Source organism: Cervus elaphus, chromosome 19 (assembly GCF_910594005.1).
Source record: "Cervus elaphus chromosome 19, mCerEla1.1, whole genome shotgun sequence".
In the NCBI taxonomy this organism is placed as follows: Eukaryota; Metazoa; Chordata; class Mammalia; order Artiodactyla; family Cervidae; genus Cervus; species Cervus elaphus.
Window position 1 is genome coordinate 13,919,539 of NC_057833.1, and position 144,179 is coordinate 14,063,717.

General features: G+C 43.4%; 2 protein-coding genes, 1 long non-coding RNA gene and 1 pseudogene across 6 annotated transcripts; 2 read left to right on the forward strand and 2 right to left on the reverse strand.

The window, feature by feature from the left end:
- The first annotated feature begins 745 nt into the window (after window positions 1–745).
- Window positions 746–8,598, forward strand: LOC122675893 (annotated as a pseudogene).
- Window positions 8,599–11,622: 3,024 nt separating this feature from the next.
- LOC122676000 lies at window positions 11,623–17,880 on the reverse strand. The gene is made up of 3 exons (XR_006335392.1): window positions 17,435–17,880; window positions 16,612–16,942; window positions 11,623–11,869 (listed from the first exon to the last, which is right to left on the reverse strand). It is a non-coding gene; the product is annotated as an uncharacterized LOC122676000 (long non-coding RNA).
- IL12A (interleukin 12A) lies at window positions 17,386–24,521 on the forward strand. The gene is made up of 7 exons (XM_043875250.1): window positions 17,386–17,515; window positions 18,136–18,287; window positions 21,249–21,362; window positions 21,717–21,758; window positions 21,835–21,876; window positions 21,975–22,118; window positions 23,841–24,521. The coding sequence occupies exons 1-7, from the start codon at window positions 17,500–17,502 to the stop codon at window positions 23,994–23,996; spliced, it is 666 nt and encodes a 221-aa protein (XP_043731185.1). The 5' UTR covers window positions 17,386–17,499; the 3' UTR covers window positions 23,997–24,521.
- A 5,679-nt stretch (window positions 24,522–30,200) lies between these two features.
- On the reverse strand, window positions 30,201–74,612 carry LOC122675563. Of its 4 annotated transcripts, none has more exons than XM_043874477.1 (17): window positions 74,435–74,612; window positions 59,885–59,916; window positions 57,960–58,004; window positions 51,283–51,318; window positions 50,904–50,933; window positions 47,001–47,045; window positions 45,904–45,951; window positions 45,699–45,745; window positions 45,553–45,602; window positions 44,820–45,037; window positions 44,458–44,708; window positions 41,007–41,141; window positions 38,097–38,235; window positions 36,640–36,693; window positions 36,304–36,384; window positions 33,535–33,807; window positions 30,201–31,699 (listed from the first exon to the last, which is right to left on the reverse strand). In XM_043874477.1, the coding sequence occupies exons 1-17, from the start codon at window positions 74,464–74,466 to the stop codon at window positions 31,680–31,682; spliced, it is 1,536 nt and encodes a 511-aa protein (XP_043730412.1). In that variant the 5' UTR covers window positions 74,467–74,612; the 3' UTR covers window positions 30,201–31,679. The 4 variants fall into 4 exon arrangements, with proteins under 4 accessions (XP_043730412.1, XP_043730411.1, XP_043730415.1 ...); XM_043874476.1 differs by lacking the exon at window positions 74,435–74,612 and adding an exon at window positions 60,965–61,365; XM_043874480.1 differs by lacking the exons at window positions 41,007–41,141; window positions 74,435–74,612 and adding an exon at window positions 60,965–61,386.
- Between the last annotated feature and the right edge of the window lie 69,567 nt (window positions 74,613–144,179).

A 144,179-nucleotide genomic window follows, 5' to 3' on the forward strand; every position in this document is an offset into this window, starting at 1 on the left:
CTGTTATTATTTTGGTCAATACTTGCCCTCACATTATTCTATACACAGATACATACAAAGTATGATAGAATCTTATTAGATGTAATTATTCCATACAAGCTCTTCCAGAATCAATTTTCCTCACCCCCTAATACGTTGTAAACATTTTTCCATTTTGATAAATATTGATTTACATATAATGATGTCAATCAGTTTGCCTCTATCACAAGGTTCCACTAATGGATATTTGGATTTTCCTTCTGTGTGTTGCTCTAAACAACCCTCTGATTAACCTCATTGTGTATATTATTTTTCAACTGTATGATTATCTCCTTAATACAAATCTAAGAAGTTGGATTAGCTAGCTCAAAGGTATATATCATTTTATGTTTTGACACATATTCCCAAACCACCCTCCAGAAAAGTATGTTTATTCTTTTACTCAATAACTATTTTTTGAGCACTTACTATGTACCAAACTCTGTTCTATGTGCTCGAAATACAACAGAGAATAAAATGGACAAAGTCTCTGCCCTCATGGAATGTACATTCTAATGTAGGACAATAAACAAACAACTAAACATATATTGTCAAATAGTGGTAAGTGTTACAAAAGCACAGTCAAACTGAGTAGGGGGCTGGACAGTCCCAGGGGTCAGGGGAGGAAATAGAGTGTTATACATAAGATGGTGGGGAAGGGACTATAATACAGAGAGGCAACAGGAAAGCCGAAACATCTGATGTGGGAACACAGCTGGCACGTACCATGGCCAAACCCAGTGTCTCTGGAGAGACTGGAACAAGAGGGAGAGTTGTGGGAAATACAGATGGAGAGGTGGCCAGGTCAGACCAGAGAATTAGGGATGAGCACTTGTAGAGGTGTTCCAACTCGTTATGATATTGGCTAAAGGAATGAGACTCTAGCCTGAGACTATTAACAGGAGAAGGAAGATGGAACTGGGTCTGTTTCAGTTGTGTTTTACCACTGCTCAGGCTTCTATTCACTAAACACTGTTTAATGGATGTCTGCATTCCTTCCTCCCCTCTCCCAAGTCCACCTTCCCACTTATGACTAGGGTCTGGCAAGGATGGAACACGTGTAGGACTATGTATATGGAAGGTGATTTAAGCGTCCATTATGCAGGTCTTATTATGAAGTCTTAGGATATCTCCCAACTTCAATGAGATCTGAAAACTCTTTTTGCCAGCATCTTAACTAAGGTGAGAGAGTCCCTGCTCCCCTGATTGGAGACCTCTGTCATCTTAATAAAAACTCAGGCAGCCACGTGGGCTCATCACAGCTGATTTAAATCCATATGAACTTTCCCAAGTCCTCCTAACACAGAATTTTTAACATGGAAGGTGATCTACAAACATATGCTGGATAAACAAAAGAATATTCACAAATTTTCTCTGAAGCACCTTTATTTGGTAGGAAGAAGCTCTATCCTATTAGTTTGATTAGTGTCAGTATCGGTGGACACGTTCTGACCACGTCCTTCAATTCTGATGCGCTCTGATTACAGCTCCCTGGGCCCTGCCTTTCGGTGTCTCCCTGCCATCTGCTGGGAAAGCTCAGGGGATTTAAATGTGTCCAAAGAGAGCTTGGGACTTCCCTGGTGGTTCAGTGGTTAAGACTCCACATTTCCAATGTAGGGTTTGATCCCTGGTCCAGGAATTAGATCCCACATACCACTACTAAGACCCAGAGCAGCCCAATAAATACTTTAGGGATCCCAGGTGGTTCAAGGATAAAGAATCTTCTTGCCAGTGCAGGAGACAGGAGACATGGGTTGGATCGGGAAGATCCCCTGGAGGAGGAAATGGCAACCCACTCCAGTATTCTTGCCAGGAGAATCCCATGGACAGAGGAGCCTGATGGTTTACAGTCTGTGGGGTCACAAAGAATTGGACATGGCTGAGTGGGCACAAGGAGAGCCCCTACATACAGTGTTTAGGGCAAGGTTTGAGTAAACACAGGGCTTTACTCTCTCCCAAGGTAATTATTTGCTTGGGATAAGGATTTCTTCTCCAGTGATATTATAGAAATTGCACAGCCAAAAATAAGACTAAGAGCAAAAGAAATTTTTTTTTAATTCAAAGAAAAAAGGTGACTTGCTGACAGTGGAAATTGCAATGTTGGCGAATTTACTGTTCTTTAAACAAAATTAATAATAGCATTTTCTTCTGGTTATGAAAGTACTTTGTACTCATTCTAGAAAAATATTTTAAATATCAAAAAGCATAAAGGAGAAAATAAAAATTACTCATCATTCATTATTCACAGATGACATTTTGCTGGATTTCCTTCCTTTCTAAACATCACTATAATCATACTATATATTGTACAGTTTTACATCTCTCTTTTTCACCTGACAACAAATTCTGAACCTTTTCCCCAAAAAAACATTTTTTAATATTATTACTAAAAGATACATAATGTTCCAACTATGCCTTTGACATGATTTATATTATGTGTCTATTACAATTAGTAGGGGCTAGAGAACATTAGTTTTCAATCTATATTATAAACTCTTATAAATAATGTTTCAGTGAACATCCTTGTACATAATCATTATTTAAATCTCTGAACAATGTCCTAAACTAGACCCTCAGAAGTATAATTACTTGGTCAAAACATGTGACATTTTAAAAGCCTTTTGATAAGTATTCCAAAACTGCTTTCCAAAAAGTTTATATTAACTTACACTCCCCTCCCACTACTTTCAACCATCCTGCTCATGCCACAGTATTTTAAGAGAGTAGCAAAGAGGTGCTGGGTTCAAATCTCAGCTCTACTATCTTAGGAAAGTTATTTAACCTCACTAAAGCTCAGTGTCCTCATTTGTAAATCAGGGATAGTAATGGTTATTTAACTCAAAGAGTTGTCTTGAGGGTTAAATAACATAAAATTGCTTAGCACAGTCCCTAGAACGTATCAGGTAGTCAATGATAGCAGCTATCATGTAGTCAATGTTACCAGTAACCAGTAACATCACCCTTCCCCAAATTACTGCTAGCCAGAGCAATATTTGGGTGCAAAATCCCCTAAACACAGTCATAAAAAGTACCAAGCTTCCCTGTTGAAATAGCTGAAGTCACTCAATTATTGTATCCATACACAAAGCCTCAGTATTCTAAAAATACTCACCTATTTGGTTTCCACCTGGAAGCAAAAAGGGTCTACTGAAAGGTGTTTTCTACCCTCTATATGTTATTTTAACAAGGGTATGTTTTTCTTTATTATTCCAAGGGAAATATTTATTTAAGGGTCAATGGCTCAAATTTGGATTTTTTTTTTTCCGGCAAGAAAAGGGATCAACATAAACAGCCTTGTAATTCATCATTATAAACAGACCTCATAACCTTCAAACTACTATGTTTTGGTCATAGCCTCTCAAAAGAGATCAGTGTCTTTTTTTAAAAAAAAAAAAAAAAAGGTCCCTGAACAACTTAACAAATAAAAAGTTATTCTAATTATTTAATAATCTGAAAGGTCTGCTGGAACTTTGCTTATAATTCAGTGAGTTTTTTATTTGATTACCCTCAGATTCTTTGGTTGAGATAATCCCAAGGTATTAATAAATGAAATCAATTGTAGAAACTTGTTTGTTAGATAGATGTCCTAAAATTGCTGCAGGAAATTAGTTTAGCTCTATTTAATGTAAAATAGATCAATTTCAAGTGCTTTATGAGAATATATTTGATTAATCTTTCTATAGAGCTAAATATTTACTGGGTGTGGAAACATTAGTTCTCAGCTGCTGGAGAGAAACTGCTCAATAGTACTCTGTGTCCATCGTCTAAAAGGCTATTACTACCAGTAGAATAAATATACAGTACTAAGTTCTTTGGACTTCCCTCATAGCTCAGTTGGTAAATCATCTGTTTGCAGTGCAGGAGACCTGGGTTTGATTCCTGGGTCAGGAAGATCCCCTGGAGAAGGAAATGGCAACCCACTCCAGTATTCTTGCCTGGAGAATCCCACAGACAGAGGAGCCTGGCAGACTTCAGTCCATGGGATTGCAAGAGACGGACACGACTTAACGACTAAACCACCACCACCACCAAGTTCTTTGAAGTTCCTTGACACTGGGTAAATTTACACCATGAGTTAGGAGAGAAACACTGGGGCATTTCATGCCGTGAAAACAACAGAGGAAATGAAACTGTAGGATATCAGAAAAGGTCCTGACTGCTGCTTTCACCTGGAGTTCCTTCTCTGGAAATCTATTCTGGTCTGATACCAAAGGTAGCATATGGGGACAGAAAACTGATTCAACTCTTCCCTTTCTGAAGTACAAATATGGCCAGTGTTTTCCTGTCCTATTTTCCTTCTCCCTACTCTGAGATCAGTGTTATCAGACCCTGTAAATTTCCCTGCAGTGGGTCCCAAATAAACAGAAATATATGATAACAAGCTGCTGGGTTTAGACGTCTTTCTGTCCAACTGTTTTGGCCAGAAAAGATTGGTAACGCCTCTTGTGAGATAGACAAGGAAAAATTCTTAGAATTGTCCAGAATGTGAGTAAGAGAAGGCACTCCTTCCTCCTCGCTGCAGTGGCTATCACTTAGCTTGACAAGCAAAGCACGGGGTAGATTTTGCTCTAAACTATCTCTTTGGCCTACACAATCATACTGTGTAACCCCAAATTTCATTTTCACAAGTGCCATGTGTGTTGCTGAATTCTTAATAACATAAGAAAAGCAACAGGACAAATGATAAAATATAACTTCAGATCTCAGCTCCAACTTGGAACTCAAAAGGTTTTATTGTGATTCTGCATGTGCCCATCTCTGTGCAAGGCATGCAGGGGATACAAATGGAAAAGAATGCAATGAGTTCCTGAAGGATGCTATGGTGTAAAAATCTCTCTGTATATTTCTCATTACCTGTTAAAGAAGAGAGAGAAAGATTATCATATTACCTTCTCAATAATAAGACCTTGTTTAAACTTCTAAGCTTCTGCTAAGAATATCAGACCCCACATAGATTCAAATCCCAGCACCGTTCCTTGCTAGATATAACTTTTAGTGACTCACTAAGATGTCCCGTTCCTCAATTTCCTCATCTACAAAAATGAGGATGATAAAAGTAATACCTATGTTATATGCTGTGCTGTACTAAGTGAAAATTGAAAGTGAAAGTTGCTCAGTCGTGTACAACTTTTTGCCGCCCGATGCCCTGTAGCCTGCCAGGCTCCTCTGTCCATGGAATTCTCTAGGCCAGAATACTGGAGTGGGTAGCCATCCCCTTCTCCAGGGCATCTTCCCAACTCAGGGATCAAACCCAGGTCTCCAGCACTGCAGGCGAATTCTTCACCGACTAAGCCACCAGGGAAGCCCAAGAATACTGAAGTGGGTAGCCTATGCCTTCTTCAGGGGATCTTCCTGACCCAGGAATCAAACCGGGCCTCCTGCATTGCAGGTGGATTCTTTACCAGCTGAGGTACCAGGGAAGCCTGTGCTAAGTAGCGTCAGTCATGTCCAACTCTTTGCAACCCCACAGACTGTAGCCTGCCAGGCTCCTCTGTCCATGGAATTCTCCAGGCCAGAATACTGGAGTGAGCTGCCATTTCCTTCTCCAGGGGATCTTGCCAACCCAGGGATCTCTTATATCTTAACCCGCATCTCTTATATCTCCTGCATTGACAGGCAGGTTCTTTAACATTAGTGCCACCTGGGAAGTCCCAAAGGTCATTCCTATTATTCTGTGTTCATCACAGTTTTTCTAGTCCCAAGGATAGTATATTATTTTTAAAAAGAATTCCATCTGTTGTCATAACCACTCTGAATTTAAGCTTTAACTTTGGAATGCATAGCAGACCCTGTATTTAAAATGGCTATTTGGTTTCTATTTCTAGTCATGGCAGGCTAGCTTGTAGTTTAAAAAAAAAAAAAAAAAAACTTCCCGTGAAAATAGCTAGAACTAAATTAAAAAAAAAAAAAGTTAATGTCTGAAAACATTGAAGAGCCACTGAGGCAGCCAGGGCTTGAAGAGTCAAGTCAGTATCCCTAAAAGAAGGCAAACTCACGGAGATAAACCTGACTTTCTCCAATCCCTACTGAGTATCTGCTGACTCACACGCATAATGAATAGAGGATAGAGACGCTGAGCAGAGAGTGGCTTTTAAAGAGCAGAAAAGGGGAGCAGGAGTTTTGGTAGACTCATTGGAGAGACAAATATTGAGGCTCAGGGCCACCGAAACAACCAGAGCTTGAGTTGCTAAGATTCTGGAGGGAAAGAGCGTACAGAGAGCTGATTTAAAGAGAATTATCTAGTTTTTGCCTCTACATGTTTGCCGGTTAGTAAGCAGAGCAGACTAAGAGAGGCAGAACAAAAGGACTGAGAAACTAAACGGAGCTAATGACATAGCGCTGGATAAATAAACATTAGCACTCAGAGCCTAGCAAAGCAGAGTGGGTTTTGTAATCACTTCCTGCTTTCAGTGGAACTGATTGAACTACATTCTAGAAATAAGGGTACATAGATACAGATCAGCCTCGTAAAGGCTTAAAAACCCAGGCTCAAGTCAGCTTATTCCCTTTTTAGTTTAAGGTATTCTGCTTTTAATCTGACCATCTGCCAGAGTTAACATCATGGACAGTCTTTACAACTTTTTATATGCAATGTCTGGCATTCAATCAAAAATTACCAGGCATACAAAGAGACGGGGCAAGAGAAAAAACACACAATAGAAAGAGATACAGAGATGATCCATATTATTATCTGTCACAGATAATATCTGTCACAGAATGCAAAATAACTGTGATCAATATGCTCAAGAAATTAGATGACGACAAGATGGAGAATTTCATCAGAGATTTGAAATCTATGTATTAAAAATAAAAAGCCAAATATAAATTCCCAAACTGCAAAATATAATAAATTTAATAACAGTTTAGACAGATGAAATTAAAATTCAATAATTGAATTTAACAACAGTTTAGATAGATGAAAAATGCATTAGCGATTCAGAAGATTGGTTAATAGAAAATATCCAGATGGAAGCATCCAAATCAAAAAAAGAAGAAAAAGGTGAAAAATACAGAAAATAGCATAAAGATATGTAAGACATTGTGAAAAGGTCAAACATATGTGTAGTTAAATTCCAGAAGTGTTCTAGAATGAAACTGAATTGGAGCAATAGGGGCAATATTTGAGAATTTTTCAAAATCAATTTGAAGGGATCAAGTTATAGATTTAAAGGGATCAAGTAAGTTATAGATTCAAGAAGTACTACAAACCTTGAGCAAGATAAATATAAAGGAAAACACATCTTGGAATAGCACAACCAAATTTCTAGGAAAACAAGACAAAAAAAGAAAGTCCTCCCGAAAATCAGTCAGACTATCTTCCATATTACCCTCAGGAGAGCAATGAGAAACGGAAGTAATGGAAGTCAAAGGACTCTGGGATAACATCTTCTAATGCTAAAAGAAAATAATGGCCAAGCAAAAGTATATTTCAAATATTAAGGCGAAATAAAGACATTTAAGACAAAAAGTAAAAGGATTTGTTGCCAGCAGACCTGTGCTTTAAAACAAAGAAGTCTAAAAGGAGCCATTTAGGCAGAAAGAATAATTATCTCTGGTATAAGATCATACAAATGTGGAGGAATGAAAAACACTGGAAAATAATCATGAGTAATGACTATATAAAACTATAAAAATGACTGTTTGGAGACTTTAAAAAGCTAGTACTAGCTAGCCTGTTTTTCAGGTCTCGTATGTTGAGAAACTTTCACTGTTTTTTAAGAATTAAAAAAGGATTGTCTTAACTAGGAATATTCTGTTTCCTTCCACATGAGGGGCCATACAGCCTCAAAAAACTAACCTCAGCCCTTCTACTCACTGAAGAATAGGGCTCCTGATGGGCCCTCCAGGGATTATTTAAAGCCTCATCAATCACTGTTTAGAAACCAGCCCCACAAAAGGAAACTAGCAACATGCTGACATACTAAGGGCAAGGCCGCTGTGTTACAGGGCCTCGCCCATTGCCCAACTGTGTGTACATGATCCCAGTAAATTGTCCCAGCAATCCCAGCAGGTAGGTGTTTTTCCTCCTGTTTTTAGGAGTTCAGAAAAGCTAATGAAATAACCCAGAACTGTACAGTTAGAAAATGATGGGGGGGAGGGGAGGAGCAAGGAACCATGTGGCCTCTATGGTAGCTCCTGCAGTAGGCTAGGGAGGAGAAAGTTGCGTTTCGTGACAGCTGCTGTCTGCCTCACAAATTCTGGGACTCATGCAGTGCTGTGAAGTTATTCACAACATAAACAGATAGCAGGCAAGGAGGACCTGCCTGCTCCAATGGAAAATCCTTATAAAGAGCCTCTGAAAAATTATATCTGGTGTGGAAACCATATAGATTATAAGAATATACAGCTTTTATCCCAGTTTATTTCTCCATTTACTGGATGCATTTATGGGAGGCACATAACAGGTCTTTGTGGGAAGAAACAAAAAGAAATCACAAAAAGGATTAAGAGAGCTCAAATATAGGGGGTTATGCCAGTTACATATAAGGATCCTGCATATCTCAAAGACCCTAAAGTTTGTAACATCAAATATAGGGAGTAAATTATATAAAGTTATCATCAATATACTTACTTTGCAATTAGAAAAAAAAAAGAAAGTGATGGAGGTTTAGATTTTAAACCAGTTCTGCAAAGCCCATGGTGTTTCCACTCTACCAGGCCAGAGGCTAGAAAGGCTCTAGCCAGTGAAATAAAGTGATTCACATAATAGTGACTACATGCATAGCACAAGTGAAATGATAAAGGGATGGATGGATGAATGAATGGACAGAATGCACGCGCATGTGTGCTCAGTCGTGTCCACCTCTTTGTGACACCATGGACCTCTGGCCCACCAGGCTCCTCCATCCATGGAATTTTCCAGGCAAGAATACTGGAGTAGGTTGCCATTTCCTTCTCCAGGGGACCTTCCCAACCTAGAGATGGAACCCAAGTCTCTAGTATCTCCTGCATTGGCAGGCGGATTCTTTACCACTGTGCCACCTGAGAAACCCCAGAGATTACACATCAGTGTAAATCAACTATATTTCAATAAAAAAAAATTTTAAGAGCTATCAGAATGGGCCCAGCAGCTCTCCGGAAAGTTCACTCCACCTGCCATTAGGTGATCTTTTAAAAGACAAGTAAAACAAAGTGAAACAAAAATAAATAAAGCTGCAATATATTTGAATGTTGAATAATTCAAACAATAAAGAGGCTATTCAATAAAAAGCAGATTTTCTCTGTACTTCAAAGATTCAATCTCCTTCTCTAGTGGAAATGGTCATTGATTTTCTATGCTCTTATGAATGTAGATCTATGTTGATGCTATACCTACATCTATGTGTACATATATACGTGTGTGTATAAATATATATGTATATACATTTTCCTTGCACAAACAGAAGCATACTACACAGTGGACGCTGAACCTTAATTATTTTTTTTGGCCATGGCTCACAGCATGCGGGATGTTATTTCCCTGACCTGGGACGGAACCGTTGCACCTTGCATTTGAAGTGTGGAGTCTTAACCACTGGTCCTCCAGGGAAGTCCCTGGGCCTTGATTTTTCACATAACTATTTTTTTCAAGATTTTTTTCAAATGTGAACCATTCTTAAAGTCTTTGTTGAATGTGTTACAACATTGCTTCTGTTTTATGTCTTTTGGATTTTTTGGTCACGAGGCCTGGGGGATCTTAACTGCCTCACCAGGGGTCAAACCCACAGTCCCTGCATTGGAAGGTGAAGTCTTAACCACTGGACTGCTAGGGAATTTCCTCACATGAATTTTGATATAATGAAGATTGTTCCTATCACACATATAAATCTAACTCAAGCTACACTGAAGAGTCCGTTGAAAAGATGAACTATGCTTTAATGAAATAAGCCCCTATTAATGGACATTTAGAGTGTTCTAGGTCTTTGATATTAAAAATAATACTTTCAATGGAAATAAGTCCTCATGTATATGTGAACGTGTTAGTTGCTCAGCCGTGTCCAAGTCTTTTCGACCCCATGGACTGTAACCCGCCAGGCTCCTCTGTCCATGGGATTCTCCAGGCAAAAATACTGGAGTGGGTTGACATTTCCTTCTCCAACATGTGCAAATAGTGTATAGGATAAATTCTTGGATATAGAAATGCTGAGCAAAAGTATATGTGTATTTTTTTAATTTTAATAGCTATAAGCCAACTAATGCTTCCAATAGATTGCACTAGATTACACTCCCTCCAACAGAATATGGCAACCAATTTCAACACACCCATAAATCATCAAACTTTTTAGTTTTGTGAAGTATAAGGCTAAAAACCATATTTAATCATTTTAATTTGCATTTATCTAATTTTAAATGCAGCTATTTGTCATATGTTTCTAAGTAATTTATATTTTTATTTCTTCAAAATGTCTATTCATATCCTTTGCCCGTTTTTTTATTGGATTGTTGACTTTTTTCTTTTTCATATTCATATTCTTACACTAAGGAGATGAGCCCTTGATCTGTCACATACTGTTGCAAATGTTTTCTTTCTAGGTTATCATTTGCCTTTAACTGTTATCTATGGTATCCTTTTGCTGTAGAAATGTTTGTTCTTTATATTATCAAATTTATCATCTTTTTCTTTTTAATGTCTAAGCATCAGGTGATCTCACCAGGCATGAGACTGCGATGGCCAGGAGCTGTATTATTTTTGCTTGTTTGTTAAACTGTCTCAAGATGCAGAAAAATTTGCAATGATATTCATGAAAACCTTTATGAATATGGAGCATCAGTGAGCAATAATAACATCTTTCTTGGAAATTTTTTCTTGAAGACCACTGTTAGTATTTTTTGAGGTTCTTTAAGACAGTATGATAACATATAATGTTGCCTATAGAAACAATACTATGCACATTTAGGACTCCCCTTTCCCCTCATTGGGAAGTTGCCACTTAACATTTAAAAGAGTGCCAAGAGGCAGTTGTGGAAGACACTAGTGACCGTGTGCCTTAATCCAAAAATCTTAACTACTCCTCTCACTGTGTAGTGGTATTTCACAGTGAGGACGCTCTCCACCTTTACAAAATACTTACCTGGTGATAGATTATATAATCTGATCCGCATGACTAAACTAGGCAACAAGGCATTACCATCTCCATTTTGCAGATATGAAAATTAGGAAAGGCAGTGGCCTGTCTTAGTTTATATACAGCTACCAAGTAGCAGAAGCCAGCTAGAATTAAGGTCTTTTGATCATAGATGCAAAGTCAGTCTTTCTGGCTCAGCTCACTACTTTTCTCCCTGCTGCTGAAACACTTCACCAAAAACAAAATTGCTCCAGTCTCATTAACATGTCATGCCTGAGGCTTGTCTATTCAGCTCAGTTCAGCTCAGTCGCTCAGTCGTGTCAGACTCTGTGACCCCATGGACTGCAGCACACCAGGCTTTCCTGTCAATCACCAGCTCCCGGAGGTCGCTCAAACTCATGTCCATCGAGTTGGTGATGCCAAACCATCTCACCCTCTGTCATCCCCCTTCTCCTCCTGCCTTCAATCTTTCCCAGCATCAGGGTCTTTTTCAATGAGTCAGTTCTTCACATCAGATGGCCAAAGTACTGGAGCTTCAGTGTCGGCATCAGTCCCTCCAATGAATATTTAGGACTGATCTCCTTTAGGATGGACTGGTTGGATCTCCTTGCAGTCCAAGGGACTCTCAAGAGTCTTCTCCAACATCACAGTTCAAAAGCATCAATTCTTCGGCACGTAACAGGAATGTAAGGCTGTGCTTCTTACCCTGACAGGTCACCTTTCAGGAGTAGAGCTGTACTGCACCCCACTCTGTCAGGTGTCTGGCAGGAGAACACCAGTTGATTGATGCTCAAATTCAATGATCCCTATAGAAGAGAACCGCAGGAAAACTGACAGCGGAATCCTCGCTGTGTTGTGAAGGACCCTGGCATTTACAATACCCACCTATAGATTCACACTGACAGTTTCAACTGATCACAAACCTCTTTGGAACCTCACTTCTTCCAAGAATGGGCTGCCACTCTAAATCATGGCACCAAAGATACAGTGCTAAGTCTTCAGTTCAGAGCCTATGACCGTCAACTTGCCTCCCAAGGAGAATAACAACAAAGGCAGGTAGTCTGAGCAACTACTGATATCTGATACAGCTGCAGTATCCAGCACTGCTGATAATTTGGACGGTGTAACTTATTTCAGTTTGGGGGTGGGAGCAGCCATCCTGGGTACCATAGGATGTTGTACTCAACACGTGGCATCATTTCTCCACCCACTAGACGTCAGTAGCAATTCCTGTCCCCATTATGACAACCAAAAATTATTCCAGACATTGCCAAATGTCCTCTGGGGAACAATGTCCAGCTGAGAAACTGTGATACAAGACCTTAAAACATTCTGCCAAATATCTGAAAAGACCTCTGATTACCAGTGATGGAGCTATTAGATGAGATCTCAGAGTGGCCCACTGCTCAAACCCAATGGGAAAAGCATGACTAATAGAAAAACTATCTGAATGTACCAAACTACAGTTAAAGTTTGCAAACAACCCACTCCAGTATCCTTGCCTGGAAAATTCCATGGACAGAGAAGCCTGGCAGGCTACAATCTATGGGGCTGCAAAGGGTTGGACTCGACTGAGACTGAAACACACACACACACTTATATTTATATATATATTTTTAATCCGCATTCCTCATTCTCATCCCATCACTCCTCAGTGGGATCTATCCTAATATGTTTAACACATTTCATTTGTTTGTGAGTGTCCTTGTATAACATGTACCATTTTGAATATATTCTTCTCATTAAAGTAAACGTAAGTCTGCAATTGTTTATCTGCAATTCTGAAACCTCACAGTTCTGGACCCCAAAAGCTTTTCCTTAAACTCACTTAGTAAAATCTGATACATGGGACATGAGGTTATTTGTAACCTTTATCCACTTAATGTAACACATTCCTACATTTTGCTGCAGAAATATTGTGTTCAATCATGAGATGCTGCCTTTTCTTTTTCTAAAATCCAATTTTTTTGTACCCCTAAACAAACCTGACTGCAAGAGATTGAACTGTCTGTGTCTAGTATTATACACAGATCTTATTCTGGTCTTATCTTTAGGTTTTTTACCTAGTATTATGTTTTAAAGATCTACTCATATTGATGTGTATACATCTAGTCTGCTACTTCTAAATGCTGCAGAATACTCCAGGAAGTGGATCCCTCACACTCTATCTATTCATTTCCCCACTGGTGGGCAACTAGATGGTCTCCAACTCCCTCCACTACAACCAATGACTTAACATTTTTGAACATCTTCACACATGCTGTTTTATGGACCTTGGAGATCTATATCTCTTTAGGATAAATACCCAAGCTAGAACACTGGATAATCAGGTGTGCATGTACTTAATCCAACTGAAGCCAGATGCCAAAATGCCCTCCAGGATAGCTGCATCAGTCTACTTGTATCACATAAAAAGAACCCAGGAGCCTACATTTTCACCAACACTTGTCAGTGTCCAGTGTACTCATTTTTTTGGTGGTCTAAAAGGTCAAAGTGATATATTATTCTTCTTTGCTGTTCTGGTTATCCTTTGAGGTTTCTTCTCTGTATATTGTTGCCTGTTCATAAGTTTTGCCCATTGTCATTGGGGTTTCTTTTTCTTACTGACTTTTAGGAGTTCCTTCTATACTTTCCTGTTGGTTTTAGACATTGCACAATATTTTCTCCCAGTCTGTCAGCTATCTGTTAACTTTGTCCATAGTTAACAGGAAATCATACTACAGAAAATTTTAATTTTATGTAATCAAATATATGAGTATTTCACTTATGGCTTGGGGCTTTCATGTTTTTAAGAAGTCCTTCCCCTCTTGAATGATCAAGATAGTGTCCTACATTTTCTTCTACTACTGTACTAATTTTACTTTTCAAATTTAGTCTTTAACCTCCTTCTAAGTGGCTCCAATTCTGTATGATAATATTTTCTACTAAACAATCCATGCTTCCCAGATTGATCTAAGTGTCATCATACCTTTATACTAAATATACATACATATGAGTCTGTCTATAATTTTCTATTTTGTTTGAAAGGTGCATTTGATTGTCCTATTGCCAAATGTTATTTTTATTACTATTGCTCTGAATTATATCTTTATATCTGGTAGGGCTATTTGCCCATCTCTATTATTTCTTTACAGGTTTAACTTAGATATTCATGTGCTTTTATTCTTTTATATTTTAGATTAGGCTTATTATTAAGTTCCTCAGAAAAGTTATTTGTAATTTGTATTGGGATTGCATTGAATATGTGAATTAACTAAAAGAGACTTGGGCTATTTATATCTTAAGATCTTCCAAGGTTATGTGTTTCCATTTAAATTAAATCACTCTATGTTCTTGACTGATTTTTCCCCAAAGATGATTTTATGCTTACATTAACTCATGTAATAATCACAACCACCCTACAGTACATTTATTATCATCATTTTTCAGATAAGGAAACTGAGCTTGGACAGATAAGTAATTTGCACAAGAACACACAGCAAGTAACTAACAGAACCTGGATTCAAAAAGTTTAGAGTCCATATTCTTAACCACTGTATTGCTTCTCCATCAACAGGCAGTTACTTTATAGTTTGGCTGCTATTGTGAATGGTATCTTCTTTTTATTACTGTCTATTTACTATCTGGTACATTATTTTTATTATATTTTCTGAAAGGTTGTTACAGATGTAGAGAAATTTGGTTGATTTTTGAAAGTTAGTATTTGTATCCAATGAAGTTTATAGATAGAGTCCATACAGACTAATTCTCTTATTAGTTTAGTATTTGATCTATTCTTTCTGTTGCTTTTTTATATATCAACTGTAAATAACAAGAGTTTTGTCTTTTACTTTCCAATTTTAAATCTCTCATTTCTTTTTCTTTCCTTATCTCATTGGCCAAGACTTCCAGTATAGTGTTAGACATCATGTAGTAGCGATCATGGGCAAAGAATGTCTCTTATAGAAAAGTAATGTTATCTCAGAAGAAGGCTGTCCTTTGACCTTGGCTACAGAATGTGCAGCATATCAGAGAACTGTTTCACTAAAGTACAGGTTAGCAACCATGTCCAGTGGCCAAGAATCCATTCTGAGCAGAGGCCCTATGCTCTTTTACGCTGCAGAAATTCTTTTTCACAGGAGACAGCCTTTCCAAGGGAGAAGTGGCTCTGCTAAACTTGATTTCACTCTGACTTTAAGTACATGTAACTCCATCCTAAATCCCCATGGCAACAGTACAGCTCAGCACCCCTTATTTGCTTCACACAACCTGCAGATGCAACCATTTCTGACAATGCATTGCTCTCCATCCCCAAGGGGTAATTCATAGACCACATCGGAAGGAGCCTTAGAGATCAACTGTTGGTCTCATTTTACACACATCTAAAAGTCCCTGTGGTGGGTACCTCATAGCAGATGATCTGCTAAGGGGACTGATACCAACAAAAGAGAGAGCTGGAATCAGAGGAGGGGTTAACACAGCTTTCTCCTAATTGGTTTCATCACCACATCTTTAGTAAAGGTTGGCCCTGCCATGCATTCATGGTAACATCTCAAGGCCTACCATGAGCTCATCCATCCAGACTTCAACAGGGATCCAGAGGAAGCACCACTCTTCTCTCCTGTATTCCAAAAGGCTTATCCCTCTACAAGATGAGTGCATCTGCCCAAAGGCGGACACTGGACACTGAACACTGAAGTCCTGGGGCCATAGTGCAGTCAGATCCGTTGGAGGCTCTGAGTGGATGACCAAACACACCCTTCCCTTTCATACATACCCAGGGTGACTAACGCTCATGGTAGAAATGAGTGAACTGAAAAGTCCCACAGGAACCTCAAACCCAACACATCCAAAGTGGAACTTCTCAGTGTCTCCTCCAAACTCACTCCCCTCTTACAGTAACCCCTGTGCAGGAACCAGAACAAGCTCTCTTCAGCCATCCTCGGCACCTTCCTATCCTGCTCACCTGAGGAGTTACCAAGTCTCGGTCCCTCCCCACCCTAAGGATTCCATTGCCCACCCTTGAGTCTCCAATCTGAATAGGGCTTGGTCATGCCCTCCACTCCTGACCCCTGGGACCCATCCCCCGCGTTGGTGTGTTAGTCACTCAGTTATGTCCGACTCTTTGTGACCCCATGGACTGTAGCCCACCAGGCTCCTCTGTCCATGGAACTCTCCAGGCAAGAATAATGGAGTGGGTTGCCATGCCCTCCTCCTGCAGAGGATCTTCCCAACCCAGGGATTGAACCCCGGTTTCCTCCACTGCAGGCAGATTCTTTACCTTTGAGCCACCAGGGAAGCCCCCATCCTCCACACTACTGCTGATTTTCCCATCATGCAAATGCAACCGCATCTCCTGCCGAAAACCCTAGAAGGCTTCCCACTATTCTCAGCAGAATGTACACTTCCCAGCACAGACCTTACCCTCACAGAACAGCACCCTCACCCTTTCCACCCTCACACCCTGTACAGGACTGCTAGATCACCCCCTTCCTTTACCTTCCCCAACTGTGTGTCTGATCCCCGTTCCCTCGACCTAGAACTTGCATCCCATCTAATGTCTACTCACCTGTCAACAATCAAGTCGCAGCTCCCTCCTTCTGGGCGCTTTTGCTGCCTCCTCAACGCCATGGCTCCTTGATGACCTTTCTCCGACCTCTCCTCCCAGGACTCTGTACATCCATCCCACTAAACTCTAACGATTCTCTCCTGGACGCTGTAAGAAACTGGATTCTCTAAGAGTAGTTATTGCATAGCCAGTCTGATTTCATCTCTTTTTGTATTTAAGATGGTACCCAGGAATAAAACACATTGAGTCAGATTTGGTGTGGGAGTGAGCCGAAAGTGACCAGGTCACTGCTGGGTGCCCGTCAGTGTCGCCCTGGCGCACCGTGGACTCTCTGAAAAAAAAATGAATGATGATTGAATGATTTGCCTACCCCCATCCAGACCTAGGCGAGAGGTCAGATCTCATCCTAGATTTGGATGGACGGGGGATGGCCTTACTCGGTGTTCCGTCGGGAGGGGGCGCTGCGGAGCGGCGGGGCCAGGGCTGGGGAGCTGGGGGCGGGGGGCGTCCGAGGGGGGCGAGCCAGGGGTCGGGCTTGCCCGGGGACCCTGCGCCGCGACGCGGCCCCGAATTTCACTTTCGTTTTGGGCCAGGCCGGAGGCGGCGGGGCCGTCCCGGAACGACTGCGGCCGGGGGCACGGGGAGTTAATCCGAAAGCGCTCCAGCCCCGCGGGCTAGACTCCACGTGTCATCGAGAAGCTGATGTAGAGAGAGACAGAGAGAGAAAGCAAGCAAGAGATCAGAGTCCCGGGAAAGTCCTACCGCGCCTCGGGCAATTATAAAAATGTGACCCCTGGCTTGGCCTCCCAACCACCACCCTCACCTGCCGCGTGCACCCGTCTGCGTCCAGCTGCCGGCTCGGTTCCGCGTCCCGCCGCTCCGCTCAGCATGTGCCCGCTTCGCAGTGAGTAACCAGCCTCGCGCTCGGGTTGGGGGACCGCGGCCGGGAGGCAGAAACTTGGGATGGGCTACGTGGAGACTGGAAGACGGCAATCTCGTGCAGAGGAGGAAGGATGCAGGGAGACACTGCGGGCTTATCCTGCGCCCGATGAGACATCCTCTCTCTTAACCGTGGAACAACCCCAGGAGCTAAGTATTATGCCCACTTCGCAGAAGAGAAACTGAGGCCCCGCAGGATAATTTCTTGCCCAGGCTCCCTTGGAGACACCATTAAGAGGACAGATCCCAGCCAGTCGGCTTCAAAGCAAGGCTATGTCTCCCCACTGTTTCCAAAACACTGGGTGGCTTCCCCACCTGGCCTCGCTTTCCCTCTTCCTGAAACGGAGACTTTTTCTGGGTGAACTCTGCCCTGCGCCCTGGTCTGAACTCACAAGGCAATAGTGTCTGTGAGTTGGCTTTCAGCCCTAGAACAGAGCACTGCCCTTCAAGAGCTTGATTCATCATCTCTCAGTTTCTGAAAGATCAGTGGGAGGTTGGCGCCCAGGAAGGAGATGGGCGGAGATGGCCAGAGGAGATGGAAGGTGGAGGTCGGCCTGCTCATTCTTGCCCTGGATTCCCTTGCAGGCCTCCTCCTCCTGTCCACCCTGGTCCTCCTCCACCACCTGCCCCACCTCAGTTTGGGCAGGAGCCTCCCCCCGACCACAGCAGGCCCAGGAAGGAGTTGCCTCAACTACTCCCAAAACCTGCTGAGGGCCGTCAGCGACACACTGCAGAAGGTGAGCTTTTCATTGTCCTTGTCCCCACCGTGTTCCCACTGCAGTCTCTCTAGTGAAGGGACAGCTCTGAACCCCTGGTCACCTGAAGGAACTGCAGGGAAATTGTGGAAGTTAATCAGGAGCTGTCAAGAGAGAAAGAGGGAACTTTACAAATGGCCCAACTATTAGCTTAAGAGTCTCAATGAAATTGTGTCTCCAGAGAAGGCAGGCGAGGTCATAAATTACAATGGCATTCGTTTTGGCTGTGCCTACACAGAGGAAAGTGGATATTTACAGTGTTCCCTGTAGCCTGCCAACAGAGATGGAATTGTGTCAGGCCCACACTGTTCCTCTGACAACTTATCAATCCAGGAAACTGTTATTAGGGGCGGCCTCTGTGCTCCAGGGGCTACAAAGATGAATCGGCCCTGCCCCTCACGCTCCTCGCCAACTTCCAGTCTGGTGGCTCCGTTTGTTGTTAGAGTAACACATTTCAGGGGGCTTGTGAAAGTGCACGTCCAGGCTTCCTTTTCTAGGGGGTGAATTATCTAATTTTATTTAAAGCTTCATTTTTTTTTTTAGCTTTCCTATTTTAATGCAAAAAATTTTTTTTTCTTCTTCCTTTAAAAACACTCCAACATCTATTGCTTTGGCTGCAACAGCCTAAACTGATGTTTTTAAAGATGTCCTTTGACCTTCCTGCTCTCTAGTAAATCTTCCTGGAATATTTCTAGCTTGTTGCTTTATGAATGCCTTAAAGTAAGCTCAGTGCCACAAGTTCTCCTTAAGGAACCCTTCCCACCCCACCCGCCCACTGCAACCTTTCATAATGGGCTGCCCATTTTTCCTTATAGTTCAATCCATCTTAGTTAAAAAGGCAGCTCACCAAGTGAAAACTGCAGAGGTAAGTCCTTTGATTCCTAAAGAAAAGTTTGGTATGGGTAAAATTTAGGAGCTCTGATTTAAATAGATGCTTCATGTGAAAAATTTGACTCTTCTACTCCCCAGAGGCAGCACCAAAGGTTAGAAGATCACAGAACTCAATTTGATTTTTTAATATGATTCCTGTGTCAAGTTTGCCAGAACAAATCAGCTGGCTGCTTGTTGAGAAAGCAGAGGTAGCAAATGCATGTGATTCAGAGGCCATGTCCAGTCCACAGATCTGTCAAGTTTGGCCAGTGTCTTTTTTTTTTTTTTTGGCCAGTGTCTTTTATAGTTTAATTTTTGAGTTTGATGTCATTGAAAAAGTAGACTGTTCATATAAGAATCCAGATTTCTAGCTTCTCCTGAAAAGATTTGAAGAACTATAGCAGTTGGACCCACATTTCCAAATATATATATATATAATTTTTCTGCTCTATTTATTCATTTTTTCATTTAAAAAGTAGTTATTGAGTGCCTATGCCAGGCACTATTTCATGGATTCATCTTTTTTAACAATGCCATAATAATATAGATAGTCACTGTTTCATTTTGGAATAAAGGAAGGCAGTTATCACAGAAATAAAGCTAGTGTCTTATTTGGAGATTTTTTTATTTTCATTGTTGCAGTGTAGTTGCAAATCTAACTTTTTACAACCTGCTCAGGCCTCCAGGAGCAGTGTATTCATTTTCTATTGCTGCTGTAACAAATTACCACAAACTTAATGGCTTTAAGCAACACAAACTTATTATCATACAGCCCTGGAGGTCAGAAATCCGAAATGGGTCTCACTGGTCTAAAATCAAGGTGTCAGCAGAGCTGTATCTCTTTCTGGAGACTCTAGAGAAGAATTCATTTTCTTGCCTTTTCCAACGTCTAGAAGCAGCCCACATTCCTTGGTGGCCCCCTTCCATCCTCAAAGCCAACAAATGAGTCTTTCTCATGCTTCATCTCTCTGACCTTGACTCTCCAGCCTCTCTCTTCCATTTACAAGGACCCAGAGATTACACTAGACCCACCCAGACACTCCAGGATAATCTCTCTATTTCAGAGTCAGCTGATTAGCAACCTTAATTTCATCTGCAACCTTAATTCCCCTTTGCCACATAATGTGACATAGTCTCAGGTTCTAGGGGTTGGGAGGTGGATATCTCTGGCAGGGGCATTTTTCTTCCTACCGCAGACAGGGTAGCAAGCTTTACTACTTGTTGCCACACGTGTCCTGTAGTCTCAAGCTTTGATTCATGCCCCATGCTGTTCCCTCTGCCTGACGATCCCCCTCCTCTGAGGATGTCCCATCCCTGGGGAACCTTTTCATCTCTTTCCACTCCCTTTTCAGAGCCTTCTGACCCTTCAATTCAGCCCTTCTCACCTGCTGGCATGTCCCCTGGTCATTTGGGCACTGGCCTGTCTCCACAGCTGAACTGGGAATCCTGGCGGGAATAATATAATCCCCTTCTTTGTCACGTTCCTTAGTACCTAGCATAGAATATATCAGGCTTGTTGAATGGAAAAATGATCTCAATCTTTAATCAGCAAATCATTGACTTCTTAAACTAAATTTCATAAATATGTTCAGCATGCTGGTAAGATGATGTGTGTGTGTATATACTACACATTAAATCTCCACTTGTTTTCATGGTTGCATGTTGGTTATATCCATCAAGTGGTGACCTTAACAATCCCCCTCTAGAAGCTATATTTGAAAAAGATATTCATAAAACACAGATGCTTTGGCAAAAGGAAAAAAAAACTGTTTTCACCAGAAGCAAGTGTCCCAGCATGGTGTAGAGGCTGATTAGCACAGCCTGTTGAAATGATTTATAGTATTTACATAACGGAAAAACATATCATCCGGAGAAACATGTCATAAGCAAAAGGAGAGGAGGGAGTGGGAGAGAGTGTCAATGACCTGTTTCTTTGGTCTTATGAAGACCTTGAATTTTCTATAGGTCAGAGATGGCGGTCAAAGGCAGCCAACTCTTGCTTTGGTGCCAGCATTACAGGGAGCCTGGTGCCTTATTAATATCATAAGCTGAGTTTTTTTTTATATTTTACAGGCCAGACAAACCCTAGAATTTTACTCCTGCACTTCTGAGGAGATCGATCATGAAGATATCACCAAAGATAAAACCAGCACAGTGGAGGCCTGTTTACCACTGGAATTAGCCACGGTATAGAGGATTTTCCTCCCAAAGCTTATAACATGGTTAAGGGCTGTGCATCAGGTCTCATCTTCTTCCAAAAATGTGCATGCTTCTGGGCTCCATCCTCATGGGATGTCAACAGGCCCCATTGTAGAAGTTCAACTTGAAACAAAAATGTGTAAAAATATGTGGTTTTTTACAACAGTGTAAAATAAACGTAACACTACTGAACTATGCACTTTAAAATAGTTAAGATGATAAATTTTATGTGTTTTTTACCACAGTGAAAAAATTTGATGTTTGAGGAGTCAGAAAAATTTATATTAAGAATTAGTATCTTTTCAATGTGTGATTTGTTTTTTTTTTTTTTTTTTGCTCTAGAATGAGAGTTGCCTGGTTTCCAGAGAGACCTCTTTAATAACTGTAAGTCAGAAAATTGAAGGTTTCAGCTCATATTATGAATTCATATCATTGATATCTCATTATTTTTTTCTTATAGCATGGGAGTTGTCTGGCTTCTGGAAAGACCTCTTTTATGACAGTAAGACACAAGATTCTTTCTTCAAATGCAACATTGGGGTTGGGGGATGTTTTTAGCCCATTTCAATGGTTCTTTCCCCACTTCGTTGTATCACCCAGACCCTGTGCCTTAAAAGTATCTACGAGGACTTGAAGATGTACCACATGGAGTTCCAGGCCATGAATGCAAAGCTTCTGATGGATCCTAAGAGGCAGATCTTTCTAGACCAGAACATGCTGGCAGCTATTGCTGAGCTGATGCAGGTAAGACCTCCCGTCCTTCATGCTGAGACAGCCAGCCAGGGTCCCTGATGAAGGGCTCGTCAGCCCTTCCTGTATTGGGGGAGGCCTGAAATGCCACCTTCAAAAGCCAGCTACATTGTAGGGGAGACAGCCTCGAGGGCGCCCTCTAGTGAGCGGGCAACATGAGCCGATCACGTTAAGGAGAGCAGCCTACTGTTTGTAGATCATGTTGTGTGCCCCAGGCTCTGGGCAAAGATGTTCGGACATGCGCTGTCCCCACAGCAACCACATGGGGTCTGTGGAAAGGAGGAATCCCAAGCTTAGAGGGTTGTTCACTTGTCCGAGGTCACACAGCTTGGAAATGGCAGAGGTAGGATTTAAACCTCCAAAAAGGGATTCCACTCCACTCATCTTCTCACACATCTCTAAAAACCTCTGCGATGTTCATGGCAGGGGCCATGCATATCTGCAAATACTGTTAGTAAAAACACACTAGAATAGTGCCCGGATAGGACCCATCTAGAACCAAAATGTGGGTGAAAGAGAGAAATGACTTATCACCTGGGGATGTCCACAGTGTAACTCAGAGACAAGAACTTGCCTTGTTATCTCCTGAATCACCAGAGCACATGATGCTAATATGAAACATAGAAATAACCGCTTAGTAAAGAGCAGGGTGCTGCTGTGGTGACCAGGGCATGGGATAAATACAGCGTCAAGAATGATCATCTAAAAAGAAATTTATTTTTTATTTCATTAATTTTTTTTTCTTTTTTTGGTGCCAAATTACTTGTTTGAAAGGCAGTGAACATCATGCAAGTATCAAAGAATGTTACCATCTAGACAGTTGTAGATGACATTTTATTTTCAGGACCAAGAATGGAGTCAGTTCCACCAGTAATCAGACAACTATGCCCAGACATTCTGTACCTCTGTGCCTCAGTTTCTTCCTCTGTGAAATCGGGTGATGACCCACTCTACATTTCTTTTGGGCTTTTTGTGAGGAAGTACAAGCAAAAGTGCCAATCATTGTGCAAATATACGGGCTTCCCAGGTGGCACAGCAGTAAAGAACCTGCCTGCCAATGCAGGAGACCCAAGTTCTATCCCTGAGTCGGGAAGATCCCCTGGCAGAGGAAATAGTTACTCACTCCAGTCTTCTTGCCTGGATGATCCCATGGACAGAGGCGCCTGATGGATAGAGTCCATGGGGTCACAAAGAGTCAGACACAACTGAGCAACTGAGCACACAGTCTTGCGTTATCAAATTAAAGGGCTCAAACTGGGAGACCCAGTGCCAGGTTGATTTATTTCACATGACTGAGCATCTGTAGCCAGCAGGTCTGATACTGACAGTTTCCGATCAGTAGCAATGCATCACCTCCCTCTTCTGAAAAGGACATAGCTTCTTAATGTAACAGACAAAAATTAATTGGATATCATAGCAGATGTCTCTTAACAGAATTGTTCCTTTCTAAAATGCAACTCCCACTGATGATTTTCTAAATAGCTTTCAGGCTCTTTTCAGAACTCACTGAAGATCCATGTGCTTGGATAATGAGCACTTCTTCCCTCAGGTTCTGCCTGCCCATCTGGCTGGGAGTGGATTTGCGTTGAGTTTAGGAGAGGGAATGAGGGAGTGGGTTGCAGGCTCTGAGACGTGTATTGGCTTCACCCATTTTTACAGATGAACGTTTTAATTTTGGAATACCGTCTATGTCATGCTCAATATTTATTCTCCTAGGCCCTGAATTTCAACAGTGAGACTGTGCCACAGAAACCCTCCCTGGAAGAAATGGATTTTTACAAGACAAAAGTCAAGCTCTGCATCCTTCTTCACGCCTTCAGAATTCGTGCGGTGACCATCGACAGAATGATGAGCTATCTGAGTTCTTCCTAGAATGCTGAGGTCTCTCCTAACCTTAAAATCATTTTTACAAAAATTGGAACCAAAGAGATTGTAATCGGGCATGGGTTAAGAACTGGGGAGGGGGTGGCTGGACCTGTCCCTACTGAAGCTGGTACAGAATTCTCATGATTGTTGAGTCATCTTTCCAGACTTGCAGAGTGTGACTGTTCTATCCACATGATTCTTTTGATCAAGTCTATTTCATATTTACTAGGGATAAGTTATTTTTATAAGTTTTCATGAGAAAATTGATGAGGGAAAATGTCCTCACAGAACGTGTTTTCTTTTTTTTCCCTTTAAAAGAAGAGCAAGGAATTATAAGCTATTTTAGTACCAAAGTGTTTGTAGAAACAAACACTCAAACATAATTTATTTTAAAGTATTTATTTATATAATTTTGTGTCCATGAAAGCATGTGAACTAACTTATATTTATTTATGTTATATTTATTAAGATATTTATTGCCAAGTGGATTTGAGCTGTATCTTATGTTGTTCTAAAAATAAAATGAATTAATTAAAAAAAAGTAATTCTGTTTTTCTAATGTGATTGGAATGCTCTGAGTGCTAAAATACACATTGTGGGAAAACTGAAAACTGGTGAAATTTGAAAAAAGTCACCTTGGAAAGAATGCCATGATATTCTTGCCCATTTACTAGTTCCTTTAATCCCATATTTTATTTTTTTTAACATCTCTAAAATTTTTTATCATTTATCTATTGGCTCTGCTGGGTCTTTGTTTCTGCATGTGAGTTTTCTCTAGTTGCAGCAAGTGACCGGGCTATTCTCTAGTTGCGGCGCACAGGCTTCTCTTCACCGTGGCTTCTCTTGTTGTGGAGCATAGGCTGAGAGCAAAGGCGCAGTAGCTGGGGTGCACGGGCTTAGTTGCTCTGTGGCATGTCATCTGAATCATTCCAGACCCAGGGATCGAACCCATGTCCCACGCATTGGCAGGCAGATTCTTAATAACTGGACTACCAGGGAAGTCCTTTAATCTCATATTTTAAAGGGAGCCTCATAAGACTGATCTACTTTAATACTGAGGCCGTTTGAGTGAAATTACAACCTGTGAAAATATACTTTATTATTTTTGTTCAACATCTGAATTAAAAGTAAAACACATAAAAATGCTTTTTTCTATTAACCACAGCCCAGTAACATACTGTGCATCAGCCAAACACATAATAACATCCTCCAACTGGGAAAAACATCATTAAGAGGCTTTCTAGTTACATTATTCTAATTTTTGTGACCTCTTGGTCTCTCAGGGGAGAATTATTTCTAAATTACAATAAGAAAAACTCTCCCTTTGCTTTAAATTATATAGAACTCCTGCCCAAACCGCATGGATAATAGCCTTGTTCTGGCTTGAGAGATGTGCTTTTTAATTCTTTGAACAATGAGAATTTAAAAAGATTTACCTGATGGAATACCATGCAATTTTCAAACTCTGTTAATCACATTCCTCCTTAATATGAAAAGGCCGTAAGGAATGGACTATTCAGAGTCCGTCCCTGTCTCCCCTACCTTTTCTCAGGTGAGTCCTCCCCTCAGAACTCAATTCATATCCCAGTGAACAGGGAGGGGAGTGTATATGGCCACCCCAGGTCCTCATCTGTGGAGAGACGTACTCGTTTTTCAGAGTCTCCCCCTGCCAAATTGATGTGCAATTGGATAGAAATCATCAAGCTAAGATCCCATCACATGCCTCCTCTTCTTTAGGGACTCCTCCTCAAGCTTGGATGGCCAGCAGGTGATTCACAGATAGGAGTTTCTTGCCTTTGAGTACAGGGTTTGGGCAGCCGGCTTTGATCATGGCAAGAACTCAGGGGCTTTGATGGACTGGCGCCGTTGAGTTGCTGGCATCCCACCCCAGCCCCTCCTTGGAATGGCAAGGTTGTCTGTGCCCAGAAATGAGGACAGGCAAGACTGTCGACTATGCTATAGACTGAGTTTAAACAAATGATCACAGGTGTCTCCTTGGTTCCAGAAATTGCCATGACATATCCCTTCAAAAACATTACTAGCCCAAGAAACATCTTCACAACAAAGTCCATTCTTCACTACTTGACCAGTTTTCTGGTTTTTCTCATTTAAACCTAGTCTGCCGTTTACAACTTGTATGACATGACCATGTTGTTCTGACCTCTCCCTGTCCATTTTTTCTTCTAAAAAGTGAAGATAGGGACTTCTCTGGTGGTCCAATGTTTAGGGCTCTGTGCGTCCACTGCCGGGGCTACCGGTTCAGTCCCTGGTCAGGGAACTAAGATCCTGCAAGCTGTGTGGCACATGTCCCCCTAGAAAGTGAAGATAATACTAGAACCTACCTCAAAGGATCAGATCAAGCGTTACATGGAGCAACTCCTGGCATGTAATATGTACAAAACAAATGGAAGCAATTTTTGATCATGATTATTAGCCCTTGGGTTTGGTGATGGGCCAGATGGCTTTGCTCTTTGCTTTTCATCTGTGAAATTCAGAAAACTGTAGCCCTATTTCACAGCACTATTGTGAGGACTGAATGACTCAGTACAGTGCCGGCCTCTACTCCACACTCAACATCAAGGTTCTAAAATTCTTAGATCATTTGCTTGAAGACCTCAGTGATGCCTTGTCCTGCCAGGGCAGTCGCCTACCTGGGGGCGTTCAGCAGAGAAGACTATCTGGCCCAAGACACAGTGTCAAACAAGCAGGGTCCTAACTTCACAGAGCAGAGGGTGGGGAACAAGGGAACAGGAAGACTGAGGTCCCTCCTCAAAATAGGCCTCAGATCCAGCCTACTAGAGAAATTTGATAACAAATCACTTTTTAAAAAGGAAATAAGAATAACTGAGTCCCAGAATTAACATTAAAAAACAGCTGACAGTGGCCCCACTGAAGGCCCAGAGCTTTGGGGAAAAAGGGTCAGTTCTGCAGAGTGATCCGGCCAGATAGCCACAGGTGGGTGTGTTACAACTCAAGAGATGCACAAGGGCCTTAGACACCCTAATGAGGAAAACAAGCCTGGGAGTCAAAGCGGGGGGAACACGGGCTTTGTCTGAAGCCAGAAGGGACAGAGGCCGGAGTCCCCGTGGCTGTGTCGCCTGGACCACGCAGTTTCCCTGCTTGAGGACTAAACGGTTGTTTCCGGCTAGCACAACTGTGGCTTCCTGTTTTAAGGCAAAGTGCATCTACAATACTGCCATGGACTGAACGTCTGTGTTCCTTTAAAAGTCACACATGGAATCCCTGATCCCCACTGTGACAGTGGGGTGGGGCCTTTAGGAGGTTAGGTCCTCGTGGGACTAGTGCCCTTGTCAGAAGAGACTTGGAGGGGACTTCCCTAGCGGGCCAGTGGTTAAGACTCTGCCTTCCAATGCAGAGGGCACAGGTTGGATCCCTAGACAGGGAATTAAGATCCCACATGACTTGCAGTGTGGCAAAAGGAAAAAAAAAAAAAAAGGCGGCTTGTGTTAATAAAGTTAAAAAAAAAAAGAGAGAGACTTGGAGAGGTCTCCCCCAACCCCAATGTGAGGACACAGTAATAAGATGACCTGCTGCAAACCTGGGAGTTTTCACCAAACACCAAATCCACCAGCACCCTGATCTTGGACTTCCCAACTTCCAGAACTTTGAGAACACACTTCTGTTGTTTAAGCCATTCAGCCTGTGGTATTTTGTTGTAGCAGTCTGGGCTGACTGAGAAAACATTTAAATAAGGAAGAAAGTCCAACCATATTTTTCAAAAATTGAATTGTATCAACTTTTTCGTTGACATGTATTAGGTCAATAACTCAAAAGTTTTAGTTATTTGTATGTATCTTTTAGTATGATATTAAAATTATGAGTGTAAATTATGACATCAATGTAACATCAGAGACAATACACTCAAGTAACCTTTTTCTAGAAGCAACAGGAACTAATGCTTACCCCTGCTTACTAAGTACCAAGCATGTTTCTGCAAGTGTTTATACCACAAATGCACAGAATCCTCTCAAAAACCCTGAGGAGGCACCATTGCCTTCCCCTTTTTATGGATGAGGAAATAAAGAAAGAGACCATAGAGGCTTACATCGGAAGTAGTAGACGCTGGGATCTGAGCCCAGGCGGCCTGGTTCTGCCCCGTGCTTGCAACCCGTACCCTTGGCTTCTCAATCGCAGGTCACAGGTTTCCCCCATGACTCAGTGGTAAAGAATTTGTCTGCAGTGCAGAAGCCGCAGGAGACATGGGTTCGATCCCTGGGCCTGGAAGATCCCCTGGACAGAGGAGTCCGGTGGGCTACAGTCCATAGGGTCGCAAAAGAGCTGGACACGACTTAGCGACTAAACCATAATTCAGGTCACAGTGAGTCATCATAACCATGCAAACAACATCAAATCTACTTAAGCTTCTCCCCTCTCCCTCACTGCACTGTGAGAGATGCAAGTACAGGCAAGGTCATGTCACTCCTGTATTTGTGGACTCTGGCCCTGGCACTTAAAAATGGTACAGAGAAAAAGGCAAATTTTCACAAGTTCCCACGGTTCTCATTTTTAACCTAAGAATAAATAAGAAAGTCTTTTAGAAATCAAATCGTTTCCAATCACACAAAAAAATTATAGAATGCATATGTTCCCCTGGCTCAAAACAACTGCACCTGCTGAGAATGGGGGAACACCCGTGAAAGTCACCAAGGCTCCTCCGAGTGTTGGTTTCCTGGCTTAAAACAAAGGTCCATTTCTTGCTTGAGGAACAGGCTCACTGTGGATCGGCTGGGGGCTCTGCTCTGCTGTTCTCTTCCGGAACCCGGGCTGATGGAGCAACAGCCATCATGTGCTCTCATCACTACAGAGGGAAAGGCAGGCTGGAAGGCCTCTACAGGGTGGATGATTTAAGCGATTAACATATCTATGGCCTGGGATTATGTGGTCCATCAGGAGCAATGTGCCACCGAAGGATTACCAGTGAACTGAAAATGGGGTTATTTCCCACTGCAGATGTCACAGATACAAGCTACAAGAGACCCAGTCATCTCAACAGCAGTCACCTCAATGGCTGGTTCACACACTGCTCAACAGGAGCCAGTCAGGGGTCCAGCAGGGCGCCTCAACAACCCCGCATCGGCCCTCAGTAACCCCCGAACCAGAGCAGCGCCACTTCTGAATGCTTCACCAATGCAGCTTCCAGGTGAGACTTCCTTTCACAAAAGGCTCCTCCAGCTAAAGAAAACATGGAACTCATCCAAGCCCCTCCCCACAGTTTTTATGTCACAAAACCATCTTTTAGATTTCCCAACTTGCTTGAAAACAAAACACTGCTATAAATGCACAGATAAGACCCCCTTCTAAAAATGAAACTTATGCCAAAGGTTAAAGCACACAGCAAGAATGGACTTCTGCAGAATAAAGATGGCAGCCTAACTCCAGGCTGCTTAACTAGGAGTTTACAACATGATTGGAGTAAATTGGATCTGAGTCCTCTGGAGGCTCCAGGCTGGAGGTCTCAGCTTAAAAAAGCAGGAAGAACTTCAGAACTCTGCACTCAGAATTCTAGCCCAGGGCCTCTGTTAAGTAGCAGCAGCCACAGAGCCATTATCAGAAATGCTCAAACCCCGGTGTGTAGGCTGGAAGAGACGCGCTCCCAGCAGTCGGGATCTCCGCCTTCAGCAAGAAGCAGGCTGCTTCACCCTGAGGACTTCCAGCAATGGCCACAGGCTGGACCAACTGCTGAAAACAACCATCCTCATGAGAACACACTTCAATTCAGCAAAGACAGTGTCCTCTTTAGAAAATGGAGTGAAAACACTTCCATTTGACAAAGCAGGGGAGAAAGCCTGTCCCCTAAAGCCACCCCCCAAAATGACAAAACCTGTCGCAAATGTGCAGGAAAATCCTGTTACAGAGAGACACAGGTAAGGAGCTCACTATGAATACACCTGGTTTTAAATAAAAACATACCTTCCCATGCATAGGTGGGAGAACTCATTCCTGGACATTCCTGGAGGGAGAAGGGTTAGGGGGTGTGGGGGTGCTCCTGAATCTGTGAAAACTCCTGGGTTATGTGCCCCTGCTTTACCCTCACTCAACTTTACTTCAAGAACTGGGTCTGGGAGCAAAACCAACTAATGCCCAAACAGCCAAGATAATAATAATCAAGGAAGATGATGCTTTAAAAAGTAATCTGAAAAAAAAAAAAAAAAGTAATCTGTAAGTAAATAATAACACAAAGAAGACATATTTGCACTGTACAGATGCAGATTTATTGTTCTTCCCTTTATCCACAGTAGGAAAAAGGCTGGAAATTGTTAGGAAACCAGCTTATATACAAAGCACCTCTGAAATTGCGATTTTCTTTGGAAAACAACTTACAAAAAATAATAAACACTTAAAAAATTCAAGACCTTTAAGTATTTTACACTTCTGAATGTTAAAACTCCATGTGTTTCCTGAAATATAGAACAATTAAAAAAAAAACTCATAAAGTGACACTGATTTTAATTCCACTGGATCCCTGATCATTAATAATATCAATACGTTCTTCCCTATAAAATGAATTTGTTCTTCACAGGCAAAGCTATAAAGTGTGTTCCTCTGATTAATTCATTAAGATTGAATTTACTCTCCAGCTACTGTCTACAGGGGACTAATGGTAATTTATAGTTTCTTCAAATAAGTTAACAAAACATATCCAAAATGTTAATCACGACACGCATGATTCTGGGAGAGTGACAATATCTATACATATTAAGACATATTTTAAAAAAAAAAAGATTTCACCCATTAACAAGAGCCAATATGGCCCATGATTCCCTCGGGCAAGTCCTCTTCAAGAAGAGACGACAGTGTTCCTTGGTCCTGACTAAGGCTATTTCTAAGTGGCATTCCCGCACTGCCCGCCCCCCCGCCAAGTAAACAATCCAGGGTCAAGGTCAAGAAATGCAGTGTTTGGTGATTTCAGAAGGTTGACAAAATCTGCAGGGACTCTGACGATGGATCCAGGTGAACTTCCCCAGTTAAGATGAGGCCACCACCTGTGAGCGTTTGCACCACCCCGGATGGGGAGAGGATTATGATCCTTTCTAATGACCCTAGGGCCAGGTAACATGATTGATTTAATGGTCTAACAGACCACCAGCCAGACTGGTTAGTAATGTGAGACGCGGAAATCACACCTCACATAAAAAGACATACTGGACCCGGCAGCACATGAGTGTCTGACTGTGTGGGAGCTAAAAGAACAGGAGCCTCTCTTCATCATTAATGACACGAGGAAAAAAAGCTAGGTGAAATTGGTGCAATTTAAGTACTCCACCACTTAATTGCTAAAAAAAAATGTTCCAAACGCTTGATAGGAATTTCATAGTTCACAGACTCCAGTAGGAAAATTACCACATTTCTCGCCTGACTGCTGTTGAGTCATTTTAGGCACCCTTTATAAGTGGATGTGTTTGGGTGGGGAAGCCGGGTGGGATGGTGAGAGTGGGAGGTACAAAAAAAAATTCTTGATATTATAGAGGTTTTTTCTTCTTCCTCAAGGTTTCCAAATATTTCACATTCCCTTTGCCCCTGAATAATGTGAGCTGCAAGTGGTCTGTGAAAGGAGCTGCTTCCACAGGTTGTGTAGCTCTGGGTCCCGAAGTCTGTGCCGTATTACCACGGAGACAGTCTGAAGGCGGAAGTTCCTGAGGCTTCCTTTTCCAGCTCATCTTTCAAACCTCACGTTTCCTGTAAGAAGCCTAACAAGGGAGAGAAACGAATTCAGGGATTCATTGTTGTGGGGAAAGAGCACATGCGTTTAAAGAAAGGCCGTTTCAAACTGCCGTTTCACTTGTCCGTTTCAAAAAGGAACTGCTGGAGTGGCTGGGTTTTCCTGAGATGAAGATAAACCAGTGCAATTTTTTAAGGCTGCAGTTATAAGACACTAAAATGCCCTGATAAAGACACAAAAGTCAGCCAATCACCCAGATATTTTGGCTACAGGAGGGCAGAAAACACTGGAAAATTTCTGGCTTTTTGTTCGTTTGTAACTCACTGAAGATTTTTCTCCTATTCAATGACAAATTGGACAAATAAGCTTTTATGATCCATTTCACTGCCAAAAAAATGTCACAAATCCTTATTCAGCTTTATGTGGCAACAAGTCAAGCGTCTAGCGAAGTCAAGAGCAGATAAAAACAAAACGACAAATAACCACCCATTCTACAGGATTTGTGAGACGGTCAGACTTCCAAGCCTTCCTTTGATGGAAGAGGCTATGATTGTTTCCTCAACACAGCAGAGGCCAGTACTGTCAATAGGCAGAAGTGCCTATATGCAAATAAGGAGATTTCCACATGTGGGCCTCAGTGATTTACATAATTTCAACATATTCAAGGAAAAGAAATTTGATGTTGAAACTGGCTATTCTATTGGCTTGCAGCTCTTGCATCCAAACTGGTGGGGGCGTTCAGAAAGCTCGCCCTCCACACCTGACTGCATCCTGAGAGGTCACCCCAGACTTTAACTTTTCATATAAGCTTTTGGGGTGGCTGACACACTTTTACATTCTTTAAGGAACAAAAAGTCCGCATAGAATTCCAAATAAAAACCTCTCTCTGACTTGCTTCTGAGAAGTAACACAGCATTTGTTAATCATGGTAACAATACATATTAATAAAAATCCAAGTTGTGAATTGGTTTGACCTTGGGTCTAACAATATGCTAAGTCAAGCCACAAAAAAAAAGAAGTGCTTCAACACAAAGGAAGGAACCCTGTGGTTTTCTGGACTGAGACCAGAAACAACTCCCTTTAGCTCTCTGTTCCCATCTTTGCTGCTGGAGGCTCACTAGTGCCACCAAGTGGAGCACTGCATCAACACCACAGAAAGCCTGGAAGGCTCAAGGCCCCCAGTTAGGTCTCCAGTTAAAAACATTATCAACGGACATGAGTTTGAGCAGACTCCAGGCAACAGAGAAAGACAGGGAAGCCTGGCGTGCAGCCGCTCATGGGGTCTGCAAAAGTCGGACATGACTGAGCAACTGAACAAGAAAGGACATTATCTACTCCTGCCTGAGTCTCGCTGCCTGAACCTGGAGCTTTTATATGCATTATCTCTTTTCATTCTCACAAGAGACCTAGGACATTGGGAGTTTTGCATCCATTTGACAGATGAGAATATAAAGGCTTCAGGCGAGGTAAGGAATTTGCTTAGTCATAGATATATGGCACAACACAGGGAATATAGCCAGTATTTTATAACTGTAAACAGAATATAACCTATAAAAATTGTGAAACATTACATTGTACACCTGTACCTTACTGTATATCAAGTATACTTCAATTAAAAAAAAACAAACAAACCTGCTTGGTCACACACCTAGCCAGCACTTGAGATGGCATTCAAATACTTCCTCTGATGCCACACGTGAATCACCTTTACTTAGATTATGACCCATGTGCTTACTGCGGAGCATTTGCACAATCTTCTGAACCCGAGCTTAGACGTGACTAACACATGCTAGAGTACAGATTTGCTATTTACAAAGACACAGCTTGACCCCAAGTAAATGACTAAGATAATTTTTTGCTTACCTCTCAGCACATCTTGGACTTCAACTGAATCAACATTTTTTAAGCAGTTACATAAATTCTGAGCTGTGGCATTACTCTGCTCCTTCTCTTGCCACTTCTTCAGCATCTTAAACTTACTGATTGTAACATTGTCTTCCTTCTCCCGGATAGCATCGATTTCGCTAATATTCAGCTTCAGGTTGGCAATGGCAATCTTTAACCACTCCTTCCCCAGCTTCTCAGCAAGGTTAAACAACTGAGTGTCTGTTAACAGGGTTTTAGTCTTCACCCCATCTAAAAGCACACGAAGAATTCAGTAGTTCCTCTCAACACTTCATTTATAGTCATTGACAATGAAAATGTATTCTCTTTATATAAAAAAGGATACCATGATTTGAAACTTTAACTGCTTTTAAAATAAATTTAAGCACCAAAAAAATCCCTGCTCTCCAAACTATTAGAAGAACCGAAGGGAATGATTACACATAAGGTTGAACTGGGGTATAATGCTCACAAGGATAATTCAGTGATTCAGGGAATGAAATTGTTTTGCAAAACTGCACAAATTAGGCTGGAGGGAAAAAAAAAAATCAGGCGCCAAAAATACTTTATGTGGCTCAAAAAGAAAAATATACAACTTTTCCCCTTGCCCATCTCTGCATCTTCACATACAAAGCGCTAACTTCAGTGGTCACCTAAGAGGGTAGCAAGAGATATGAACTGCAGTCTCCATTCTGCCATCTCCTGGCGTTAGGGGGAAGAGCATATTCCACAGAAAAGTCAGGGTACAGCGTCTGTAATATTAGTATCTGTTGTTCACTAAGAAACCATGTCATCATTCTGGAAGGGATTATGTCTGCCAATGCAAACCAGTGACCCAATACAAAATACCAGCCCCAGCTGGGTTTTCTATGTTCTTTTCAGATGGTTGTGCTATGACACAGCCAAGCTCACCAGGGGTAGAGTCTCGTTAAGGATCCTCCAGGCCTTACAAACCCTGGAGCTGCCATAAGAGGGTGAGAGGAAGAATCCTTCCTGCCCCTCCTCCAGAACCATAACACTTCGCTCATCGAGAGCCAATAGTCTAATGAAGGGAACCTAACATTTATATTGAACCCTAACCACTGTACTCAAGAATGGTTTCTAAAGGGCGGCCACTGCCCCCTAGTGGTCTTCTAACACATGTGACTTCTGTTCCTCTCAAACTGCTGCAAGAGAAACCACACAGGGAATCCATCCATCCAAAACGCAAGTTCTCGGGATGATCCCCAAACCTACCATGTCAGATTCTGTATCGAAAGTTTAATAAGATCTCAAAGTGACTTAGAGTTAAGAGATGACTATATTTTAAAAAGCAATATGGTGATATGCTGAGCCTCAAACCATCAGGATAGTCACTCAGTATCTTAAAAAATGTGAAAATATCTAAACAAAAGTAAATCATTAATAATTTATTTGCTACCACATAGTCAACTCGAAAAAGGCTGGAAATCCTTAATTTTCTAGGTAGTATTTGATCATTTTATTCTATGTCTAGCTACTTGTTCTTGGAGCTAATTTTAAATAGCCAAATAACTGCAAAAGAGGAAAAAATTTTCCTATGTGTCCCATTCAGTTATAAGTGAATAATTTTTGAGGATCTAATATACAGCATGACTACAGTTAATAATAAATACTATGCTGTACTCTTTGAGATTTGCTAAGAGAAGGTCTTATGAGTTCTACCACCAAAAAAAAAAGGTGACTGTGTGAGGTGATAGATGTGCTAATTAATTCGATCGGTAAATATTTCACAATGTATGCATACATCAAGGCATCCCATTGTGTACTTATATACAATTTTTGTCAACTATATTTCAATAAAACTGAAAGAAATATGTATTCCAATTTGGTTAGGTTTTAAAAATAATTCCAGAGCCTCATTTATTTTGATGTTCATTTAATAGAAATAATAAACAATTCTCTAGTGATATACAGTAAAATCAGACATACATCATCCTCTTCAACTCCAAGCGAATAACATCTTATTTTAGTCTATAGAGTTTATCTGCTTTTAGATTCACACCTTCTTACAATAATAAAAGGTATTTTGATGAAAGGGTTCATCTACATGAGGCCCCCAAAGCCTTAAGATCTTGTCTTGTGTAATTTGAGCCTGGGTTTTTAAACTTTGATTTATGAATTCTGGTTGGACTTGAATTTTGAGGTACATACTCCATCTTCTGGTTCCTTGGAGTACTGTTGTTAAGTGCTTAAATCTCTACTGTCTTTTCACAGCTATCAAGCCTTGGTCTCTGCCATTTAAATGGAAGAAATTAACTTGACCTTTATCTCTAATAATTGAGCTGGTGGCTCCCTCCCCCCAAGTATAGTTAGTAACTGTGAAGCCAGTGAATGCACACATGGACGTTCATTATTCACTTCTTCAGTGAACGCTCATTATCTTCTACATTAGAGGCTGCAGGCTCAGTGCTATAGGAGATGCACAGATGGACAGGCCATGGCCACTGGCCCTACAGGCTGCAAGACCTTCCCCTGGCCCCCAATTCTACTTTCACCAAGTGCAGGGTAGGACTGGGCAGCCAAGGTGGAAAAGGAGGCTGGGGCAGGCCACCTAGGACCTCTATCCAGGCCTGAGAAGCTTGGACACAGGGGGAAGGTAGCTGGGAGAGCAGGCACACCTAGGATATGACTCCAGGGAGACTGACCCAAGAAGAACATGTGTCAGATGAATGTCCTGGGGGAGACCGGAGGAAGTGACTGACAGCCACAGAGGACATTTTTACAAACCTGAACTGTCAATCTGCTTCATTCTTTTATCATAGACCATCTCATCGGGTAAGCTGCTACTCCTTTTTCGTCGCCTGTTACCTTTAAAAAAACAACAGCAAATTGGCTTTCCCTTAGGGTTTTATCATCCACCCATCTTCAAGCCGGACTTTTCAAAAATCATTTTAAAATCATCATTCTGACAGCAAATTAAAAAAGGATTCAAAGCTCATTCAGATGATTAAGAGTTACGGAACACTTAACAGATCCTGAACGTTACTGGATTTGCAAAGCAGAGTTAAAATTCTAGTGGATAGAAGGAAGAGACGAGTTTAATGTCCACTTACAAGCACTTACCACTTGTGCAGCTTTTTGAAATGTTCTGGTTCCGATTTTGCTGAACCCAGTCACCTGTTAAGGTACAATAAGCAGCAGTTGGAAAAGCGGCATGAAATTGGAATTAAAGCATCGATGTGTGAAAGCACGTGAAGCTCTAGGGTTTTGGTAATCTCTCTCAAATTCAAATGTGGGTTTTAACTTGGTATGTATGCAAATACCCTGAGCTTGAACTCCTTCCAGCATGTCTGGTGGGACCAGCGTTTCCCATATTTCAGTCATCTGCACACTGCCGGCATGGTATCTGCCACACCCAGAGGCCAGGTGAAATATCATTCCTTCCGTATTTCTCTAAATCTAAAACTACTGTAAATAGAACATCACGTGCCATATGGAGAAGGAAGCCATAAACATTTTTTAAAAATAAATAACATCTTTAAATTTTAAGTATATTTATATGTGCCCCACTCCAGTATTCTTGACTGGAGAATTCCATGGACAGAGGAGTCTGGTGGGCTACAGTCCATGGGGTCGCAAAAAGTCGGACATGGCTAAGTGACTCTCTCTCACACACACACACACACAAATACACACACGTAAAAGAATCTCATATATGTATTATCATTATGTATACTTGGTGGGTTCTTTGCAGACACTTCATTATGATTTGACACCACCTGCCCCATGAGTTCAGCCCTGCTCAAACAGACGCCTTTATGTTGGGCAGGCCTTCCACAGGTCCCTTAAGTGAAGACATCTTATGAGTGATGGGCAATTTCTGTTCATCATTAGGATAGGCCTCCCCAAAACAACAGAAAGCAGAACCATCTTATGAGGCAGAATATTATTAAGTAAAGTTTTAAAAAGAAGTCTTAAAAAGTGGTCTTTAAAACTGCCAAGAGGCTTAGTCTGGAAGAACATCTGTTATTCAGGTTGCTACATATTAAATACCTTTATTACTGTGGCATTTGCTATGATTAAAAAGTTAACATCTTTCAGGTTCATTTATTTGAGCAAATTAAATAATACAATCTCCAATACAGAATCCCAAAACTAGGACTCCTCTGGGTTAAGTAACGGTAGTTTGTATAAAAGGGCCTGTTTCAAACTGGCTAATTTAAGGGTATAATATTGAGAACAGGAGTCACACCTATACAAAAGCTTCTGGCTTAAACTAGGACAGAATCCCAAATGGATTAGATTGGGTTTTGTTTCTGGAGTATAAAGCCTCAATAGCAAATATGGGCTCTGTGCATCTGCTGAATGTGGGGATTTGACGGTGGAGGCCTGAGAACCAGAGCCAGCACTTCTGTCCCAAGAACTGGGGCCTCTGCTTCTCTTAATCGAATTTTTTGATGTTACGGTGATGGAACAGACGAGTACCTATTTGCCTTCCACCCGAGCCAGTCCCCCCAACCCTCCCCAACCCCTCACCTGCCAAACAGAGTTTTGAGTCAATAAAGATACAAGATACTCACACTCTCTCAGTTTTGCCTTCCATACAATCTCCTCGGAATCCATTTCAACCAAGAGTAATTTAAACTCCACTGGTTGCTCCAGATACACTTCAATATAACTTTTCAATTTTAAAAGTGAACCATCCACAAATTCAATTTCCTTCAAAAAAAAAAAAAAAAGGTGGTTTTCGTAAATTTAAAAGTTGCATTAATTAACAACATAAAATGTCAGATAAGGAATAAAGGCAATGAGAAGGGTCAGTGCTTCAGTGGACACCCGTTGAAGTTCTGACCTTGTAAATCCACTCCTTAACCACACCTCCTCTCACTCTCCCGCTTTCAGCCCCCCTTACTCTTACTTAGAACTGTTTTCCACCTCACTGAAGCTTCTAGTCCCATGGCCCTTGTTTTCCAAAGTGTAACTTTTCAGCCCTTTCCCGACTTCCAATATTTCATGTTCCCCAAATGGAACCTGTGCTCAACCATCAGCCACTCTCTCCCAGGTGCTTTAAGCTCTTTACCACCTTTCTCTTAGATCATTCTCTGACCTGTCCAACTGATTTCACATTTACAGAACTATGTGCAGTGCTGTGTCCACATTCCCTCAGTGAACACCACCTTCCCCCAACAAATCCTGTTATCACTATTTTATGAGTAAACGATCCCGGAGAAGTGACTGAATTTGCCCAAGTCCACATCTAAGTGGTGGAACTGGAACTGGAATACACGTCTGTGACTCCAAAGTCTGAGCTCTTAACCACTATTCAGACTGTCTCCTGGCTTCCCATGCCTCTGCTTCTCTTCTTGGCTAGCAAGAAATACATCTTTAAAAAAAACATTAGTGAACTGCACCGGGTGTCACCAATACAAACTAATGCTCTTAATCTGTTCCTCTTCCTTTCTGTTCCAAGTCACTAGTATTATCCTCCTAACCTTCCAACAGTCAGTCACTGAGCTCTACAAAGCTGAGACAGCGCCTCCCCTAACTCCACTCTCCTAAATCCTTCCAGGTTCATTTCCCCAGAACTCTCCTGGGGCTCAGCCCAGCTGAACAGTTCCGTGCCCTCCTTAGGCACCTGTGGCCACCTCTCCCAGGACAGCCTGGGAAAGCTTGTCTCTCCCAGGGAATCCCTCACCCTTCAAACCCAGAGCCAACATCACCCACGAGAAAGCCTTCCTGGAAACCCACTGCACTTGTACTTGTCTCTAAAGGAACGCCACGTTATAGTAAAATTATTTCTCTACATGAATGGAGCATTTCCCTCACTACACTGGCATCTTTGAGGGAAAAGACTGTGACTTACCTATTTTTTAATTCTTAGCTTTTATCAGGCGGGCTGGTAATAGGCACATCTGATGTCAGTTAAGCAAATCATTAATGGTATAAAACTAATAAGAGCACCTTATATTTACACGGAGTTTTACAACTCTCAGGAGTGCCCCAAACCATTACTTTATATGATCCTTACAGCAATCTTGGGAGATTATCCCCATTTTATAGACCAGAAATTTGGTTAAGAGAGAGCACTCAGTTAGTGACAGACTATGCACCCACTATGTGACTGACTATGCACTAGAATGCAGACTATTTAAAGCCCTCTAGCTATCAACATCTTTTGTAAGAAACAACTCCTGAGACCCCCTCGGTCTCTTTCTGGGAACATCCACCCATTCAATATGTATTCTTCCCTCTCCTAGTGGTTCTTAACCTTGGCAGCACATTATAGTCACCTTGGGAGCTTTAACAAGTCCAATGCCTGGGCCATTCCCAGACCAATTAAGTCAGCATCTCTGGAGGTGGGACCCAGGCCACCGAATTTTTTTTTAAAGCTTCCCAGGGAAATCCATTATGCTGCACAGGCCACTGAAAAGCACACCCTTCTCATTTAGTTCCACTGCCCAGACAAGGCTGCAGTTTGATTCTCGTGATTCTCTTGATGTGCCATCTGCGGGGGCCTGATCAGTATGGAAGGGATGAAAATCAACCTCTCAGATCCCAGTGGGGAGACGGTAGATTCAGGAGCCAAGGCAGTCGGGGCCATGGGCAAGCTCTGCTGGCCTATGTGGCCTGGGCAGAGCGCCCACCTGCTTTGCACATTGGCTTCCTCAGCCGTGTTATTGTATGGCTCAAATGGTTCAAAACATGTGCAGAGACACTTTGAAACAAAACAGGAAGGAAGACTGTCGTGATCAACCTGACTGCTTCTATAGGGTGCAAGGCCCTGATAATACCAATGCAATAAAACAATGCAACATGGACCATTGCAATTAGCTCTCTGGCCTCCCACTTTTAATATGGAATCAAAACATGTTTTCAACTTTTCATAAACTGTAAAACAGACAAAGGAGGTAGACAAAAGGAATTTCCACACAGATGTCCAGACTAGATAAGCTATGGCATACACCCAGGGCACATAATGAAAATAAACTTTAAAAATAACTAAGTCATTTCCGGGAAGCCAAAATCACTTACAAGTGTCGTGGTGTGTACAGTGAATGCTTCAAATCTAACAATTTATTCCCATAACTATTTTTCAAATGCCTTCCAGTAGGAAAAGCCCGATATCCTTTGTTAGCAACTCTTTTCCATTAACCTTTAATGCTTTGCATGACTTAAACTTAAGTTTTGTATTCCTTTGAAGCTAAAATTATTTGAATAACTTAATTTAAAATGCAAGAAAACTGAAAACCTTTTCAAAGGTAAAGAGAAATGGAGAGTCTATATTTTTGATGACTGCAGATGAACCCTGAAATTCAACAGCACCTTTGGAATAAAATGCAAGTTTAACAAAACAACTGCTTTCTTAGACACTAGGAGATAAAAAAAGGAGAACAAAATGCATTATTTTTAAATATCTTCAAGATGCTCTATCTAAGAAATCTACACACTCCCCCCACTGCTACTCCAAGCTGATTTTCTACAGTGTCTACCTCTGGGGTGATCTCAGCTTCTGGCTCACTGATCAGCCTGTACTTCTTCCCATTCTGCAGCAACTTCTGGCAAACTGGAGGCTTGTCGATTTTCATGAATTTCTTAGAGGAGTGCTTTACAGACTTGGAAATATCCTAAAGGTGGAAATAGGTTGGGTTTTGAAATCCATCAGCAACAACTGTGAGAGTCAAAGTCAAGAGCCGGGCAGTGTATGTGCCAGTCGCATTATTTTCATGTCCTCCTACAGAAGTGACGGCCAGGGAGGATGTCCCACAGTGATCACAAGGGGAAAAAGGCCCAGAAGCGGAGGCACCTCTGTCCTACGCATCTCTCACACAGCCAAACATCTCCCCACAAAAGCACTACAGCCAGAAGGGTCACTTATACCCTCTGTGGCACCACTAATTTGCTTCTGAAGGGTCTGAGCACGTTACATGAGCACTTGCATGACACATGCAGATTAATTCCATGCCCATCATGTGAACAGAGAGCACCTCTTTCACTGGCAGTGGTTCCAGCTGACTCCCAGTGTCTCTGCCCCACACTGGATATGTTCCCATCCTGCTAACACAACTCTCTTTCTGACGTGGCCCTAGAGGGACACCGATTTTACATGTATTGTTCCAAGGCCCCCCAAGAGGTGAATGTAATCTCTGGCCCAAGCTCCCTTGGTAAAGTAGCTGTATGGCTGAATATAAAATTTAGGTTTTTTGAGACAGAGTTCAAGGAAATCTTTTCCTACACAGGAAAAAAAAAAATTAACTGGAGAAGGTGTAAAAATAAAACACCAGCCAGGAAGGATATCCTGCCTTCCCCATGCCACGCTCTCCATTGTCCTGACGGCAGCCTTCTCCACATCTGCTGATGTAATCAACGCCTGACCCCAGCTTCCCAGGAAGTCTGGATCATGCTCTTTCAGTTAACTGAATTTACTTTTAAAATATAAGGTTCATTAAATAATAGTGCTTTTTCCAAATCTATGCTAATTTTACTTTATAGGTATGTGTGTTCAATCACTCAGTCATATCCAACTCTTTGTGACCCCATGGGCTATAGTCCACCAGGCTCCTCTGTCCATGGGATTTTCTAAGCAAGGATACTGGAGTGGGTTGCCATTTCCTCCTCCAGGAATTATACTTTAGGTGCAGTTATTTTTATACCACTTTGAAGATTACTTTCCCAACTGAAAGTATTATCTTTAGTGAGATTACAGAAAGCATATTTTACTTTCTTAGGAGGAAACAAAAAAATCTGTTACTTAAAGTTTTTACACTTTAATACATATTGCTAGTTATAATCTGTATAACATTTTTAAAGCATGCAAATACTACAACCTAAAACCACTGGGAGTGGGTAGCTTGATATAAATTCTATAACTCAAATTATAATTCACAAAGTAGTATACTTTATCATGGCTGTGTGGATCACAATCAACTGTGGAAAATGCTGAAGGAGATGGGAATACCAGACCCCCGACCCGCCTCTTGAGAAACCTGTATGCAGGTCAGGAAGCAACAGTTAGAACTGGACATGGAACAACAGACTGGTTCCAAATAGGAAAAGGAGTACATCAAGGCTGTATATTGTCACCCTGCTTATTTAACTTATATACAGAGTACATCATGAGAAACGCTGGACTGGAGGAAGCACAAGCTGGAACCAAGATTGCCGGGAGAAATATCAATAACCTCAGATATGCAGATGACACCACCCTCATGGCAGAAAGTGAAGAAACTAAAAAGCCTCTTGATGAAAGTGAAAGAGGTGAGTGAAAAGTTGGCTTAAAGCTCAACATTCAGAAAACTAAGATCATGGCATCCGGTCCCATCACTTAATGGCAAACAGATGGGGAAACAGTGGAAACAGTGACTGACTTTACTTTGGGGGGGCTCCAAAATCACTGCAGATGATGACTGCAGCCACGAAATTAAAAGACACTTACTCCTTGGAAGGAAAGTTATAACCAACCTAGACAGCATATTAAAAAGCAGAGATATTACTTCGTCAACAAAGGTCTGTCTAGTCAAGGCTATGGTTTTTTCAGTGGTCATACATGGATGTGAGAGTTAGACTATAAAGATGGCTGAGGGCCAAAGAATTGATGCTTTTGAACTGTGGTGTTGGAGAAGACTCTTGAGAGCCCCTTGAACAGCAAGGAGATCCAACCAGTCCATCCTAAAGGAGATCGGTCCTCGGTGTTCACTGGAAGGACTGATGCTGAAGCTGAAACTCCAATACTTTGGCCACCTCATGCAAAGCGGTGACTCATTTGAAAAGACCCTGATGCTGGGAAAGATTGAGGGCAGGAGGAGAAGGCGACAACAGAGGATGAGATGGTTGGATGGCATCACTGACTCAGTGGACATGGGTTTGGGTGGACTTCGGGAGTTGGTGATGGACAGGGAGGCCTGGCGTGCTGCGGTTCATGGGGTCCAAAGAGTCAGACATGACTGAGCAACTGAACTGAACCGAACGCTTATTTTTTTTTCACATCTGTCAAACCCTGATTTTGAATCTGAAAGGATAATTTTGAGTCACTGCTTTATCTTTTGTCAGTGCTCCACCCACCTCTAAGTCACTATAACTGTATTTAGAGTGGGCCAGGGTATAAAAGGAGATTCAATCCTCTGTTCTCAATGATATAGTTCAGAAAATGGGCTAAACAACATAGATTTATTCTGCATTCTGGCAAACGGGTTCCATTATGAATATTCAAACCCTTCCCCTCAGGTCATTATACCTTAAACGTATTGGGTGCTTCATGAATATCTACTGCTACAAAACCTAGAATGCTGAACCCACGAACCAAACGTCAACTTTTATCCAAAAAATTACTCTGGAATGAGTTACCCTATGAGGTGTATCTTACTGGCAGAGCGTTAAGCCAAGGAGGAATCTCCAGTCTCCCTACATTTGACCCAAAGACCCGAAACGGCCCCCCCAGTGAATCCAGGGCAGGTGTCTTGCCAACTGTAATGTCCCAGTTACCTGGGAATTCTGAGCAGGGCAGGCAGGTCTGGGTGGTGCTGAGATTTGGCATTTTAAGGAACACCCTGCTGACAGCAACCAGCCACTCCTGGTTCCCTGGTCCCCAAATCACATGTTCAGCAGCAAGGCTGTAAAGAATAGATGGCCTTGGCTGTTCTCCAGGCAACCCTCTCTGAGGCCAGGCCTGCTTGATTGTGCCACACCCACCTCTAGAGAGCTATTTTCCTATCTGCTCTCCTCCCGACGCTGTTCACGTGTATAAACACCCATGCCCCAAGGATCTGAGGACCTGGCACTGATCTTATAACGTCGGTGAGTGAGCATGACATCAGACCCACCGTGGGGAGACAATTAAATCAACAGAGACACCCAGATCTTAAATCAACAGACATCACCCAGACCTTGCATTAAAGTCTGAACACACAGTATTCAACATTTAGTATTCACTTTCATTGACTTTACCTTGATGAAGGATTCATTATTGGTTGCTACATACACTCGAAAAGACAAGGACGGGTTATGGTCGATGGCTTTGTACAAGATCACCGCCCCGTGGTGGAATACCGTCTCTTCGCTTTGAATAACGGGTCCCACAGGAGAAAGAGAACTCACACGCCATTTGACATGGGTGGCAGAATGGTCCACAGTATATTCTAATGAGGCCCCAGTACTTTTAACGTGGAAGACTTTGAACGTCATGTTGGCATCTTGGTCTGTTAGCACATGAAGGTGAATTAGTGTCTTGGGCATTGCATGCGTTGCACACATACCCACACATCCACACATGCACATGCCAATTAAACTTTTAGCAAACAAGTACTCACGACCCAAGCAGAGGGAATGTGGAAACTGAATGGAGGTAAGACAGAGCGGGTCACATTTAACATCAAACAAGGGTCCACCGACGGCCCAGGGCTTCACAATGAGGTCTGAGTATTTGCTCCAGGACAAGACGCAATACTTGATATCAACTTTCCTGTTAACCTCAAATATCAGACCAGTCTCCGTGCACTGGTAAGTTCCCTCTCCATCCACCTTCAGCCTGCATTGGACAGATAAGAACACCCGTCAAGTCCTGATGTTAGGAGAGGATTTCTTCAAAAAAAATTTTTTTAACTCATTTTTTTGGTTATTTAATTTCACTCAAAAGCACTGAGGGAACTCCGTAACATTTTGAAGCAGCATCACACTCAAAGGAAACAATCTAAGGCCTTCCCTGGTGGCTCGGTAGTAAAGAATTCTCCTGCCAAAGCAGGAGACACGGGTTTGATTTCTGATCCGGGAAGATCCCACCTACCTCGGAGCAACTAAGCCCGTGTGCCACAGGAGAGCAGCCCCCACTCTCTGCAACTAGAGAAAAGCTCCCACGGCAACAAAGACTCGGCACAGCCAAAACAAATAAATAAAATGATATATATACAAAAAAAAAAAAAATCCAAGAAAGTACATAAAATGTGTGAAGTTATGCTGTTTTGTGTTTCCCCAACTTGGGGTTATTTTTGCATAGACAGATAAATTACCAATGGTGTCATGTCTCCCGTACTCCCAATGACTCACAAAAACTGTCCTCGGGAAAGAAGCCTGGGAGTCACCAGTTCATTGTGTTTCTGGAGAAAAAGCACAGATATAACATATAAGTAAACGTCATTTTCTTAAATAAAGCAAATTAAAGAGCCATCCTTTATAATTAAAAACATACTTACATTTTCAGCATTACAGTGTTCACAGTGAGACTGGATTTTATTAGATTCTAAATGATAGAGAAAAAATTTTACTTATAGGAATGTGACTGGCATTTTCAGATAAAATTTTTTTGACAAATATATATGATACGACCATATTACAAAATTCAAAGATATAGGCCCCCTCAGCAATAATGAGACTATTTTGGAGAATATAAGTTCATACCTGAATTAAAATGCTGTGTGGGCAATTCTTTATCCTCCCATTCTTCAACTGTAAAAGATATTGTCACACATGTATTGGCATAAGTCAGTCACAGGATAAATCAGTTAACCCCCACCCCCAACACCCAGCTTCACAAACAATAAGAACTTTGTGCTAAATCACTTCGGTCGTGTCTGACTCTTTGCGACACTATGGACTGAGGCTTGCCAGGTTCGCTGTCCATGGGATTCTCCAGGCAAGAACACTGGAGTGGGTTGCCATTTCCTGCTCCAGAAGATTGTCCCGACCCAGGGACTGAACCTGTGTCTCCTGTGTCTCCTGCATTGCAGGTGGACTCTTTACCACTGAGCCACCGGGCAAGCCCAACAGGAACCTTAAACGTATGTTAAACATCTCTTTGAGTGGATTCGGTGATACGTAACACATTCTGTTTGTGAGTCTTGCTGTAGGTATAAGGCAGCAGTCCCCAAACTTTTTGGAACCAGGGACTGGATTCACAGAAGACAATTTTTCCATGGACTGGGGGGCGGTGAGAGCGGGGGTGTTTTGGGATTATTCAAGTGCATTAGATTTATTGTGCACTTCATTTCTATTTTTATGACATTGTGATATATAATGAAATAATTATACAACACATCAGAAGGCAGAATCAGACCCTAAGGCATTAAAGTCTCATAAGGAGTGGGCAACCTAGATCCATGGGCAGTTCACAGGAGGGTCTGTATTCCCATGAGAATCTTGTCCCACCGCTGATCTGACAGGAGGTGGCACTCGGGCGGTAATGCAAGCAATGGGGAGTGGCTGTAAGTACAGATGAAGCTGCGCTCGCTAGCCCACCGCTCACCTCCTGCTGTGTGGCCCGGTTCCTAATGGTACCAGACAGTCACCCAGGGGTTGGGGACCCCTGGTATAAAGCAGGAAAATAAGCTTGAATGTGAAAGCATCCATGCACCCCACTTTGGCACATTAAGTCTTTAGCTGATCTTTGGACGCTGAAGCAAACAGCTCTCGCATCCCCCTCGTCTCACAGCACGGGCGCAGGGCAAACAGGATACCGTAGGGGACACAGGAGGGCAAGGGCACCGCCTCACTCTTACCCCGAGCAGACGCTTCCTCGGCGGAAGACTCTCCTAGCTCCCCATCTGTGGAGACAAAACGAGCTCAGGGCACAGGTGGTCAGGAACGAGCTCCTCACCAGTCACCCCTCAGCTAGACCAGTGTCTCAGCGGGGCAGCTACAGGCCCCGATGCAGAGTCCCTCAGAGGGGCCAGAAGTCGGGAACTAAGCTGGAGTTGTTATCCCCAAGACAGAGCCTGACTGGCATCAGCCCTTCAGCTTAGCATAGTTAGAGATAGCGGAGCAGTGAGAGAGGAACTGACGTCTGATTTTAGGCGTGTTTAAGGAAAGCCTCTTGATGAAAGTGAAAGAGGAGAGTGAAACAGTTGGCTTAAAGCTTAACATTCAGAAAACTAAGATCATGGCATCCAGTCCCATCACCTCATGGGAAATAGATGGAGAGACAGTGGAAACAGTGTCAGACTTAATTTTTTTGGGCTCCAAAATCACTGTGGATGGTGACTGCAGCCATGAAATTAAAAGACGCTTACTCCTTGGAAGGAAAGTCATGACCAACCTAGCTAGATAGCATATTAAAAAGCAGAGACATTACTTTGCCAACAAAGGTCCGTCTGGTCAAGGCTATGGTTTTTTCAGTGGTCATGTACGGATGTGAGAGTTGGACTGTGAAGAAAGCTGAGCACCAAAAAATTGATGCTTTTGAACTGTGGTGTTGGAGAAGACTCTTGAGAGTCCCTTGGACTGCAAGGAGATCCAACCAGTCCATCCTAAAGGAGATCAGTCCTGGGTGTTCATTGGAAGGACTGATGCTGAAGCTGAAACTCCAATACTTTGGCCACCTCATGCGAAGAGTTGACTCATTGGAAAAGACCCTGATTCTGGGAGGGATTGGGGGCAGGAGGAGAAGGGGACGACAGAGGATGAGATGGCTGGATGGCATCACCGACTCGATGGGCATGAGTTTGAGTAAACTCCGGGAGTTGGTGATGGACAGGGAGGCCTGGCGTGCTGCAATTCATGGGGTCGCAAAGAGACGGACACGACTGAGCGACTGAACTGAACTGAACTGAACTGAAGGTGGAATTGTCTAAGAGTCTCTGATTTAGCATGCAGACTCTTTCCATTGGCTCCCCACTACTCGTCCCTGGCCAGCCTCCCTGCCTTTACTGCCCTCCAGTCACTCTGAACCACTCTCCACACCAAAGCAAGCTCTTGCCTCAGGCCCTTTGCACTCTGTCTCCCGGGCTGAATATTCACATTGCTCACCCGGTCACATTCCTGCTGTCTCTGCTCAAATGTCACCTTATCAGAGAGGCTTTCCTGACATTCCACCCCTCTCCCAAAGCAAGGGCCTGCCTGACACATCTCTTCCCCCTTTCATTTTCATCAGGGCACTGCTCACCACCTCGCACATGATCAGCTCAGTGTTTCTGCTTCCTGTCTCTCTCCCCATTAGAATGCAAGTCTCACAAGGACTGTAATCCCAGGGCCTGGTAAGTGTTCATTTTCTGAATGACTAGAATCCCAGAATCCAAAAATACATTATGAAAGGGAACAGTGGTGAATTCTTCTATTATCTACACCGGCTACTAGTTGCATGAGCTTAGGCTCTTTAGTTATGTATGAAATCTTTGTCTATTACTTTCCTCATCTGTTAAATGAGAATTAACGTAATACCACCGCCCAGAAAGACAGAAAATTAAATTATAGGTAGGGATTGCGCCTGGCACTCAGCAAGCAGTCAGTGAGTACTAGCTGTTATTTTGCTATGGTGATATGTGAAACTCAAAAACATTAATAATTCTGAAGCAGACAATAACCGTTCACTTGGGAGACGACCTAATATGTTGAATACTTGCTTTTAGATTTGAAGGATCTGAACAACCTTTGGGAGGATGAGTCCCATTAGTAAGACAGGCATCTTGAGCACATGAGGAAGGTCCAGGCCACCACCAATGCCCAGGAGTGGACCCCGTCTCTGCCACCCCAGGACCCTGGCTCCAGTCCTTGCTACACAAGCTGCCTGCTCTCAGGACATTACACGGAGACCAGGGGTTGCAAGACAGAACCAGACTTTAAAAACAGCATTAAAATGAACTAGAAAATAGAGACTAAACATATTCAGAATTCTGGACTCAGAATACCATAGATCTGAAGGTTCTGAAACACTGATTCAAGTCCTGCACTGGAAAATATTTCAATCCTATCCCACAGTCGCTATCCTAAAAAGCATCATAAAATTCTAAATATTTAATGACTATCATCTACACTGCATTTCATCCACATCCCATGTTTTTTGTGTCTTGCTATTTGCCTGGGGAGCTAAGAAAATGAAAGTTGTTAGAGAAGCCTAGCACACAGTCTTCCACCAGGTCTTCCCAGCCAAAGCAGAGAAACTGATGCACTTCTCTCTAACACAAAACCCTCAGCTTCTCTTTAATCCATGCAATTAAGGTGACTATGGAGCTCAGAACAGAAGGTATGTCCAATCAGAAGGATGATGGGTGAGCCTGCACGACCAGTTGGCCCATCCACAGAGAAGCCAGCATCCCAGGGTAGACTATTTGGTCCTCCCATCTGACCTGAGAATGGAGGTGAATGCGGGATATCTTTTTGACCTCTTCCCCAAGGTGGAGGATAAAAGGTCTTTTAACAAAGATAAGAACCTTGGGAAAGGCAGCCCTGTGGATAGCCCTGGACATCCAGGTGTCTCACAGGGCTGAGGGCCAGGTCCAGCAGCTCCATCTCCTACATGTGCCCTGTCTGATGGCACTGACTCCAGCTTCCCATTCAAATCCGAGCCTATATCAAGCCTCACAGATTCCAAATGTCTTCCACCGGGTTGCCACCCTGGCGAGGCCCTGGGCCAAGCCTGGCTGCCTGGACCCTGGTGGCCCTGTCTCTGGATCCTGCGTCTCCAGGGTCATTTACTCAGTTATTAACCAGGGACAACAAAGAACAGATCCCAAGACACAGCCTCTGACTTCATTTCTATTCTAGTCCAATCTATGGAGTTTGGAATTCTGATTGCATTTAATTGGATGAAATAATCCTTATTATGAATAAGGAGGATTGGAAGTAGGAAGGCTGGTATACATTATTCCTTATGGGTATCAGATGGTGACATCTACTCCACGTGTGATACAAAAATAACTACAGGTTCTTATCTATACACAACATGACTGCAAGGAGCTTACAATTACCTTCATGGGTTCCCCACTGGGAAACTGCAGAGAGAATTAGATTAAATACAGGACTTCTGAGTGAAAAGACTTCATTTATTTTAAAATATTATAAAGAAACCCCCTGACTGCCTTGTCATAGTATTTGTGTTCATAAGCAGATTATATTCTAAGAACTGGGAGGGGAAAAAAATCCTAAGGAATAATAAAATCAGTTAAAATAAAAGCTTAGTCATGCAACTTAAGTTTTTCACAAAACTTTAGACCAAAAGCAAATTTTATATTTAGAATCTATATCTTTACAGTGGTTTCATGACTCAAGTTGTTCATAAACAACCAGAACAGCAAGCCAGAAACTTTAAACCACAAATGGTACCACATTTTCAGCAGTGAACAGTCTACTCTGTGATTAACTGTGAGCAGCGCCCACCACGAGAGGAAGCAGAGGCTGTGGCTGTAGATTTTGGTCAGTCCCTCAATCTCTTCTCCTCTGGGAACCGCAGAGCAAAGCCGCACAGGCAGAGTCTCGGCATCAGTGCAGACCAGGAACACACCCCTTGTATTCCAAGTGTACTGAGCTCAAATTTTCAAAATGCTTATTCATTTCCCAGTGTTGAGCCCAATCTGACACAGAAAAAGATCATGAGCAAGCAACCTGCAACTTAAAAATCTCAAAGCCTATCCTTCTTTCTTCCTTTCAGTAACAAAAAAGAAAGTCAGAAGAAGGAAGGATATACTCACTTGTTTTTTCTGGTTTTGCCTCCTCATTATCTACGGGGAAAAAAAAAAAAAGGTTGAAATCATATGTCATATGAAATGCATATGACAACTAAGAAAAAAACACACAGGCAAATGGAAGAATAGGTAAAGTGTTTGCCTCTCACCAATAGCAACCATTTCCTGTCTTTCTTCCTCAGCTCATCCTGTTTTGCCACTTTACTTGCCAACTAGAAATTATTTACCATGTAAGTACTTTTCGGTACTTCACAAAAAGGACACTTGTAATTACTATGTCCTCAAGCAACATCAGTGGTATGGGCTTTACATTAAAATAAAAATAAAGGTGTCCATGTTTAACTAGAATTCTGTTATTAAAGAAACACATACACAGATAACTCACCAGATTCAGAACCGCTCTCAGAACTGCTGTCCTCGCCTTAAAAAAAAAAAAAAAAAATAGGATACACAGGAGAAGCACACAATGAATAAAAAAGTAGGAACTATTTTTTAAAATTATAAATATAATAAAACAGATCCAAACTCAACTAATTTCCTCCTTTGACTGCATTCTCACTGAGTCCCAAACTAGTCTGATTTACGAGAAAAGAAGGCTTTATCCTTTGGAGCTGGATGAAATGCACTTTAATTACTTAAATTTGAGCCCAAATCACCCTCTGGCTGCAGTAACCACTTCATTTGGGTGTCATCCAAGTCTCGCCCAGCCTGACCTGCCTTACTGCTCCCATCTTGCCTCTGCACTTGTGCATCTAGAAGGTTCCGTACCCAAGTTCAACGACACAACAGTGCAGCATTCTGTAATGCCACCTGCCATTTCCCTGAAGCACAGGACAAAGAGTCTACACGATTCAACTACTTCTGCAAAGAGTGACCCCAAGAATGTTCCCTCCCTTTCCTCACCCCCAACTCTCTGTCCACTGCAAGCAGGCTTCTGTTCCCACAGTTAGCTTGGAATTCTTTCCCCGATGTCCCCAAAGGCCCACTAGCCCCAGACCCATGGGACAGATCCATGGTTCCCACAGGTAAAGGCATCTACCGGCCCTTCCAGTCCACACAGCTCTCCCATCTATCCTGGCTCTCCACCGACCTCTGCGTGCCTTCCATCTGCCCTAATGTGTGTGCTGGGTGCTCGGCTGTGTCTGGCTGTTTGCCACCCCATGGACCGTAGCCCGCCAGGCTCCTCTGTCCATGGGGATTCTCCAGACAAGAATACTGGAGCGGGCTGCCATGCCCTCCTCGAGGGGATCTTCCCACCCAGGGATCAAACCCCGGTCTCCTGCACTGCAGGCAGATTCTTCACCATCAGAGCCACGAGGGAAGCCCACCCAACCACTAATACCCAGGCCCCACTTCCCACACACACCCAGCCTTCCTTCTATCTCGAGAGCCCCGCAACGACCTATGACCTACTCCCAAAGCGGATTCCAACCCCCAGCTCCCAGGGCACCCTGACCTGTTCCTGACAGAGCAGACAAGCAACAAGGCACCGCTCTCTCCCTCACCCACCCCCTTCAAGTGCTCCTCCTGCTTCACCCTGCTTGGGATCCCCTGAGTAAGTAGTACGTGGAAAGCTATTAATACGATTCTCAGATCTCCCCTCCATACACACACACTACCAACCAAAACCAAGGATGGGCAATAGCTATACGAAGAAAAGAAAAGATTCGAGAATAAAGATGAGAACAATCATATAGCAGCTAAGAGCAGCTTTTGCGGGGTGTTCACTATGTGTCAGGCACTATACAGAATATATACTTACTCATTTACATGTATTCATTAATTACATTTACATACTCATTTTGCATATATATATCTACATACATTTATGTAAGAGCTTTATATATGTTAACACATTAGCCCTCACAACTGCCCAATGAGGTAGGCTGAGGTCAGTTAATTTCCTTATGTAAGACCACCACCACCACCCACCCCACTACCTCCTATTCTCCACCCAGGGAGTCTGAAGCTAAGATATCAACTTGGGTAGTCCAGCTTGAACTTGCATTCTTAACTATGTTGTTTCACTTGCAAACATGCTTCTTATTGCTTCAGCAGTTTAACACCCAGGAGCTGGTGATGGACAGGAGGAGTGGGAAGAAGGGGAGCAGGAGGCGGTTCCTACATGAGATGATGCCTGAGTGGAAGGCGAGGCACTGAGACAGGGGCTGGGAAATCAAAAGTGATAAGACGTGGCCTTGGTCCTCCAGGGCTCAAAGCCCAGAGCAGTGCTTCTCAACCTTGGATGCACACTGATACCACCGAGGGAGCTTTCCACACTGGGATTCTGCCCTTGCTTAGGGGGTACTAACTAATTGGGGGTAGCATTTTTGATAAAGGTCCCCAGATAACTTGAATGTACAGCCAGGGCTGAGAACCATGGCTGAAAACCAACCCACTGTAATCACTTCCTCATTCCCCAAGCTGCACCCCAGCATGATTACCACTCCTTCCTCCAAGTCCTCAGACACACCATCCCACTGCCTGGATAGCCCTTCCCCAGACCCCACCCCAGACCCCAAGGTATCCAAGAGAAGCCAGCCCAAAGTCACTTCTGTGGACCGACTCCCTCTGCCCCACCAAGTCAGATGAGCCATGCCTCTCTCCAATCCATCCGTTTACCCCTCTGTCAAGCAGTGGCTGCTTGTTGAGCTGTTGGTGCATGAGCCCTGGAGGACTGAGGCCATGTCTCACCACCCTGATCCCCCTGGCACCCATCACTATAGATGCTCCATGAATGATGAATGTGTGAACGAACAAATGCTTTGCCCCGTTTTAAAGAACTGAGCAGCCCCTACCATGTCTTTATTCTGCCAGTTCCCTCTAGCAGTCTGGGACTTCTGCGTGTATGTGTGTGCGCACGTGCGTGCTAAGTCGTGTCCAACTCTTTGAGACCCCATGCACTGTAGCCCACCAGGCTCCTCAGTCCATGGAATTCTCCAGGCAAAAACAGAGGAGTGAGTTGCTGTGACCTCCTCTAGGTGATCTTCCTGACCCAGGGATCGAACCTGCCTCTCTTATGTCTCCTGCATTGACAGGCAGGTTCTTCACCACTAGCGCCACCTAGGAAGCCCCTAGGATCTCTGCAGGGATGTAATTCTGCCTGGACCAGCCCCAGGTGAGGCCCACCTTCTGCTCCAGGTCCCTGGGAAGTGGAGTCTGGGGCCATCCCTTCAATTCACCTTCCCTCTGGTCTGGGGCCTAAGACTCCTGATTTCTATTTCTGCTTCCCTGCCCTGCAAGCCCCCTCAAGCCCCCAGGACCATTTTTCTGTCTCATGGCACATATTTGAGAACTAAATAAGAAGTCTGTGAAGAGTGACCAGCCCAGGGCCTCATACACAGTAGTCACGACTTTTAAGGGGTAGCGATTGTAACTAACAGGTCACACTCCTAAACTCTAGTGACAGGCCAGCCCAAGCGTGCTACCACCAGCACTAAACCCTCCCCACGTTTGCGTAGGTTAGAGCTCTGGCAGCAGGAGCCCTGTTTGGGGAAGCTAGCATGCAAACAGTCCCCAACTCTGAGTTTCTTTTCTCTCATTTTCTCATCCTGATGGGTTCCACCTTCACCACACCCAGCTGTCCTGAATGCCAGCCTAGATGCAGACAAAACCTACACCCCTTCCTTTGACCCATTTTATTCCACTAAAAATAGACTAAACTTTTTAAAATAAATCTTAAAAAAAAAAAATTGAAAGGAAGGACAAAAGGGTGAGAAGGGGAACAGTGGGAATGTGACAGCAGGCCAACTGAAATCCCACGTCCCATGCCTTATCCAGTCGAGAAGCCCGGTCCGCAGCAGTCAAAGTGTGGAGTCCTAACCACCGGACCGCCAGGGGATTCCCACCTACACCTCCTGACCAGCCTCCCTTCAGCCAGCTGAGAAGGCTTCACCCCACTCTGACCTGAAGTGTCTCTCCCCTCACTCGAGAATCTGAATTATCTACTATACTCTGCATTCGAACATTTTTAACTCTCAATTTCAGACACTGTTGGCAGCAGCAGGCTTTCTCCTTTCGTAGACAGCGGTCCTTGCACAATCGCCTTCTAATCTTCATTTTGGTTGCATATTACGAAACCATCGTTCTCCTACTTTTTTATTTGACATTAAAACCAAAGGGTACTTAGCACAACTTTAGGGACCATTCTTCTTTAGTCACTAGGAACACAGAAACCTCATAAAGATAACTGATGTAATCACCAAACCAGTACAAAATTACCTTGATGAAAAAGGGGAAAATAAACTTCCAGATATAAACATAAAAACTCCCATCTGGCAACAAGATTGCCAGGTGGCCCTGTTTTCAGAAATGACAAAGGCAAGAAAACAAACTAGAGGGACAACTTTTGCTACTTGTCTGTCCTAAATATACTCTGTTGCACATAAACCTAATCACAGGAGTAAATCAAGCATGCAAAAACCACAGTCCCACAAAATGGTTCAGGACGAACGGCCCTAGGCACAGAAATGATTGAGCACAGAAATGATGTTTCAAGAAAATGATTGAGCACAGAAATGATTGAGCACAGAAATGATGTTTCAAGAAAACATGGATTTTTTTTTCTGGATGACAAGCTTTAGATTTTTTTCTTCTGATATAACTTTTTTTATTTTTCTATAACAACCTTGAGTGAGTGAAGTCGCTCAGTTGTATCCGACTCTGCCACCCTATGGACTGTAGGAGCCTACCATGCTCCTCTGTCCATGGGATTTTCCAGACAAGAATACTGGAGTGGGTTGCCATTTCCTTCTCCAGAGGATCTTCCCAACCCAGGGACCGAACCCAGGTCTCCCGCATTGAGATCTAATTCACACACTACATAATTCAAAGTGTACAACTCAATGGCTTTTCATATATTCACAGTTTCCTGGTGGCTTCGATGGTAAAGAATCCGCCTCCAATGAGGGAGAACTGGGTTCAATCCCTGGGTTGGGAAGATCCCCTGGAGGAGGGCATGGCAACCCAGTCCAGTATGCTCGCCTGGAGAAGCACCATGGACAGAGGAGCCTGGTGGGCTACAGTCCATGGGTTCGCAGAGTCAGACGCGACTAAGCAACAACAACTGTACATCCATCACGACAATCAATTTTTCATTTTCAATATCCCCTAAAATCCCCTGTACATTTTAACTATCACTTCCAATCTCCCCATTCCCCCTAGACCTAGATAACCAATACTCTATTTCCTGCCTGCATAGATTTTCATATTCTAGACATTCCATAAATGTCCAGATAAATTCCATAAATGGAATTACATAAGAGATGGGCTTTTGTACCTGGCTTTTCTCACTGAGCATGTTTCCAAGGTTCCACCATGTTGTAGCATGTATCACCACTCCGTTCTTTTTTATGGCTGAATAATATTCCACTGTGTTGTGTTATAACATTGAATGTGCCCCCCAACAAAAACGTCATGTTTCAAGTCCTAACCCACAGTACCTTAGAACATAACCTTATGTGGAGATACAGTCTTCATAGAAGTATTTACCTTTAAGTAAAATGAGGTCATCAGGGTGGACACTAATCCAAGATGACTGGTGTCCTTACCAAAAGGGGAAATTCAGACCCAGAGACACACCACAGGGAGAACATCATGAGATCACGGTGATGGCTACCTACAAAGCCAGGAAAGAGATCTGGAACAGACCTTCCCTCCTAGTTCTCCGAGAGAACCAACCCTGCCAACATCCTGACTCAGACATCTAGCCCCCAGAGTGTGAGACAACATACTTCTGCTGGTTAAGCTCCCCAGTCTAGGGCACTTTCTCACAGCAGTCGCAGCAAACAAATGGGCACACCACATTTTGTTTATGCGTTTAAAACTTGATGGACTTTTGGGCTGCTTCCAACTTTTGAATAGCATGAATAATGCTGCTGTGAACATGCATGCACAAATTCTTTGGTAGACATACGGTTCCATTTCTCCTGGCTATACACAAGGGAAAGAAGCTGCTGGGTCAAGTGGCAATTATATTTAACTATTTGAGGACTACCAAACTCTTCTCCCAGGTGGCTGTGTCAATCTACATTCCTATCAGCAGTGTGGGTGGGTGTGGGTGTTCAGTCGTGTCTGACTCTCTGTGACCCTATGGACTGTAGCCCACCAGGCTCCTCTGGTGGTATTCTCCAGGCAAGAATACTACAGTGGGCTGCCATTTCCTCCTCCAGGGGGATCTTCCCACCCCAGGGACTGAACCCACATCTTCTGCATCCCCTACATTGCAGGAGGATTCTTTATTACTGAGCCACTGGGGAAGCCCTCTATCAGCAGTGTATGAGGGTTTCAATTTCTCCGCATCCTTGACAGTTCTTGCTATTATCTTTTTCATGTCACCCTGGTGGCTGTGAAGTGGCATCTTTCTGTGGGTTTGAATTGTATTTCCCTGAAATAATATTGAGCATCTTTCATGTGCTTATTGGTCATCTGTACATCCACTCTGGAGTAAAGATTTTGTAATTCAAAGGTCCTATGCAATCTAGCCCCCACCTGTCTCTACAGACAGACTTTGGCCCTGCCACCCCTCCCCTCGCTGATTCCAGTCATCTGACCTTCTTCAGTCTCTGCAAACAAGCACTGTGCACTTTCCCACATGGGGACATATACACCTGCAAGTCTTTTGAACTCATATAACCCTTGTCCCCACCTTTGCCCTGTTACCGCAATGCATCCTTCAGAGTTCAAGTCAACCATCACCTCCTCAGGAAAACCTCCCAGGACCACCCCAGCCAAGTATCCACCACCTGGCTGGACTCGCAGAGGACCCTGTATTAGGTTAGTGAAACCAATCCAGAAAATGGTCCAGTTGCCTCATCAGATAAATTCTCAGTTTCATTAAGTACAGCTTCATCACTGAAGTTTAAGTTACTGATTTCACTAGGCTAGGTAACCATGAAAGTTTAAAACTTAATCAGCTCTTTCAAGTAGAAAGATGAAAGCTCCTATCTTTCATGAAGATTGCTTGAAGTAAAACAGAAGAATAAATTGTTATTTATCTTGCAATGAATTTTATTTTATAAAAATTTCATTCGGGCATTTACCAATGTTAATCATATCTCTTACCTGATTTAGAGTCCCCTGAAGTATCTAGGTTGGGGCTGGGGCAATCTAAATTTTGAGAAAGAAATCAAGTTTAGTAGTATAAATACAAGGATAAAATAGAAGATTGTGTTCATTTTTGTAAAAAATTGCTAAACCAAAAATAACAGCAGCTTCCTCTTCTATAAACGAATCACCTTTTTAAACCCAAAGCGGCAAAGTCAAATTAAAACCCAGTTACAAATGGTAAGCAAGGGCATATTCTCAAAGGAAAAAAGATTTAGACCAAGCAACCTTAAGCCTTTTCCAAGAGAGGGCAAACAGAAAGCCAATAAACTTTATAACGACCTTTGGTTGGGTCCCTGGCAACCTCTCAATTCTGTGCCAAAGGAGTGGCACTGTCTCTGTTTGATCAACTTAGCCGCTCCCTAAAAACACCCCTGGTGATTAAGTAACTTGACACCAGAAAGGGAAAAAAAGCACCTGGTTTTAGATTTTGTAACTGAAGAGCAGACAATGGTGTTACTATACAAGAGAGTCAGAGTCCTTTCCCACTGAACAGTCAATTCATGCAAACAACCACCACCGATTTAGTGAAATGACACAGATAGGTTGGAGGTGAGGATCCAGAGAAGTTGGGACCAGACTAGGGAGGACCTCAAACGCAAATTGAGAAGAACTGGCCTTGGGGGATGGTTCTCCTACAGGGAATGACATGGAGATGCAGAATTACATGAGTACTTCAAGCTGAAATGGGCCTTGGTGTTCCCCAAGATGCTGGTGGACTTTGGTGAGGGGGGCGGTGGGTACTGTTGTTCAAGATGCATTAGACTCCAGAGAGTCTAAAACCCCGCTGCAGAGATTCAGCTATGAAGTGCTAAGAGCCGAGGCCAGTGTAGGTGCATGGGAATGGAGATATTATAGTAAATATTATAGTAAAGGAGAAGAAGGGGTAACTGTTGTAGAAGTTACCAACAATATCAACTAGAGCAAGAGTATTTCTGTGTAGGGAAGGATGGCCACTTAGTTACCAGGCCCCTCATCTGTATTTATGCCACGCTCCATCAGATGGCTCATGGAACAGGACCTAGCACTCTATTTGTCTGGAACATTCACCCACGCCAGGCTGGTGAACAGAAAGGGCTCGATTACTGGTTGACTGCTTTCCCTAGGCACAGGCAGAGACTACTGTCCCTTCACTGACTTACTGTCCACCATGTGATGGGCACTCTGCAGAAATTAGGAGAAAATCCAAGTCCTAGCCAATAGCATGTGTGAGGACAAGGAAGGACCATGCAGTAGACAAATGAAATTAGGACAATATGAAAGTAAGGAAGGCGCCGGTACTTTGCTGGTCAGAGAGAGAAATTGAGAGAAGCCTCAGCAACCCCTAAACCTAGACCATGACCTTCTTTTAATAGCTGAGGTTTTACTTGACCCAGTTTCAGGGATAGAATTAGGTGTTGCTATTTTCATTAAGTATCTATAATTGATGATAACACTCAAGTATTAAAGAAAATATCTACTCGTGCATAGAACAATTAGAGAATTCCGTTGACAATGCTTCTCCATTCTTACTCTACTGAACTTAAAATAAGGTTAAAAAGAACATTAGAGCCAGAGTTTAAAAGGAAAGAGATGTAAGAGCATTTGTTTTCTGTTCTTAAGTTATAAAAACCACAAAGGTATGAATTCTTTACATTTCATTGTTTTAAATATCTGTTGACAAATAATCTTAAGGAAAATTCTGAAAACCTGTCACTATCCCATCATCCTAACCTATTGATTATTTCAACACCATTTCTGTAAGTTGGTGACTGCATGAATGTAATGAGGCAATTGCAGCCAATAAATAAAATGAATAAAGAAATCATTTTCTAAAAATGCAAATGTCCACACAGTGCAGCTTAAGTTTCTCGATTACTCAACGTTGACTTTAGAGTTCATACCTTTTTCTTCTGAAGAGGCATTGCGATCATCACTAGAACAAGAAAAGAAAAAGTTTTATAAATGGGTACTAATTTTATACAAGTAATTATGAAAGTCTTCAAAATGATTATACTATGTTTCTCCAGAAATGTTGGCAGGTGGGATAACTCTCTCCCTTCTCAAGGCTCTTCTTGCCCCCTCAACTCCCCACTCCCGCCGAACTCAAAACCACAGGGATAGAGGTGACTTTGGAGTATGCAGGTGAAGCCCTGCCGGTCTGCTCACACCCCGGGTACCAGCAGCACCGCGCACAGGGTCACCGCGCCGAATCCCCACGCCCCACGTCTCCAGCCCATCCGTCCACCGCGCACAGGGTCACCGCGCCGAATCCCCACGCCCCACGTCTCCAGCCCATCCGTCCACCGCGCACAGGGTCACCGCGCCGAATCCCCACGCCCCTCGTCTCCAGCGCATCCGTCCACCGCGCACAGGGTCACCGCGCCGAATCCCCACGCCCCTCATCTCCAGCGCATCCGTCCACCGCGCACAGGGTCACCGCGCCGAATCCCCACGCCCCACGTCTCCAGCCCATCCGTCCACCGCGCACAGGGTCACCGCGCCGAATCCCCACGCCCCACGTCTCCAGCCCATCCGTCCACCGCGCCTCGCCACGCTGGCCTCCCGTCCCTCCTCCTGGTTCCCACAGAGGGCTGCTCGCTGATCACTCCAAGGTCTTCTCACCTGCTTCTCCAGCCTCCTCCCTCAGAGCACTTCCGGGAAATAAAGGGCCTGGACAGCTCCCCCACTCAATTCGCTGGTCCTTCCACTTTCCTGATCTGGTGCTTGCATCCGCACCCCGGCTCTGCCCTGCTCAGCCTCACCGGAGGTCTCAAGGAAGAACTCCCCATTTCCGGTTCCCACTCCCCGTCTTCTCCCAGACTCAAAGCCACCAGCCTTCTGCTTTTTGTACGGAAACCACTGGAGCTAGAGGCACCGTGGATCCCCGCCCAACAAGCCCAAGGGGCCCTCTCCGTCCTCAGGGACCACCTCTCTAGATGAAGCAGGCGACAGGCTCAGCGGTGGCTTCCAGTGTCCCTCACCTGGTCTCCTCCCTCCTCTCGTCTCGGGGGCCTCTCCCCACTCCAGGTGCTTCATCTCCCAGCTCCATCAGCTCCTGGCGACTGGCTTTGTCCCAGGACCACCTCGGTGTGCCCTCCACACACTGCCTCAGGCCCGCCTTCAGGCCAAAGCTTCAGATCCTAGATCTCTGACCCCTTCGCAGGCCTCCTCCCTGACTTCCAGGTACTTAAGGCCCAGGGTCACTTCAGCACTTTACATACAGTCAGCGGGAGCTAGTCCTTGCCTTCTTCTCTCCAAGAAAACCTGCTCCTCCCAACCTGTCTCCGCAGACAATCACCAGGTCACCTAACTGGAACCTCCAAGTCACCACTAACGCTTGCTCCCTCTTTCTCAGCAAGCAGCACAATCAGACTCCTCCCACGCTTCCTCCAACCCATCTCTCAAACTTCTCCCCTCCTCAGCGCACACGGCTGCCGCCTGCCTGCAAGCTCGCTCTCTCACGGGTTCTCACACTCGCTCACAATCACTGTCTCGCTCTCTTGGTCTGCCCCTCTGAGGACCTTATCATGTCTTTGCCCTTCCGGGGCTTCTCACTACTTCCTGGGCTGAGCTCCCTGGCACCGCACACGTGGACCCCCACCCTGCTCCCTTGTCCCCCACCCTTCGTGCTCCCCCAGAGGGAATGTTCTTCAGTGTCCAAGCACACACACACACACACACACACACACACACACACACACACACACACCACCCTCTGCACCCTCCCCCGAAAAAAGTCACTGCCGAGAGCCTTGCAGGTCTGGAGCTCAGCTATGCGTGCCCCACGGACACGCAGACTTTGTGCATAGGAGTGGCAGCCCCGCCCTCCACCATGATGCCCAAACTGCTCCTGATCCCCCAGGAACAGCATTTCACAAGGTGTGGACTTGAAGACATTAGAACTCTCAGGGGGCCTTCTAAAACCCATTTTTCTGGGCCCATCAAATCAGAATCTTGGATGAATAAATGAAAAACCAGGAAGAAAACAACAATGGTGTTATTTGCAGTTATGGGTGTTTAAAATCTTTCTGGATCTTCTCATTGAATCATCCCAATAAGCCTATGAAGGCCATTTGACAAATGCAGACACTGAGGCTCGGAGAGGTTCATTAACTTGCTTGAGGTCACACAGCTAACAAACAGAAAAGGAGCACTTGACCGTTGGGACTTCACTGGGACTTCAAAGCCCCACTCCCCACCCCTTCCCCGGCTGACCCCAATCCTGGCAGTGACAGTGAACTGAAGAAGCAAAGAGCAAAAGCAGCAGAGTAACTGCTGGTCCCTTCCTTTCTGGAGCCTCCAGATTTTGAAAACCTCCTGACTCACGGTTTTTTCTGATAAACATTCCCAAGTATTTGGTATTTCCCAAGCTCCAGGTCCTAGGAAAACTATGCATTTTCATTTTCAGACCCAAGTCCTTTTATTTTTCAATCTTAACTTCTGGCTCAGGTCAGACAGTGGTGGTAAGCCTAAAATTAGGAAATGTTTCAAGACATTAAGAAAGACTAAAACATGGTTCCCAATGAAATGCATACAAGAACAAGCCAGCCATTTCATCGTTTTTCTCCAGACTCATACCCTTATATGCAGTCATTGTGCCTTTTAATTTAAAAGTAATTATGAGAACATGTAATGGAACCGGATGCCATGATCTTAGTTTTTTGAAAGCTGAGTTTTAAGCCAGCTTTTTTACTCTCCTCTTTCATTTTTATCAAGAGGCTCTTTAGTTCTTCGCTTTCTGCCGTAAGGGTGGTGTAATGTGTGTATCTGAAGTTATTGCTATATCTCCCAGCAATCTTGATTCCAGCTTGTGCTTCATCCAGCCCGGCATTTTGCACGATGTACTCTGCATATAAGATAAATAAGCAGGGTGACAATATACAGCCTTGACGTATTTTCCTTTCCCAATTTGGAACGAGTCTGTTGTTCCATGTCTGGTTCTAACTGTTGCATACAGATTTCTGAGGAGGCAGGTAAGGTGGTCTGGTATTCCTATCTGTTTAAGAATTGTCCAGTTTGTTGTGATCCACACAAAGGCTTTGGCATAGTCAATAAAGCAGAAGTAAATGTTTTTCTGTAGCTCTCTTGCTTTCTCGATGATCCAACGGATGCTGGCAATTTGATCTCTGGTTCCTCTGCCTTTTCTAAATCCAGCTTGAACATCTGGAAGTTCAGCGTTCACATACTGTTGAAGCCTGACACTTCATGGCAAATAGATGGGGAAACAATGGAAACAGTGAGAGACTTTATTTTCTTGGGCTCCAAAATCACTGCAGATGGTGACTGCAGCCATGAAATTAAAAGACACTTGCTCCTTGGAAGAAAATCTGACCAACCTAGACAGCATATTAAAAAGCAGAGACATTACTTTGCCAACAAAGATTCATCTAGTCAAAGCTATGCTTTTTCCAATAGTAATGTATGGATGTGAGAACTGACCTATAAAGAAAGCTGAGCACCAAAGAATGATGTTTTTGAACTGTGGTATTGGAGAAGACTCTTGAGAGTCCCTTGGACTGTAAGGAGATCAAACTAGTCAATCCTAAAGGAAAGCAATCCTGAATATTCACTGGAAGGACTGATGCTGATTCCAATACTTTGGCCACCTGATGTGAAGAACTGACTCATTGGAAAAGACCCTGATGCTGGGAAATATTGAAGTCAGGAGGAGAAGCGGATGAAAGAGGATGAGATGGTTGGATGGCATCACCAACTCAATGGACATGATTTTGAGCAAGCTCCAGGAGTTGGTGATGGACAGGGAAGCCTGGCGTGCTGCCGTCTGTGGGGTTGCAAAGAGTTGGACATGACTGAGCGACCGCACTAGACTGATGAGAACATATATAAAGAGTTAGACATCCTTATTGTACAAAATATGTCTGCTTAAAACAGTGACAAACTTCTGACTGTCCCTTTCACAGCCCCCTTTCTACAGCTGTTAATCTTCATTTCCAGACGTGTATGCATGTGCATAGATATCAGAACTTCTGCTAAAACCAGAAAACCTTTATGGAAAACCTTTATTTTTACCATGTAGTGAGGCTGCAGGGTAGAGGGTCAGCTCTCTGTATCAAAACACCCAAAAGTTATGGGGGAAGGGGCCTAGCCCGAGGCGAAGGAGCCGCCCACTGGGCAACAGCAAAGACACAGACCGGTGGAGGAAGCAACCCCCGGGGCCCACAGGGCCCTTGCGCTGTATAGGAATCTGCTTTAGAAGCAGCAGAATCTGCTCCCCTAAAATATGTCGCTTTGGCATATTAATTATCTCAAGCTGGTTATTCTCTAAGAAACAGCAGGCAAAGGAAAAACATTGAAAACCCAGCAGGAGTTGGCCTTTTGGAAGAAACATTAACATTTGTAAGGGAAATCTCCATGTGTAAGGGTGTCCAAATCTGTATCTTATCAGTGAAAGGGCAGGGACTGAAATCTCAGGACAACCTCACCCGGGTTTACTGCACTCTTCCCGGGGACCTCCCAGAACTGACTCTCCCCACCCTCAACATCCTTGTCTGCCTGCTGAAGACGGTACTGAAGGTGAGGGCTTTGGCCATTTTGGAGAGTTACTCAAGTTTTCCTTGGTATCTCCCATGTATGGCTGTTGTCCCTAAGGCATGTGCGACTCTTTCGAAACTTCGTGGATTGTAGCCAGACTCCTCTGTCCATGGGATTCTCCAGGCAAGAACTCTGGAGATATTCCATTTCCTCCTCCAGGGGATCTGCCCAACCGAGGGATCGAACTCAGCTCTCTCAGGTCTCCTGCGCTGACAGGTGAGTTCTTTACCACTAGCACCACCTGGGAAGCCCCTCTCCCATGGACACCAGTTATGGATGATTTTCTCCTGTTAATCTGACACGTGTCAATTTAATCCTTAGACCAGAAGAACCCAGAAGGGTGGAGGAAGGTTTTCTTCCTCTCTGACACGCCCCATGGATGCAAGTGCCCCACATCTTCTTCCTTTCTGCTTCTCCATGTGGTTTGTTAAAAGGAAAAACGAAAGTCATCATGGAGAGGGAGGACCCATTCCAAATGTTCCCAGTGTAATTTAAGGGGCTGGAGATCAGTAGGGAATGGAAGTGGACATTTACTTAATCACTTAAAATTCCTTACATTTTCATCCCAACTCAATTGTGATGACGAGGTATAATGTCAATGCTGCCTTGTGCCTGACGAGGTGTAATGTCAATGCTGCCTTGTGCCTACCAGCTCCCAGGCCCTGCCTAGAACAGGTCTCTTTCCCTTAGTGGGAGGAGAAAAACGCTGCATCTTGGCGCTGTCACACCCAACCCGAGGGAGCCTTTCTCCCACCTCTGCACCGGGGCCTGACTGCAGACTGCACAGGCGCATAGTAGGCGCCAGAAGGGTTTCAATCAAATCTGGCTCCACGAGTAATGATTCACCAGCTAAAGATTTCAACAATCCTTAAAGTGAAAATAAAACCATAATTGTTGTTGTTGTTCAGTTGCCAAGTTGTGTCCAACTCTTCACGACCCCATGGACTGCAGCACACCATATAATATATATAATATACTATTATATATCAATCTAATTATTAATATGGTATTTTATTATATTTAAACCATAATATAATAGCTAATTTTTTTTTTAGTATTTACTGTGTGCCTGAACCCGAACCAAGGACCTGGCAGGCATCAATGGGCTCCTTGCAACAAACGTTTTAGTGCCTGATGCTGAACTATTATCCCCATTTCACAGATGAGGAAATGAGGCTTGGGTAACTTATCCACAAGCCCAGTCCATCTGACTGCAGAGCCCAAGCTTTTATCAGTACATTTCACAACAAAAGGCCTAAAATTCTGCCAAGCAGGTAAAGACAAAACACTTGATACTTTCTAGTCTCTGGTCCTAAGGTGTCCCTGTCTGTCAAGGTAATTCTCAACTAGAGTCACCTTGTAGTAAATAATAAAAAGTTATCAGGTATAATTAAACCCATAATGGGTCGACTCAGGCAAAGAATCGACCTGCAATGCAGGAGCCACAAGAGATACAGGTTCAGTCGCTGGGTCAGGAGGATCCCCTGGAGGAGGACACGGCAGCTCACTGCAATTCTCTTGCCAGGAGAAGCCCATGGACAGAGGAGTCTGGCGGGCTACATAGCATAGGGTCGCAAGGAGTCAGACACGCCTGAAGTGACAGAGCACGCATGCGCACAAACCTATAATGAGACCCAAATCCTCCTCTAACTCTTCACCAGAATGAAACTAACTAGTGGTTTACTTCTTTTAGCCCCTATCAACCTTCAGGAAATAGGTCAAAAAAAGTTAAATGGGTTAAGAAAGTGGAAAAGGGTTAATGTTAGTCACAAACTAAAGTTAATCTGCATAATCATAAAATAGTTATACTTTCCAGAGAATAAACTCTATGAAAATACTATTCCCTATAAAAACCATATGATTATCTCAATAGATGCAGAGAAAGCCTTTGACAAAATTCAACACTCATTTATGATTAAAACTCTCCAAAAAGCAGGAATAGAAGGAACATACCTCAACATAATAAAAGCTATATATGACAAACCCACAGCAAGCATCACCCTCAATGGTGAAAAATTGAAAGCATTTCCCCTGAAATCAGGAACAAGACAAGGGTGCCCACTCTCACCACTACTGTTCAACATAGTGTTGGAAGTTCTGGCCACAGCAATCAGAGCAGAAAAAGAAGTAAAAGGAATCCAGATAGGAAAAGAAGAAGTAAAACTCTCACTGTTTGCAGATGACATGATCCTCTATATAGAAAACCCTAAAGACTCTACCAGAAAATTACTAGAGCTAATCAATGAATATAGTAAAGTTGCAGGATATAAAATTAACACACAGAAATCCCTTGCATTCCTATATACTAACAATGAAAAAACAGAAAGAGAAATTAAGGAAACAATACCATTCACCATTGCAACAAAAAGAATAAAATACTTAGGAGTATATCTACCTAAAGAAACAAAAGACCTATACATAGAAAACTATAAAACACTGATGAAAGAAATCAAAGAGGACACAAACAGATGGAGAAACATACCGTGTTCATGGATTGGAAGAATCAATATTGTCAAAATGGCTATTCTACCCAAAGCAGTCTATAGATTCAATGCAATCCCTATCAAGCTACCAACGGTATTTTTCACAGAACTAGAACAAATAATTTCACAATTTGTATGGAAATACAAAAAACCTCGAATAGCCAAAGTAATCTTGAGAAAGAAGAATGGAACTGGAGGAATCAACCTGCCTGACTTCAGACTCTACTACAAAGCCACAGTCATCAAGACAGTATGGTACTGGCACAAAGACAGAAATATAGATCAATGGAACAGAATAGAAAGCCCAGAGATAAATCCACGAACCTATGGACACCTTATCTTTGACAAAGGAGGCAAGGATATACAATGGAAAAAAGACAACCTCTTTAACAAGTGGTGCTGGGAAAACTGGTCAACCACTTGTAAAAGAATGAAACTAGAACACTTTCTAACACCATACACAAAAATAAACTCAAAATGGATTAAAGATCTAAATGTAAGACCAGAAACTATAAAACTCCTAGAGGAGAACATCGGCAAAACACTCTCCGACATAAATCACAGCAAGATCCTCTATGACCCACCTCCCAGAATATTGGAAATAAAAGCAAAAATAAACAAATGGGACCTAATGAAACTTAAAAGCTTTTGCACTACAAAAGAAACTATAAGTAAGGTGAAAAGACAGCCCTCAGATTGGGAGAAAATAATAGCAAATGAAGAAACAGACAAAGGATTAATCTCAAAAATATACAAGCAACTCCTGAAGCTCAATTCCAGAAAAATAAATGACCCAATCAAAAAATGGGCCAAAGAACTAAACAGACATTTCTCCAAAGAAGACATACAGATGGCTAACAAACACATGAAAAGGTGCTCAACATCACTCATTATTAGAGAAATGCAAATCAAAACCACAATGAGGTACCATTACACGCCAGTCAGGATGGGCTGCTATCCAAAAGTCTACAAGCAATAAATGCTGGAGAGGGTGTGGAGAAAAGGGAACCCTCTTACACTGTTGGTGGGAATGCAAACTAGTACAGCCGCTATGGAAAACAGTGTGGAGATTTCTTAAAAAACTGGAAATAGAACTGCCATATGACCCAGCAATCCCACTTCTGGGCATACACACTGAGGAAACCAGATCTGAAAGAGACACGTGCACCCCAGTGTTCATCGCAGCACTGTTTATAATAGCCAGGACATGGAAGCAACCTAGATGCCCATCAGCAGATGAATGGATAAGGAAGCTGTGGTACATATACACCATGGAATATTACTCAGCCATTAAAAAGAATTCATTTGAACCAGTCCTAATGAGATGGATGAAGCTGGAGCCCATTATACAGAGTGAAGTAAGCCAGAAAGATAAAGAACATTACAGCATACTAACACATATATATGGAATTTAGAAAGGTGATAACGATAACCCTATATGCAAAACAGAAAAAGAGACAGAAATACAGAACAGACTTTTGAACTCTGTGGGAGAAGGTGAGGGTGGGATATTTCAAAAGAACAGCATGTATACTATCTATGGTGAAACAGATCACCAGCCCAGGTGGGATGCATGAGACAAGTGCTCGGGCCTGGTGCACTGGGAAGACCCAGAGGAATCGGGTGGAGAGGGAGGTGGGAGGGGGGATCGGGATTGGGAATACATGTAAATCCATGGCTGATTCAAAGAATAAAAAAAAAAAAAAAAAAAATTAAAAAAAAAAAATACTATTCCCTATAATATAGATCTCTTTTCATCAACTGAAATCAACTCACATTTGCTGTGATAAGCGGAGGGGATATAAAAGGGACACGTGACTCAGGAACCTGGTCCCCAGGGGCACACTAACCGAAGAGAAGACAGATCGGGAAATAAAACGTATGTGATGTGGGACGAGCACAATGAAAGCAATATGTTATCATTTTAGCCCAGAGCAGGCCATGGTGACCTGGGAAGAATGCAGCTCTCACGCGAAGAACACAGGCATGAAACTTAAGACCACTTAAACCTCAGTGCTAAAGTCAGCTTTTGCATTTTCAGAGAAAGCTGCTGCTGCTGCTGCTAAGTCGCTTCCGTCGTGTCCGACTCTGTGCGACCCCACAGACGGCAGCCCACCAGGCTCCCCCGTCCCTGGGATTCTCCAGGCAAGAACACTGGAGTGGGTTCAGAGAAAGCTACCACCCCTCAAACAGGATCCTCACACTGTTAGACTCAGCAAAAACTGAAACGGAAAGGAACCTATAAAGATCTTCCAGTCTGAGGCATTATTTTACAGAGGGAGAGATGCACTCTAGGAGAGGTGAAACTAATACACACCCAAGATCACAGCAAGTTAGAAGCAGAGACAATCTTACAACCTGTCTCAGGTCCTCTAGTTTACCCATCAATTCATCCATTTAACAAACACAGATGGACCATGTGCCAGGCATCAGTGAATAAAGCAACTGGCGCTGTGGCTTCAAGAACCCATCAGCCTGCTGGGGAAGGCTGTCTACTTGCATCTGAGAAAGGAAGTGCTGTCTAAGATTGAAGAATTGGGGGGTGGGGGGGTGGGAGGCAGCTTCCTGAGGAACTGACATTTAAACTCAGCCACAAAGGACAAGCAGGAATAGGCCAAAGAAGAATTGGGGGCAGGGAGAGTTGAGGTCACACAGCTTCTGTCTGAGGCAGGAAGGAACTGATCAAGATCCAGGAAGAGGAGAAAAGCAAGTGTGATCAGCGGGAGAAAGGGAGGAGATGAGGAAAGACAGGGAGGTGGAGAAACTCCAACTCTGTAACCAAGCCGATGGCAACCCCAGGATGCTGAATGCAGATCACCTGGTCCACCGAGTGGTCTCTAAATCCTTCCTCTTGGGAAGATCTGAAGTTTGAGTGCAAAGGAGGAAGTAAACAACGCAGGGTTCCAGAATCTGCTGTCATCAACATCTCTCATGGGGAATGTCTGACCCTGGGCAACCCTGACAGCCTACAGGCTCAGACACTGCCTGCGTTGAGCCCAAAAGGTCCAAGCATTTCCCCAAAGAAAATCTCAGTCTCCAGGCCACAAAAGCCAGGCCTCCCTGCCCAAGAAGTTGTAGTACCAGATGACAAACACCCCTCAGGAGACTAGGAAACTTTAAAGCATATTCCAAGGAAACTGTCTTCACAGACTTGAGGTCTGGAAGCCAACTACATAGCCCCTTGCATAGGGACAGAAGGATTTCCTGAACTCCAAGCCCTCTGGGACCAGACTGGGGCGGGGGCGGGGGGGAGTGAGAGGAGAATGGGGTCGGGGAGGGGGGTGTCAAGGACTCCATAGGGGAAAGTAACAGGCAGGTGGGGGAAGGCGGAAAAGAGCTGTGGGCATCATGAGCCAGCAGCTGTCAGTTCTCCCAAGGGACACTTCCCAAGCTGGGCAGGTTTACCATCATCACCCAGCTTCCTTTATTCTAAGCATCCCATGACCACCACCTATAATCAGCTCACCTGGGATGTAAGCCATCCCATCACCTTTTTCTTCTATGTTCAGGTCCCGGAATGAGAGCACAGCCTTAAATGCTTTGGAAAACATTTAGTGCCAGCAACGTGAAAAATCCACAGGCCTAGCTCTCCAGGCTGGCTCCTTCATCTATTCCCTCCCTTCCTTTTCTCCAGTTACACCAGCAGGAAAAAAAAAAAAGAAAAGTGGTCAAACAGGTAGGTTTTTGGATATCAAAAAGCTAAAGGATTCACACATCATTAGTTGTAACAGGCAAACCTGGAAACAACTGCCATGTTCATCAAGAGAAAAACGGATGAACAAAATGTGATTCCGTCATAAAATGGAGTCCTGTAAGCCACGAGGGTGAAAAAGTGCTTACACACAACTGTGAGGATGAATTGCACAAACATAACAGCACAAAAGAAGTCAGACACAAACAGCATATGCTGTATGATTCTATCTTTATAAAGTTTACAAACTAGCAAAACTATCTCTGGTCCCTTTGGGATGCAGGGGTAGGAAAGGAGGAGGAAAAGGAACGGGGCTTTTAGGATGCCATGTTCTATTTCTTGACTTGGGTGGTGGTTACACAGATGTGTTCACCTGTGATAATTTATCAGCTGTACACTTAAGATGCTGTGTTTTCTGTATGACTGTACATACACACACTTCAAGGAAGGGTTTCCAGCATCTTGGGAAAGGAAAAGTACATAGGACTTTAGCTTTGCGGGCCACGTTTATGAATGGAGAATGACCCCGGGTGGTGGGGGGCAAAAGTGAAGAGATGACTGCATTTGGGATATGGCCCAAATGGCAACTGTGGGGTGACAGGAACTAGGGTGAACAGTTTCAAGGTTTACTTCCTTCTTTCTCCTATAACTAACTGTCAATGAAATCTCTGCATACTGTACTCCAAAGGAAGTGGGACCAGGAGGAAAAACAGTTGGACCTGAGCTGGCTTAAGGGAGAAGGGAGGCAACTGGAACACTTCTATCAGTGAGGGGACCAGGAGGGGAGGAGGAAGAAGAGGGAAAAGAATGAAATCATAAATGCCCAGGGCAGGCAAGAAGGAGAGCTGGCCTGACTGGGAATGGATGGGGTGGGGTGATTACCATTACTCAGCCCAATTGAAGGGATCCCTTCTCTACTCCCCTCCCTGATCCCTGCTCTGATGCACACCTAAATTAACGGCTTTATTGTGCTGCTCAAGAGATGCAACAATCTCTGGATCATGAAGATCCCCTGGAGCAGGAAATGGCAACCCACTCCAGTATTCTTGCCTGGAAAATTCCCTGGACAGAGGAGCCTGGCAGGCTACAGTCCACAGGGTTGCAAAGAGTCAGACACAACTAAGCATGCATGCACGTTGTACTCTGTAAGTCCTTTATAACTCCTGGGAACTGAAGAATAAGAGGTGTGTGTGTGTGTGTGTGTGTGTACAACAAAGGATTCCACATCCTCAGCATCTAACACATTATTTGGCGTATAGTTTGCACTATTAAAAAAAAAAAAAAGGTTCACTGGATAAATGACAGAAACAATGTGGTAATTAGATATAAAGTTGCTGTTGCTGAGTCACTAAGTCATATCCAACTCTTTTTCAACCCCATGGACTGTAGACCACCAGGTTCCTCTGTCCATGGGATTTTCCAAGCAAGAATACTGGAGTGGGTTGCCATTTCCTTCTCCATGGGATTCTCCTGGACCAGGGATTGAACCCACACCTCCTGCATTGGCAGGCAGATTCTTTACCACTGAGACATCTGGGAAGTCCCTAGATATAGAGGACCCCCCCCCGTTAGTATTTAAAAATAAGTAATAACATTTTAAATGGCCAAAAATGTGGGAATCAGAGTGGCATACTGTGCAGCTACTAAAAATTACAAGTAACAGTAGCAAACATCTGTAGGGTGCTTTAGGGTTTACTGAGAATTACACCTCCCCCTTGTTTGATACACAATTATACAGACTTTACTACCACACTGAAATGTGCAAATGACTCATTAGTAAGTCTTCCTGAAGAGACCAGAAAGATAAGCGATTGCGGGCTAGCAAATTTTTATGTAAAGAGGTAGGGAGGACCCACATTTCAGAGTAATAGGGTCACAAAGAGTCCAACACGACTGAGCGACTGAACTGAACTACGAAGGAGTAGGTAGGTAGAAGTTGAGTCAGCTCTGCTTTGTGTAAATAACCGTGCATGTTAATTTCACACACTATACTTCAATTCACTTCCCTTTTCTTTTGGAACAAAACTTTACTTTTGCTGTATTTGACTGATTCAAAATTCACTTTAACCACTATTTGCACGTCTTCCTGCTAACTGACCACCTCTAAGGAAGTGTTTTTGATGACCCAAGTGGACCCAGTTCTTGTGGGTCCACCCCTAGTGGGGTTTTATTAATGCTAATGTCAAGAAATTCAACAGCAGAACCTAGCCACAATAAACCTTTTGACACTGTCTTCCTGATTGCAACAGTGTTATAAAGAACAGAGGAGAAAAAAAAAAAAATCACACATAAAACAAAACAAAAAAATCCTTCCCTCCTTCCTAAAAGAATATGAGCCTAATGTTCAACGAATAATCCACGAACACTTAAGTTATGAACACTTTAAAGCTCCGTATTCTCTAGTTGATCCTGCAGAAACTGTTATGTGGCAGGGACTGTCCCATAAGCAAGTTCCCTGCAGTCTGAATCTTTGCCCAGCGTTTCTGCACTGCTTTGGGCGGGCTTCCTGCAAGTGCTTACAGCAATGAGAGGATTACCTAAAGGATACATTTCACAAACAAGCCGTCACGTGTCTTGCGCTGAAACTGCATCCAATGCCAAAAGTCTGCTTCTGCAGATGAGAGCTCTAAAGAACTCAACCACCACAGCCCAAACCAGCTCTGAATACACATTCCCACGTGAAAAGAGGCTGCCTTTAAAGGTCTGTGGGACGCTGATGACAAACAGAGGCATTGGCTACCTTTACAGTAAAAGCAGATATCCTAAAAGCAATGTTGATCTCATGCCTTCCGTACTAAAGACACTACTAGGGCCCCATGGGAGCGCAGAAGGGATGACTGGCGCAGGGGGGTGATGGGGGTGTTCCACGCATGGGCAAAAGGGGATTACGGAAATAATCCCGCTCTCGGCTCAAACCATTTGAAAGTCAAGGGGCTAAAACGCCAGTGGTGTTCAGGAAAACTTCCCAAGTCCTCCCCGACCCGGGTGCAGTGGGCGCAGGGGATCCGGAGAGCTGAAGCTCGAGAGACGGGAGCAGACGAGGACAGCAGAAGCCGGCCTGGGGGGCGGGGAGTCAGCGCGGAGGCGGGAAGGGCGCGAGTGCACTCGCGCCGGGAGCAGAGGGGATGCCACCGGGCGACAAGCCCCCTCCACGCCGGCGCGCCTCCCGCAGCCGCTGCCGCCGGGTGGATGCGGACCAATCGGGCCCACCTGCCGCCGCCTTTGCGCCGCGGCTGCCGAGGGGCCGGGTTGCTGGCGCCTGCAAGCCGCGACGACAGGGGGCAGCAGCGCCGGCCGTAGCCCCGCCTCCGGGCCGAGCGCCCGGGGCCTCGGAGCCGCGCGCCACCTCCTCCCGCGCGAGCACCTGCGCGCGACCCCGGCGCAGCCCGCCCGACCCAGGTGCAGCCGCCCCGGGCCTGCCGGCGGTAGGGGATCGGAGTCCCGGCTGGAAGGCGAGTCGCCACCCCCAAGCTCCGTGCCCGCGCCAGGCAGGCGTCGCCACCGAAGGGTGCTTTGTTTGTGCGGCTAGAGCGGGGATGCCGAGGCGGGAGTGCAGCCCCCGCCCAGTCCGGAAAACGGGAAAAGCAGAGCCCGCGGTGGAGGGTGCTGAGGACCGCAAAGCCCTTCTCCACGCGGCGACGTCGGGGCCAGCCGCACCCCACCCCCGCTCTGCCCGTCCTCCTTCCCAAACCCCGACCCCCGCCCAGCCCCGCGGCTGCGCTCACCTGCTCCCCGCGACCCCCGCGTCTTGGCTCATCGTCGTTAGGCGTCTGGGAGGCGGCGCCACGCGCGCCCGGGGCTCGGCGCTCAACTAGCGCCCGGGCGCCTGCAGGAGGGGTTCGCGTGCCGCGCGCGGCCCTGCGCACCCGGAGGCGGCGGACGCTGCCGGGGGAGGGACGAGGGCGAGCCAGAGCCGCCGGGGGAGGGGACTGGGCGGGAGGGGGCGCCGGGCGCGCTGCTGCGGCCGCAGCCGGAGGCCGCCCGGGCTCCCGAACGGAAACGCACGCTCGCCGGCGGGCCCGCGCGTGCACGCCGGCGGGCACACTCTCACACGTGCGCACACCGGCCGCTCGGGGGCTGCTTACCTCCCTGCGGGAGCTAGGTTTGGTGTCACTAATGCCGGGGCTTCTGTGAAAGAGCAGGGCCAGCGCCATTCTGCAGGGAGCTCATATCACCCCCATTGGGGGTTTTCACGAGACAACCCGCCTCCCTCGAGGAATTCCCAGATTCTCTTCCTAGGGTGTGAAAGCCCCTCGAAATTGATTTTCAGATTTTATATCTAAACCCAAGAGTCTAGAATGAGGGACCGCAGCTTTCATACGGTTAAACAGCCTTGTGACCCCCCCCCCCCAAACTGTAAGGGTGGACGGGCTAAACCAATGGTTTCCCAACTTTACTGCACATTTGATTACCCAGGGAGTTTTTAAATTTTGATGCTCCGAGTGGTATCGCAGATGAATTAGATCAGTGCAGTGGGATCCAGTCAGTCATATTTCTTAAAGATCCAGGTGATTCCAACATTCAGAAAAATATAGGAACCACTGCCTAGACTGCCAGTGGTCCTCGTGGTACGGTTTTCTTTTACCCCGATTCTCAGCGTGATCCTTTGCTTGTCTATTTTCCATGTAGTGATGGGTGTCACACAGCATCAAGCCCAGGTCTGACTCACAGTAAGTGCGGAGTACACCTCTACTGCAGGAAGGACGCAAAGGCAGAGTCTAGGATGGGCCCTCTACCTTGCAGCCCCGTCTTTGCTCTTTCTGACATTGTCCACAGGCTGAAATACCCTTGACCTCATGGAATTGGCTTCGCGTCATGCCTGAAGCCGGAGAAGGCAGTGGCAGCCCACTCCAGTACTCTTGCCTGGAAAATCCCATGGACGGAGGAGCCTGGTAGGCTGCAGTCCATGGGGTCGCCAAGAGTCGGCAGGACTGAGCGACTTCACTTTCACTTTTCACTTTCCTGCATTGGAGAAGGAAATGGCAACCCACTCCAGTGTTCTTGCCTGGAGAATCCCAGGGACGGGGGAGCCTGGTGGGCTGCCATCTATGGGGTTGCACAGAGTCGGACACGACTGAAGCGACTTAGCAGCAGCAGCAGGCCTGAAGCTGGGGAAGAAAAGGAGTCATTGAGCTTGAAGGGACATCTGTCTTTTCGTTTCCTCCAAATGTCCCCACCTCAGAATACCCCTGTCTGTCTCACTGTGACTCAGAGGTTCAGTGCTGACTGTGGCTCAGGGACTGGAACACCAGTTGAGTCCAGCGCTAGGACTCGATGGTTTATACCTGGGAACGAGATGGCCTTGGTACTATCACTGGGCCTTGGTGTTCTTCTGTTGAACATAAACATGAACAAGTTCTCAGAACATCAGCATCCGACAAGGCCCCTCTGTGGCCACGATGTATGAAGACAAGAGCAAGACTCCTTAATCATGTCTAAACACAGACAAAATATGAACATCGTCCCAACCACAGTGGACACACAGCCATTCTGGCCAGTTAGAGCTTCTTTGCCAATTATAGCCTTAAGTCTCCCTCTGGTCTGCCCTTCTGTGAATAAGATTTTACAAAGATACACATTTGTAGAATGAACTCTGGTGTCCTGAGTGCCCCTGCACTCAGCTTACAAAAAAACAAATCCTTTAATAATATTTTCTAATACCTTCTCACTGACACACCTCCAGGGTTTCCCATGGTATGCATTTCCCTCAGTGCAATGAGTAATAAATCCAACTCTTTAAATGATAGGAAATATTCCTAGTGTTCTTTGGCAAGGGAGCATTAAAAAACATCTCAGTCATCACAATAACAGCACAAGGTAACTATTACACCCTCTTCACATATAAGCTAACTGGAGTTCATACAGATCATGTAACAAACTCACACAGGGCTGCCTGCTGTCAGTGGAGAGGCAGGCTTCATGTTCACGTGGGTTTGAGGGGTGCCAGGCCGGCATGTTACCTTTTCACAGTAACTCTCACTTCCAGATGAGCCTGAGTTCCAGCCCCAGCTCAGTCCTTTTCTAGCTATGGGCATTTGAGCAAGTCATTTAACTCTCTTGAGTTCACCTTCCTCGCAAAAGAAAAAAAAAAAAAGTAGACCTAGAAACAGGTGTTTTTTATTTAGATATACACCATTTTATTAGTTTCAGATGTACCATATAATGATTTGGTAGGTGTATATATGCGAAATGCTCACCATAATAAGTCTAGTTCATATCCATCACCACACCTAGTTACAAAATATTTTGTTCTTATGCCAAGAACTTTTAAGATATATTCTCTAAGCAACTTTCAAATATATAATACAGTATTATTAACTATAAGGATGTGTATGCTACTGGTATATTTTTCATAAACTCCCCAGGTGGCCTGACAGTACCTGTTGGCAGATCCTGGTTTTGGAAGTTACCTTGCATCTGCCAGATCTGAAGTCCCCCTTTCCAAATGTTACTATGTCACTTGACTCTTCTCACCTTCCAGAAGTTTTCTGGCTTCCAGGAGGCCCATATAATATGATAAGAAAATGAACTAAAGCCTGAAAAAACCATGTGAGTGAACTTGTATTGGATCCTTCAGCCTCACCTGAGTCTGGACCACCGCAGCCCTGGTGGACAGCTTGCCTACAATCTCATGACAGACCTTGAGCCACAAGTACCCAGCTAAGCCATTTACCGATTCCTGACCCACACAAACTCTGAAATAATAAATATTTGTTGTTTTAAGCTGTTACATTGGGGGGTAATTTGTTATGCAGCAAAAAAGTGATACAAAGGAAATAAGATCCCACAGTTAGTGCAGTAGAATCCCACTATTTGCACTTTAAGGTACATTTAACCATATTCACTCTGCAAAGGCGGGAGAGAAAACAGTTTACAGTGTCAACAATTCTGCCTGTTGCTCCAGTGAAATGAGGGAATGAGAGAGGTGGGTCAGGTTTTATCAGTCACTCTCTGATTCACTCCTGGGTATCTCTCACAGAGATGAACGTCTTGATACTGGCTATGTTGCCTGTATTTTTAAATATCCATGTTTTGCACAAAGTGGAAAGAATGAGGTTAATTCACTGACTTAGATTCTATATATAAGATAATCAAAATGACACTTGAAACCCCTTAACTCATCAGGACTTGAGCCCAGAACGTCCCCAAATCAAGAATAGCACTGACTTTAGACCAGTGTAAGAGGGGACCCAAACCCAGGACCCTGGCTTCAGAGGACCCTTCCACAGCTCTCATCCAATCACACTTCCCGTGGGCTAAGGAGTCCATGAGGCCCTAGGGATGTGCCCTTCCATAGCTTTTGTCCTGTCTCCACCTCTAAACCAAGCTCAAGGGTAGAGAGATCCCACATTCCTCTTCAAATGCCCTGAGCTCACTTCCAGGGCCCACAATAGGCTTTTCCCCAGTCCAACCTCCACCAGCTCCAGCTCTCCAAGGCTGGGACATAGCAGGGCCAGGGGAGACCAGATGTAGCTGTCTAAAGGGATGTGGATGGAGATTGTCTGTGCAAGCCTAGTGGTCCACACATGCACAGAGGCCCTCGCCACCCAGGCCAGCAGCAGAAAACCAAGAACAAGACCCACAGACCATGAGCTGGATCTCCAAATGCTGCCTCTTGCTGGGTGTATGACTCTGACAGCTCCCACTTGACCTGTCCCTCCTGTCAGTTATTCATTTGGCAGGAATATTTGTCAAAGCAGGAAGATGCAGTATATTTCATGTAACAAACAGCATGCTTGCTTGACTTATAACTTACATGTTTAGACATATTACATATGGATGTCCATGTGTACTTGGGCCTCGGGTCCCACAAATGACTGGGATGACCTGGCCCAGAACTAACTTCTTCATCTTTATTTTGTTTCACTTTTTTAGTTCTGGCCTCTTTTTGCCTGAGAGAGTGGAATCCAAGGCATTATTTGCATGCTGCTCATGACACAGCCAAATATATAAAAATAAAAGTATGATGCTTTCAAAATTTTAAGAATAAATAAATATATTGGTGTATGATTTTGCCTAACACATTTGGTTAAATCCACAAAGATGGGGTGTCTTCTCTCTCTGAGGCCCAAATGGGGTCTCTCTAGGTAAGGTCCATGCTTGGATTTTTGTGTGTAGTTTTTATTGTTTAATACTTTGCTACGATAATTACTCATCTCAGATGGAAATGTCCCTTCCAGACCATTTTCCTTACATCTTCATATATATTATAAAAAAAAATTGTGTGTGTGTTTGCCTCAAAATTGTATGATATATGCACTATTTTTCCATTTGTTTTTATGCTATAATATATCTCAAAGATCTATCCACCTTAGCTACAAATTTTGCTATTCATTTATTTATTATTAGCACTATTATTTATTTTTTATCTCTATTCCATTAAAGATAAATTATCTCATTTTGATACCTAATGTACTATATGAAATTTGTATGTGAGTCATGCATGTTTTCAGATTTAAAATGCAAGTTTATTTATGTTAAATTTTGTAGAAGGGGTGTTAGTGGAGAGAGATCTGAAGAGAAAAGATTTCTTGAAGACATCTTGGAGAATTCCTTAAATACTACAATACCAGAGTGAGAATTGCTTATGGAAGCTGTGAATAAGGGAAGACTAGCCATTTTCTGACTTAATTATGGCAAAAACTACTCAGTTTTCTGTCCATGTCTGTTTTCTCTGTGTTGTAGATTTTTGTCTTTCTGTTTCTGCCTTGGAAAGGCATGTGCAGCCAAGAAACCAACAGTGAGATGTTCTTTGGATGCTGGCATGAGCCAGGGGAAATCTTGATGTGTTCACACAACTCCTGGTTTTCTTCCTAAAGTCCTTTTGATACACTCTTTTGTGTTCTGAGCTACCTTGGAGCTTGCCTTCTTTGTTTTCTAGAACAAGAGCATCAGTTTATTGTTTAAGGTACTATTCATGGCCTCCCAGGGCTTGTTATGCATCTCCTTCTCCAACTGGCAGAAGGTTGCCATCCTCCAGGCTCCACAGGAAAGCAAGTGTTCCCACTGCTCTGCTGCCAATCAGAGCTCACCAAGGGTGCACGTTCATTACAGCAAAAACATGCCACCACTGGTAACAGGGAACTCTGCCCAGAACTGACAGACTCCTAGCACCGAAGCTAAATCATTTATCTAGAAGAGTCTTTATCTAGTTGTAGTGGACCGAATGTCTGTTTCCCCACCCCCTACAAATTCACATGTTGAAACTCTAACCCCGCTGATGTGATGGCATTAAGTGGTGGGGACCTTTAGGAGGTAATTAGATTTAGATGAGGTCATGATAGTGAGGCCTCCAAAATGAGATTCATGTCCTTATAAGAAGAGAGACACCAAAACTGTCTTTCTCCATCATGTGAAAAAATAGCAAGAAGTCAGCCATCTGTCCCTCACCAAAGTCCAAATCAGCTGGTCTCTACGATTGTGAGAGCTATGTCTGTCTAAGTCACCCAGGCTATGGTGTTTTGTTATGGCAGCTTGAGATGACTTAGACACTAGTCTTTAGGCCTCTATTGTCCATACCTGGTACCATAATTTGGGGAGGGCTACTCTGCTTCTTGGCTTCCCAGGTGGTATTAGTGGTACAGAACCTGCCTGCCAATGCAGGAGACACAAGAGATGTGGGTTCGATCCCTGGGTCAGGAAGATCCCCTGGAGGAGGGTCTGGCAATCCACTCCAGTATTCTTGCCTGGAGAATCCCATGGACAGAGGAGCTTGGTGGGCTACAGTCCTTGGGGTCACAAAGAGTTGGACACAACTAAAGCGACTCAGCATACACACACTCTGCTTCTGCCTTTATCTAGCTGAACTCTCTTTGTCTCAGTTATTCAAAGAGACAGTGCATGAGGAAAAGATTCTGGGAAAGTGACTTTAGTCAGGAAGTTATCATTCCTGCCTCCTACACCCCTTACACCCCCACTCTAATCATGCACCCGAAGATGTAAATACCTCACAGAATGGTTTCCAAATCTAGTTTTAGTATACATCGCTTCAGTTAACTCTAAAGGTTATTACAGAGCAATAAAATATCACTCAACACAATTTTGACTCATCTTAATTTTAAAAATTAAGCATCATCCAGCCTTTCCCCTAGAAAATAATAGGATAAATAGAATAATTGTCATCCCAGAAAAATTGAAAATTTTCCTTTTTGTGTGTTTCAGTATTGATTTGTGTATAAACCATGCCCCCTCCACCCATTATTGATGACAGAATCTACAAGTATTAGTCAAGATATTTGTTAAGCTGAAAACAAATAGAAAAAGCATGCTGCACAAAGTGGGGTCCTCAGCAGCTGCAGCATCACCTGGGAGCTTGTTAGAAATGCAGAATCTCAGTTCCAGTCAAGTTCCTCTTGAGTCCCATTCTACATTTTAATATAATCTAGTGATTTGTAGGGCTTCCCAGATGGCACAGTGGTAAAGAATCCTCCTGCCAATGCAGGAGACTCAAGAGATATGGTCTGATGCCTGGGTTGGAAAGATCCCCTGGAGGAGGAAACGGCAACTCACTCCAGTATTCTTGCCTGGAAAATTCCATGGACAGAACTTGGTGAGCTACATACAGTCCGTGGGCCCACAAAGAGTCAGACACAACTGAGCACACACACATACGGTGATTTGTGTGCATTTTACACTTTGACGTGTACTGGTTTTAAAGATGCTAGGTATGGGATTTCCTTGGTGGTCCAGTGGTTAAGAATCTTCCTTGCAACCCAGGGAACATGGGTTTGATTTGTGGTCAGCAAACTAAGATCCCAGTGCTATGGGGGAACTATATGAAAGATCCCGTGTGCCACAAATAAGACCTGGTGCAGCTAAATAGATTTTTTTAATGAATAAATAAATTATTATTTAATATTGGGTTTATTATTTTAATAATTAATATTTAATATTTAAATAAATAAAGATACTGGGTAGTTCACAGACTCTCCTTCAGAAGAGCCAAATTTGGAATATTAACATCAGGAGCAAAACCCAAGTCAGTCCTCAGAAGGGCTCAGTGAAGACAGCCACCTTGGGGCCCAGATCACAGTCTGCCACCCAGTTTAAGTGAGGCCAGGTAAAGCAGTAGCATTTTCAGTTTAATTAGTGAGCATTTAAATGATGAGAGGAGGGGTATGCCTCTGAGAGAGAGGGCGTTTTCAAAACATAGGCAAGAGGGTTCAGCTGCTGGGTGGCCAAAAAAATAACAGACTGCCCCTCCCGATTTTTTTTTTTTTTTTTTAAGAAGAATGGTGAAGTCCAACTCCACCATCACCTACCCAGACACCTTTAGCAAGTGCAAGGACATTTCACAGCCTGGATTTCCTCATCTTTAACATGATAGTTTCTATTGACACAGAACTTTATAGTTGGCAAGGCATTTATTTTCATTTGAGCTAACAGAGCAACTCCATGCAATAGATGAACACAGTAGTGTTACCTCCATTTCACAAACTGGAAAAGAGAGGCACAGAGTGACCTGCCTGAGTGCTGAGACCACAGAGCTTCAAGCCCTTGTACTGTGACCCTGGAACCACAGCCACATGCGTTTACATGTGTGAAAGTAAACTGAAAACTGTAACACGTTCTCCCAATAAAAGGTGTTTCTTATTACTCTAGTAACATTCCGCAAACACACAGCAATCTGAACTGACTCACCCACCAAGATAGGGGTCCCAGCATCAGCAACCCCCTTTCTCTCCTTGTGTCGTGGTAAAACTATTACCAAGAAAAGCTAATAATTAATATCAGTGATGATGTGCATATGAATGAGCAATAAAGGAAACCCCAGCAACCCAGATGGAAAAAACTAATCACCCTTGCGTTGTTTCATTGTTCAGAGTCTTCTGCAGGAAGTAACTGAGAAAGATTTACAATGTTTCTTTAGAACTATTTTGAAGAAATAAAATCATGACCATTTTAATTATTTGTTATTTATCCTCACATTTTTCACATTCTTCAACAAGTTCCTATGACCAATCCAAGGAGGTTCAAAGGCAAGTTAAAGGACCAGGATAATGATAAGATCAGGATTCAGGCCTTCTGTTCTCAAAATCAATGTTTATTTTGGGTTTTTCAAATAATGAATCTCTTCTATTTTTTTCTCTAGAAAAAAATAATTTCCTTTCACAATAATTTCCTTTCATCTGTCTCTTAGCAGGTCACAACCTATGTTTCTTTTATCATCTGTTATGAATTCCACTAATTCTCTTCCTTTCTTTGTCACTGATGTTACATTTAAGTGAAAGGCTTTTCAACAGAGTTCTAAATTGGCCGAGGTCTCAAGGTCAAATGTCTTTGCATAGCCTGCTCAAGGAAATAGATTTTCAGTTACAATAGTAGAGAAAAGAATATTATTTTTTTATTTATTTTTATAATCCCCGCTCTGCAAATAGATGATGAAAAATATGTATTAACACCATTCTATCTAAACTGAAATATATTTATTCACATTTATTTCCTTGCCTTTTTTGTGGGGAAAGGGGTTCTCTTCTATTTTGAATATGTATCTATTGATAATAACCGCCATTTGTGGTTGTGCCTATTGTACGCGAAAGATTATGCCAAGTATTTAAATATATATCTGGAAACTCCCTAGCAATTTAGAGGTTAGGACTCTGCACTTTCACTGCCAAGGGCATGGGTTCAGTCCCTGATGGGGAACCAAGATCCCACAAGCCACTCGGTGCAGCCAAAAATTAATTAATAAAATATGTTATCTTAAATCCCCTTTGGTACTATCAACAATATTATCAAGACTCTGCAGTTGATTACACGGTTGAATATTTACAATAATGGTGGTGGTGGTGGTTGTCAGTCCCTAAGTTGTGTCTGACTCTTTGCAACCTCATGGACTACAGCACGCCAGGCTTCCCTGGCCTTCACCATCTCCTGGAGTTCACCCAAATTCATGTCCATTGAGTCAGTGACGCTATCTTACCATCTCAGCCTCTGCGACCCCCTTCTCCTTTTGCCTTCCATCTTTGCAGCATCACGGTCTTTTCCAATGACTTGGCTCAGTTTTCACTGCTCTTTATACTGCAATTGGCAATAATGCTGAGCTCTTTTGCATGCGTTGTCTTGCTTAGTCCCCACACCAGCCTTATGAGGTATTAACAGGCAGAGAGATGCCTCCAGTCTCCCTCCTCAGGATGAGCAACCCAAGGCAGAACCTAGCAAGGGTGACCCACTAGCTCAACTGGCCTGAAACTCACCCAGTCTCAGCACAGAAAGTGCCATGCTTGGAGGAGACTCCTCAGGCATAAAGGGACAGTTGGTCACCCTCCTCCAGCAGAGGGCACCCCGTGAGCCCCACCACACTGCTGTCTCCGGGTGAGAGCGGGCGTGACAGGGAGGATAATTGCCCACCCACTTCCTGTTCCCCTCTACTTCCTGGCAGGAGGGAGGACACTTCTCTGCTCCTGCGAAGTTAGCTGATGCCGTGTGACTTGCTCAGTCCAGTAAAATGTGAATGGAAAAGATGCTTGTGACTTCTGGGTAGAAGCATGTAAGCATCAGTATGGGGAGGATGCGGGAGGGACAAATTAGGATAAATTAGGGATAAATTAGGATAAATTATATACAGTACTGTATATAAAATAGGTAAACAACAAGGACCTACCATACAGCACAGGGAACTATACTCAATATTTTGTAATAACCTACAAGGGAAAAGAATCTGATAAAGAATAGATATATGTGTATGTATAACAATCGCTTTGCAATACACCTGAAACCAACACAACATTATAAATTAGCTATATTCCAACAAGATAATAATAAAATAAAAATTTAAAAATAAAATTTAAAAAAAAAGAATCAGTATGTAATTCTCCATATTTCCTTCCTCTTGCCCTGGCACTGGCAACATTTAGACAGCTCAGCCTCTGTCAACCTGAGCCCCTGAGCAAGGACCACACAGAGCAAAGTCCTTTGTGCCTATTTGCTCAGTGACTCAGTCTTGTCCGATTCTTTCGTGACTCCATGAAGTGTAGCCCAGCCAGGCTCCCCTGCCCATGGGATTAGGAGTGGGTTGCCATTTCCTTCTCCAGGGGATCTTCCTGACCCAGGGATCAAACATGTGTCTCTTGCGTCTCCTGCATTGGCAGGCAGATTCTCTACCACTGAGCCATCTGGGAATCCCTGTATATCTTTTTACACACCATAAACTTTGTATATCCTTTTGCTCTGCTAAAAAATAATAAGAGCTAAAGTAAAAAGACACCACCAATATTGCAAAAAGCACTTACTCCCAGAGCTGAGGAAAACTGCCAGGGGACATGCTTCCCACATTCCCTAATCCAGGGATTCCCACCCTGGCTGTGCCTTCAAATCACCCAGGGGTTAAAACATATGCTGCCCAGGCCATGCCCCAACTGTATTAATTTCCTGTGACTGCAACAAATCAGCAGAAACATAGAGGTTTCACACAATAGAAACTGATTCACAATTCTGGAGCCTGGAAGTTTGAAATCAAGTTGTCAGCAGGGTTGCCATTGAAGGTGTCAGCAGCCTTTGAAGGCTCGAGTGGATTTTCCTTGTCGCCTTCAGGTTTCGGTGGCTCCAGATGTTCCTGGGCTGTGGCTGCGTAACTGCCTCCATCGTCACATGGTTCTTTCCTTTTCTTCAGGTCTCTCTTCTCTGAATGTCTCTTATAAGGATACTTGTTGAAATTATGCCCTACTGGGGTAATCCAAGATGATCTCATCGAAGCATCCTCAGTTTCATTGCATCTGTGAAGACCCTTTTTCCAAAGAAGGCTACATTCACAGGTTCTAGGAAGTGAATATACCTTTTGGGGAATAAATATTCGGCCCACTAATAATTTTTTTAAATGTTTATTTGTTTATTTATGGCTGTGCTGGGTCTTTGTTGCTGTGCAACCCACTAGTAATTGCTATAGACTAGATGTTTCCATCCTCCTAAAATTCATTTGCTGAAACCTAATCCCCAATGTGCAGTTATTTGGAGGTGGGGCCATCAGGAGGTGATTGGGCCGTGAGGGTGGAGCCCTCATGAATGGTATTACTACCTTATAAAAGAAGCTTCAAAGAGCTTCCTCACCCTTTTCACCAGGTAAGGACTCAGCAAGATAGGCTATTTATAAACTAAAAAGTGTGTTCTCCAGTATGGAATTTCCTTTAAAAACTAGGAATAGAACTACCATGTGACTCAACAATCCCACTACTGGGCATATACCCTGGGAAAACCATAATTGAAAGAGATGCATGTACCCCAATGTTCGTTGGAGCACCTTTTTACAATAGCTAGGACATGCAAGCAATCTAGATGTCCATCGACAGATGAACGGATACAGAAATTGTGGTACATATATACAATGGAATACTACTCAGCTATAAAAAGAAATGCATTTGAGTCAGTCCTAATGAGGTGGATGAACCTAGAGCCTATTGTACAGAGTGAAGTAGGTCAGAAAAAGAAAAACAAATACTGTGTATTACCGCATGTGTATGGAATCTGGAAAGATGGTACCGATGAACCTATCTGCAGGGCAGCAGTGGAGATGCAGACTTGTGGACACAGTGTGGGAGGGGGAGGGTGGGATGAACTGAGAGAGCCGCATGGAAATATCCACATTGCCATTTATAAAACCGATAGCCAGTGGGAATTTGCTATGTGACACCAGGAGCTCAACCCAGAGCTCTGGACAACCTAGAGGGGTGGGATGGGGTGGGAGGTGGGAGGGGAGTTCAAGAGGGAGGGGACGTGTGTATACCTATGGCCAATCCATATTGATGTATGGCAGAAACCAGCCAAATCTTGTAAAGCAATTATCTTCCAATAAGAAATTTTAAGATATATACATAATTTTTTTTTAAAACAAGTGGGTTCTCGCCAGATGCCAAGTTGCTGGCACCTGGATCTTGGACTTCCCGGCGTTCAGAACGTTTCTGTTCTTTGTAAGTCACCAAGTCTATGGTATTTTGTTAAAGCAGCCCAAAAAGACTAAGACAGAAATCAACCAATTAAATCAGGCTTTTAAAAAAAATTTTATTTATTTATTTTGACTGTTCTGGGTCTTAGCTGCAGCTTGTGGGATCTTCCCTGTGGCACTCGAAATCTTAGTTTCTGCATGCATGCAGGATCTAGTTCCCCAACCAGGGATTGAACCTGGGCCCCCTGGTACTGGGAGTGTGGAGTCTTATCCACTGAACCACCAGGGAAATCTCTAAATCAGTCTCCTTAGAAAGTGAATCTGGGCATTAGAATTTTTTAAATTTTATTTCTTTTTAATTGAAGGATAATTACCTTATAATACTGTGTTTGTTTTTGCCATACACCAACATGAATAAGCCACAGATATTCACACGGCCCCTCCTTCTTGAACCTCCCTCCTGACTGCCAGCCCATCCATCCCCCTCCGTGGTCACAGGGTACCAGTCTGAGCTGTATCTGTGTCATAGAGCAAATTCCCACCGGCTATTTTACATACGGTAATGTACATGTATCTAAGCTATTCTCTTAGTCCCACCCTCTGCTTCCCCAGCTGCATCCACAAGTCTAGTTTTTAAGGTTTAGAATCTGCTAATAAAAGGAAGTGTTTCTCATGGTTAAAAGTAAGGCCGCGAAGTCAAAGAGGCCTGATTTCACACTCTGGCTCTGTCATTCTCTTGCCGTGTATCCTTGAGCAAGCCACATAACCTCTCTGCACCTTAGTTTCCTCATCTCTCAAAATAGAGATGGAATACCAGGCACACTCCTGTCAGTTACAGAGATAAAGGTTACAAATGGAAATCAGAAACGATAGATCCCATTCCCAGAGAGGTGGCTAACTGGATACCGAGGGGTAAAGAGCAGAACAATGGGAAACAAATTAAATCTATAATCCCTTGGTTATTTTTACCTGTAATCACTAAAAGGAAAGTAAAAGGAGCAGATCCTGAAACCGTGCCATGCTTGCATTTGCCCCAGTGGGTCAGAGCTACGGTTGCTGCCCTCTGGACTACTGCCAAAGGGACAAATGATGCTGGCACATCAGATAATACCTCTACAATCCCTAAAGAAAGTAGTCCAGGTGGTAAATGGAAGTGGTATCAAGGCTGTGCAAAACCGAGGAACTATTAAACCAAAGGGTATAGTCTGAAGAAGCGATTTCATTTTGTAGATCAATATCATCAGCTTCCTGAACTTTTACTAAAATGGGTAACGTGCATACGTACTAAGTCAGTTCAGTAGTGTTTGACTTCTAGTGACCCTACAGACTGTAGCCCGCCAGGCTCCTCTGTCCATGGGATTCTCCGGGCAAGAATACAGAATTGGGTTGCCATGCCCTCCTCTAGGGAGTTTTCTTACGTCCCCTGGAATCTCCTGCAGGAATCTCTTACGTCTCCTGCATTGGCAGGTGGTTCTTTGCCACGAGGGCCACCTGGGAAGCCCCTCCCCGCTCAATGCGTGTGACTTAACTTAGGAGTGGTCTTCTTGGCTTTGAATGTCAGAGAATAAGGGCACATTTGATTGATGCAGGACCCATAGCTTACTATTGAACAATCAGAGGTGGCAATATATAATCCAAACAAACAGTAGGCTGTTTCTGTAGGGACAGCTGAACTGAGGGACTGGATGAAAGCCAGTGTATGGTTTATATCCACTGAGAATGTTAACCGATGACTCCTCCCCTCAGATGCCGAGTGGAACTCCCCAGATGAGGCAGCTCACATGCTGAATATGCAGTCCACACTAGATTGACTTTATGATGACCGGGGTGTGCGTCCACATTATATACTCCTTACTTAGCTCAGAGCAAATGCTGTGACTAAGGGAGCCCCTTCTGCACAGACACCCCATGTAAACTTACTTCTGCGAAATCAAGCAACAGTCCGAGAAATCGTGTCAGAATTGTTATCTCAGCTTACCCTTGGTCTAAGAAAATGGAATCATTCACAAAAGCATCGTGGAGGAAAGAGGGATAGTCAAGGGGCTAGTCCCACCAGGGTGGAAATATTCATTAAGTTACTAAGAAATGGGAAGAATATGGGGTCAAAACATGAGACACTACTGGAGGTTGAGTGGACTGTTGGCTCTCCTGCTGGTGCCGCAACATGAAAGGGCCCGAAACAAACCCATTTTATTGACTCCAATTGTAAAATTCTAGAGAAAATTTTAAAGCGGGAAGGCAAAGACAGCATTGAAAAACCCAACTTTGTATCCTTGGGGGCTAGGGCCAACAAATTAATCTGAGTGAAGAGTGACAAAAAGGGTCAGGGTCCCTTCGTCTGATCCGTAGCTGGGGACCCAAGGTCATGTTCATGTATGTGAGTCAAGTGACCAGAAGGTGGACACAAAATATTCTGGGTGAGCTCAAAATCTAAAGAAGCCCATGGTTAGCTTGGGCACATATGGAGATGCAGCAGTGATGGGATTAATGTGAAAGTTAGGGTCAAAATTGGAATGTTTGAACAGACTTAATGTGAAGTGGTTGTGTTTCCTCCACTTGAATGTATTACTGAGATGGATATTATGTCTGACATGTATATGTATGTGTATCTTGTACTGTAAAACTGAAGGCATGTAAGTTTGCCTTTTGGCTCTCTTTATTTGAACAAGCTAAATGAGAACCCGTAGATTTGCTTGCCCACACAGAGGTTGTTAACTTGACACAATACTGGATGCCTAGTGGATACAAAACGATTTCCACTTTAATTAATGACATATTGGAAGTTGGAGTGCTGGTGCCAACAAATTCTCTGTACACTAGCCCTGTGTGGCTCATGAAAAGGGTGGCTGGCTCATAGAGACTTCTAGTAGATTATCAAGGCTTGAATAAAGTAGGGTCATCTGCAGCTTTTTTCTTAACCACAGTCTGAAAAAGGAGCCAACTACAGTTTGCCTTCATGTGAGAAGAATCACAATTCACATTTGCTGTAAAGCCTCAGGGTTATTTGGATTTACCAGCTGACTGCCATAATTTGGATTGATAATACTCTGATATGTGTGTGTGGCATGATTTTAATTACCTTTGATATATGTATATAGGGCTTCTCAGTTGGCTCGGTGGTAAAGAATCTCACTGCCAATGCAGGAGAGGCAGGAGGCACAGATTCAACCCCTGGGCGGGGAAGATCCCCTGGAGAAGGAAGCGGCAACCCACTCCAGTATTCTTGCCTGGGACATCCCATGGACAGAGGAGCCTGGCGGACTATAGTCCATGGAGTCACAAAGAGTAAGACACGACTGAGCACAATTCATCACAATTAAACAGGACACGTCAATGTCCAGGAGAATCTCTTCTCCAGATTCGACTGTGATAGAAACCAACAAGTGGGTATCCTGGTACACTCTCTTAAGGTGTTCAACTGGATCTATGAAATGAGTGGCTCTGGGGGAGCTGCAGCAGTGCTGAGATGCGGTGACTGTCTACACAATCCTCCTTCCCTTGAGAGGCACAAAGGGCCAACCAGAACTGTCCTATCTGCCAACAAGACAGGGACTGCAAACGGCTGTGAGGTCCATTCCCGGAGAGAAGACCCTCAAGTACAACTGGTAAGTAGAATACATGGGGCCACTGCCCAGTAGCCCCAGGAGGCTATACATAGGTCCTAGCAGAAATAGACACTTCAAACTAGACTTTGCATACCCAGTGGTAGATGTGAATGCTCAAAACACCATGGAAGTAGTGGAGCAGAAGCTACGATACCAATTTGGACCAGGAAGTGAGTTACGTTCCTTCAGACCAAGGAACACACTTTCCAGCTCATGGTGTGCAGCAGTGTGCAAAGAGATATCACATCTAATGGACGTGTCATATTGCTTATCATCCTCAGAGTAGTGGTTTGGTAGAGAATTGGCAGGGACAATTGAAACATTTACTGCAAAAATTGTGGGAGATAAAGGCCTGCAGATCTGGTGTTATGTATTTTCCCAAGTGTGTGCTCACACTCAATAGATTTCCTCTGCTTTTTTGGGGGAGGGGTGGTTAAGAGAGGAGGCATATGAAGAATGCTAGTATAACTATACACTTATTCCCCACATCACCTCAACTTTCTGTGTTCCTAACTGACTCAGTATTCTGGGACCATGGTTGCAACCGTGGGTCACTGAAGCAGGTTAAAGTAGGGGTGATCCTTAAGCAAGAAATTGTAACTATACCTTCTAAAACTTTATGCCAGAATTCCTAAGGGCATCATGAGCTGCATCATGCCTTCACTCTATCTAGCAAAATTTAAGGTGACAATGAGTGCAACCATGTTGTGATGTGACCATACCCTATAGGAACAAGGGTGGACTAAGTGGGAGGCACTTGATAGGCTGATATTACTGCCAGAAATCTGGACCCGCACAGTGGCTGAACCTAATATCCCTTCAAAATCTGGAAAAATTGGTATTAAAATCACAGACAATGGAGAGAAGGAGAAATAATAGCTGGGAGTAGAGGAATGAATAAATGGATTATGCAACAAGGGAAATCTAATATTGCACTGTTGCCTCTAGAGAGGCTCAGAGCAACAGAAGGATATTGTTTCTTAGCATGACTATACCAGATGCCTAAAAGAGTAAAGCTGTATGCTTGCCAAGACCACCTCAGCTTTTGGAATCTGCAAACCTGAGTGGTATTGCTCTGGGAGACATTTTAGTCATACAATATAATGATGAACCAAAGTAATTATCCATGACTGAGTGGAACTCTAGTATGTTCCAGCATCTTTTGGCTTTTTTCCGCCCCCCCTCAGGTCACATCTATTACAGAGGATATCAAAATAGGAATTTCCAGGAAATCCCTGGAAAACATCTCCCACTGGGCTATTGGGCCAAATATTGTATAGCTTGTGGTGTGCTGTGTAACAATAAGCCTTGATGATCAAATGCTTATATTAATAAAAGTCTACAGTTCTAACGGTCAAATATAGCGTTGCCATGCCCACCCCACAGTGCACCACGCACAAATACATATCCCCCTTGTCTTTGTGGATGCGTGCGTGCTCATAGCTTCAGTCATGTCTGACTCTTTGCCACCCTATGGACTGTAGCCCATGCAGGCTCTTCTGTCCATGGGATTCTCCAAGCAAGAATAAGATACTGGAGTGGGTTGCCATGTACTCCAGGGAATCTTCCCATCCAGGGATCAAACCTGCATCTGCCTGTGTCTTCTGCATTGCAAGCAGATTCTTTACCCACTGAGCCACCTGGGAAGCCCCTTTTTATGGGTGGGAAGCTGTAGAACAGAATAGAGAAAGACAATGAGTTTCTTTCTTTCTTTTAAAAAATACTTATTATTTATTTGTTTGGCTGTGCCTGGTCTTAGTTGTGGCACATGGGATCTAGTTCCCTGATTAGGGATTGAACCCGGGCTCCCTGCATTAGGAGCTTGGAATCTTAGCCACTGGACCACCAGGGAAGTCCCGACACTGAGTTTCTGATGGGAATAAAGCAGAGGGCTTCAGACAATTGATCTGAGTTCCCCTGGGGAACACCCCACTCCCCAGATGAATAAGGCTATGAGATGTCTAACGGCATAGTCAAGACTAAATTGTGCTGAGGTGTAAGAACCACTCATCCAACCCTAGTATGGGGACTCAATATTTTTGAGTACAAAATACGTGTCACATCTGCAGTTGGGCCATCAGTACACAGTGGTGGATTCAACACTGACCTGCAGGACGAAATAGGGCCTTAGGGCACATGGGTACCAGTCTAGGCAGCATGGGATAAACCAGTCTGCTTTCTCTCTTTACTTTTTCTTTTCTTTTAATCATTTAAAAAATTTTTAATTTTGTACAGGAGTATAGTTGATTTGGTACTCACATAGTAAAGAATCTATCTGCATTGCAGGAGACCCAGGCTCAATCCTTGGGTTGGGAAGATCCCCTGGAGAAAGGAATGGCTACCCATTCCAGTATTCTCGTCTGGAAAATCACACAGACAGAGCAGCCTGGTGGGTTACAGTCCATGGGGTCGCAGAGAGTCAGACACAACTAAGTGACTAAGGCTTTCACTTTCACTTTTCAGAGTTGATTTACAATATTGTGTTAGTTTCAGGTGTATAGAAACATATCCATACTACTATGTATATAAATAGATAGTCAAAAGGACCTACTGGATAGCACAGCAAACTCTACTCAATATTCCATAATAACCTGTGTGGGAAAAGAGTCTGAAAAAGAGTAGATATATGTATATGTCTAACTGAATCACTTTGCCGTAAGCCAATTTGCTTTTAATGAGGAGCAGGATTCAGAGTTTTATCACTAGCATGAGAGCTAGCCTATTTAGGCCCATTATACACAGGGACAAAGTCCATCCATATCACTGAAAATTAAAATACACTTTTATGGAATGCCAAAGGCAACTTCAAAATAAAATCCAGGATTTCCCTGGTGGGCCAGTGTCTAAGACTCCACACTCCCAATGCAGGGGGCCTGGGTTCGATCTCTGATCAGGGTGCCGCAACAAAGACCCAGGTGCAACAGATCCCAGGTGCTGCAACTAAGACCCAGCTCAGCAAAATAAATAAATATTAAATAAATAAATAAAAATCTTTATTAGAAAAAAATAACAAAATAAAAATCCCACTTTTTATTGGGCAAGTAACCGAAAAAATATGCCCCTTAAATTTATAAAACGAAGCTCTATACAGCCAGCAAAAACAAGACTGAAAGCTGACTATGGGTCAGATCATGAACTACTTATTGCAAAATTCAGACTTAAATTGAAGAAAGTAGGGAAAACCACTAGACCATTCAGGTATGACCTAAATCAAATCCCTTAGGATTATACAGTGGAAGTGACAAACAGATTCAAGGGATTAGATCTGATAGAGTGCCTGAAGAACTATGGACGGAGGTTCGTGACATTGTATAGGAGGCAGTGATCAAGACCATCCCCAAGAAAAAGAAATGCAAAAAGGCAAAATGGTTGTCTGAGGAGGCCTTACAAATAGCTATGAAAAGAAGAGAGGTTAAAGGCAAAGGAGAAAAAGAAAGATATATCCATTTGAATGCAGAGTTCTAAAGAATAGCAAGGAGAGATAAGAAAGCCTTCCTCAGGGACCAATGCAAAGTAATAGAGGAAAACAATAGAATGGGAAAGACTAGAGATCTCTTCAAGAAAATTAGAGATACTAAGGGAATATTTCATGCAAAGATGGACACAATAAAGGACAGAAATGGTATGGACCTAAACAGAAGCAGAAGATAGTAAGAAGAGGTGGCAAGAAAGCATAGAAGAATTATACAAAAAAGATCTTCATGACCCAGATAATCATGATGGTGTGATCACTCACTTAGAGCCAGACAACCTGGAATGTGAAGTCAAGTGGGCCTTAGGAAGCATCACTATGAACAAAGCTAGTGGAGGTGATGGAATTCCAGTTGAGTTACTTCAAATCCTGAAAGATGATTCTGTGAAAGTGCTGCACTCAATATGCCAGCACATTTGGAAAACTCAGCAGTGGCCACAGGACTGGAAAAGGTCAGTTTTCATTCCAATCCCAAAGAAAGGCAATGCCAAAGAATGCTCAAACTACTCCACAGTTCCACTCACCTCACACGCTAGTAAACTAATGCTCAAAATTCTCCAAGCCAGGCTTCAACAATATGTGAACCATGAGCTTCCAGATGTTCAAGCTGGATTTAGAAAAGGCAGAGGAACCAGAGATCAAATTGCCAACATCTGTTGGATCATCCAAAAAGCAAGAGAGTTCCAGAAAAACATCTACTTCTGCTTTGTTGACTTTACCAAAGCCTTTGACTATGTGGATCACAACAAACTGTGGAAAATTCTTAAAGAGATGGGAATACCAGACCACCTTACCTGCCTCCTCAGAAATCTGTATGCAGGTCAAGAATCATCAATTAGAACTGGACATGGAACAACAGACTGGTTCCCAAATTGGGAAGAGAGTACATCAAGGCTGTATATTGTCACCCTCCTTATTTAACTTCTATGTAGAGTACATCATATGAAATGGTGGGCTGGATGAAGCACAAACTGGAATCAAAATTGCTGGGAGAAATATCAATAACCTAGGATATGCAGATGATACCACCCTTATGGCAGAAATTGAAGAAGAATTAAAGAACCTCTTGATGAAAGTGAAAGAAGAGAGTGAAAAATTTGGCTTAAAACTCAACATTCAGAAAACTAAGATAATGACATCCGCTCCCATCACTTCATGGTAAATAGATGGGGAAACAATGAAAACAGTGACACATTTTCTTTTCTTGGGCTCCAAAATCACTGCAGATGGTGTCTGCAGCCATGAAATGAAAAGATGCTTGCTCCTTTGAAGAAAAGCTATGACCAATCTAGACAGCATACTAGAAAGCAGAGACATTACTTTGCCAACAAACGTCCATCTAGTCAAAGCTATGGTTTTTCCAGTAGTTATGTATGGATGTGAGAGTTGGACTATACAGAAAGCTGAGTGCCGAAAAATTGATGCTTTTGAACTGTGGTGTTGGAGAAGACTCTTGAAAGTCCCTTGGACTGCAAGGAGATCCAACCAGTCCATCCTAAAGGAAATCAGTCCTGGGCGTTCATTGGAAGGACTGACACTGAAGCTGAAACTCCCATACTTTGGCCATCTGATGCAAAGAACTGACTCATTTGAAAAGACCCTAATGCTGGGAAAGATTAAAGGTGGGAGGAGAAGGGTATGACAGAGGATGAGATGGTTGGACGACATCACTGACTCGATGGACATGACTTTGAGCAAGCTCCAGGACTTGGTGATGGACAGGGAGGCCTGGCGTGCTGCAGTCCATTGGGTCGCAAAGAGTCAGACATGACTGAGTGACTGAGATGAACTGATTGATTGCTTTTAGAGTCTGTACCAGGAATATGCTTATAAATTTTTTTTTTTTTTGACTGTTCTGGGTCTTCATTGCTGCGGGGGCTTTTCTCTAGTTGCAGTGAGCAGGGGCTGCTCTCTGGATGCGGTACACGGGCTTTTCATTGCAGTGGCTTCTCTTGTGCGGCACGGGTTCTAGGGCTTCAGTGGTTGTGGCACCTGAGCTCTAGATCACAGGCTCAATAGTTTTGACGCACGGGCTTAGCTGCTCCACAGCATGGGGCTCTTCCCAGACCACGGATTGAACCTGTTTCCTACTTTGGCAGGCAGATTCTGAGCCACCAGAGAAGCCTGCTTATTCATTCTTAAACATAATCGTGTGCAGTTTGATTTTTTTTTTAAGGGTAAGAATTTTATGTCAGCAACACTGAAGCTCCACGTGAATCAGAGAAGATAACTTTCCAAAAATATAAAATGGCCTGTCTCCTATATTTCAACTCCTAAAACTCTCTTTCATGGGCTTAAGGGTCCAACAAGTTCATCTTAAAGTAGGTTTAGGCTCCTGTACCTGTCCTCTGGATTCAGAAGACCCCAACCAATTGCCTCCCTCATTCCCTGAAGCTGCTGCTTAAGCTGCAGAGTTTTATGGGGTTGGGAAGAGGACAGGAAGCATTCCAAACCATGAAGTAAATGGTAAACAATGAAATATTGATGGTGCCAAAAAGAACCTGAGGGAGTCACAGAGGCTCACATTACGTAAAAGCCTTGTGGGTTTTGTAAAGTTGCTTAGCCATATGTTCAAGGATAATAAAACATAAGCACATTGCACAAGACTCCAATTATGAAAGATACTAACACTTGCAAACAATAAAGAAAAAATTAAATTCTGCGTCTTAAAAATATTTATTGTCACTTTCATCTGTTGAGAAATATAAGCAGATAAATTGAAACATTCATATTTGAAACCAAATGCCAAAAAAAAACTGCGTACTTTAAAACAAAACTTCCAACATCTTATCATTATTTTGACACTTATCAACTTCTCATAAAAGAAAGAAAAAAGATAGATTTGACACTTTTGGAAAACATGTTCTTTTGAAAGTTTTAAAATACATTCTTTGAGGATTTTAAGTAGCTAGTTGAGAATAAAATACTGCCACATTTAGCTTCTGGTAGACGATGTCTGAAAAATATTTTTATTTCTTTAGAAGGTTCAAAGCCAGATAATTTGTGGGTAATTGCTTAAGCATCTGGAAATATCAACTCATTTTGGTCTGACCTCTGGGAGGTGCAAGCATACATTGAGAATCACATCAACTTTTCCATTGTTTATGTAGCCACGATTACAAGGATAGAAAAAAATCAGACAAAATGAAGGTAGTTTGATTTACAGGGGTAGATAAAGGGTTATGGGTAAATTTTTTTTCTTTTCCTCTGATTTATGTTACTGTGCTACTACTGCCATGATTTCACAACCACATTTTCACAAATGTTCCCTGCATGATGTTTCCTCTAGAGCCAAAAACATTCGCTGTTGTACAAAACCAGTTGTGATATAAGCAGGTTCTTACTCAGATTTGTGTGGATTCCCTGTAGAGACCAAGATGAGAGGCCAGAATTTGAGGGATTGTAAGTTAAAAATAAAGACTCCCAGTTAAAAAATAAAAAGCACTGGATAAGCTTATACATAAGTAATAATGTATAGGAGCATAAGAACCATAGGAGGGAAAATCTAGCTGTAGGTCAGAATTACCTTCAAGGTAATTTTAATTACCTTTAAAATTAACTGCTTAAAATACAGCTGCTCCAATTCCCAGGTCTTTTGATTCAGTAATTCTAGGGAAGAGGCCAGACATCTGTAATTCTTCATTTTTTAAAAACTATTTATTTGATTGTGCCAGGGTGTCTTTGTTTTGTTTTTTTTTTGGTTGCCCTGTGTGGCTTGTGGGATCATAGTTCCCCAACAAGGCATGTGGGATCATAGTTCCCCAACCAGGGATTGAACCCACGCCCCCTGCATTGGAAGGATGAAGTCTTAGCCCACTGGACAACCAGGGAAGTCCCAGACGTGTATCTCTTCAGATCTCCATAGACTGCAGTCAGGAGGGAGAACCTCTGTCCTGCACAAAACAGACCATTTCCTAAAAGTAGGGTGGGGGAGTTACTTTTCATTTTGTATCCAAACCTGTATTTGACTTTTTTTTTTTTTAATCTGTGGATGTATTATTATTACAAATACAGCTTAATTTGAAATCATGTATTAATAGATATTTGTCCTTGCTAGACAAGCCCATAAACATCTCCCTTCTCTGATCCTGCCAGAAAAGTTGGTCAATACCTTCTCAGCTTTACTCCTTTGATTGCTAAATGCAATATCCCTTGAAACATTGGCCCTTGGAACCAGGTTAAGCATCAGAATTGTCTGAGAAACTTTTCAAAATAGAGATTTCCAGGCCCCTGTCCCAGGGAGATCTAATGCAGAACATCTCGGGTAGCATTAGGGCTTTGTTTTTTTTGTTTGTTTGTTTTTTAACATTTAAAGCAATGTATTTATTTGGCTCTACCAGCTCTTAGTTTCAGCACATGGGATCTTTAGTTACAACATGAAAACTCTTAGTTGTAACACGTGGGCTCTAGTTCCCCTACCAGGGATCCAACCTGGGTCCCATGCATTAAGTCGTAGCCAGTTGGACCACCAGGGAAGTCCCCAGGAATCTGTATTTTGAAAAGGCTGTCCAGAAAGTTCTATATGGCGTGGGATCTGCTGCCTCAGGAGAGCTGGCAGAGAAAGCAGGTCCCAAGCCAGCATTGATACCTTCGAGCCTGGGGACTCAGGACAGGTTTGGCCATAGCTGGTCCGCGGAAAGAGAGAGGAGGCTGGCAGATACTACCTGTCTTGTGGGAGGCAAAGAGGGAAGAGGACAGCCTTGAACCAGTTCTCCTGCCCTCGGGTTTGCCAGGCTCTAGCCAAAATCTCGGAGAAGGCAATGGCACCCCCCTCCAGTACTCTTGCCTGGAAAATCCCATGGATGGAGGAGCCCGGGAGGCTGCGGTCCATGAGGTAGCTAAGAGTCGGACACGACTGAGCGACTTCACTTTCATTTTCACTTTCATGCATTGCAGAAGGAAATGGCAACCCACTCCAGTGTTCTTGCCTGGAGAATCCCAGGGACAGGGGAGCCTGGTGGGCTGCCGTCTATGGAGTCGCACAGAGTCGGACACGACTGCAGTGACTTAGCAGCAGCAACCAAAACATTGAGCTGAACAGATTTTGACTACATCTTTTATCCTTCCACAGGCTAGACCCCAAGTTATAAAATACAGTAAAATCCATTGCCTTTCAACCGTTTTGATCCTTTGGAACTTTTTTTTTCTTTTTTTGAAGTATAGTTGATTTACAATGTTGCCTTAGTTTCTGGTGTATAGCCAAGTGATTCAGATACCTAAATAAATAAATAACAAATATTGATATATATGTAAAATATATATATATATATATATATATTCTTTTTCAGGTCTTTGGGACTTTTTTAAAATAAGTCATGTCTAGCAGAAGCTTCGGAGAAGGCAATGGCACCCCACTCCAGTACTCTTGCCTGGAAAATCCCATGGACAGAGGAGCCTGGTAGGCTGCAGTCCATGGGGTCGCTAAGAGTCGGATAAGACTGAGCGACTTCACTTTCACTTTTCACTTTCATGCATTGGAGAAGGAAATGGCAACCCACTCCAGTGTTCTTGCCTGGAGAATCCCAGGAACGGGGGAGCCTGGTGGGCTGCCGTCTATGGGGTCGCACAGTCGGACACGACTGAAGTGACTTAGCAGCAGCAGCAGAAGCTTCCCAACCTAGGGATCGAACCCAGGTCTCCTGCATTGCAGGCAGATTCTTTACCAGCTGAGCCACAAGGGAAGCCCAAGAATGCGGGAGTGGGTAGCCTATCCCTTCTCCAGGGGATCTTCCCAACCCAAGGATTGAACCAGGGTTTCCTGCACTGCAGACAGATTCTTTATCGGCTGAGATCCAGGGAACCTAAAGTGAGAAGCAGCGCATACTAAATTGTAATTCTTGAAGGCAAGGGGCAGGGTCCACCCTCCGGTTTCCCAGCTCCGGTGGCACCTACTGAGGAACTGGCGGACACCCAGTGTGAGTCATTTGCTCACAAACAGTCCAACAAGCCTCCTGGTTTTTATTTCTAGCTCTTCCTCTGAGTTCAGTGGGATAAGTCATCCCTTCAGGGTCTGAGGTTATTTTTTTGGCTTATCAACAAGAATGTTTTCTGCAGAACTTTGAGGATAGGCCTTCCATGAATGTTGCTAGAAACTAGAAAACTTTGTTAAATACGACAGAAGCAGTTCTGGACATAATCAAGGTAGAGTGTAGAATAAAAATAAAGCAGGATAGTTTTTCAAAATCCTAGAGAACTTGTGGAAATAGGGCCTGAATGGAATTTATTTAAAGAGCTAGTGAATCTGTTCACAATTGTAATGTGATATAAACGTAAGTCACAAGATAGTATCAAAGCTTAGGAGCATTTCTTCAAGCCAACCTTTTAAAGACATGTTTACTAATTCAGACATGTTTACATATGCATGGATACACTCAAACAAGATACATAGATTAATATGTATGAAGGCAACGCTTAAGTGACATTTACTTTCGCTTTTGAAATGGAACCCTCTCCTCCTCTTTAAGCCACATATTTTGGTTCCCAGTAACATTTTTTCCTTCAATTCCACTCACTTGGTTTAATTTTTTTAAAGTGCCTTTCTCCACCAGCTTTGAAATAAATTATTTACCCTTCTGAAAACGTTTTAAACATCAGCCCAGTCAAAGCTGATGTAAGTGAACCCAGGGGTATTGACAGCACACAAACTGAAATTTTTTTTTCTTAAATGGGACTACAGAAAAACAAAGAAAAAATGATAGAATAGACTTAATTCTCCTTTTCCGAGGAGGAGAAATGAGTCAAGACAAATTGAGGCATGATGAGATCTTCCTAGAGTTTTCATTTTCCACCTGGAGGCGATAAATAACATATTACAGATGCCTATTACAAATGGGCAAGTCGCTAACTTGCAAAAGTTAACTGTTGAATAGAAGAATGTTAGGATACTTTATCAAAAAAAAAAAAGAAGGAAATATTGCAACAAGATACAGTAAATATTTAGTGTGATTAAGTTAACATATAGGGTTTAATTAAAGAAGACTGAAAAAGAAGTATCAGCATATCAGCATAAATTTCATTTTTAAAAAAGTCTTGTGGCAAATGACCAAAGATACAAATAACGAACTGTGATTTTTCTCAAGTTCACAAAGCAAGAATAAGATTTTCCAGACCCTTTTACCCTAAGAGAAATCCAGAAACAGATACAGCTTTGGCCAAAAAAGGGGATTGTGTACTGAGTTCCCACCTGTATTTACTAAAGTGCTCCAGGAGAATCAACAATAAACCTTTTACTGCTGTTTATCTCACCACAGCTGGATGCAAAGTAGCCAGAAAAACGGTAGAAAACAGTAGAAACGGCCGAACTTCTTCGTGGAAGCAAGTGTGGGCAAAGCAATGTGCTGGGATCTGTTCCCACAAGAAATGTTTATATTTTCATTAAATCAGTGACTTGAGCCAAAGAAATGCCTCCAGGGACTAGGAATCAGGATTCTTTTGAATGCTTCAGCTTGTGATGAGCTATTAAACAGAGAAAGTTAATACAGGAGAAGAACTCATTTTAATTTTCTACCTGCAGATTCCAGATCCTTGGTTTCAAAGTGAGAAGGGACCTTAGAATTCACAGAATCTAACTTTTCCTCCACCTTATTCTCTAGTTTCTAAACCTCCTGTCTGCCCTCAGAGCCTCAGTCTGGTCACTTGCTAAGTACCCTCTGCTGGCCAGTACTGCCCTGCAGCCCTCTTAGCGACAACAGTTTTGGTCAGCAGGATCCTTAGATGAAATTAAAAACCCCTCAACAAGCCACCTACTTCCTTCTACACATATGCACACACACACACACAAACACACACACACATATCCTTACCCACAAAGGACAGAAGCAAGAATAAATCCCTCATCTAAATAGTAAAATGACAAGCGATTACTACATGGTGCATGGGCACAATGGAAATACGTGGAGTAACCATGAATACACAGCGTGAAGGACAAAAGCAATGCAGCATTGTGAGAGTGAAAGAACAGCAAACTTGGGGGGTGAGGAGCAGGTAGAGGCAGATAAAATATTCTATTTATTTACAGTGGAGAAACCTGACCAACACTCCCTCAGCCAGAAGATCAAGGTCAGCATCAACAGTGATGTCATGTTGATGGTAGGTACCCTTGATATGATGTACTGAAAATTATGCTATGTTACCTCTGTGGTCTATTCCCAAAACACATAACCCCAGTCTAGTCAACAGAAAAACATCAGCCAAATCCCAGTTGAGAGGTATTCTATTAAAATACCTGACCAGTGCTCAAAACTGCCAAGGCCATCAAACACAAGGAAAGTTTGAGAAAGTGTCACAGCCAAGAGGAGCCCAAAGAGACATGACAACTATCTGTAACCTGGCATCCTGGGTGGGATCACTGAAGAGGAAAAAAGACGTTGGCTAACAGCTAAGGAAATCTGAATAAAGTGTGGCACTTTAGTTAATAATAATGTATCATTATTGTTTCATTATTTGTCACAACTGTACCATACTGATGTGAAATGTTCATAACAGGGACGCAGTGTTTAAGAACTCTCTGAATCATCTTTGTAGTTTTTCTGTGAATCTAGAACTGTTCTAAAATTAAAAGTTTATTTTTAAAAATTCTATTTATGTGATCCATACGCTAGTGGGTTTGAAGTCAGAGAGATCAGTTTATAATCTAGTTTCATCTCATCAGCTTTGTAACCCTGGATGCTTCTTGCTTTCATTTACCTCAACTCTAAGTGTTGTAGAATCTGAAGGGGATCCAAATATGTCATCCCCAAACACAGCTCTTTGGCATAGTGTTATTCTGATTATTTTATGCTAAAGGCAATTAAGAAACAGCAGACAGACAGAGAAAGAGCTCTCTGCCCTCTCCTTTTCTGCCTAAAGTCAGGGCATAAATTTCCTTTTGTAAAGGTGATACACATTTCCATTTTTAAGGATGTTCCTCACCCCAAAACTAGGAGGAGATCTAGCTTAATCACTGGAGAGGGTCAGAATCAGCATAACAAATCTTACTAAAAAGCCCTTATCTATTGTCCATTTCCTAGTTAACTTCCCACAATTTACCACCCCACCACCCCCACCAAGGAGCCCCAACCCTCTTTTGTTTATCTAATCACTTCTTCACAATTCATCACTCTGTTAAAATGATATATAAACCCTCAAATCTAACCATGTCTTTGGGTTTTCACTTCTTTTCTGTGAAGCCTCCATGCATGTAGCTGTTTAGTCGCTAAGTCCTGTCTGACTCTTTTCTGACCAATGAACTGTAGCCCACTAGGCCTCTCTGTCCATGGGATTTCTCAAGCAAGAATACTGAAGTGAGTTGCCATTTCCTACTCCAGGGGAGTCGTCTCAACCCAAGGATCAAACCCACATCAGTGGCATCTCCTGCATTGGCTGGTGGATTCTTTACCATTAACACCATGTGGGAAGCATCCCATGCATGTAAAAAACTAATAAAATCTGTCTCTTCCAATATTCTGGTTTTTGTCAGTTTATATCACAGGCCCTAGGTACAGAACCTAAGAAGGTAGAAAAGCAGTTTATGTTCCCTTATGAAATCAAGTGAGAGCATAGAAACTGTGTGTGGAATTAGAGTAAGAGCACTCGAAGCTTCAAATTATTCCCTATTTGTATGACTGTAGTAAATATCTTCTTTAGAATTCTGTTTCTTCATCTAAAATCTAGATGGAATAATAGCACTTTTATCTCAAATAGATGTTATAAGCAATACATGAGATCATAAAATGATGTAAAGTGTCCGATGCCATTCAGGCCATGTAAGCCATTATATAGAGTCCCTGCTGCATAGCTGACTTTCAGCTGGTGACTATTCCCTTCTCTTGCTCCCCCACCCCCTGCCTCCAGAGGTAGCGGCATCACAGGGCAATATATCATCCATTGCTTTGTTAGTTTAAAAACCATATTTTGTCCATCCAGTTAGGTGTGATCAGGGCCAGGGAAACTGAGGCACCTCAGCCAAACTTTCAAGAGATTAGCTCACAAACCAGCAAGCTTATATGTATTAAGTTTCTGGGGAAATATGATGGTTAAAGAGACTATGTCTGGCTGTGAGGCTGGTTTCTTCCAGTCGGAACATTCTTGGGGAAACCATCTTAGGTTCAGAAGACTGCTGAAGAATGATTGGGATAGAGAGCAAAGAATGTTATGGTCTTGATAGAATATGTAGTGAGCTCTTGGTAATTTATGTTTGCACCCCACTGTTAGCAACGGAGGGCTTCCTAGGTAGCACTAGCGGTAAAGAACCTGCCTGCCAGTGCAAGAGACATAAGAGATGCAGTTTCGATCCCTGGGTCAGGAAGATCCCCTGGAGGAGGGCGTGGCAACCCACTCCAGTCCTCTTGCCTGGAGAAGCCCCATGGATGGAGGAGCCTGGTGGGGCTCAGTCCTTAGGGTCACACAGAGATGGACTGAAGCGACTTAGCATGCATGCCTGCACACACCGTTAGGAACTGAATTGTGCCCTCTCAAAATTCACATGTGGAAGTCCTAACCCCAGCAGGTGACTGTATTTGAAGATGAGCTTTTAAAGAGATAATTAAGGTAAAATGAAGTCATCACAGCTACTCTTTTCCAGTACAAGTATGTCCTTATGAGAAGAGGAGAAAAGGACACAGACAAGCGCAGAAGGAAGGCGACAGGAAGACACAGGGAGAGTGAAATCACCTGCAAGCCAAGGAGAGAGGGGTCAGAAGAAGTCAATTCTGCTAATACCTTGACTTTGGACTTGCAGTTTCCAAAACTGTGAGAAAACAAATTTCTGCTGTTTAAGCCACCCAGTGTATGGTACATTATCATGGCAGCCCTAGCAAACAGCACCCTCAACTATAGAGAAATGCCTAGTGAGCCTGAGAAAAATTCTTCCTACTCCCCAGTTTCTTCTCTTTTCCTCTGTAATCACAGCATATACCAAGATATGTTATAATTCATTTGTGCAAATTAATTTTTATAAATTTATTTATAGAAATAAATCTTTTTGTAGAACTATATATAAGCAGATAATTAGAATCCCTTGTTGAAATTAAAAAGACATGCTATTCTTTATGACCGTCTCCAAGTCCATCCACATGTCTACAGATGACTCAATTTCATTCCTTTTAGTGGTTGAGTAATATTCCATTGCATATATTGTATATATGTACCACATCTTCATCCATTCTGTTGATGGACATTTAGGTTGCTTCAATGGCCTGGCTATTGTAAACAATGCTGTAAATTATGGAGTTTGCCAAAGTAAATTTCTTTACCCCCCAAAAAAAAATTCTGTATAAAACACATTTGAAAAATACCACACATCATAGCTTCTCTTAGAAGTACATCATGTACTTTAACATATTAATGATTCAAGAAGTGCTATGATATGTGCTTCAACATGATTTAGTTCAGTATCTGCAGAGAGTATTTGGTGATGGAACTCTTTCTAGTAGGCTTCTCTTTACAATTCACTTTGAGGAATCTTGCTCTGGTCTAATGCTTCTCACTTACCCATCATCACTTAAATGTGCTATTTCCTCAGAAGTTAGTTAATGTCATCCTTTTTATTCCCATGATTTTTGTTTTTCTCTGGGTGACGTTTCTTGGCTATCTCTCCAGATGCGCAAACTCTTATTCTTTTACTCACACACTGTGGAAGAATAAAATTCTCCTAGCAAAACAAGGCCAAAGGAAACACGAAAACCATTGGAGTTAGTATCATTATCTTGTCACGTCAGTTAACTATAAAAGTTTCAACAGGAACCCAGAGAATATGAAAGAGTATAAGACGCTCCCACTCAATAAAATGTACTTTTTAAAAGGCCAATTTTTTGAGGCTTTCTGAGGATCTCTAATTTCGGTTAATATCATCAACAGCTAGATAAATAAGAAAACTAGGTGGGAAACCATCTGTTATCTGTGTGATGGCTGAAAAGGCCCTTCTGCAAATTAAAATTTATCCTATCTCTAGTCATCTTCAACTTGAGTTTTATCTTGATTATAACAGAATAGTTCAGACAACTAATGTGAAGAGCTGACTCGTTGGAAAAGACCCTGATGCTGGGAAAGATTAAAGGCAGGAGGAGAAGGGGATGACAGAGGATGAAATGGTTGGATGGCATCACTGACTCAATGGACATGAGTATGAGCAAGCTCTGGGAGATAGTGAAGGTCTGGGAAGCCTCGAGTGCTTCAGTCCATGGGATCACATAGTTGGACACGACCTAGTGACTGAACAAAAACATAAGGGAAAAGTCAGCTCACTGAGTTAAAAGTCACTATTACTTATAATCGATTTCTGTCTTACTACTTGGCCAAATGACCAAAAAAGAACCACTATTCCTGTTTTAGTCTCTTCTCCACCTTCATCTCATTTAAGATCCTGAGAGTCATTTCAGAGTCTGCATCTTGGTAGACAGCACTTTTTGAAAAAAACAGATGACCAGCTTGAGCGTAAATATAAAACTTCATTTTCTAAAATAAATAAGCTAGGATGCAACCTACAAACCTGCTAAATGCCTCTGTGGAATTGCAAGTAAAATTAGAAAAGCTGCCCAGAATTTTAGAATTGAGAGAGAAAACGACGACTCTCCCATGTAACATCCAGCGCCTCTCATTTTTCTGTTAATAGAAGAGGAGGTTTGGGGCCAGAATGGAAGGGAGATGGTGTGGTCCCAGCAAGGGCAGGCACAGTCCCAGACACCTGGCTTCCAGCGTGGGCCAGGCAGCTGGGTAAGCCTTGGCCATTCAGTCAACCCCTCCACAAGGCCGCTGCTCCTCCGTCAGATGCCGTCATCGCTGCTGTGCCCTCCTCATGGATGCTTCCAAGCAGTTAAGCATTGGAAACATGAGTGAGTCAGGGCTGACAGAGGTTGGTGGCTGAATGTTCTCCTAGTTTAGAGGTTGTTGTAAAAAGCAAAGCCCTAAGGAGGCAGGAAGGGATAGCAGGACACAGCTGAGGAGATTTTAAAGAGAAGAGTGAGAGGTGTATCTATGTGATGTAGAAATTCCTCTAAAAGTCATTTATTCAAGACAATTCCACAAGCCAAGTCATGCCATCTCTCCATTTCACCTTCTCTCTGCTACCTCCTGAAACATCTTCCGTTTCCTTACTGTGGGATGTCTTTCATGCCCTCTCCAGTTATCTAAGGAAGTCCAGCCCTGATCACTTCACTGACCCTTTCGGAAGACTGCGGTTGTTCTCCATTGCCTTTGAGGTCAAGATTGAAATCCTTAGTGTGGCTCAGAAGACAGTTTGCAACCTGATCCCATCCTGTCTTTGCTGCAGCTTCTCCCCACCAGTCTTCAAGCTTCAGCATCCACTGTACCACCACTCAACCCCTGCCCATTAAGCAATAGAAATGAAGCATTTGTCATTATGGCAAGGGAAGGGTCCCAAAGGAGCTTAACTTCTGCATTTCTTGGAACCCTGGCAGGCCATGGCAGGTCTTCAGGAGCCCTGTTTACAGAAGGACCAAATGACTGTGAGAGAAACAAAAGAAGAGAAAAAGAAGTGTTGGCGCCAATATTAATCCCAGAAACCCTGGCATTTAAGGCTATCCCAATATAAATGGTGCTTAAGTTGGAAGTTGTAGAAAAAGAACCGTGCTTTACTGGAAAGCTAGACATTGTTTAGAGGACAGCCCTCGGGTTATCTGATTCTAATCTTTCATTGCCTTTGAGCTATTTTACGACCTTTCCAGTTGTAAGTAATTGGTAGTAATGCAAGATGATTTACATAGATGTGCAAATTCTGTCTGGTAGAGGTCCAATTGATTTCCCTATCCCCTGTGGAAAAATCAGTTTGCTTCCATTTACACGTTCATTTCAATATTTCTGATCTATAAATATGTCTCTTCTTTGAATTACAATGCCTACCTGGTTCCTTCATTGATTAATGAGTAAAATAAAATCTTTAACATACATACGTGCGTGCACGCTCAGTCGCTTCAGTCATGTCCAACTCTTTGAGACCCCATGGACCATAGCCCGCCAGGCTCCTCTGACCATGGGGTTTTCCAGGCAAGAATACTGGAGTGGGTTGCCATCCCCACCTCCAGGGGATCTTCCCCACCTAGGGATCGAACCCACATCTTCTGCATCTCCTGCACTGCAGGCAGATTCTTTACCACTGAGCCACCAGAGAAGCCCTTTAACATATATATGTATATTAACAATGTATATTTATATATATTTATAATATATACACAATACAAATATGTATATATAATATATAAAACATATATACATATGTAAAAGATAATTAAAATAAAATCATGCCATACACACACATCATAACACACATACTTACATGTGTGTGTGCATGTGTACGTGTGGTGCTTGTGGTGTGATTTTAATTTTAATTATCTTTAAATAAAGAGTAAGATGCTGTCTGACCCCACCCTACCCACATTTCTTCCAAATCAACCCAGAGAGAAATTGTTTCAGAATCTTCAGGGAGTTGCAGGAGGCCAAGGGAGTAAGGTCACTATTTCAGGATTTTATAAGAGTTGTGAAACATTATGTGGAGGAGAGCTTCTTCATTACAGAGGCACCACAAGCAAGTCAACAGACACCCGCTGTCAACATCAAAAGGCAGAGGGTCCCCAGGGCAGTCAGAAGTGGGGCTGCGACAGCAGTGAGGTTCTGTGGCGTGGCAGTGGTGGGTTGGGACGAGCCAAATCCATGGCTGATGCTGGAGGACTGTGATGGACATTAGCCCCAGCCTGGACAAAGTGGAAACAGAGCGCAGAGGAAAGCATGAGCCTCAGATCTCAGCGGGCCTTAGACATACAGATTTTTCTTGTCATCACTGATAGTGTTACCCACATTCTTTGAATAACCTCCTGAAGGCAGATGAGGGAATCAAGCTTTAGGCTGTGTGCACACATGCTAAGTTGCTTCAGTTGTGTCCGACTCTCTGCAACTCCATGGACTGCAATCTGCCAGACTTCTCAATCCATGGCATTTCCCAGGCAAGAATATTGGAGTGGGTTTCCATATCCTTCTCCAGGGGTCTTCCCGACCTAGGGATCAAACTCACTTGCATTGGCAGGTGGGTTCTTTACCACTAGTGCCACCTGGAAAGTCAGGGTTAGGTCACCTTGTGCTATATTCAGGGAGTTCTCATTATCCTAGTACTCATTATACAAGAACATGGGATACCAGGTTATGTAGGAAAGCAAATATCTTACAATTAAAAAAAAAAAAAGCCCTCTCTCACTGCCCTTTTCTTTAAATTACCCCTCACTCAAGCATCCCTCTCCAAACACACTAGTATCCATTTCAGCCATCAGTCAAAGACTTGAGGTCAGACTCTCGACAGCTGTCAGAAACTGTAGAGGGATCTGCCATTTTCAATGACATCTGTGACTAGGAAGACTACAAAGAAATCAATTGCAAAATGAAATTGCAAGTCTTCTCAAAGATGAAGGTTCGTGAAGCACTGAGTCTGACATTGGAGAACAGTTTGAGTCACGCACAAAGCCACGACAGGCAGGAGGAAGCAGTTAATCACAGAGAACAGTGACCAGATTTGGCAAGCATTATAGGTGACTCATTCAATATCTCCCAACCCCTTCTTTTCTTGCCTGTTCCTACTTTAGAGGCTGGAAAAGCTAAAACAGCTTCTCTCTCTCTTTCTGTCCTGCAGCCAACAAGAATCAGACTGCCCAAGTTCAAATCTGACTTTGTCTCTTCCTACCTGTGTGATCCTGAATGAGACTGAAGCCTCTTGCCCGCTGTTTGTTCATCTGTAAAATGTACCTTCTTCATGGAGTTGTTCTGAGGATTAAATGAACTAATATACTTGAAGCCCTAAGAATACCTCCTGACAAATAGCTTACTGTAAGTGTGACCAGGAGTCTAACTCTGATCTAGAAGTCGGGTCACACACAAGCACCCCGCTTGAGGTGGAAGTGAGGAGACGTGATTTGTAGTCCCACAAACACAAACAGTTTTACTGAAGGAAGCTCTGAGTGCTGGGCTGCCCAAAACACTAGAGATCCACTGGACCTGTTCAGTCACCAGGGACAGCCCAGGGCAAAGGTCCAAAACCGTCCACTTGCCAGTGGCCCAAGGAGAAGTTGTGTAACTCCTGGACTATTGAATTCCAGAGCCGTGGCCACTGTGCTCTTGGAAGTTCAGCCCAGAGCCAAACCAGGGTGGAAAGTTCTTTTCTTCCTCCCCTCATATTCCTTTTACATTTTCTTATGCTTAATTTTCTTAGCCCTATATTTAGTCACATGAAATTGTGATAAACATCCTTCTCCCCCCGTGATGTCCCTCCGTAACTATTTGGAATACATAATCTTGCCAACCCTCGGCTGGCTATCCATCATGAGCAGAACAGTTTTGCCCTACTTCAGCCACACTGTCAAGTTCCTATGATTTGCGGGGCTCACACTCTCCTCCCTTAATAAGTCTTCTTGGTAAGCCCCTCCATTTTTTTCTACCTTGCTGCTTGTATTTTCCTAATAGTTTCTCAATTTTCCTGTTCGCTACTCCAGACTCTTCAGGGACCCAGCTTGGCATGTGTTCACTGGCAGGCAGCTGAGCTGAACACACATGTCCCAGTTCTCAGCTAACCTCGATCCCTCATCTGTTTAGTTTTCTCTAGAGCCTAGTGAAGTGCAATTGCACCCAAACCTACAGCAAAATCAGTGCCAAGAACTAACAGCAGGCCCCCTGAGCATAAAATGACAATTTCAAACTGAGGAGATGTTTTTCTAACCATTTCCTGCCTTCCTCAATTCCTTCCATCCCATCTATATTCATCCTCCCTAAAGATAAAAATAAAATAAAATCTGGTTATAGAATCATTGAACGTTAAGCAGATTTTTTCAAAAAGGTCATAGAGCTTCCATCTTGTGCAAAATTTCCCATTTGAAGGGAACAGGTATGCAATCCACCTGCAAAACTAATAAAAAATTACCTCATTAGTAAGTGAGCCAATTCAATGTAGACGTATAGAAGGGACTGTCAGGGGTAACCAGTGGAACCTGAAATGATGAAGTAGTGCTATTACCAGCACTGTAAAGTTGGGTCTTTAAAAGCAGCCCAAGGACTTCCCCGGTGGTCCAGTGGTTAAGACTCCCTGCTTCCACTGCAGGAGGCATGGGTTTGATCCCTGGTCAGGGAACTAAGATCCCACATGCCATGCAGCACAGCAAAAATAAATAAATCACAAAAAATAAAAGAGAACTCTCGGTTGTCTTATTTTCTGTGATCAACAATCTTGGGAATATTGTTCAAAGCATAATTTTCAGTTTAAAATATTATCAGCTAGCAAATACTTCAAAAAAGAAGATAAACCAGTGACCAAAAAACACACCAAAAAAAAAAGTTTAACATCATTAGTCATCAGGACTCACAAATAAAAACTACAGGGGATAAAACTATCACCTACTAGGATGGAGATAATGCTTTGTTCTTGTTGTTCCGTCACGCAGTCTTGTCCAACTCTTTGTGACCCCACAGACTGCAGCATGCCAGGTTTCCCTGTCTTTCACCATCTCTCAAAGCTTGCTCAAACTCATGTCTATTGAGTCAGTGATGCCATCCAACCATCTCATCCTTTGTCATCCCCTTCTCTTCCTGCCTTCAATCTTTCCCAGCATCAGAGTCTTTTCCAATGAGTTGGCTCTTCTCATCAGGAGGCCAAAGTATTGGTGCTTCAGCTTCAGCATCAATCCTTCTAATGAATATTCAGGGTTGACTTCCTTTAAGATTGGCTGGTTTGATCTCCTTGCAGTCCAAGGGACTCTCAAGAGTCTTCTCCAACACCACAGTTCAAAAGCATCAATTCTTTGGCACTCAGCTTTCTTTATAGTCCAACTCTCATGTCGATACATGACTGCTGGAAAAACCGTATCTTTGACTATATGGACCTTTGTTGGCAAGTAAGGTCCCTGCTTTTTAATACACTGTCTATGTTTGTCATAGCTTTTCTTCCAAGGAGCAAGCACCTTTTAAGCATGATGGAGATAAGGATGGAAATAATGGCAAATCCCATATCCTGAGATGGGTCCTTCCTGAGTTAGGGTGCCGCGGACTAGAGCTTTGGAGAGAGTGAGCCTCCTTGGGTTCCCTGTTTGTTTCAGGCTTCCCAGGCTATGAGTGTAACCCTAGTAAATACAATACAGTTGGAGATGACTCAAGTCTCTAAATCTCATTGTAGAGATGATGTCCACTCCACTGATAGGACTGAGCTCCTCAGGGTCAAGGACCCTGGCTCTTCCATCTTTGTCTCCCCATTGCCAGGTGTAACTCATTAAATGTATGCTGACTATATGAAGCAAGGCACTTCATATGTTACTGGCACATTAAAAACAAGGGACTTCTAGATTGCGGTCCTAGAGCAACCTCATTTTGCTTGCCATGTCTCTATAGATTTCTCTGGTGGCACTAGTTCTGTCTGTGCCCGTGTTAAGAAAAAGTCAGGCAGGTCCTATAACTTCTTTGTCTACCTCTCAAGTCACAAACCCAGTCTCAGATTCAGTATTTAACATATGTAAACTGATATACAATGCAAAACTCCAATGTTGAATTGTTCCCCTTGGGCAGGTGGCGGCCCAGGATCTGATGACAACAGAAAGTCTCAATTTGGGGAAAGATGGTGCTTGTCTTTTCTTTGCTCCTGCCTTGCTGGTTTCTGCCTCCTCCGTGTAGCCCACCAGAGTTTCTGATCTCTACAGGGTCTGAGGGTCACAGGAGAGTTCTGAGCTGACTGGCTCTGTTATCTGCTGGCTCCAAGCTTTTGAGTCTGGCAGGGGTTTAAAGTCAATGCTTCCTTTCATGAATATTTTGTGGGTTCTTCAGAGAGCTTTGCTCCCCCTCAAAAGAAAGCATAGATTATTCAACATGCAGTTATCTTGCCCTGGGTGAATTCAACTCATTTCCACTGGTACTTGACCTAAGATATTCATTGGCCCTAGGAATGCAACCAGACCCTCATTTCCTCTCATCTCTGTTTGACCCTCAGTGGATCTCTGGGATAGGACCAAAGTAGACTGATGCAAGCTCTCTCTAGTGTTGTGACCTATACTTGGTACACAGGTAATGTGTATTCTTAGCCTGCCAGGGTCTGTGAGTGACATCCAATTCCAACCTGACCCCCTTTTGCATACCAACAAAGCTGTTGGCTAGCCTACCTCTCAGCAATGAGATTCATTTCTTAGGCCAGAGTTGACCCCAGATCGCTGTGACCCAACTGTAAAGACCCCCATGTAGCTCTCCTGAGGCCCCTTGCACTGGACTTGAGATGGAAGCAATCCTTACCCCTCAGCTTGGATCAAATACCCGGTGAACCTAAAGAGGATTTCCAAACATCCACTCCCCAGCTCTCTGTCTCTGCTCCCTTCAACACTTTCAATTCAGTTCAGTTCAGTCGCTCAGTCATGTCCAACTCTTTGAGACCCTGTGAACCACAGCATGCCAGACCTCCTTGTTCATCACCAACTCCAGGAGTTTACCCAAACTCATGTCCATTGAGTCGGTGATACCAATCAACCATCTCATCATCTGTCATCCCCTTCTCCTCCTGCCCTCAATCTTTCCCAGCATCAGGGTCTTTTCAAATGAGTCCCCTCTTCACATCAGGTGGCCAAAGTATTGGAGTTTCAGCTTCAACATCAGTCCTTCCAATGAACACCCAGAACTGATCTCCTTTAGGATGGACTGGTTGGATCTCCTTGCAGTCCAAGGGACTCTCAAGAGTCTTCTCCAACACCACAGTTCAAAAGCATCAATTTTTTGGCACTCAGCTTTCTTTATAGTCCAACTCTCACATCTGTACATGACTACTGGAAAAACCATGGCCTTGACTAGACGGACCTTTGTTGGCAAAGTAATGTCTCTGCTTTTTAATATGCTGTCTAGGTTGGTCATAACTTTCCTTCCAAGGAGTAAGTGTCTTAATTTCATGACTGCAATCACCATCTGAAGTGATTTTAGAGCCCCCAAAAATAAAGTCAGCCACTGTTTCCACTGTTTCCCCATCTATTTGCCATGAAGTGATGGGACCGGATGCCATGATCTTAGTTTCAGCCCTTTACATGCTCTTAATGCTGGAGAAGAGTTCAAGAGTCTGTAAGCACTTTTCTACTAAACTCTTTGGAAGCTTGCACGTTGTTATGCGGTATCTGTTAGTTCTGCAGTGGCTCAACAGTTACACATACATTGAAATGAACTGAAGCATAAATGCTATTAAAGTAAAAGTAATTTCTCTGCCTAGTGAAGTGAAGACTGACTGAGGAGCTGTCATGACTGAATGCCCCCAGAGGACTCACATGTGTGCTCTGACAACTTCAGGGGTGCAGAATGGGCCCTGCAAACTTGAGCTCAAGCTTCCTGCAGATGTATGATCAGAAGGCCTTCCCCCTAGGGGAGTCTGTAATGGCCAAGGCTCAGTGAGAACAACTGGAGTGAAGTAACAGGCCCCACCCTGCAGCCTTCCTTGACTGTGGTGGCCGGGGACTTTGGGGTCTGCTGACAGGGTACTTCCCAGAAGCCCCTGTGGCCCCTCTTGAAAAAGTGAAGTGTTGGTTGCTCAGTCATGTCTGACTCTGGCCCCATGGACTGTAGCCCACCAGGCTCCTCTGTCCATGGAATTTTCCAGGCAAGAATACTGGTGTGGCTAGCCATTCCCTTCTCCAGGGGATCTTCCCGACCCAGGGATCGAACCCAGTTCTCTGCATTGCAGGCAGATTCTTTACCATCTGAGCCAGCAGGGAAGCTCCACACTGAATAAAAGTGAAAAGCCCGAAGTGAACTCCCCTCAGGAGGTCAGGAGTTAAGGGAGTTTGCAAACAGCTGGGGTTGGCTTTACGAATGTCATATCTGATATCAACTTTTCTTCTGTCTGTGGCTAAAGAGGGATAGAAATGGTTCTTACAAAGTTCTGGACTCGAAGGACAGGTGGCATGCCGGATGGGTAATGAAGAGACTTGACTGACATTGTAGGCATGACACAGGCATTTGAGAGGTGACAGTGGTTTAGGACAATGCTGGGCAATGAACACCTGATGGAACTTCATTTGGAAGATCACTCCATAGGGAGCCAGGTAAAGGCGAGGAGATTTAGAGACACAGTTGACAATTCTAGAGACCCCTGGGCAGTGGAAGTCATTACTGCTGCTGGGGTTCAGCACACACTACCCCAAAATATGGTATCTTGGCATTTTTGTTAATATTTTAATCTGAAGGAGTTTGAGAAAATGGCAGAAGCAAGAAGGTCACCCTGACCTTGTCCCCCCACCCTTGTTACCCTTCTTCCCTGAAACAAGTCATAAAACCCTCACATGAGAGGTGCTTTCCTTATATCTGGAAAAAAGGAGCCTCCTAATCTCCAAAGACAAAGGGATGCTAAGAAGAATCCTAACAAGTCTGCCTTGCTAAGATTCCCCTCAGTTTACTACCATTACCTCATGTTCCTTCATCAATCATACGTACACGGCTGCCCACTCTTCATGAAAACCTACCATAAAATAGAGGTCTGGCTGTGTCTTTGGGTCTTTATTTTCTTATAAAAGAGTCCACATCCTATAAAACTTATATTAATAAATGTATATGCATTTCCCTGTTCACCTGCATTCATTAGTTTAATTTTCAGTCTCAGCCAGTGACCCCAAGGGGTGGAGAAAAATTTTTTCCTCTTCTACACACTTAGGATTTCTTTCTAACACTACAGGTAGTTGCTCAGGATCCTGAAAAATAAAACCCATAGGAAGATCCGGGACCAGGCTTTTCCCAGGATTCTTGCCCCTCATCCAGGCTTGGGAAGTGGGTGAAACCTCTAGGAGGGAAATCAAGAAGCTCTCTTTGTTTCTGGAGCCCAGGACCTAAGGAGCCTGTTCTCGGCTTCTTCATACCAGAGACACTGCCCCAGACCTCCCATCCAATAGCAGTCTCCCATGATCCTCTGCCAAGCTTCCAAAGAGACTTCCCTTGTGGTAAGAGTCTGCCTGCCAATGCAGGGGACACGGGTTTGATCCCTGGTCCAGGAAGATCCTTCATGCTGCAGGGCAGCTAAGCCTGTGTGCCACAGCTACTGAGCCCATGTGCCCTAGAGCCTGTGCTCTGCAAGAAGAGAAGCCACCCCAAGGAGAACCCCAAGTGCAGCCACTAGAGAGTAGCCTCCACTCTCTGCAACCAGAGAAAGCCTGTGCAGCAACCCAGCACCATCATTAATTAATTAGAAGAAGTCTCCAAGAGTACACCCCCAAATCCTCACTAACTTTTATACTATTTTCACTTGTCCAAATAAAATTTCAAACACTCCCTCCTCCTCTCCTGGGGAGGAGGCAAGAAAGAAGGAAACATCTGTCTAGTATTTCTGAGCCCAAAACAGGCTAGCCTCTTTTCCCCCAATCTTAACAGATAGCATGGTTCCCAAGATCTTGTTTGTGAAGGCTGAGATAAAGAGGAGCAGGGAGGGCAGGGACGTCAGAGGACAAGAGCAAGAGGGCCAATAAGTAATGGAAGAGAAGTTTCAGGCTGGAGAAATCCTGATGACCTAGGAGTTCAAGACCTACAAGCATGGGGCAAACGGTGTAGGGGTCAGGATGGTGCAGAGGGGCACTGTGGACTTGGACCGGAAGTTGTTCCTCAACTCTCAGGTTAGAAGTCTAGTTTCCCCACAGATTAGCACCAAGACAGTGGGTGAAACAGTCCAGACTTACGTATTATCCTGCCAAGCTGGATTCTGCAACTATACTCAGTTGTTGTCCGTGATATTTAGAGATTCTTCGTCCCAAGTATCTTGGTTTGCATGACTCACCCAGAAGCAAAGCAAAAAACAGGACTGTGGTGTCCCAGCAAGCAATGTAGATAGAAACTCTTTCATCTATTTGAGTGGAAGCGAACTAGGAGGGCTTTACATGGAAAGAGCATTAGATAATTGCATGTCTGACTCAGACATTTTTGTGACAGATGTTCAAAGAAGAGACACAGCTTTAGGCTTCATGGGTGAATGAAGGAACAATATTTATTTTTTTTCTTTTGTTATAACATAAATCTTACATTAAAAAAGAAAGTTAAATGACACAGAGTGGCAAGTGATAGTGTTACCCATTAGGATTTGATGTCAAAGTAAATTTTAAGTTTACCAATATTTATACTAAGATTTTACCTCTTCAGATATTCTCCCAGTGAAAACTTCAATCTTTTGACTTTTATATTGTTTTTTTTTAGTTTTGTACACAACTTTCAAAGGTTACATTCTATTTACAATTATTATAAATTGCAATTTTGAGTGTGGCTGTATTCTCTGTGTTGTACAATACATCCTATCTTACACCCAGTTGAGCCTATCTTACACCCAGTAGTTGGTACCTCCCACTCCCCCACCCCAACTGGTAACCACTAGTTTGTTCTATCTATGAGTCTGCTTGTTTTTGTTATATTCACTATTTTGTTGTATTTTTTTAAATCCACATCAACATCCCATCAGTTAGATAATGTTAGAATATGTCTTTTAATTTATTTTTAATTTGAGGATAATTGCTTAACAATATTGTGTTGTTTTCTGCCATACAACACAAATCAGTCATAACTATACATATATTCCCTCGCTTCTGAGCCTCCCTCCCAACCCTTACATCCCACCCCTCTAAGACCTAGAATATGTTTTTTTAATCCTCCCTTTTATGGGTCTTTCAGTTGTTTGAAGTCTAATAATCATGCCTTACACTGTATTTCCTTAGTGCATCCTTCATTAGTTTAAGCCATTAGCTAGGAGGAAAGAAGGAAGCTCTTAAATTAGACTTCCCTATTCAGAGGGTTTGTAATTGATAATAAGGAAATAGCAAGAGCCTAACAACTAATTTATTTCATAATGTAAATCCTTACAATTTTAACTCATTATGTGAGTGTGAGTCTGTGTGTGTGGGTGTGCACGCACACACATGCACATGGGCGCCTGTACCTGTTACCTGAGACTTGGTATCCCCTGGGATTTCAATTGCAAATTCTGAGTATTTTGAGTGGTGTATTAGGTATTCTCTGCAGTCAGATTTGTAGGAAATTGAGCTCCTTTCATTCAAATAAAAAATGAATCCAATGTCTTTTAATGGGATTTATATTCAATTAGTCTACAATTGGAAGGACGAGTCTACCAATGAACATGGTCTGGATAACAGAATTAAGCTAATTTAACTCAACCTGATCCTAATTTTTCCCTCTGAGAACACAGTATGTAGTGTAGACAATTCTGAACTTTCTTTAATCTTCACAGTTCATTCCAATTTTGTGCCTAAAAACAGATACCCTTGTATGATTCTGAGAAGAGGTCTTAATGTAAGTAACTCATTAGCTATCATTAACCTCTAGCCACAAGTGTATAGCTTTCTGCATTTGCATAGAGGCCTCTCCTCAAAAGGCCAATTTATTGTTCAAGGTGACCTACAGCAGTCTCCATGGACTCAGGTAGATATTTCTTCTTCCAATAAATGAGGCTTCATAGTTTCAATGAACTTCTATAAAACATACAAGTTCACGTACGTCATAAAACTTATATAAATAGTGACAAAAACCCTCACATAAAAACAGAACACCTTTACTCTACCCCTACACAGTTAAGCCATATGACAATGAAACTTCAGTGGACTTCAGTGGACAGCTCCATCTCAGCAGACAGCTTCTTGTTGAAGTTGCAGAACTGGAGCTGGATTCAGTAGGACTTCCCTGGTAGTCCAGTGGTTGAGAATCTGCCTGCCAATGCAGGGGACATAGGTTCAATCCCTTGTCTGGAAAGACCCCACATGCCTGATGGCAACTAAGCCCACGCATCACAATTATTGAACCCACACTTTCGAGCATGTGCTCCGCAACAAGAGAAGCCACTTCAACTACAGAGTAGCCCCCACTCACCACAACTAGAGAAAGCCCTTGAGCAGAAAGGAAAACCCAATGCAGCCAGATAAACAAATAATTTTTTTTTAAGAATTAAAATAGATGAGTAAGACTGGCTTTTGAAAATGACATCAGGAACATCCCTGGCAGTCCAGTAGTTAAGACATCACCTTCCAATGCAGGGAGTACTGGTTCCATCCCTCATTTGGGAGCTATGTTCCCACATGTCTTGTGGCCAAAGACAAAAAAAAAAAAACAGAACATAAACAACAGAAGTTATACTATAACAAATTCAATAAAGACTTTAAAAATGGCATACATCAAAAAAATCTTTTAAAAAAAAGAAAGAAAGAAAGAAAATAACATCATATACTGAGCAAAGACATTTCCCACCAAATAACGATTGTTACTAAATATTTGTTCAAATGATCATCCTTCTTAGGTTTCCATTGTCAAATGTCGTGGCCTTGGACATTCTGTTTTATGAAACAGTGGCAACAACAATGGCAGCTAAAATTACAGAGTGCTTAGGCTCTGGCACCACCCCCTTATGGCAGAAAGTGAAGAGGAACTAAAAAGCCTCTTGATGAAAGTGAAAGAGGAGAGTGAAAAAGTTGGCTTAAAGCTCAACATTCAGAAAACTAAGATCATGGCATCTGGTCCCATCACCTCATAGGAAATAGATGGGGAGACAGTGGAAACAGTGTCAGACTTTATTTTTTGGGCTCGAAAATCACTGCAGATGGTGATTGCATCCATGAAATTAAAAGACGCTTACTCCTCAGAAGGAAAGTTATGACCAACCTAGATAGCATATTAAAAAGCAGAGACATTACTTTGCCAACAAAGGTCCGTCTGGTCAAGGCTATGGTTTTTCTAGTGGTCATGCATGGATGTGAGAGTTGGACTGTGAAGAAAGATGAGCGCCGAAAAATTGATGCTTTTGAACTATGGTGTTGGAGAAGACTCTTGAGAGTCCCTTGGACTGCAAGGGGATCCAACCAGTCCATCCTAAAGGAGATCAGTCCTGGGTGTTCATTGGAAGGACTGATGTTGAAGCTGAAACTCCAGTACTTTGGCTACCTCATGAGAAGAGTTGACTCATTGGAAAAGACCCTGATGCTGGGAGGGATTGGGGGCAGGAGGAGAAGGGGATGACAGAGGATGAGATGGTTGGATGGCATCACCGACTCAATGGGCATGAGTTTGAGTAAACTCCGGGAGTTGGTGATGGACAGGGAGGCCTGGCGTGCTGCGGTTCATGGGGTCGCAAAGAGTCGGACTCGACTGAGCGACTGAATTAAACTGAACTGAACTAGGCTCTGGCAGGCAAAGGTAAAACCTGATTTTTCCTCCAAGTCTCCCCCCAGGATAATGCATCAACCAACCAGCATCTGCTGTTAGGTTTAAGCATTTGAAGGAAGTGGGTGTGTCACTCTGCTCCACAGGGTGTCATTTTCCATGATTTGCAGTGATTTACAGTGACCCAGGGCCCTGACTTCAGCCTCCAGGGGTCAGACCCTCAGTCTTGGGAGGGTCCCAGGTTTGACTGAAGTTTGACTCACGTTCACAGAAGCTGACGTACATGTTCATTTAGTAATTTCCAGTGAGAAGCAGAACTCTATAGTGATCCAATGTGCACATCAGCTCAAGCAGCTGTTGTTCCCCAGAAGCAAGAGAAGTCAGTGTATTGTTGTTGTTCAGTCACGCGGTCGTGTCCGATTCTTTGTGACCCCATAGGCTGCAGCTCGCCAGGCCTCCCTGTCCTTCACTATGCCCAGAGTTTGCTCAAACTCATGTCCATGGAGTTGGTGGTGCCATCCAACCATCTCATCCTCTGTCATTCCCTTCTCCTCCTGCCTTCAATCTTTCCCAGCATCAGTGTCTTTCCATATGACTTGGTTCTTCACATCAGGTGGCCAAAGTATTGGAGCTTCAGATTCAACATCAGTCCTTCCAATGAATATTCAGGGTTGATTTCCTTTAGGATTGATGGGTTTGATCTCCTCACTTGTCCAAGGAAATCTCAAGAGTCTTCTCCAGCACCACAGTTGGAAAGAATCATTTCTTTGGCACTCAGACTTCTTTATGGTCCAACTCTCAAATCCATACATGACTACTGGAAAAACCATAGCTTTGACAGGATGGAACTTTGTCAGCAGAGTGATGGTGGTTACTTGGTCAGCATGGCTTCAGAGCAAGGGATGGGAGGTACATGAGTTGAAGGCTTGGTCCCAGCAGATATGAGTGACTCATTGGACCAGTTCTACAATAGTCATTCCTGTCCTACACCCTGGCTAGGCACTCTTCTCCATAGATGGTGTTTGAGTGGGCAGCACTAACAGTTGCTTCAGGGACTGTCCTTATTCTAATCTCCATGGCCAACCAATCCCCTCTTAATGATGCTTTCTTTCTTTAGAGAATTTATTACATTTGATCAGGGTACCTGCAGTCCGGGAGCCAGGCTGTGTCTTTAAGATGAATCTGCACGTCTCTGTTCTGAGCCCTTTTGGACTCAGAAGATAATGTATTTCCCCTTTTTCACAGCATTTCCAAATGCGCACACTGTTCATGGGTACCTCCTTTTAAAACCCATATATATCACCGAAGGAAACCAGAGAAAAATCCCTAGAGATTCTGTATTATCGGGAAGCTGTGTTATCTTAGGGAGGAGTGTTCAAGGTTAGATTGTCATTGACCCAGTGGAGAGGAGACAAAAGTCATGGTAGATGTGTAGGAAGTAGTGGGGGATAGTAGGCATGAAGCTAGTGTGGGGTGGAGAGTTTATTAGAGCAAAGACAGGGAAGCCTGGCATGCTGCAGTCCACAGGGTCACAAAGAGTCATACACGGCTGAGCAGCTGAACAACAAGAGGAGGTAGGCATGCCTACATTCTCTAATAGTCTGTAGAACTGGGAACTTTTTTCTCAATTTGTCTGCAGAAATTGCTCAATAAATATGCAGGAAGAGCAGAGATGAAAGAGATAAATGTATTTAGAGTAAAGGATTCACCCGAAAGAACTTCATGTTGGGCGGAAAGAATAATAAATCTACAATTAGAAGATCTGTGTTATGTGATCCAGTGTGTGACCAGGGAGCAAATTAGTTCAGCTCTTTGAGCTTGGTTTCCTCATCTGTAATGCAAGGATTACATTAATGTAATTCACCCCATTCACTGTGAAAAGCAAGTACAGGAGTGAGTGGGAAAATTGCTTTGGAAAACACAGTATTCTCCAGAGGATGGTGGTGGTGAAGGCAAATATCTTGGTTCCTTTGTCCACTAAGGAGGTGAGCTGCAAGTCTTTCTCTCTGAATTCCCCATCTGTTATGCAAGATCATGGGGAAGGCTGCCTTTGACACTGGGGTAGGGGTAGGGAGCTGGAGCAGGAAGAAGGGTTTCTCACCCAAGATTGCAGACTTGCCAAAATTAAGCAAGTGAGCGGAGCTGAGAGTCAAATGAGAAGCTGGGTTCAATTTTTTTTAAAAAGAGAAAGAGATTCCAAACAGGACAACAAAAGTGAGGCCTCAAAAGCAGAAGGAGGAAGCCAGGAATCTTCGAGCCAAAGTGCTAAATACAAGCACATGCCTAGAAAAGAGTGACTGCCTGGGGCTCATTTTTTTTTTTTTTTGAACAGTTATATTGAAATACAATTTATATATCACATAACCATTTAAAAGTACAATTCAGTGCTTTTAACATTTTCACACAATTATACACCTATCACCATAATCAATTTTAGAACATTTCATCAGCTTAAAGAGATAATCCATACCCTTAGCCATTATTCCCTAACTTCACCCCTAGGCAACTAGTAGGCTACTTTCTGTCTTTATAGACTTGCCTTGCATTTCCAATAAGAGAATCATACAATATATGGTCTTTTGTGAATGGTTTCCTTCACACAGTGTGTTTTCAAGGTTCAACCAATACAGTAGCATTTATCCATACTTCATTTCTTTTTATTGCTAGATATCACATTTTGGTTACCCATTCAGCAGTTATGAACAGAATTCTATACCTGACCAAACTATCATTAAGGCTGAGATCACAATAATGACTCTTTCCAGGTTTGCAACATGCTGATATTTTCAACCCCATTAAAATATATCTAAGGCTTATTATGTTGAAGAAAAAGACTGGAATTCCAGTCAGTTGTTAACCACATGATTGATGCATTTAATATCCAGATATGAAAAAAAAAAAGACAGTCCATGTTATTCACTTAAAAATATCAGCGCTAGGACTTCCCAGGTGGACCAGTGGCTAAGACTCCACACTCCCAATGCAGGAGACCCAGGTTCTATCCCAGGCAGGGCACTGGTTCCCACACGCGACAAGTGAAGATCCTGTGTGCCTCCACCGAGACCCAGCACGGCCAAACAAGTAAATATTTTTAAAAATATACGTATCAGTGTCTCTGCTTCCTCTCAGGGGCAACAAGCCTTAAGGCAAAGGCTCACTGGCATGCTGCAAGGGGGTACTTATGTGATTAAGCTGGTTTCATTGATAACTGTGAGAAAATTAAACATCTCACTAATTCTCCTTAAAAGAAAACTGTGGCCCAGTCCATGCAGTAAGGGGCTCTTTTTTTCTTACACGACTTTGACAGAGTCAATGATTCCAGCTCTTTTTCCGGTGGTGAGAGTTGCACTGAGGCCCCATCTTGAGACCTGAATACCTGATGCTGTCCTTAGTCACTCAGTCGTATCTGACTCTCTGCAACCCCGTGGACTGTAGTCCACCAGGCTCCTCTGTCCATGGGGATTCTCTAGGCAAGAATACTAGAGAGGATTGTCATGCCCTTCTCCATGAGATCTTCCCAACCCAGGGATCGAACCCAGGTCTCCTGCATTGCAGGTGGACTCTTTACCATCTGAGCCACCAGGGAAGGTTGAATGCCTGATGACCAGTCACTGAAGCCAGAGCTTCCCTGGGGTGGGAGGCCTAGAGCCCCCACTGTATAAAAGTCATAGACATCTCGGCATCTACTCTCTTACCATTTCCTCCTTAGCTAGGAGAGCTCATAGCCCCAGACACCAGGTCCTAGATGTTTATGCAAGATGGTCTAGAATTAAACAGTGCAAGGTTGGGTCCCCTCTGGTTGGAAGCCTTGATCCATGAAATAAGCCCACTTAGGAGGAAGACTATAGACAACAGAACTGGTTCCGCTTTCCCCAGATGTGGGGGACAGCTAAAAGCAAACAAGTAACATAGAAAGACAGGGCTCTTCCAGCAAATGTTCACCATTGGTTGAAACTATCATTTCTGATGGTTTCCGGCTTTCAGTCTGGGATTTCCCCCCTTAGCTCTTTAATGATTTCTCTTCCAAAAAACAAAGGAAATAGGACTGCTAGACAGATATTCTTGTCTAAATTGCATGCTTTTTGTAATTTGTGGTTTTCTGAGTTTATAAGTAGCACATTCCATGCAAATTTGAAGGGAAAGCAAAGTAAAAGAACAGTAACTTTCCATTCAGATTTAATTACTGCATCTGTCATTTTCTCATTCTGGAAGTTTCTTCCATACATTTAAATATTCTGAATTGGGTTATCATGGCTTCCTTCTTCTCTGTGCCATTTTTGTCTCTATTCAACTGTGGGAAAATGCCTCATTTGTCTTCTTGCCCTAACTTAGCATCAGCCACAGCATTTCCACATGCAGTGGTTGTGTCTTTTATCCATAAACAATCTTCCTGCCCCAACTCCTGCTCTTTTCTTATCTGCTTTCTGCCCTGTTTTGGGTGCAACATGCCACTGACTCTCTGAGGATATAATCAGAGGTGGTTTAGGGCTCCCTAATGACTTGCAAATGACAGAAGTTTGCTCTCCTGGTGGCTCAGACAGTAAAGAATCCACCTGCAATGCAAGAGACCTAGGTTCAATGACTGGGTCTCCAGGTTCGATGACTGATTCCCCAAGATCCCCTGGAGAAGGAAAAGAAAATCCCACAGAAGAGCCTGGTGGACTTCAGCCCATGGAGTTGCAAAGAATCGGACACAGTTGAGCAACTTGCACCTTTCAGCTCTCAGTGGCTTGAAGTATTAATACTTTCAGAAGGAAATATTATAGCTTTGATTTCTCAAGACAGGCAGCTCTTCTATCTTAAAAATATATTTTAAATATGTCCAGTGGTCTTTCTCCACGTAGAGAGGCTGTCCCTATGTGTCCAGCATGTATTAGGTGAGATAAATTCTAGCAGCAATTATGTGGCTTCCTGGTCAGATCCCACAGGCCTAGAAAGGGAAACAATTTGAGATTTTCTTGAGTTCTGCTTTTCCAGATTAGTCTGCTTACAAGGGGTTAGTAGGTGGGGCCTGGCGGCTGGTGTGTGGCCACTATACCCTAGGTAGAAGTTCCTTTTCTGGGACTTCCCTGGTGGTACAATGGATAAGAATCTGCCTGCCAATATGGGGGACATGGGTTTGATCCCTGGTTTGGGATGATTCCGCATGCAGATGAGCAGCAAAGCCCAGGAGCCACAATTCCCGAGCCCGCGTGCTACAGCTACTGAAGCCCACAGACCTAGAGCCCATGCACCACAACAAGGGAAGCCAGGGCAACGTAAAGCCTGGGGACCTCAACGGGGAGGAGCTCTTGCTCACTGCAACTGGAGAAAGCCCTTGCACAGCAACAAAGATCTCGTGCAATTTAAACATTAATTAATTAAAATAAAATAAATTTTTAAAAAAACATTCCTTTTCTGGGTTTGTTGGGCAGCGCAAGATCCATGGGGGCCTCTGATGGAGGTGGTTTCTCACCAGGCAGGGCTCTGGTGCTGGTGAGATTGAGATCTCACCCCCACCTCAGGGCCTCCCATCACCACCTCTTGACTTTCCTGTGGATGGTCATCCCTCCACCTTTTCCTCCTGTAAGATGCGGGGTCTCAGAAAGGACCTGCTTGAGCTCCCTCCCTGTGGCACAAATATCATTACTTGCTCCCCAGTATCTGTCCCCCTTCCTCCTTGCCTGCAGAACCCCGATTTTGTTCCTTGGGGCCATTGTGTGAAACCCAATGTGGACCCACTTAAGCTAGTGGATTCTCCAGGAAAGTTAAGAAAATGTGTATTAGAAGTGTGTATGTAAATGTCTGAACCATTGAAGGGGGTACCAGAGAGTGGGGACAGGGGTGAGGGATGCCCTGCAATGGGAATTCCCTGGCATTAAGGCCAGCCCCAAATATCCTTCTATTGCCTACTGGAAACTCATATAGATGAGGAAACTATTCTCTGTGACCAAGAGTCTAACTCCATTTCACATACAAAGTATCTGCTCTGTAGCTTTAATGAACACTGACATTTTCCAGGAGTGCAGCTATTGCATAAATTGAGGAATGATTGTGCTATGCTTTATTATGTTTTTGCTATGTTTTGAAATTCACAAGAGCTGTTCACTATTACTGAAGATTACATCACTGCTGGGCGTTGCTCTTTGTATTTGAGTTGACAGCGCCACACCCCGACATCAGTACGCCTTGGTAACTGCCACATGCGATTATGTCGCAGAGAGAATGTGAGTCCCTGTGAATAGACTTAGAAATCAAAGGTTCTTAAGCACGAGGAGATTCGTGACACAGGACTCTGACTTAAATTTATAACTTGAGTCATTTTCAAAATGATTCCATGTTTGTCATCCCATATTTGAAATTGTTGCTTTTTTGTTTAACATAATGATAAGAAATCTATGCCATGAGAATAATGATATTTATTTGGGGGTTGCCTGCTGTTTTCCATCCTTATTTTGATCCTCTTGCCAGAATTGTACCAAACACCTTCTCTACAGCCTTTTTCCCCCCTTTTATTGGAGTTATTGGAAGAGTTATTATTTGTTTATTTATTCATTTATTTTTGAGGTTTAGTTGATTTACTCCACAGTCCCTTTTGGGCTTTCCTGGTGGCTCAGATGGTAAATAATCTGCCTGCACTATGGGTCACCTGGGTTTCATCCCTGAGTTGGGAAGATGCCCTGGAGGAGGATGTGGTAACCCACTCCATTATTCTTGCCTGGAGAACCCATGGACAGAGGAGCCTGATGGGCTGCAGTCCATAGGGTCGAGAAGAGTTGGACATGACTAAAAACGACTTAGCATGCATGCACAGTCCCTTTTATTATGATTTTTTTCCTTGAATATCTTTTATTAGAGGGCTTTTCGAAACAAAATTTTGTAGGTCCTCAAGGCTAAGCATAGATCTTCAGATATGAAGTCTTCACTCTAGGAGAAGGGTTTTTTGTGGTACTTCCCCAGTGGATGTTCCATGTCATAAAGAAAGAATTATTTTTGATGCTGCACTTAGCAGTAAGGCTCAGCTCACTTGGGAGAATATCCTAGGCTTCACTGTCTCCACTTTAACATTCTGTAAATTGCCTGGACAATTAAGGTTTTCCCTCTCTCTCTCTCTCTCTTTTTTTAATTATATTCAGACAAGTGTGATTTGTTACTACTTAAACTTGCACTGGATTTTCCTGTACTTTTTCTATGGAATATCTTCTGATCTTCTTTCTCTTTTCTTCTCAACTATTTCTTTGAAACAGGTGCAACGTCTGACTCTGACATTCTGTCTACTGGTGGAGTCATACCAAGTCAATTATTCATCGAAATGTACACATTGTATCATAAATTATTTTCCTCTTATTTCTTATTTTTATATTGCAGCTAGGGCATTATTTTCAAGTGATGACTATAAATGGGTTATATGATCTAGTCATTGCCTTTCAGGATAAAAGGGTATTACGAAATTTGAGGCTTTTATTTTTAAAGGTAGGAATAAAAGAGAGTATTTATTCTGATAAGAGTGAGTCTAAGGCAAACATAAAAGTCCTGTTCCCCATTGTCCAGCCTCCCTGGTGAGGTGGCAGGGGTGTGGGAAGAATGCAACCCAGTTCGTCAGTGAGATCCAAGCAGACGTCTGCTGGACAGAGGAGTGTGGGAAAGCCTTGTGTTCTCTTGATGAAAAGTGACAAATGTGGTTTAGCTGCCTCCCTTCTCTTTTTGTCTCCTGGGATGCTGAGGCACGGCTGGAACTGCAGCTAGTGACAAGATGATGAGTCAAGGATGAAACCAACATACTAAAGATGGCAATCTGGAAAGAGAATGTATCCAAGCGCTTAGATGATATTTTGACCTACTGAACCAAAACAAATAACCACCTACTTACAAATATTTAATCATGGCGGCCACGGTGAACTGACTTTTCTGTTACATGTTTAACTAACATATATTATCTACTCCTTTACCTACACTGAATCCTGCATTGGTCTCACCTGTAGCTGCCACCCCAATGACTGAAGTATCTTAAATCAGTAGTGGTTTGGTAATCCTTATTCTAAAAAAATCTGTGAATGATGTCTCTTCCAGTGTTTGAGACCATGCTTGTGGAAACTGAATGTGTTTGCTCCAGAGGGCTCTGTTTGGAATGCTAATTCAACCTTATGAAGAAACCATAGGGAGGAACTCGATCCAATGATTACTGCTCTTTGACACCTTCTTAGAAGGCAGCTGGGCAGTCCTCACGCTGCCTGGAACCCTAAATGTCTGAACCTGAAGTTTCTGTAGAGCAGCATGTCACCGTAATTTTGTCATCAGGTAACACTAGTAGCATAGATGAAATAAAAGCAAATCTATTAACCCTGCTACTGCAAACACTTCAAGATAATTATTTAAGTGAAGTGGTTTTGCCTTAATTATTAAACATGATTCAATTAAATTACATTTGATTACCCATAACTTTTGTTCAAGGAGCACTTCATATACAGACCCCTCTAATCAGGGCATAAAGCATTTAGCCCAATATTTAATCTGGTTAAATGGAAGTGAAAACCATAATGCATGGCATTCTTTTTGTTAAGGGGGATCTTCAGCCATTACATCCAGGTAAGACCAGGCTTTAGAAGTAATGAGTACATTCTAGTGTGCACTTGGAATATTTTGAGGAACATGGAAAAAGCACCCAAACTATATTTGTTCTCCAAAAAAAAAAAGAAATAAAACCTTGAAATCCTATAGGGCAATTTAATCTTTAAACAGCCAGGAGAAAATATAATAGGGACTTTAAGAGACAATTTGCCATAGGACATAGAAGTTATTTTGTCCATGAAATAGAGCACTGGCCATAATTTTATGGAAAAAGATTTAGTGGACACTCAGGAACTGGCTGTTCTTTCAGTGTCTGGTTTGCACCAGCTCTTGTGTGTTGACATTGACCAACCTCCATAATGAGAGAGACACCATCCCTGCCGGTGTCTGTCCCTAAACTGGTGGCAGTCAGCTGGCTGGGGCAGTTGCACTGACCAGGTCAAGTTGAGTCTTAGAGACAGACACGTCAGGGGTTTGTACTCTGTTTTTGTTTTTTTTTAAATTAATTTATTTATTTTTTCAGTGGGTTTTGTCATACAGGTTTGTACTCTGTTAAGAGGCCACAGAGAAGTCACTGGAAATTTTGCCTAGCCGTCTCTGTGTCACTTCGGCATTGTTAAACTTTACCTCTATGACTGCAGAGACTGAACAGAAAACAAGCAAGAATAGAAGCCAGGAGTCCAGCAAACAGGTATGGAGGCGGGGTCAGAGGAAGAGATGATGAGATGGCTTGGAGAGAGACTGAGGAAGCAGACTTGAAAGGACCCAGTGAGCTGATGAACGTGGGGTTGGGATGACTATGATTCACTCAGTGAGTGTGACTTGGTGCCCAGGAAGCTAAATGTCTTTACGAAACATAAGCCAAGAGTTCTGGAAGAACATTGCATTTCCCCATCTCCACTTCACGATTGAGGAACTGGACACCTAAAGCTGGCAAATTATGTTCCTACGTCACTTTGCCTGAAAATGCAGCTTCTCTCTTGGCTAGTTGGCACTTCAGGCTTCTCTCTGTTTGAGGGTTCCCCTGCAGCAAGCCTCTGCCATACAGGCCACTCGATTGAGAAGCCTTCATGGGAAACCGCCTATGGCCTCTGTGCTGGGAGATGAAGAGGGTAATAATGTCAGTTGATGACCTGTTCTCACGCGAGGTTCTGGGCTAGACGCTATGGTGGTGGTGCTTTAGTCGCTAAGGGTGTCCAACTCTTGGGACCCTACGGCCTGTAGTCCACCAGGCTCCTCTGTCCATGGGATTTTCCAGGCAAGAATACTGGAATGGGTTTCCATTTCCTTCTCCAAGATGCTATATATTATCTTATTTAATGATATTATCTTGTTTATTTATTTAATGATATTATTACATATCATTATTATTTATTTAATGATATCGGTGCCGGGTTTGCACTAGGTCTTATGTGTTGACATTGACCAACCTCCGTAATGAGAGAGACACCATCCCTGCTGGTGTCTCTTTAATGATATGCTAAATAATATCATTAATGATATTTAATGATATATTTAATGATAGTTAATAATAAATGATATTTACTTAATGTATCTAATGATATTCACTTATCATTATCATTAAATATATTATCTTATTTAATGCAGAACCATCTCTGTTCTGATAAAAAAGAAAAACAACTGAGATTCAGAGAGGTTAACTGATGCGTCTAAAGTCACATGGTTGGTAGTTGGTAAGGTCCAACTTCAGGTCCCTCTGGTTCAAAAGGACATGCACAGTTTTACACCATTGTCTGGTGTCCACTCCAAGCAATAGCCATAGTGGGGTGTGAAGACATTGCTACCCCCTTTTTACCATTATAATACAGCACGTGGCTAAGCCCAGTTCCACCAAAACCAATTTTAAGGCCTATGTGCAGCTATGATCACTCACTGTTGATGGGTACATCAATTAACACATCTGCTGAAATTTAATACTTTAGTCAATCCTTGGCAAGCATTATAGATCTGACCTTCCGCCCACTTAAAGAAGTGTTGAGGCCTTTTCCACTGTCAGATACAAATGAAATCCAGCTGTCTATGACTTCAACCCCAGGCCAGATGTTTTAAATGTTAAGTTTCCTGCACACTGTATCCTTTCATTAACCATTTTTTAAAACTGCAGGCTGCAACACATCAGTGATCCTGAAATCAGTTTGGTGGATTACAACAGCCTTTCCAAATACTGGAATAGAATTGACTAGAATAGAGCTGAACAAAAAATATCAGAATGTATCCCACTGAGAGGCTCAGATGGTAAAGAATCTGCCCTCAATGCAGGAGACTGGCCGCAATGCAGGACACCTGGGTTCAATCCCTGGGTCGGGAAGATCCCTTGGAGAAGGGAATGGCAACCCGCTCCAGTATTCTTGCCTGGAGTATTCCATGGACAGAGGAGCCTGGCGGGTTCCAGTTCATGGGGTCACAAAGAGTCGGACAGACTCAGCGACTAACACTTTCACTTTCACATCCCACTAAGTAAAGGGTGTTATTCTGTGATACTTGCATGTCACTTGTGTTTGTATGCGATGACAAAGAGTATAGTTCTTACTCTGAGTTGTGGTTTTTTAAAAAAGGAAAACTACTGCTTTGGAGGGCTCTGTCGTCCCTTTATGGCTCTTGAAGAAGCAGTTCTCTCTGCCCCTGGGAGAAAGTTAACTTATAGACAAAGAAACAGAAAGGAAAGGAGTGGAAGGCGGAGTCTTCAAGCAGGCAGGAAAAGAACAGATCTCTACAAAGGGAGATGTTCTTGTCAACAAGTCACCCAAGGCCAGTGTCCTCAGAGAGACTCCCACGTACAGTAAATGATTTTGTTGTATCAACTTGACTTTCCCACATCTCAAGATTGCTTTGGGATCCTGCTTTGTGGATATGCAAAAGTTTGGTTTTCTAGATGTTGCAGCCTGAAACAAAGACGTATGTGTACTGCTTCTTTAACTTTTTATGATGGAAAAATTTTAAGCAAACAAAAGTCATCAGGAGAACTATGGAGCACAATATGGAAGTTCCTTAAAAAACTAATAATAGACTCACCAGATGATCCAGCAATCCCACTTCTGGGCATATACCTGGAGAAAACCATAATTCTAAAAGATACATGGACCCCAATGTTTATCACAATAGCCATTGCAATGCAATAGCCAAACATTGCAATAGCCTAAATGTCCATCAACAGAGAAATGGATATGGCAGATTTGGTACATATATACAGTGTATTCCATTACTCAGCCATGGAAAAGACTGAATTAATGGCAATTGCAGCAACATGGCTAGACCTACAGATTGTCACGCTAAGTGAAATGAGTCAGATGGAGAAAGACAAAGATATGATATCATTTATATGTGGAATCTAAAAAAATGATACAAGTGTGAAGAGAAGGTGAAAGTGTTAGTTGCTTAGTCATGTCTGGCTCTTTGCGACCCCATGGACTGTAGCCTGCCAGGCTTCTCTGTCCTTGGACTTCTCCAGGCAGGAATACTAGAGTGGGTAGCCATTCCCTTCTCCAGGAGATCTTCCTGACCTAGGGACTGAACCAGCGTCTCCATCATTGCAGGTGGATTCGTTACTGTCTGAGCCACCAGAAAGCCCAGGTATAAGTGTACTTATCTACAAAACAGAAATAGAGTTAGAGATGTAAAAAAACAAACTTATGGTTATCAAGACAGAAAGTGGGGAGAGGGATAAATTAGAAGACTGGAAAGAACATATGCCTACTACAGTGTATGAGGCTTCCTTGGTGGCTCGGTGGTAAAGAATTCACCTGCTAATGCGGAAGGCACAGATCTGTAATGATCTATATGGGGGAAGAATCTTAAAAAGGATGGATATACGTATAACTGATACTTTGCTGAAATAAACGCACAATTGTAGACTGACTACTGCTATAAAATATTCACTCTAGTGAAACTTTGCATACCATCAGCCAGCTTCAACAATGATCAGGTTGTAGTCCATCTGGTTTCAACTATATACCTTATCCACTTCCCAGATGGTCTATCATTTCATCCATAAATGTTTCAGTGTGTATTCAAAGAGGTGGTCTTTGAACATTTATATCTCCTAGGTCTTCCAAATCTAATGCTCACTCACTACAGCCTAAGGGAACTGTGCTCCATGAGACATGAGGTTCTGGCCAAAATATAGGAACAGGCAGTCAGGTCCCATAAAAAGTAGGTCAGATGGCTTATGTTCCCTCATTACCGAAGACCCTAGAAAGGCTATCTGATTACATAACCTGAGACATCTTCCCAAAAAAATTTTTTAAGGGAACAGAATGACTTTATGAAAATTACGACAGGGTGGACCTAAGGTAAGAGCTCCTAGTCACCAAGGCTGACTAACAGAGGCTGTCTGGTCCAGCACTGCCATGCTCAGAGGAAGTAACTGCCTGCGGACCAATTCTACTTTCAAAGAAAACTCAGCAGTCCCACCTGCCTCAGATACTTCTTCAGCATACAACTGATTCCTTCCTCGTCAATTTTCTGTGACCTGGCTCTGCCTCAAGGTCAAACCCAAACTCCTCAACCAGCCTTCCACGGCCCACTGTCCTGGGCCTCCACCCACTCATCTCCACACAGCCTACAATAATTGCCAAACTAGTTTTCCCTCTGTCCTTATGTGTCTCAGGCTGGGTCCCTCTGAAGACCCTGTAAGGCTGCTCCCTCGTACAGACCTTTTCTTTGCCCGCTTGCCCATGCCTTTTCAGTGCTTCTTGGCCTCCCTCAGCTCTCTGAGCTTTGGGAAGCCGGTGCTCTTAGGCAGTCAAGCTTCTCTCTCTCCCCTTGTCTGGGTGCCTGCAGTATGTCAAAGTTTCCCTTCACACTGGTGCTTTTAAATATTGCATTTTAACTGTCTTATCCAGGTTCACCTAGTGACCTCATCTGGTCCCTCCTCTCCTTGATGTCAATAACTGAGTATTCTCCCTTTGTGGACTATCTCTCATAGGGAATTAAATAGATGCAACATACAAGTCAAGGCAGAGGGCCCTGTGGAATGAGCTTTGGAATAAGAGCTTCCCGCCTCCACTGCGCAGTGACTACGGAGAACAAGTTAGTTAACCTTCCCAAGGTAACACAGGGGGAATACTATCTGCCTAGTGGGGTAAATAGGATTTCCCTGTTGGCTCAGATGGTAAAGTGTCTGCCTAAAATGCGGGAGACCTGGGTTCCATCCCTGGGTCGGGAAGATCCTCTGGAGAAGGAAATGGCAAACCACTCCAGTACTCTTGCCTGGAAAATCCCATGGACAGAGGAGCCTGGTAGACTACAGTCCATGGGGTTGCAAAGAGTTGGACACAACTGAGTGACTTCACTCAGCAGGGTAAATACAAAAATGTCTGTTTACTCAGATGATATTTAGAATCTACAAAGATACATTTGGAAGCTATGAATAGTTTTGTGCCACATCACTGAGGGACAAAAGCACAGATTTAATTCTATCATCATTACTTTCTCAAAAGTAACCCCAGGGGAGTTCCCTGGCTTAAGAATCCACCTTCCAATGCAGGGGATGTGGGTTCAGTCCCTGGTTGGGAGACTAAGACCTCACATGCCATGGGGCAACTAAACCTGCACAGCAACTAAACAGGCCCATCTGCCGCAATGAAGCCCAAGCACAGCCAAAATTTAAAAAAGAAAAATGAATAATAAAAATAATTGAAGATATTTTAAAAAATTAATGAAGTGAATATTTATTTATTTTTTTAAAAAAAGAGTAACCCCGGGGTAAAATCATGCCATAAGCCAAGCCCATGGACATTTAAGCCAAGCCTGCTAATACTGAAAATGTGCAACAGATTACCCACCCCACCTCACCCCTGCCCCACCCCAGCCACTGTTATGAGGTTTATGGGATCTTAGTTCCCCATGGGAACTGAACTCTTAGTTCCCTGTGGGGTTGAACCCTGGCCACTAAAGTGAAAGTACCAAGTCCTAACCACTAGACTGCCAGGGAATTCCCAAAACAGATATTATTATTAACAGTAATTATGACAGATTCAGCAAGCAGTAGTTAGCAAGACACATTAGTCCAGGTAATTAACACGGAGCTGCAGCAACAGAGCAACCTGAGGTCTCAGTGATTCACTCCAATAAAAGCAAATCGTTACTGTCGTTGTCGCTCAGGGCAAACTGGACATGGTAAGTCAGAGACTGCCCTCTGTCTTAGAACCTTGAACCTGAAAATGTGACAGTGACGTCAGTCCGTAAAGGAACACGACTTCCTTGTCAATGACCAGAGAACCTGGAGACACAATTTAACCATCCGCCCCATGTTCAAGGCGTGATGGAACATGTTACCCTCGAGCCCGCAGCGCCATCACTTGTAAAAAAGCCGAAAAGAGGAAAAAGGAAAAGAAAATGGGACGGTGAGACCACCACAGCAGAAGAGAAATACAGATGAAGCAGCCCCTTCTGCTGCTAACAGTGGACTGACTGCAGGGAAGGCCAGGAGGGGACTCGCGGAAACACGTGGAAGCTCAGCGTGCGCCCGGCTACCGGCAGCTGGCAGGCAGCACAGGTCCCAGTTTCCTTTGACTGCGGTGATATTGTTCATATCAGCTGAGATGCGGGTGACTGTGTACAGTGAAAAGCCTTTGCTGGAGAGCTCAGCCAGCTGCCACTCGGGGACAACGCCCACAGGTGGAGGTGACCTCGGGGTGAGCAGGGAGATGCCCTGGGGAGAACAGCAAGCCCACCAAGCACTCAGGCTCTCTCTGCTTGTCCTCTCAGCTCCTCCTCCTCCCTCCCGCTTCTCTCTTCTTTCTGTTTGTATGCATTTTGGCCCTCCCACCTATTGCAGCCAAAATGGCAGAGGGAGCGGGTCGGGCTGGCTCCCAAGGGCGGTCTGGCCCCAAAGTCCCCAGCTTCCCTGCCAGGTGTATAGCGTCTGAGAGCAGAGATCATGTTACTGCAGTTCACACAGTAGGTGCCCGTACATCTTTACAAGCAGGACAATACGTCCTCGTGTAGTGGGTTAAGGAAATGTATGTTGGAATCAGCCACACCTTCACTCAAATTTTGATTCTAAGGTTTCCTGGGCCTCAGACCTTGGTATTGTTATTTAATATCTGAGTGCCAGTTCATGGTATTGATGGGTCTGTGTGTACAATACCTGCTGCTAAATATGTTTATATAACATCACCCCTAGTTATCAGTCAAAATAACATGAAGATAAAAGGTACCTAACAGGTAGTAAGCCCGCTAAAACTGATAGTGATTATTATCAATATTAGACAGTCCTTCTAGGGCAAAATTCATGTCTAACTCTTCTTTTATTCCTAGTATTATCTCACATATATTCATAAACCTCAGCTGGTTGAAGTCATTCTTCCAACAATTTTTTTCTTTTGACCTTGCTGTGTGGCATGCAGAATCTTAATTCCCCAACCAGGGATCAAAGCTGTACCGCCTTCAATGGAAGATCTGTGTCTTAACCATTGGACCACCAAGGAAGTTCCCATTTTCCCAATATTTATTTGTTGGGTGTCTCCTCCATGCCAGGGGAGCTGGGGACACAATGACAGGCAAAGTCTTGCTTTTGTGGAGTTACTGTCTAAAGGGGAGAGAATGACAGTAAATAAATGACCAAATAAATTTCCGAGAAGTGGTAAGTGTGCTGAGAAAAGATGCAGGGGAACCAGAGCTAGAGAGAGGGTAACACTGTTTTAGACTGTGTGATCCCGGAAGGCCTCACTGAGGAGGTGACCCAGAAACAGATTCCTGGGAGGATAAGGGAGCCGTGGAAACACTGAGTCAGTGACAAAACTGCTACACTCACACTCACTGCTCCAGATCAACACTGGGAAAGGTTTGCGTGCTTTGATCAGAGTGACATTAATATTTCTAGTGTTTCAGCAGCCCTGAATTTAAAGGGCACTCATCCCTGTTCTTGTCATTTCTCCCCTCTGAGCTCTAACTGCTGAACAAAGCTAGCTCCCTTCTCCTGCTTTTTTTTTTTTTTCCAAGCACTTCATTCAAATTTTATAGCCCCTCTTTCTCTCTTCTGTTCCAAAACCACTTTGATCTTTTTGTCCTTTTCCTCTCTTAAGTGTTCCGTGGCCCTTTTCTGCAGAAGATGCACATTTTCAGCAAGGCTCTCATCTCCGTGTCCTCTGAGAATATCACAGAACAGCTAAAAGTGCTGAGCGCATTAGGGGAGCAAGAGCTGCAGACAAGGGGGGGCGGGGGGAATGGGGGAAGGTCAGAGAGAGCTGAGCGGACAGAACTGCCCAGTCAGGCATCCCAGGGCAGATGTGGCGGCTCTGGGGTGAGCAAGGCTCTGAAAAGGACTTGGAAACCAAGAAGCCATCACCTGGATGCCCAGAGCTGACTGTGTGTTAGATCCTCAGCCATGAAGCTGTCCTCTGCTCCTGCCACCCCTGACTGATGCTTCTACGTCCCAGAGGGCTGTGGCGTGCCTGGGCCTCAGAGGTGGCAGAGGGACAATTCACTCATACAGGGAGTTTATCAGCTTTTCTTGACTGTGAGAACCCAACGTAGGGCCGACGACAAAGCATTTGCAAAGGTCTTCTATGTACCTTTGTTGAAATCCTGGCCACATCTTACACCACTTGTAGAGAGCTTCCCAAGTGGCACTAGTGGTAAAGAACCCAGCTGCCAACGCAGGAGAGATAAGAGATTCTGCTTCGATCCTTGGGTGGGGAAGATCCCCTGGAGGAGGGCATGGCAACCCACTCCAGTATTCTTGCCTGGAGAATCCCATCGACAGAGGAGCCTGGCGAGTTACAGTCCATGGAAGTTGCAGATCAGACATGACCGAAGCGACTTAGAACACACTCACAAACACCACTTGTACAATTTCTCATCTAACATTCTACTTTAAACTGATTCCCTGTTCTTCATGTTCTTCATTTATTTTCAAGGAAATCTTTAAGTCAAGGCAAAAAAAAAAAAAAAGAAAGAAACTAGTAATGGGTCAAAATAAATACAATGAAAATGAAACAATGATATCAATGTTAGTGCAAATACTGTTGCCTGCTAAATGGTCTAAATTTAAAATTGTATGTTTCGATCTCTCTGATAAAATTTTTAAAAAAGGAATTAGATTAGCAAGTATTTAAAGGAGGTATTAAAGTTGTAGGAACACATTTTTACTTTATCAGGATTGATAGAGAACTGAAAAGGAAAAAGTAGTCTCAATACTAGTTCAATGTTATGAAATACTGTGTCTGCATGACAGGTTGATATTTAAGGAAATTCGATAGTAGGTTTGGGTATGGCCCTTTCTCTCACTGCCGCCTGCACTGTGGTCTCATGTGGACTCTGGTAGTGACCAAATTCTGGCCCCACCAAGCAGGCTTTCCAACCCAAGCAACCTGTCTCAAGCCCTCTCATTGGAAGGGCCTTGATGACTACACTATAACTATAATCCGTTGAGCTCTTATTATGTGCCAAAATCTTAAAGCGTCTGATTTTAAGTCTTTCATTAAACCTCCAAGGCATGTATTATTATCTGCATTTTAGAAATGAAGAAGCTGAGTTATGTCATGATTCAACTCCAGGACCCTCTTACTCCAGAGTTCTTGCCCTGGCCACTTTCCTCCCTATCTCCCAAGGCGGGGGAGATAAAAGCTCTTGGAGTTCTTTGTAAGATCATTGATTCTACTCAGAGGGTGGCCTTCAAACTCTTTGTTCAAACCTTTCCTTCAGTCTTCTACTGTTGTGTAACGACAGGAAAACATAGAGGAATGAAACTGCATTTTATTTTGAACACAGTTCTGAGATCCTTGACAAGGCGAGCGGAATGGGATTATCCCTGCTCCACGTGATGTATGTGGGAGACAGAACATCCAAGATGGCGTCTTCCGGTCCTCGAGGATGGCTCAAATGGCCAGGGCGTGGCCGGAACACCCTGACTGGAGACGTATGTTGGTGCCTCAGATCTCCTTGTGGGCTGCTTTCTTGGCTCTCTGACATGTGGTCTCTTCAATAGAGTAGGAGGATTTCTTAGATGGCGCCTGAGGCTCCAAGAGCCCGTTTGTCAAGGGGGACGTGGGAGCTGCCATCCTCTTAAAGCTCCTCTTAAAGCCATCACTTCTGGCACATTTGTTGCTCAAAGCCCAGATTCAAGACCAGGATAAATAAACTGCACCTCTTGATGGGAAAGTGAAAGAATGTCTGCTCTCATCTGCCACCACTTTGAAACCTTTAAGAGGTGAAATCCTACACAGCATTTGCGTGAACAAAACTGATAAAGGAAGGGAGGCATATTGGTTTGAAATGGGGATGTGGGAGGAGGGTACAGTCTTGCCCACCCTGCTGCTTCCTTGGACTTTAAATGAAACTGAGTTCTCTGGGAAAGAATGTTTAAAGACCGGCCTGGATGACAACAGAAGAACAAAGCCCGAACTCCTTACCAAGCCCTGCAGCACCCTCCATCAACCTGCCTCCGTCTTCCGCTCCCACCTTGCCTGGACCCCTGGTCCCAGCCTGCCCTGGGGCTGTTCTCTGAGCTCTGCGCTACTAGCCTTTGTCCTGATCTTCAAACACAGGCCTATCACAGGGGCTCTGCCTGGGACAATCCCACGGCCTGGAATTCTCCTCCCTCGGGCTGTCACAAGACAGATTCTATCCTGCCATTCAGATCTGTGAGCACTTCCCTTGCTAAGACAGCCCTCCCCAAACACTTTCTATTGTATTCGCTCATCTCCCTTTTAACACTTAATATCTAGAATGTATCATATTTAAAAGCTTCCCTGAAATCTAAAAAAAAAAAGCCTACAAATGAACTTAGCTACAAAACAAAAATAGAGTTACTGATGTAGAAAATAAACTTATGGTTATGGAGGGTTGGAGGCAGAGGGTAAGGGAAGAAAGGATAAATTGGAAGGCTGGGATGGACACATACACACTACTATATATAAAACAGATAACTAATAGGGACCTATTGTATAGCACAGGGAACTCTGCAATGATCTATATGGGAAAAGAATCCAAAAAAGAATGGATATATGTATATGTATAACTGATTCACTTTGCTGTACATCAGAAACTGACACAACATTGTAAATCAACTCTACCCCAATTCTTAGAAAAAGAAGCCCCCAAGTGCAGGGACCCTATCTATCTTGTTCACTGTTACCATTCCTGGCACCCAGCATAGTGCCTCCCACTTACTAGGCACTTGATAAATATTCATTGAACAGCAAGGTGATTAACTGAACAAATGAATGAACGAATAACACTCAGTAGGAGGCTAATTTGCCCTATCTTCTCTTCTCAGTGTGTTCCCAGCACATTCCAGAAGAGGATAGAGCCTTTGAGGCTGTGTAACTTATTGTTCCTGTGCAGGAAACAATAACATTAATATGACTAATATAAACAGCCTTGATAGGGGCTTAGTCATTCCCCCTCCCTCCAGCCCCCTCCCCAGTATCTCAAGCCCCCTCAAGTGCTTTTCCAAATCAAGTGGTCCCAAAATGAGGCCGTGGCTATAGTCAGCTCTGACCGAGTTCACATGGGTCCTGAGTAACACGTTTCGCTGCAGCACTGGAAGAATCCCCACCAATAACTGCTCCAGGGTGCGGCCTTTGTGAAGCTCTATGGCCCTGGGCCTGTGATGCTCAGAGATGGACAAGGATAGTGTGTTTCTAGCCTCTTCCCCATGACTGGCGCCCAGAGAGCATTCCATCTGTGCCCTGGTTATTTCAGCTTCACTGTGCCCAGTGGAGACATGTATGTCCAAATGTCCCCTGAAGCCACTCTTTCAGAGAACCCAGCTGGTGAAGCCAAGTCTTAAAGGGTCCCTGTCAGCTCGAAGCTCAGAGTGTGAAATGAGAGCTTTGCCCCCAAGACCCTATTGAGAAATGAGAGAAAAGAGTGTTCCTTTTTAGGCGGGACCATCCCTTTGGACAGAGCTAAGAAAAAGGACATCTTCCACTGCTGACCAGAAAAATGTATGAGTTACAAAGAATAACCTCAGTCCTATGGCTCTAAAGAAGGCCTCTGTTTAGAACATGGTTCTCATAACAGACAGCTTTTGTGCTATCACGAAGTATTTAGGCAATTCATTCTCAGAGGGTTCTGAAAAATTCACTTGGGACTGCAACTTGAACATAAAGATGTTCCTGTTCCCACCCTATGGAAGACTTATTTATTTCTCACAGATTTCAAAAGCAATTATGATCAGTTTTAAGGAATTACAGAAAAAGAAGAAACAGCTCATGCTTTTAATTTATTCATGAATGTAACTTTTGTTCCCCCAGGGGTTGTCCCAGCTGTGGAGGAAAATCACAGATGTGGGTTCTAATCACAGCAGAATTGGCTTCCAGTTCCAACCGCATGTGTTCCTGGAACTCTCACTCTTCCTGCTACCATCACTGTCCCCTGGGGATGCCGCCAGCCCCTGCCATGTCACCCAAGGGTCCCAGAGGACATGCTGCCAACAGTGCGCCCACACAGGAGAAAGCCAGACCCCCATCCCCAAGCGTCACAGGTCTTTCAACCAAACTCTGGCCAGCTGGTCTTGTTTGGGCAGTGGGAGGGGGCAGTTCAGTTGAGAGACTCCTCTCCAACACTGAAACTAGGTCTATGTAAAGCAAATCAATGGAGACAGGAAATAGACCAGTGTTTGCCTGGGGCTGGAGGTGGGAATAGGTATTGACTACAAGTGGAAAGAGTGCGCTGTTGTAGCATTAGAAAAAAAATTTTTTTAATATTATTTATTTATTTGGCTATGCCAGGTCTTAGTTGCAACAAGCGGAATCTTTAGTTGCAGCCTGCAAACTCTTAGTTGTGGCATGTAGGATCTAGTTCCCTGATCAGAGATAGAACCCAGGCCCCCTGCACTGGGAGTGCAGTAGTCTTTCTGCTGGACCACCAAGGAAGTTCCAGAACTGTTTTAAAATTGAATTTTTGTGACAGTTACACAGATCTATAAATTTAAAGGAATTGATCTACATACTTAAAATGAATGAGTTTTATGCTATGGAAATTAAACTTCAATAATACTATTCTAAAAAAAAAATTTTTTTAAAGAAACCAAGTCTAGAAACAGGGCCATATCTAAGGATCCCAGGGCCTGAGACAGCCACTGTTTATTTTTCTTCATCTCAGTGCTGACTGTAAATTCCAATGCCCACTTACCTGTTTATCCTAAGGAGTCCTCATGCAGCTAGGAATTCTGGGTGGTGGTTGCTTTGTGTGTTAGTCACTAAGTCGTGTCCAACTCTTGCAACCCCATGGCCTGTAGCCTGCTCGGCTTCTCATGAGATTTTCCAGGCAAGAATACTGGAGTGTGTTGCCATTTCCTTCTCCAGATGGTTGCTTTGCAGTCCCCTAAAAGTGTGCAGATTTCTACTACCTCCACCTCTCTAACCGGAGAATAATCAACCTAAATTCAGTCACACTGAAAGCTAACTATTGCAAATGTGGCTAAAGAAGGATTTTCTTTTCTCAGACACACTGTCTATGGATGGGGAAATTTGTCTAGATATTAAACACTCCATGCTTCAGGGACTAATGGAAGCTAACAGACCTTATGTGAAGGATCCTCAGTTTTGGCACTTCATAATTTCATATGGCTTCCAACCCCTCCCCCAGAATCAGCAGCTTTCCTAAATGCTTTGGAAAAGATCCTCAAGGTCATCAGTTTGGTGACTTAGCTCAGAATGGATGGGGAGGTGGTGCTACAGAAACAGTAGGTCTTGGTTTGTTATACACTGCCTTGGTCTTAGGCAGCTGTCCTTTAAGGCAGTGGTTCTAAAACTGTGAGCCAAGGATCTTTTGACTTGGAGCATTAATCTCCACAGTATGTACTTTAGGGGCATGAATTAATAATTAAGCTGTGATCAATTTTCTTCTGATAGCCCTTCTTGGTGTCTCCTCAGGAACACCACCACCCATCAGGAGAGCCTTTCTGTATCCACAAATAGGAGATTTGAGGGAGACTGGAAGGGGGAGAAAAGAAAAAGGAGCAGTCCATAGGCTTAAAATGTTTAGCGAGACCTGTGACCCAGTGTGCTACACTAAATGCTAAGGCCTCATTTAGAGAATGTTCTAGGGTCATTCCTGGGGCTGGGTCCTGCAGGATTCACCACGGGCAAACCATTTTCCCAGCCTTGTTAAAAAACTTGGAAATAGAAAGCCACCATTTGGAAAACAACAACCATAATAATCACTGCAGTCCAGAATCCTCAAAGGATACTAAAATCAGTGGACAGAAGTGTGATAAGAACCATCATATTTACATATTCCTATAAGATGCTTGCTAATTACAATCAGCGTAGACTGGGGAAACTTGCCAGACCACCTTAACCAGGTGATAGGCGTAAGAACATCATTAACAGCACATGTAGACGTCGTGCATCTTCTGATACAATGCACTGAGAAGGGTATTATTAGCAGAAATATAAGACGTGAACATAAGCAAGAGGAGACATTACACAGACCCATTTTGAAAGGCATTCTACAAAATAACCGGCCAGTATCTTTACAAAATGTCAAAGTCATGAAAAACAAAGGCTGAGGAACTACCCAGACTCAAAAGGACTAAGGAGATCTTAGGCGACCTAGTATCATGTGCGATCCTGGATTTGGATCCTCATTCAGAAGATGGACATTAATGGGACAATTGATAAAATTTGAATAGGTTCTGTAGATGATTGTACTGTATCAGTGTTTACTTTCTCGTTCTGATCAATGTTCTATAGTTATGTAAGATGCTCACATTTGGGGAATCTGATTAAAGAGTATATGAGAATTTTTTCCACTATTTGTACAACATTATTGAAAGTCTGAAACTACTTCAAAGTGAAAAGTTAAAAATAATTTTTAGGGAATTCCCTGACAATCCAGTTGTTAGGTCACTATGCTTTCAATGCAGGTGGTACAGGTTTGATCCCTGGTCAGGGAGCTGGGATCCCACATGCCTCGTGGCCAAAAAACCAAAACATAAAACAGAAGCAATATAACAAACTCAGTAAAGAAAAAAAATGGTTCACATAAAAAAAATCTTTTAAAAAAATAATAATCTTAAACACAGATGAAGTATAGTGAAAATAACCATCAGGGAAAATTTGATCAACAAGTGAAGATTTGAAATAGCACAGATATTCTTTCATTCAACAAACTAAGTGCCAACTAGGCCAGGGGCTGTATTTGGTGCTGGGGATTCAAAGAGAAAGATAGGGCCTGCTATCCATGAGGCCTCAGTCTGGACTAGGAAGATACAGACAGTAAAGTTGTGATGAGTGTTATATTATAAACATGAACCAAGTATTATGGGAACACAGAGGAAAAGAAGTAATAAATTAGGGTGTGTTTCAAATGAACAAAAGCCAGCCTGAAGACCTTACAAAAGCATGGGAAAAGAGTGATGCTGTGGAAGGAAAGAATGAGTGAAACATGAGAAGAATCAGGGAGGCACAGAGGGTAGGAGAGAGTGGGAAGAGAAGCAGCAGGTTGGCAAGAGAACAGCAGAAGGATGTGGGAGAAGCTGGAGAGAGGATGGTGAGAGGGTTTGCAGGTAGTGCGACAGGCGGTGATTGGGGTGGGCAGCGACAGTGGAACAGGAAGAGCTTATCCCTTGGCATGGAGAAGCGAGGGAGTTTCTTCGTTGGATTGCTGGGCTCGGGAAGAGATCCTATGGGAAACAGGTACACTGTGAGGCCACAGAGCTTGTGAGCGTGGGAGACTGGCAATTTCTTGGAAGGCAGAGAAGGGTAGCTCCCTCTCAGGCAGAATCAGTTAACTGTTGCCCTGCTAACAAGAAGGCCGAAGGGGGCAAAGAGGCTGACACCTTTGATGTAGAAAGGCAAAGGCAGGCTCTTTTTCAGCATCACCTTCTCCTCCTCTTGCCATGCTGACCTGAGCCACTGTCCGAAGCCACTCCCCTGCAACCT

Excerpts from the sequence above, each read along its gene's own strand:
- IL12A (XM_043875250.1), top strand. Across the intron at positions 21,877-21,974 it reads GAAAGACCTCTTTTATGACA|ACCCTGTGCCTTAAAAGTAT; the intron begins GTAAGACACAAG and ends TGTATCACCCAG. Across the intron at positions 22,119-23,840 it reads CTATTGCTGAGCTGATGCAG|GCCCTGAATTTCAACAGTGA; the intron begins GTAAGACCTCCC and ends TTATTCTCCTAG.
- LOC122675563 (XM_043874476.1), bottom strand. The coding sequence starts at position 61,032 with ATGGAGCTGGGAGATGAAGCACCTGGAGTGGGGAGAGGCCCCCGAGAC. Across the intron at positions 59,917-60,964 it reads GAGAGGAGGGAGGAGACCAG|TGATGATCGCAATGCCTCTT; the intron begins GTGAGGGACACT and ends TTCTTGTTCTAG. Across the intron at positions 45,952-47,000 it reads CGAGGAAGCGTCTGCTCGGG|TTGAAGAATGGGAGGATAAA; the intron begins GTAAGAGTGAGG and ends TATCTTTTACAG.